Source organism: Pholis gunnellus (genome assembly GCF_910591455.1).
Source record: "Pholis gunnellus genome assembly, chromosome: 20".
Taxonomy (NCBI): Eukaryota; Metazoa; Chordata; class Actinopteri; order Perciformes; family Pholidae; genus Pholis; species Pholis gunnellus.
The window spans coordinates 15,351,942-15,496,120 of record NC_136547.1 but is presented as its reverse complement, the minus strand read 5'-3'; the positions used below and the strand labels follow the sequence as shown (position 1 = coordinate 15,496,120).

Here is a 144,179-nt window from a genome sequence, read left to right as displayed (position 1 = left end):
TTTTATGTTGTCATATAAATATATGTGACTGGTTCTTGTGAGTTTGTTCTTGTCATTGTGTCAATCACATTAATTCTGACTTGTCCGTTAATGACGAAGCATCCCATCATCGCGGGGTTATTTCGGACATTTGATTCTCTGTTTGAATCAGTAGGGAACAGCTAACTGCTGTTGTTTCCCCGCTAAGCTAGTTTAGCTTAGCCTCCCTGTACACACGCAGGGCCTCAGCTGTTTTCTGTTATTGTTCCGGGTTCAAAAGGTCACACAGCCTGTTGTCTGTTACGTGAGCACAGTCCACCGAAAACATTATATTTCCCACAATTTAAGCTTGCACTAAATGCACTAGTATTATTCAAACGTATTGTTCGGTTCGTAAGCCTCTTACCGAACGGTTTAATACGAATACGTGTATTGTTACACGCCTAGAAACAAATAACCGTAGCTCAGTAGGACAGCACAGCCACTGCGGTAGCGTGCACCTAGAGAAACAAGGTGCTCAGACAAGTTTAGAAAGATGCCTAAGACCAGGCACAGGTAAAAACAATGTACACGTATGTGTTCGCTATGGCATATATACACACTCGGACTTCATAGATGACTTCTAGGTTTATGATCGCTTCCCAATCTCCTTCTGTACACACACTCGCACTCATAAACATGTAATAATGCAGACTGTCCTGTTGCCTCGTTGATCCGGAGTCCTTTGTCTGCTTTGGCCCATCTGAAGTAAAGGCTTATAGGGAGACAAAGTCTGGATTATAGGCAGAATTTAGTATAGCAAAATTAATCTACCCCACTGCAGCACACACAGCACAAACCCTCACCTACACACAAGAACACAAATAACCAACACAGTATAAATCTTCCTTAAGGTCCATCTCCACCCCCTCTTCATCATAACTGCCTCTCATTCATTAGCCGCATACAAACACACCAATATATACACTTACACAAACCTGTCCACACACACATATACACCAACTGGGATTGGCACACGACTGAGGTAGCCCCCACGCCACAGTCCCACTCCCTCTCTTTTAATTACAAAGAATGGGCCTTGGTAGGTCACACAAAACAAATCAATACCTCTAAAAGAAATATTCAAATGTGACCTAGAAAACAGAGCTTGCGCCCCCATTTTATCATTGATTTTGGACGCAAGGCGATTTAGTCTATGAGAGATTTTTTTGTTTTTGTTTTTGTTGCGTGCCAAACAGCACATAAATATTTACTCCAAAGATGAAGCACAAGTGCGAGAGAATGAATATTGAATTTGGAGGTAAGCATGTGTGTATGATCCAATATCCATCCAAAGAGAGGCTGCACATTGTCTCAGTCAGCAAGGCAATATAAATATAAGCATATTTGTTAGAGGCAGGGTCAATATCATAAGGTGGATATGGTTTGCGCCTCTGAGGCTGCTTAGAGAGATAGTTTGAAATCAATGGTGTGTCTGGCACCCAGCTCATTGTCTGATTACTCTTTTGTTTCTTACAGCTACCAGTTTATTTCTTCTTTCAGATTCAATCAGAGTGGAAGATTCTGTCTCTCTTTTAGTTACACTGTTCATTCAAAACACTCACGAATGAGGTAAGTTATCTTTTTAATAACTGGTTTATATTCCGTAAAAAGTAAAAGTCTCTTCAAGGTAGAAGTGCTGAGCCTGTGTACCTGTTTGGCCCCATAATGTGCTACCTAATAGTCGTGCCACCACAGATTTTCATTTAGGAGTTGCCCGGGTTTCCTATCTCCTACTTCTTTAACCTTTAAGCTGCTGCTGCCCTCAATAAAACAGTTCGGCTGATAGGATTTTCTGAATTGGTTAGATATTCCAATCAGGTTTTAATGTCTATGCAGTTGAGGTATCTGTGATTCTGCTTGCTTGATTCACAAAGATACAACCTACCTCTGGAGAAAGGAATTAAATATGGATCCACAAGCTCCTCTGTGGAAGAAGTTGCAACATTTGTGATCCAGAAAGTCAAATCCAAATAAGTAATAATGTTCCCGTAATAAGGTTGTGCACTCTTTCAGTTAAAGCATTAGCCATGATGGGTGATGGTTTCAGGAATGTTTTGGATTGAGAACACACAGATTACATTCTATATGTGCATGAAGTTGCAAACTCAGCTGTTTGTGATGGGTTTTACTAGTCGTTTCTGTAGGTCCCTCTGCTCAGGTGTTCTGGGCTCGTCTACGTGTGTGTGTTGGGGTGTGTGTGTGTGTGTGTGTGTGTGCATTTTTTCGTGAGTTAGGAGGAAGAAGAGGGTATAAGCCTGGATTAAGTTCAGAGGATGATTTTTATCCTGGTAGGGGGTCTCTAAACGGTAAGAGATGGATGCAAGGTGACCCTATCTGGCCACGCACACACATATGTGCACACAGATACAGATGGACTCTAAAAGAAACATGCAATCGTCACGCACTCACCATCGAACACACACATATAAACACATACCCACAAGGGCAAGGACTCACAGGAAGAAAGACTCAAGAAGAAACATGCAATCATCTCTCTCTCACACACACACACACACACATACAGGTGTGTCGTGATCCACAAATAGGGATTATATAGTGCTGATGTTAGAAGAAAAAGAAAGCTTCCACTTTACTGTCACGGCGATAACACTAACAGTATTGACAGTGGATAGAATCACACCTTCAATAACGTCTTCTCTTTTATCCTTTTTCTTTTTTCTACGTGTCCCTCTGACTTTTATGTATCTATTTAAGTTGTGTGAAAGACGTACTGTGTACTCGACGGGGAGCTAAGAATAAACATGGAAGCACAATTAATTGAGAGGTGTGTTGTTCTTTTTCTGGACTTCTTTGGAAAAACAGTGCAATCAAACAGCAGGCCTGCATTTTGCCATTAAAGAGCAAAGGAGCAGGTGAACAGGGGACATAAGAAGAATAAGAGAGAGACAGAAAGGGTGGGGGTGCCCTCCGTCATTTCATCTTTTCATTTTCCATACAAGTGACGGCAGTGTTTGATGGAGAAGCCGATTATTGTGGGATTGCTCTTTGTTCTCGGCCATTAGAGCTCAAGATAAGCGGCGGACGAGCAAATGGAATTGTGTCATTCAAATCCTCCTCCTCCTCCTCCGCCGTCTCCGTCTCTGCAACTTCCTCCTTTCTTCTCCTCCTCTTCCGCTCCTTTCGCTTTCTTCTCCTCATCGTTTCCCAGCTCTGTGTCCACATCTGAGGCGCACATCAGATTTAGCGCTTAGAAATGAGATTTCAAGGGACTCAGTTCATCACACAATGCTGAGCGTGACCTTTGCGCTGTTTCTGTCTCTGTGTCTGTCTTGCAACATTGCTACAGTGTGCACAAGCAGGGGCGACCATACACACACACACACACATTCACACAAGCACACGCGCACGCACATATTTGTGCATATGACACACACTCTATTTAGAGTGAGAACAGTGTGGAAACAGCACAATAAAAGAAACAAAGATGACAGAATGTGGATAGAACAGGCAGCATAGTATCAAGTTGCTGTTTGCTCTTGCAAGACTGGGGCCTTTGGGTCTTGACTTGGTCTTTGAGGTGGAAGTGTGGGTGTTAGGTCTGATCTAAAGAACAGGCACAAACTCTTGATTCCCTAACATGCTTACACATATTGTTAAATAAAGTGCTCTAAGGGAAGAACTAACATCCTTGTGACTTCTTTTTGAAAAGATAAACTCAACAGCAAGAGGGGGAAGTTGATAATCATTTAACTCATTTCTATGGTCACCCATCCCTTTTACCTCTATTTCACATAGTCTTTAACATTCTTTCTGTCTGTCCCCCTCCTCAGCTGCTAATATGAAAAATAAAAAGGTCTGTATCCCACTTTGGCTCTGCTGCTTCACCTTGAAGAGCAACCCCCCCCCCCCCCCCCCCCCCCCCCCCCCCAGGATCATTCCAAACAACTATTTCATTCAGGGATGGTAATCAGACAGACAGTCACACACACTCGCACACACACACGGTAATGGCGGTAAGTGATTAGGTTCACAGATGAGGGATCATTTTTGTCCATTTTCTGGGAATCGGTGATTGCTCACAGCATTCATTAGGAAATCGCAGAGGTCAAATGATTCAGAGGCAGCACTCGCTCTTTTAAATCCACCGCGCACAGTCCAAGATGAATAAAATGGGACTGCAAATTAATAGACATACCACTAAACTAGTTCCACAGATGAAAAGGACACAGCGTCATTATGTCCTTGATGTCCTTGGAAGGTTTAATTAAATGTGAAAGCACCAAAACAGCATTTTTTTTTCAGGAGTATTAGTGTTAATTATTAAGAACCAGATGCATTTGTACAATAATATCTGTTTGCGCTGCTGTTGTAACAGAGAATATACAGCACAAGAGCCTATTTGAATGGCACCGGGTGTGAATGTATCATTGAAATGTGTAATCCTCTAGCAGCTGGGGAGCTGTGTGTGATGGAGAGAGCTGGGCTTCATCATAGCCTCCACAGGAGACGGGATGAGTCCAGAGTGAGAGAGACAGACAGAGACGTAGAGACTGAGAGAGAGGAGGGAGGAGGAGAGACACCATACTGACAGTATGAATGATACATCATATGATTGTCTTGGACAGAGCTGTTCTCTCTGACTGCCTATACTGCACTCTCCAACTGTCCTCCATTTCACAAGCCCTGCTGGACTGATTTATTACACTCAACAAAACTGCTATAGACTAGCCCCGGTGTTGCTGCCCATAAGTTTTCAAACTTTTTCTCAGGGGGATATTCCCCAGAATAAGTGTGCTTTTTTTATCGTTCTTGTTTTCCCCCAAATATTTCCCCAATAGCAGTGATGGCTAATCTAAAATAAGTACATAAGGATGTTCATTTTAGAATTCAACTTCATCAAGCATCAGTTCTAACTTTGATTTCTCCCGTGACTTGTTTCCTAATCAGTGTAAAAGTTCACTGCCGTTACTCAAGTGCTTTCGAGGTGTTTGTTTTGTACCATATGCCAGCCGCTGAAAAATCAATAGAAAAATCAAATAAAGGTGGCATATCAAGACATATTTAAGTGGAGATATCGGAAATGCACTTTTGTTTTATCTGCTATCAACTTGTCAATAATCAATCAATAATCTTTCAAGTGTGAAGCCATTCCTTCCTCTTCTCCCTCCGCTCAACAAGAAAAGGGCCATAATAAACACATGTCATCAGTTGGATAACAAGAATGGTGTGTTTGTGGGATGTAGGTTACATTTCAAAGGTTTGAAAGGCCAGAGAAAGCTACTGTCTGTGAATTATTGAAGAGGTAAGGGATAGGATGGATAATATGAGTGAGTAGCATTTAGAGTTCAGAAGAGAGAGAGAGATGGCCGGCTCTCAGTGAAGTTCTGTGTGCATGACTGCGAAGGGAAATCTATACACGCTAACCTTTCTTTGTCTGAAGTTTTATTGAAATTGACTGGTCAGAGGGACGATATTTCATCAGAATCGTATGGAGTGGATTCAGTCCCTCCTGATTTCAGGCCTCCTTCACTTCTCAACTTACAAACTGTGTTTGCACCGTATGCGGATGATGAAATCTTGTTATATGTGAGATATACTACTTCCCAATTCTATCTGGAACACGTTTTTGATTTTTACTTTTCTGGGCTGATAGAAACTCGCACTCCTGATAAAAAATGTTCGTGTGCAAGTATTACTCTCAGAAGTCAGGACTGTTATTCAGTTTTTGGCTCAAAAACACTTTTCTTTTCTTTTGTGATGATATATGCCACACAATCAAGATATTCAAATATCACACAGTATGGCCATAGGTTCTGCGAACACTTTTGGGACTACATTTGTTTTGAAAAAAAAGATATCAATTTTCCACTGGCATTTTGCGCCTATTTTCTAAATTTGACAATTTACCGTAAATGGAGACAATCATCAGAAACGACAACATATGGAATGCAAAGAGGATTAGGCATAAACATCTCCCATATCTCCACCAGCCACCCCGTTGAGGGAGGGCAGGTCGGCAAATAGGCTTTTCACATTTCAGACACCACAATGTCACTCCATCTCATTGCAGCATCCATTACGTGCTACCTTGGGAATGAAAGAGAGGTCCATGCTAAGAATCAGGGCAGAAAATGGCCGCCCGCGCGGAGGGGTAAAATGGCCAGCGTTATTATTCTGGCTCCCCCCCCCAGGGGGAATTGGCCTGAATATAGATATGCAACATTATAAAACCAGGTTATTATCTGGGTGCAGGGTAACGGCCTCTTGCCTCTCTCTCCCCTATGACACATACACAGTGATAAACACACATGCACACACATGCACACACATGCACATACATGCACACGCGTAGCCTGCACACATAAAAAGCGTGTGCAGTATCTGGATGGTGTAGCATACTGTGATGATAGTAGCCCTTCTGGTGATTGAGAGATGTTTACCGCCCCTATTGTCGCCATTTGTGTCTTTGTTTTTGAGATTATTTTCTTGCTTCTTTTATTTACGGAAAATTAACATCAAGCTTCCCTCGTTTCTCCTCTCTGCCTCTGCCCTCCCAGTGTACATAATGTAATTTTATGGTGCAATGATATTTCCGATTTCAGTAATGTAGACGGCAGCTTCATATCAGTGAGCATTATTCACTTATGGGCTGCTTGCTTTAAAACATACTATTGCTTTGGTTATAAATTTGTTATTGGAGTCGATATCTCTGTTATTTATTTGTGCGTGTGTGTGTGTGTGTGTGTGTGTGTGTGTGTGTGTGTGTGTGTGTGTGTGTGTGTGTGTGTGTGTGTGTGGGGATTATGTAGAGGTTTTACAGAATATACCTGGCGTGTTTAGTCGTGTGTAGATATTCACCACCACAATGAAGTAGCCCTTTTCAGAAATGCACACATGGACAAATGGACATTTAGTGCTATCTCTACATGCAGCATAGGATTGACACAAGCAATTTAAATTAGGAGCAAAGCTACTGCCACCCCTCTCTCCCTCTCTGTCTCTCACTCATTTTATGTCTTCCTCTTTCTATTTATGTTCTTATCTTCCTCTCCTCCTCTGCGTCTTCCTCTCTCAGTTCTATCTTCCTCTTTCCCTCTTTCCTCTCTCAGTTCTATCTTCCTCTTTCCCTCTTTCCTCTCTTGTTCTAAATTTCCCCTTTTCTGTTGATCTTTGCTGATTATGCCTGCCTTCCGTAGATTTGACCCTTCCTTCCGATGCTTTTCATATAATTTAATAGCTCTCTCTTTTCTCTTCCTCTACCTCTCTCTATCTGTCTATCTGACTCCTCCAGGTCCGCGCTAATTCCCTCCTTTATTCATGAACCTAACCCTGCTGGGTTAGATGGCTTGGTGTGTGTGTGTGTGTGTGTGTGTGTGTGTTTGTGTGTGTACGGGAGGAGAGGCTGACAGTAAATAGGAATATGAATCTTTAAGGGCTTGCTGCTACTGTGGCTGAAATGACTTTTCAGAGCCGCAGTGATTTTCCAAGAAGGATGTTGATGAGAGCTGGATTGCAGGAGATGTGTATACGTGTGTGTATGTGTGTGTATTTTGGTTACTGCATGTCTCTTTTGTCTCTCTGTGAATAAATATATAAATACATTTTGAAAAAAACGTCTCCAAATATCCTCCACAATCCTTTTAACTTCATAATGTCTTTTCTGTCACCAAATAAATGACATAAAATGACTCCTATATATCCAATAATGAAGCAGATTTCGCATTAATTTGTTCTCATCTTCCTGCCTGACAAAACAATATAAACTCTGACATGATGTTTCCAATTTTACTTACAAAATATGGATTAACATGTCTAAATGTAAGAACTCTTCTCTTGTTTTGACAGTTTCAATTTTTTCTTTTTTTTTTTAAACCTGAGCTCACAATTCCCCCAACTCCCCGCGGGTGTAGCAGGCAGTGTGGGAGCTAAATGGCTATTTAAGCATCACAGCCATGTGTCCTGAGCCCAAAGTGTCAGGCTGATTATTCACCGCTGACCATGATGAGTCAGCAATAATTCATTAGCGGCCCGAGAGCACAGTTGGGCGAGCAGCTGGGGGTCAGGGCTGGGGTTGTAGGTCATTTGGGGAGGTGCTGCTCACTGAATTAAAATAAGTGGCTAGCCTTGGAACGTATGCCATCAAAATATTTTGACATTTGGCGGAATTCAGTTGGGACACGAAAATGCCGAATGTCAAAGAAATGGAAAATATTTATTCAAAAGCTGCAGATAACAAGAAAACAGTGCTTCCAAATATTGTTGCTGAGGGGTTTGAATTTTGTATGTTATGTGAATTACCACCATCATTTGCCACCCGAAAAGATCCTGCATATTCACAAGTCCTCTCTTTAGACATGCTGAATGTACAAAATATCAAGAGACCCCTATATCAGATATTGAGTTACAGATTATTTTTGGTAACCTCCCTTTTCTCAAATTGATGTATGATTTGTGTGCGTGTCTTTATAGTACACCTTCTCTTTTGTGATTTGTGGACACTTGATTATGGATGTCAGTAAGGGAAACATTGATTTTACGAAGCTCATCAAGTGACCCTAATATTGTGGTCACAATGCACATTTCATTCTCTCTGCACTAAAGAAAAACAAACCGTACTTCATTTGACTTTTTCTTCACCTTAACATTTTTGCCTCTAAAAAAACCTCATCGTGCCTCAAAATGTTATAAGCGACAACTGTGTTTACATTAGATTAGATTTAGCTCTAGATGGAAAGCTTAGAAAGGTCAGTGGGTGAGATACTCCTGTTTCATAAACTAATCAAACCTGACAATCCCATCACATAGGTCCAGGCAACTGCTGTCAGACTCTAAAAGAAATTTGACTGTGTGTGTGAATGTGAATGTGTACATTTACCACTACGGTTGTGTGTGTCCATGACTGTGTGGATCTGTACCTGCTAGAGTGTGCCTGCTACCCGGGAGTGTCTGTCACTAGCCTCCATCACATTACCATACAGCCGTGACATCTCTGGCAGCCTTCTGAAGCCTCAAATCTGATAAAAACAGAGATAAATCTGATCTCTGATCTTCCTGATGAATATGATAAGACCTGCTCCAGGTTAATGGACCCTGACACCTATCAGGGCCCCGGGAACCACTGATCCTGGATCAGAGGTGGAAGAGACTGCGGAGGTGGAGTAAGAGGGAGTGAGATCTGGGGGGTGGGGGTGGGTGCTGGGGGGGGGGGGGGTTAGTAGAAGCTGCCCTGGAGAGGTGCTCGCAGGCTCGGCTTGGATGACAGCCATGGCTGGGTGACGGTCCAAAGCTCCATGCAAAGCCCCCCGCTCTTGTCTGTGGGAGAGAGGAGGGGCTCATTCGCAGTCATTCACACACACACACACACACACACACACACACACACACACACACACACACACACACAACTTTCTTACTCTCTTCCTGTATTTAATTCTCCCATCCCCTCTCTTCTCTTGTCTCTCTCGCGTATCCTTGTAGACTCTAACTCTCGTCTATTTCTGTTTTCTCCCCCCCCCCACCCCCGCACACGCTCACACTCATGCACACTCACACAGAGGGATCTGGGGGATACATAGGGGTGTGGTAGAGCTAGTGATGGGGCTCTGCTTTGATGCCCAGTGGGAGATTACAGGGCCAAGAAGCAGAGATAAAAGTACAACCGAAACACAGGTATCTGCTCTTGCTTATGCCTTACAAACACATTCACACATACACTTACACACATCCATAACACATGTTCCAAGTCGGCCGAGGACTCAGACACACACCTACATACACACTAACATCTAATGGCTAGTCAGTGACACTGAGGTCTTAGCCTCTGTCTGCCAGTCCTCATTTGTTTCCCCAGCCCCTCCTATGTGTGTGTAGCAGTAGCACTTGCTACCGGGTGTCTTGTTACTCCTCAGAAGGTCTATTGATTTAACTCTTGCCACAATCTATAACACTATTGTCTTGCCTTAAGTGTCTCATCTGTACAATTCACTGGCAGGAGTCTATACATCAAAAACCCTGCCTGCTTAAGGATATTGGTATTCTGCAACATGCTGGGAATTCTTTTTTTTTATTTTTTCTCTCTCTCTCTGTGAATTTCACATTTCTTGCACACTCAACCTTACTTTTTTAAAGCAAAGATGCTCGCAGCTAATCATAACACTGGCTGGTACGGGTTTATTTTTACATCCGTTGTGTTTGTGAAGTCAATATTTTATTTCACAATATCATATAGCAGTGGTGTAGAGCAGGAGTTATGTTTTAGATTTTTCCAGAGCGGGACATAGATGAGATATTCCGCGTTGTTGTGGGATTTTGACATATTGAAAAACAATGACATCCTCTGGTTGAAATATAGCGGCCTGCAGTTGAGGAAATGAAAGAAAACAAAGGCTTAGTTTTGGGCCTCAAAAGGCCTTTAGGTATGTTACCAGATCTTGGTTTGAATCTTAAATACACTCACTTTTCGACCATTCTGAAAATATGGATCCTATATGCATGCATTGATATATGACGACGTTTTGATCTTTTTTGTCCAAGTAGATCAAATCTACCCGAAAGCAACAAACCACCCTTGTTTTCTGAAAGAAAAAGGCAATGCCTTTACTGGTGTGTGAGACTTTCTTACCAGCGGCCTATGCACTGACATGTCTGGCCTATCCTGGAAACATAAAAGTCTAATATTCTTTACAATAATTGTGAGCCCCGTATTGATATTGCTTTTATACGTTCAAGGGAAACTATTAAGAATGTCAATACTTACATAGTCATTCACGAGCTTTAGCCCACAGTGCACAAATCTCAAGATTACCTTTTAGAACCTGGCGAGATCTTACAATTGATTCCTTTCAAGTGGCACCTCACTCCAAATTGTTGACAGCGGAATGTGGCCTCTTCTGAGCGGTATTAATTGATCTGGTAAGAATGTCTAGAGAAACAAGGACAGGTGGCTGGGCAGGTGAATAGCACTGACGCTCAATAGCAAAATTCCAAGACAATGCACTTTTTTATTATGCAAGCTTCTTGGAAGATCTACACTTCTAGGACATGTGTTACATTGTTGTGTGGTCCCTTGAACAAGAGGTATTAGAGGTGTATGGCCTGCAACATTGTAAGCAGCTAATTTGGCAACATAACAGTGGTTATGACTAACGGTAGTAACTGCGGGCTATGCTGCCATTTACATTTTATCTGAAAAATGGGAAACAAAAGCCACTTTAGTGCACTGACATAAATGAGAAACAACTGTTTTACATTTGTTTGTATTGTAAATATGCACATTTACAAGCCTGGTAGTAAATCTGACAATCAGTCTGTTTGTTACATTGAGGTCTGTGTTTCACGAACGATTGATTCATGTAACTTATCACCATATTAAGGCAACGTTAGCTACTTATTACAGTCAAAGTTTTGCAGAAATAATTGTAAATGTGAAAAACAAAATGGTAAATGTTATAATTGAGAGATGCATTCCGTTCCACAGCCATAACAGCTTTGAATACTGTTATTTTTTGTTTTTCATGTCTCTACCCTTCTGCAGTCTACTTCCTCTGTCCATACGGAATTAGCCTTCAGGTTTGTGTTTTATCTTTCTTTTCACGTTGCCAGTGCGCTCTGGTGCTGATCTCCATCTGTCACTCCATGTATCCCAGCACCACGTTAAGAACCTAAAGTCACACAGAGATCGGGTTGTCACGGTGAGGGCCTCTGTCACCGTGGAGACATCAGCGGTGTAATCCGCGGGAGGTACATGAACCTCATCCTAGTTACCGTCGTCAGGCTCTGCAGGATATGACATGGGCCCAGCAGGAAGTGGTAGTGATTAGAGAACGACATGGTTATGGAGATGCCATTTCACTGGGAAATGTTCAGAGGTGTTTCATTAGGAGCCACAACACAATATCTATCTATCTATCTATCTATATATCTATCTATCTATCTCCATCTATCCATCTATCCATCTATCTATCCATCTATCTATCTATCTATCTATCTATTTCATGACAAATACTGATGCACATGTTATCACAAATAATTTATTCCATCTCTGTATTGGTCCAGAATATTTACACTGGAAATCAAATTCTGTTGTTGTTTCTGCTGCAGGCATGAATAAAAACATGAAGGTGATTTTCCAAGGCAGAATAATGTGCCATTGGCGCCTTTTCCTCTGGAGTTCCATTGCCCTAAAATGAGGCCGGTCAGAAGGGGAGTGATGGCGTTCCATGATGGTATTATACGATCACTACCTACCCGCACGCTTCCTTCACCCTCTCCCGCGCTCCCTCTCTCTGTCGCTGTATCCCTCCTGCCTCATTTCAGCCTCACCCCAGTGTCCAAATGCTAAAACCAGCCATTTTGGATCCGCATCACTGTCATTCCATTATGAAGGGAGCACGCAAGCGTGCACTCACATGTGCAGAGATCACAAATATGTATGGGGTAATGCACACACGGCCACACACTGACATTGTTTCACAATGGTAAGATCCCCTGCAAAAAAAAATCGAACATTGTGAAATAAGCTTGTGATGGAAAGTATATTGTAGCTACTATATGCTGACAGGCATTCAGCATTATAGCAGTTTTAAATGTCAGTATACCGCACAGCTGGAGGGGAACATGGTGTTCTGTGACTCCTCAGAACTATTTCAGTAGGGGCCTAATTGGTTTTGTACTCTACATAGAGGAAATACATATGGGTGCACTATGAATATATCTTGACTAGACAACTGGCACCATAGATGTGATAAATACATAATTTAACCAGTGTCCACTGTCCAAATGATGTGTTTATTATACGTGCACTCTCCCTGTGCATGGTGTATCATTGGTCCTGTTGTCCTTGAAATGTGTCAGAATGTCTTTTTTTCAAGTCTGTAAGCCATCAATATGTCCCACTGAACAGTCAACATTCCTGCACTTTGGGCAATTATAGTGATTCTAATTCTAATTCTGTATTTCCAAAGGCAGTACAATGCGAGTCTGACTCGCTGAAGGTTTGTATTGAATGTTACAAAGGGCCTACGCAAAGTAATGTTCGTAGCAGGAACTTGATCCTTGGATGATGGCTGTGTTAAGATGGCAGATAGGGAACAAAATCCTCCCCAGCGGGGCCTTCATCTTTGATATGCGGGCCCTCCTCACATATGGCTCCTTCTATGAATATTTCACACTTTTGTTTATATATATTTACACACATATTTTTATTAGGGGGTATTATGTCTTGGAAATGTCAAGGTTAATTTCCTGGTAAGGAGAGAGAGTGAGACAAGGGGGCGAGGCCTGCAACAAGGAGAGGAATGTGGAGGATTTGAACGTGTGTGTGTGTGTGTGTGTGTGTGTGTGTGTGTGAGTCACTCGGTGGGTGCATGTCTGTGTTAAACAACCACACAAGAGAGGACAGTAGCCTATGTAGGAAGAATCAAAAGACCTTTATTTTTCACAAGTCTGTGTCATAGCAAGCAGTTGTTGAGGCTTCAGTAGAGAAAGAGTGAAAGACAGGGACCGAGAGAGGGAAGGGATTTAAAGCAGGAATGTGCACAGTAAATATTTTCATCCATTATAACTCATAGAAAAAAAGGAGAAACAGGCGGGGCAACGTTAAAGAGAGCAGGTAAAAATATATTTGTTTTATTTATCCAACAAGGTAATTCCAGTCAAAATGATGAATGTATTATTACCCAGTAACAATAATGCAGTGAGATTTAGTGAAGGAAAAAAAATGAATCAACTAAAGCATATGGACATAAATGCAGTCGTCATGATAACATATTCATTAGACAACTTTGACGACACGATGATGACGGTGAAAGTTTAGACACCTCTTAGAACAGAAAAAAAAACGAGCAAAAGGTGAGCTGGATGAAACATTTGGTATTCAGTCAAAAACAAAGTATCACTGTACCTTGACGTGCACAAACAAAGAATAAAGTGCATGTCGCTGTTTCATTCTGTGCCCCTGCCTTGTCTCTTCCTTCCATCCAATTTACCCTCTTTCTTTCTGTTTGCTGAGACATTTTCTCCTCCGCTACAAAGCCAACGTCATGTTCAGAGCTTTTCTACATAAGTGTTTCATGTCACTCCTTTTTGCTTAAAACACACTTGCCTATTCCGTGTGTTGTTGGTCTTATATTTGGGTTTGAGAGTGGATAGGTAACATTAAAGAGCTATCACTTTCTCTCTCTGTCATTCCCCTTCTTCATACACCATTTGATCTGAAGCCAGATATGCCTTTTAGATGTGTGGATGCGGACACACACACACACACACGCACGCATGGAATACCTGCATGCAAACACATGCACTAGCACAAACAACGTGCACACACTCTGCCTGACTGACGGATAAACTGTTTGAGGGAACACACGTACATGCACACTCAAACATGTGCAACAAACACACCTTTATCTCTTATTTCACTTTGTGTATTTCCTCCCAGCCAAATATCAAAAGGCGAATACCATCTCACATCACACAGACAAACAACAGTATTACAATTCTCGGTACCCGACAATGCCATTTTCAAATCCCTTACCCTTGACAACTTGTGGAATGGAATAGGTTGAAGGAAAGGAAGATTCAAAAAAACTGTTATGAATACACAACAAATACCACCTACAGACAATAAAATATGCATGGCAGAGGACGACTGCCTTTAAACTGACTACTGTCAGAATTAGTAACATGCACAAAAACACAGCGACTGTCTTCCACAGGTGTTTGTCTGCTTTCTTTCCATGTTCTATTTTTTGCACCTACTTGTGTGTGCATTTTAGTGCTCACAGATATAAGACAGCTCAATAGTGTGATGTCAAAATGCGCGAGGAGCTCAGATTGTTAGACAAGTTGCACGGAAAAAAACATGCGGCATGCATTTTTCATATTTTTCTTACTTCTTTGCTTTATACAAATTTTCATGACACACATGACATAAATCATCTCAACGACGGAACAGAATGATGGGACTTAAGTACAAAATGTTCTGAAAGTCTAAATGAATGCACTCAGATTGTAAGAATGTGCCCGTCTGAAAAACCTTGATATGTGAGATCCCAATAACTCATCTTTTCTTTCACTCCAGTCTTTGTTCACTCTCTTTCTGATCTGTAATTGAAAAAGCATTCCATTTTTTATTTTATTTTTTACCGCTATCCAAAGGCTAAATCCAAAACACCAGCCAAGAGGTTAGCCTGGTCACCTGGCACCCACAGGCTCTCTCTCTCTCTCTCTCTCTCTCTCTCTCTCTCTCTCTCTCTCTCTCTCTCTCTCTCTCTACCTGGCTGCTGTGCTTCAATAAACTGTAAATTCTACCTCTGCGCCCACCATACCCAAGCTAACCCTTTAAAAGTCACCCGCCTCCACCTTGTAATGCATGAACACACAGACACACACATACATACTAAACCACAGTTGCACACAACAGACAAGCCCAAACACACACAAAAAACAATGTGGCTTAGTGGATGGTATCAAATTTAGTGGCCACAGGGATCTGGCTGGGGTCGTAAATCTATATCTAACATGTGAGAAAATCTCTACATGAATATCTGGAGACAGAGGGAGACAGAGACAGACAGAAGGATACAGAGATATAGGGGGACAAAGGAAAAAAAAGCAGAAAGCTAAATAAGTGCAGGGAAAAGGAGAGCCACAGACAAACGGCATCAGTGGGAAACAGGAGTCTGAGGGAGGTATGGAAAGAAATAAACAAATGCAAGACGGTAGAAAGACTGAGTGGGAAAGTGGGCGACAAAGCGCAATGGAGGACAGAAGGAATAAGTAAGAGAGATAAAGATTAACCGGCAGAGGGAGAAATAGAAAGATAGACGGAGCAAGAGAGTCACAGACGGAGAGACAAACCGAGGGAGAGAAGGAGGGCTGAGAGAGACAGACAGACAGACAGAGAGCGAGAGAGATACATGACCCCTCTCTCTCTAACAATGGCTCTTCATGTGGTGCCCAGCTTAGCAGGCGAGCCGCTGGAATCAGGAATGTGGAATGTGGGATTTCAGGCTTGGAAGTGATAGCTACTGTCTGTGTGTAATATTTAGGGCCGACGCAGGGAGCCTCTGGCACGCCATGAAACACATGGACGGCACTGCTTTTTCTCTGCTGCGTGTCTCTTGAATGCGTGTGTGCATACATTTGCGCAAAACTGTGTCAACATTTGTGCACATAGCGAGATACGTTTCAATATTGTAGGAGATTTAAAAAGAATAAAAATGACATCACTGAATTGTCTCTACTGTCATATTTCTGTCAGTTTAATAATAGTTCATATGACATGTGGGAGAAGAAATATCCAGAACTTTTACTGAAGTAAAAGATGCAAAAAAGTAAAGTAAAATTTAGAAATAAAAGGAAAGTATGAAAAATACTAATTATGCCGAATGGCCCCTTTATCAAGTGTAATATTGTTGTATACCATTGTAAGATTGTAAGATTGTCAAGATGAGGCTGACTGGAATTACCTACGTTATTTTTAATAGTTTAATATACGTAAAACAATGCATTCTTTTTTGTGTCGATCGTACATTTTGTATTACAAGTTTAATATACAAAGTAACAATAGCTGTGGAATATGTGTAGAGGAGTCATTTTTGCCTCTAAAGCGTAGTATAGTGCAGTACTTTAGTAAACATACCCGGTTACTGTCCACCACTGTTCCATGAATGTATATCAAAGACATATGTTGAAGCCTTAATGAGTGTCCAAACTCTGATCGTCAACTAAAGAGTGAGTGTCATCGTCACTGCACAAACATGAAGTTGCAAGTGGACGCACACTGTGTATTGTCACTCTTTGTCTCTCACTCTCCGTCTCCCTCTCACACACGGCGTTAACACACACTCACTGCCGCTAACACAGGAGACAGTCGTTGCTGGCCGCCCCAATGCCTGTCATGGCTGTTAGGCCAAATCCCATGAATTATGGCTCTTCCAGATGTAAGAGATTTCTAAGCTGCCTCCAACGGCCTGCGGTCTGTGGTGAGAGAGAGAGAGAGTGAGAGAGTGAGAGAGAGTGAGAGAGAGAGAAAGAGATTTGGGTTTATGCAGTGTCATCTAAAAATCCATCTTCCTGTCTCTATCCATCATCTTTATTATCTTACTGTATTCTATCAGTAGAAAAACTGTCATTACCTTTGGACAAAAATATTATTTTACTCATCACACATTTTAAATTTCGTAGGAATATGTGACTTATGTCTGCATGAAAGAGTCACTACCTCGCACACTCTGATTTTTATTTTTTTTTAAATTGGGCTAGAAATTGGATATTTTCGGAGGAATATATTTTTCCAGCTGAATGACGGTGTTTGTGTGAAATGATTTCACGACACATTCCCCGTTTTCAATGTCTGTTTAATACCTGTTGGTGATTTTGAGCCCATTAGATGTAAAGTAATATTGTATTTAATGTACCAGTGCAACAAAGGCATTTGTATTTACATATTCATCCTTCATTTTCACATTGATTATCAAAAAAATGTGAAACTACCAGTTGCTTCAGGGTTGTTGACACATTGATCATTTTGTCTGACCAGTGCAATTATCTTAATTTCCCCGTATGCACGTCAACACTTAAAATTCATCCCCCATCGCTCTCTTACTTAGTTTGGTCTGCTCTCACTCTTTCTCTCATTAGTACTTCGTAACCAGACAGTTTATTTGAAATTATGAAAGCATTACACTCTCTGATGTAGCAGTTTAAAAATCAATAGCTGAAACCCTAGCCGCCTCACTTAAGCCCTCTCCTATGGCAAAGGGGATGTCTCTTTCTCCCTCTCTCTTAAATGGTAATTTCATTTGCAGTCACTAAGACCTCACCGATAATTACCAATGCCCTGAGAGAGAAAGGCGAGTGAAAGAAAGAGGGGAGAGATGAGAGACAGGAGGGGGAAAGAGGAGAGATGGATTAAGAAAGGAGAGTGAATGCCAGTCATTAGAAAAGCTTTCCTCTCTCCCTCCTTTGATCAGAGTTAAGAACACATTGCCTTCGCTCTATCGCTCCCTGACACCAACCTCTGAAAAGAAAAGATGGAGCACAGGAGGGGGAAAAAAAGGTGAGTGAGGAAGAGACAGACAAAAAAAAAAAAAAAGATCCCTGAAGTCTTAAATAGCAGGCCTTAATTTTGACATTGAACCCTCTCTGTTCTTGGGTTACACCGGGGCCATCCATTTTCAGAGAGCTCCACCATCCATTTCCCCCCTTCTTCATCTCTCAAATGAACTAATCAGAAAGAGGAATATGAAGTGTCCTGCAGGATCCATTTCTCTAGAAGCATATGGCAATGATTGATGGGGGACAACTTTGACTTTCTCAGGTCATCCTCCCTGCACACATCTGGGAGCATGCAATAATTCTCTTAATTCTAGACCCCGTCTCTTCCTTCTGCTTCCTCTTTTTTTGTCCTTTTTCAAGTAACTTCAATTTCCCCTTAGCAAAAAAAAAAAAAAAAAAGAGCCTCCACTCAGCCTCTTTCTCTCTCTCTCAAGGCTAACACAACCAGTCATTTGGGCTGAAATAAAGGTGCCGTAGTGGTTGCCAGATGTTTATAACGACTGTTGGGGCAATCGCCTTGTTTTTTTTTTTTTATGGCTCCCATGATTTTTCTTTCTTGCTTAAAAAAGCCGTAAGAACCACTTATGTCATATAGCTATGGTAACTGGATTTACCATATGTGTAATGTTAGTTGATATTTCATTATGACAAATACTGTAAAAGAGCCACAAGGAATATGAGTTACCTGTGTTTATTGCTTTTGAATGGATTTCAGTGAAGGCAGCTTCTTTTACAAAAAGCCGCACATCCTGAGGGGTGTGGGGGGGGGGGGGGGGGGGGGGGGGGGGGGGGGGTATCTTATGCTTGGTTGCTCCATTAATTTAAAGAAAACTGAAATATAAAGAAACTAAAAAGTTCAAAACTGATTTAACATTATCCGGATTGTTATTCAAACCCATTTGAACTCCCAACAAGCTTTACGTTTTCAGAGTGTGTGTGTGTGTCTGAGAGAGAGGGGGAGAGAGACGGCTATCTCAAACCTCCCCGACAGCGACTGGGCCTTGTTAGCCGTGCATTGAAATCATCTTTGACTTCGGGTTTACAATAACAGAGAGGAACTTCGACCACTAAATGCTTTCGGGAAACCCGCCCGTCCTCCTTCTGCCATGTGATGATCCCACCTCTGAAATATTCAGCACCATTAACATTCCGATGGGTATCATCCCCTTTCAGACACAATTCGCTCTGCTCTTCAGACCTGTGGGCAAAAGGCAGGGAGAGGCGTGGAGCAGATGCTATCTTTTCCCATTCTTCACAAGATCTCTCTTCCCCAAAACACACTCGTACGAGTGTTACATGTGGTGCAGAGGAAACGATACATTGACTTGTGACATCTTTTTTTTTTAACTAAGAATACATCTATACAATAACATTTAATAGGAAATATTTGTTTTTAAGCTAGAATATATTAAATGAGCTTCCATTAATCATCTAATCAAGGAGATTTCATTACATAGGTTTAATTGTATTTTTACTTCAGTTTGTTTCAGGCAACTTCATTTTTTTTTTTTCAGATAGTGTTCTGTTATCTTTGAATACTCGACCATTAAAAACTTCCATGAGTTTTATTGGCCAATAAAGCTGAATGTGTTGATCTTAATTGCTAATGATGTGACTATGTGGGTAAATTGTTTTGCCAATTGAACCTTGTGCTCTCTCCTATAGTTAACAGCTGCTTTTATGTTGTCAAGCATCACAGTTGAGCTGCCCACAATTAGCCAGGTGTGTGGGTGTGTGTGTGTGTGAGTGTGTGTCTGTGTATGCTATCTCTAATCATGTGTGATCATGTGAGAGACAGAGCATTACAGTTTAAGCACAATTAGCCAGGCATTTAGGCATCTTAATTGGTGACATTCGATCTCAGGCTCTCGCTGATGAACCACTTAGCTGCAGACTTATGGATTAGCAACCGGCACAGCTCTCCCATCTCAGATGTAACTAACAGGTCCGGAATTAGTGCTCTTAACGCTGCCTTACAGATGAAGACAGCTGTATTGACTAGCTGGGAAAACTACCGTACCTTCCAGTTTGCTTTTGCTAAATTCCGTCTTACTCCTGTCCTCTCTTCTTATCGTCTTCTCACGTCATGTGGTCTCTCGTCTTATCAACTGAAGCAAGCTTTTTGTTTAAATTTTGATTTCAACCGCCACGTTGGCAGCGGGCCGCTAACATTTGGCCGTGACAGTATTTGGCCTTATTGTTGTCATGGCGCTGACGCTGTGTCAGTTGTCTGGGCAACATGCGCTGGGGCTCATGGGAGTCTCATAAATGTCATGTATCGACGGAACCGCTTGGGAAAGCAGGAAGTTCTTGCCAAAATGAAGACAGATAGTGCGCCACTGGTGTTTTGGATGCCATGTTGCATTAAATCATGATTTCACATGTTAAAGAAGACACGTGCCCACTTTTTCAGATGTGCATGCAACCATGCATACAAATGCACTGACATTTGCCAACATTTGTGCTTGTAAACAGGCAGGTATGCATGCAGTGGTCAGCAACAAAACACAGAAACTCTTCCTCCTCCGCCCTTTACTTCGTGCCCTCCCCTTTTTAAAGTAACCCCTGTTTAAGGAGCCGATTCGGTAGCCTCCACCCCGCCCTCTGTAGGTGTGTCACATTTTTGCCACACATTCCCTTCCCCAGGTCATTGTCATGTGCCTGGACCAACCGAGCAGAGAGGCTTTAAACAGGAGAGACAGCACTTGTCTGTTAGATTAGCCAGTCCTCGACGTCACATGCCTGAGCCTGCACACGCACCACTTGTCTGGAGGTGCCTGTCGAGGTTCATTAGAAAATGCCAAGATTAAAGAAACAGAGAAATTTTGTCAAAAGTTCGACAAAAATCTCTGAGATGCTTGTATTGTGTTTTCCCTGAATGAGGAAAACACATATGTGATTTGATATTGTGTAAATGTTGGTATGAAAATATTTTTGTATCCTTTTTTTATTAATAAAAGTGCCTTTTGAAATTTTTCTTAGATTAGAAATAGATATTTCTGACCCAATATCATTATTATTCAACACAAAACCAATATTCTAACCAACAAAGAAACTCCAGGCCGAGGCGAAGGCCAGCCGGCATTTCAAACGCCCCTGAGATTCCAGATATTCTAATACCGTGGGACCTCCTCTCATATTTATTGTGGGAATCAGAATTTATGATGAGTAAATTGGGCTTCTTCATCTGTGTGCCGGGGGGGTTGCAACATGCGGCCGAGATGGCTTGACTTATTGATTACAGGGAGCAGTATGCCCCATTTCAAAGGGAAGGAGAGCCCCCGCCACGCAACTTCTGAGAATTAATTTGCCCGGCATGGGCCTTCATGAGAAACACATGTCCGTACATACACACAGAAACGCAAGCATAGACACAAACAGGCACACAAAAACCAAAGCCTGCAGGTAAAAAAAAGAAAATCACACTAAAAAAAAACCCCAGCTACACATGCATGCAGCACCCCCAACCCACATACATGAGACAAATTTTTGCAGAGCTCCAGGTGACAAGACAAGGCCATTCTGTTGTAACCACAGATTGTGAACACACGCTCAGGCATCTCAAACATTCTCCCACTGTCTGGCAAAAAAATGTAACCTAGAAAGTTTTTTGGAAACATTATTTTATATATATATATTTAAAGAGTAGTTAATTTGTACCTTATTCACGGTGTTCACTGTAGCTGCACTAATGTTGTTTTTGTCTGTCAAATCTTTCTATTTTTTTTCATGATTCCCTGTTTTAAATTCAGGCTATTTTTCAGGGAAAACCTAATAAGAAAGAAAATAAGAAGAAATAAAACCCTGTCACTGAAACGTGTTTTAAAAATCTTTTTGGGCAATTCAACCTTTCACATAAAGTAACATCCTGTGACACTGTAACTGTACTGAAAGCAAATACGACTCCGACACGGTCCCAACCAAAGCGTTTCTCCAGATCGAGCCACAGCTGAACTATCAGTGGTTCATCCCTGGCATTGTCCACTGGATCACCCTCTGCACTCAGACACCAGCTCCTATTTCACCAGCAGCACCCGCGCTAATTTATCATCATGGTCATGACAGACAACACATCTGTGTGTGAATGGATTGAGTGAGGACAGAGGGAAGTGAAGGAGGGACAGCAGTGAGAGTGAGGGACGGGTGGTGGGGGCAGAGAGAGGGAAGAGTAGGAGGAAATATGGTAGCAAGGAGGATTCGGATCGCACAATCGGCGAGGCTTTCTAAGGGTCATATTTTCTTTGAAGGGCCCCATCCTACCCTTCGCTCGACCTCTCTATACGCCTCCTTCCTCCTCCCTCATAACACGCTGTCAGCTATCCCCCTCGGCAACTGGACAGCTCATTGTCTTGGGCTATCTTATATTACAGCCCATATACTGCAGGTGTGACATGGAAAAGCGTTAAAGAGCTTAAGGAGTGAATTGAGAATGTAGACCGGCAGAGGTTTACGGTGCCTTATAAAAATGTGGCTTCGCCGGCTGCGAAAGGGCAAGTCCATGACGACCGGCTTCTCGACGCCGGTCCGGAATGAAATACTCAAAAAATATTCATAATGTATTTATATTTCAACGTCGGTTGACTGCCACCGCAGTGTTTGTCAGCGTGGCCGAGCTGAGCGGACGTTGTAGTGATGAGCTTGATGGGCAGATATGTGGAAATATGGATGGACAACAGATTGGTGGTGGTGGTGTGGGGGGGGGGGGGGGGGGGGGGGCACACACTTACACACATGTGTCTTGTGTTCACATGTGCATGCTCATATTCATACGGTATTTGTGTGTGGTTGTGCGTACATGCATGCATACATGTCGAGACAGCAGGTGTGCGCATACATGCGTTCTCATGTGTGTGTTCAAGCAAGCATATCTGTTTACTTTTGCTCTCCAAAACCCACTCACATTTGAATGCAGGAGACAGGACACATCTCCCTGCTCTGTGAGCCGCTAGACAGCTCAGTCAGAATATTTTAGAGTACACACACACACACACACACACACACACACGCACGCACACACATGCCTCCCTGGGGTGCCCCAAGTGTGGCGCCTGGGGAGTGCAAAATGGAACTTTTTAAAAGCCAAAAACACTTCTCCCGAACAAACTAGTCTCGCTTAATAATACCACACCCGTGTTTCACTCTCCTCGCTCACGACAGGCCGTGATTATCTACAAGGGGTGGGTGTTTCAGCTGCTTTTTAGGGAAAGGTCGTGCTTGTTGTTTTGGTGTCTGAAAGCCTTGGTACATGACATAGCAAATAGACTATAAACTATTTGGAATCTATGCATCAACAAATACATTTTGGTATGGAAATGAAAAAGGAAAGAGTTTGTGGATTGAGCTTGAAGGTACTGCAGCTTTGCAAACTCCTGAGACGTTCGATTGACTGAATTGCTTATTTTGGACCTGCCGTACATATTGTAATATTTTTTGATGTGCATTATATTTAGGAATCAAGAAAATCTATGGTGTTGAGCTTTTTTTTTATATACAGCACAAGAGGAGCAAGGGTCTTTTTTCTTCAGTTGAAGTAAATGAACTCATGTACACACAGACTCACAAAAACAAACACACACAGACTCCCGGCACACAACCAGTATGTATACAGACAAACACACATGCACCTTCTGCTCTTATGAAGATAAATATGGCAAGGGGTAGATTTTCACCCGCACCCACTGAACAGGACACACACATTCATCTTTGCTGTATTTGGTGTTTTGGGGTATGTGCCTGTGTGTGTGTGTGTGTGTGTGCCTGTGACGGATGGGTGGGACGACGCATATTGGGGATACAGCAGCAAGGGTGTGTGAACCTCACTGCCGTTTCAATGTATGGAAATGTATGTGCATTTTTAAAGTGGGGGGGCTAAATTTATTTCTCTTCCCCACATGTACCCTTCGCCCCTTCCCCTCTCTCCACACCTCATTCCCGAAGCTGATAGACCTATGGAGGCATGATAGATGGAGAGAGAAGGAGAGATGAAGGGGGGGGGGGGGGGGGTCTCTGCATGGATGCATACATGCATGCATGGATGTATATACACCCGATCCCACCCTTTCCTCTCAAACACACGCCATAAAGTCCCAAACACGCACGCACACACACACACACACCTCTGAATGCAGGATTCATGCGCATACCAAACGTAATCCATAGTTTTACATAATGGGGAGGTGGAAAGAGGGGAGCCGAGACGGCTCCTGTAGCTGGGTGATAAAGATAATAGGAATCATCTGACTCTTTCTCTTTCTCTGTGTATGTATACACATTCACCTAGGGAGATGCTGATATGCTATAGGGGAATATAATGAGATATGGAGAAGGTCCCCCCTGATCGTCAAGAACACATGTGGGTCATACGTGTGCTTTGTGCAATTTTCACAATGTCTAAGGATTATGCTTCATGGTATGCGGAGATTTAAAGAAATTACTCCGAGTGCAAGTCATGTGTGTGAAATGGCAACGCTATTGCACTATTTGCATGAATTGCATAAAGGCAATCGCTTTGGGAATGCACAATTGAGTGCACTGTTTTGATATGCAATTGGTAGATTTTCTGCACGTTTGTATAATAGTATGTATATACTGGGAGATTGGAGTTTGTTTGTCGCTGGAATTAATTAAGCAAAAAGTATCCAACACACTCTACATACGAACAAAAAGAAAAGTCACTGTTAATTATTCAGAGAAAGTTAATTTTTCTGAATATAATTAAAGGCATTTAACCATCAGGGACAGAGTGAGATCAAAGATGTATATTTGATGTCATGCAGATAGCATTTTTAAATTAGCAAACCCTCTTAACTTTATAATTATCTTTGGTGTGAGAACTGAGGCAGGAAGTTCTTTTGTGTTAATTCTGGGTCTGAAATAGTCTCCTAAGAATTAGATGAAAATTAATTAGAAATAATTGCAGATAGACATGCAGATTGCATTTACAATGCAAATAAATCTTAGCAGAGCAGGACTAAAGTTTCTTTTTTTGCCTGTGTTATTCTGAAATAACAATAAAAAATATAAGAGGGCTATTTTTATTCAAATACATTAACATAACATGACATTTTAAGATGTTTATACAATTTAAACATGGATTCCAACCGTAAGGTAGTTAACTGAGGGTCTGTTTAAATTAAACAATGCATTCCCTCACCATATTTCTCATTCTTATTTCTGGGAAAGGATTCATGTTTTTGGATGTGCGTGTCACAACCGCTCCACCCCATGTTTTTGCTGAAGCTGACACACACAGTAATGTCCAGATATATCAAGAAAGAGGAATAAAAAGAAGGAGTGAGATAGGGTTGTGTATGTGTGTGTATGTGTGTGTGTGTGTGTGTGTGTGTGTGTGTGTGTGTGTGTGTGTGTGAGAGAGAGAGAGAGAGAGCGAGAGGGAGATCGGTTGAATTCTATCTCCAAGTATCAGTGGCCCCACGGAAAAATAGAATTGTTTCCTCCATATTAGGAATCAAAGCTAAGCCCGGTGTTATTGTGTCCACCATTTTGACTGCAGCCGACAGACCTTGAGGAAGCAGGTGCACCGGGATGAGTGTGGAGGTGTCAGTACATTTTATTTATTCATTTTCTTTTTTCGATTTTCGCAGCTCAAAACGCATGCTTCTGTGTATACAATTGTTGAATATTTACGTGTGTATGTTTGTGTTACGTTCATATATATATATACAGTATATATGCATTATCATGTGGTGAATACGGGTGAGTGCGACCACGTTTGCCGCTGGTGCACGAGCATCTATGGCTGCAGGTGTCTGTGCCTTGTGCATTTCTACTCCCAGGGAATGGTTGACCTCACGAACTTCCCCCCGCACAACCACACCGTGTGTTTCTAGAGGACCCTTGAACTTGACCGTGGAGGGAGAGGGGTGAGGCTTAAAACAAACCAATCTGATGGACAACAAAGACAAGGGGGGTGGGGGTGTTGGCTTGGGATGGGGGGTGCCTAAAGGTTGAGATTCAAGTGGGAAGGTCCCCAGGGAAGTCCCCCAGGGTGCATGTGTGTTTGCTTGGTGTGTCCATATGTACTTTATCAGGTTTTAGAAATCTGTTTCAGTCATCCATTCATTATCTTATTTTTATCTTTTTGCTTTTTAAACATCCCCTTATATGTGCAAACTAAACATGTTCAGCATTAATGCTTTTTTTTAAATTACCGCCTATTTATTTATTATTTTCTTTATAGTGGGTTACGTGGTACCTCAGTGAAACAGCATGGTGTGGTTATGAAACTAGCTCACATCAGCAACACGTGTGTGTTAAGATATGCATACTGTGTGTGCTGTGTGTCCTAGCCTATAACATGTGTTAAATACGTGTGTGCACTGATGCTCATGTTTATGCTATTTGTGTGTGTGTCTCTGCATGGTCCTCCATGTATGTGGATGGTGGTGTTTAGATCATACAGTGAGACAAACATTTGAGGCAGAAAACAGAGAAAAGCCTAAAATTGCTTCCGTTTATGATTCCTGGTTTAATAAATTACTAAAATATGTGCGAAACACCACTAAACTAAACAATTAACACTTCCAAAAATGTGTGAGACCATTTTTCCAAATAGATGTGGTGAAGATGAGTTTGAAAAAGAAGCAGCAATAGAAGATGAAAGGAGTCAGACAAATGGGATGGAGAGAGATGGAGAGGAGAAGGGTAAACATTGAGAGGGAGAAGAAGAAGAAGAAGAAGAAGGAGGATGGAGAACAGGTGGGGGTGTGAGGGGGTTGAAAGAGGTCAGGGATCATAGCATCTCTTGGTGAGGAAAATGAAGAAGCGTGTGTGCATGTGTGTGTGTGTCTTCCTAATTGTGAGTAGAAGGTGAGGGGTGAGGTCTTGGCACGCTCCTCGCAAAAACAGCAGATAGAGATGGACAGTCAGAGGCAGCACTGTACTGTGTGAGTGTGCGTATGTGAGCACATGTGTATGCATGGATGTCTGGGTACTTTGTGTGTACGTGTGTGTGTGTGTGTGTGTTTGTGTGTGTGCACGCGCCTACGAGTGTGAGTTTTAATAGCCACAGTCAGAGAGCCTCTGTCAGACGGTCAGCTAATTGGCCATCTTACAAGTACAGAGGAGGCTGCTCGCAAATTGGCAAAAAGGGCAACCGGCTTCAATCTGATACCAAACTCCTTTCTGTCACGATGCTGTCCATTAGACAACAGCTTAAGTCAGGGAAATGGAACAAAAATAAAGAAAAACAGAATACAAAACAGGGGGAAAATAGTGGCGTAATTGTGCTTCGGAGACTTGTGTTGTTGCGCTTGACCCGAGTGTAGCGAGACAACGGGGATCATGCCAGATTTAGCTTAAATAGAAATTTGGGGGGAACGTTGTCAACGCACTGGGCTGGTGTGTTTTTATATTTGTGTGTGTATGCATGTGTGTTTCCCTGTTGCAAAAGCCTCATGTATTTAAATCCATGTAAAGTCCCAACTGGGTTCCAATTAGGAATAGGTTTCCAAACGCCCTGAGGGGAAATTGATAATTATGCTGTTGACTGTGGTAGTGACTTAGTGTGTTTGTGTGTTTCTATGTGTGTGTGTCTTCAGGGGGGGACAGTGTATATTCTTTTTTATCTTTCTGTTGTTTACACTGCTGACGTTGTTAGTTGTATGAAATGATTCTTCATAATTAGACACGATACGGAGATTCAAATCCTCTTATCTCAGTTGTTTATCATGGGTGCTGAGCTTAACACACGCAGACACTTGTACATCATGTCGTGCACCGAATCTAAGCTTGAAGGCACTCGGGCAAATGTAGTTGAGTGTAGCCGTTTCTGAACATGTTGGGGCCTTGTCTATTAAGCACATGTGTTTGTGTGTGTGGTTTAGAGGTAGTACAGTGGGTAGTAGCCTATTTCATTCATTTACCCTGCTGATGGTGCTAGCTATACTGAACAATTCTTCATAATTGGGCATGATGCAGAATCCTCTTAGTTCAGTTGTTTTCACACTGCTTTACGTACGGAGTTTAAGGAACAGCAGCCATAATCATACAGTATATAAAAATTGATATACAGTATCTTGGAATCTGGCTTTAATACATGTACATGATGGCTTGTGTGTGTGCGTGGCATTTTGAGTGTGACAGGTAGCCGTGCCCTAATGCTCTTAAACTCCCCGTCCGACGTCTAACCTTGAAAAGAGAGAGTGACGCTGATGTAGTGGACAGCACACTTTTCACATCTAAACCTAAATGTTGAAAAATGTCCCCTCAGATAAAATGGATGACCCAACTGTTGGAACCCATCTGTATAAATACATTGTTTTGCGAGGCAGAGCTGACAAGAAAACCAAGAAAATGTTGAATGTTGTGTGTATGGTTTTCTGCTATTTGAAAAGCTTGCCATAGCGGTAAAACAGCAGCCCTGTGTTTATTTTCAGCACGGCAGTGTTTTGGGGATGCTGGGGCCATCCTTACTGTGTATTCATGAACTCTTATTGTGGTTGCCACTATTTCCATATCGTGTCGGTGCAAAAACGCCTCACAGAGGGGAATTGAATATGAGATATTTACAGAGTTTTTCTTAATCCGTACAGATGGACGTGCTGGGGTATGTACATATCGCTATAAACGGTTGTAGACTTATTCATATCAGACGGGATTCTGGGAGGGGGTATGGGGTTCAAATCCAACTCCAATTTACAAATCTGAGATAATTTTCTACACTCCCCTCTGAAGATTTTTACATGGGAATGAAGGGAGTGGAGGGTTGAGGGGGCACAAGGAATCTTTTGAGACTGCAAAACAGCATAATTGTTTTTGCTATCCAGTCGGGTGTTATACTACACATAATATATGGTTATTTCATACAGCCCCCAGACTGCCAAGATGTTTTCAATTTGGCACAGCCCTGCGATCATGATATCACAGAGAAAAGAGAGAGAGAGAGAGAGAGAGAGAGAGAGAGAGAGAGCTTCCAGTCTGGGATGGCCAGAGCAGTGAGAGGGGGATCATTTTGCCAAACTCAAAGCCCCCCGTCCCCCCCCCCGTCCCCGGTCTCTCTCTCTTTCTCTCTCTCTCTCTGGGACGAATAATTCCACAGTTGCTGAGGCACTGAAAAAGCAATCTGCGGAATACCCCAGGGTCATGTCTGTGGCCGGATGATTTGTGTGAAATGTCATACATTAAATATAAGTTTAACATTCAGCCCGGTGCACTGTAAAACTGCCCTGTCGTTGCCACAGTCCGCCATTTCCCTCTGTGCAGGGAGGGTTCGGGTTCAGGAAAGCGGTCACAAAGGAGTCGGACACACACAAATACACACACACACATACACACCACCCCCTGTGTCTGCCCAATCTTAGAGGGAGTGGGAGTGAAGGGGGTTGCGGACAACGGGGAGTTGTGAGACCATTCGATCCACAGCTGCATTTCATTTACGAATGCGAGAGCTCTAACTTTTTTCGTGAAAAATATATCTATATAATTTCTTTTTTTTTTCAATTTCATCTTGTATTTTTCCCAGGGAGGTTTTGGGCCAGACAGGCATTGAAAAAAAAAAAAAAGCAGGGGGGGGGGTAGACAGACAGATGGACAGAGAGACGGACAGTTTGTCTAGAGGCAGGTGTTGAATTCGCGTTCGGGCTGAGATGAGAAAGTAAGAGAGGAGGTGAGGAAGGAAAAGAAGGGTTGTAACTAATTCATAAAGTTTCAGGAAAATAGTAGCCACATAGAGGAAGAGAGAGAGAGAGAGAGAGAGAGAGAGAGAGAGAGAGGAGAAGTGAGAGAGACAGAGGAAAAAGGTGTCTCCAGGGACTTCAGTGAAGCAGTCATCCCAGAGAGAGAGAGAGAGAGAGAGGAGATTCTGTCCATCCTAGCAGATGAGAAAGAAATGACAGAGAGGGTACAAAGGATGTCATCCGCCAGATGGACAACTGATGAGTTTTCTCCTTTTCTCTTTGTCTTTCTATGTTTTTTTTTTTCCTCATGGCTTGTTTGTTTGTGCTCAGTCTGAGCCTCTAGAAGGTTTCTGTCTGAATGACTACAATACGATCATGTGTTTGATATGTAAAGGGGAAACGTTGTGGGTTTTTCAGAAACGTGAAATTCATTGAAGATGGCCAAGTTTGGTGATGATCAAAGGGCAAACACTGGATGTTGCGAGTACAGAAAGTATAAAACACTATATCTGCCCTGATTAGGATATGCCAGAGCTATTTGATATTGTTCATGAATGTAATTATGTACCTCTGTGCTTTTTCAAAATATTCTTATCTTCTTAGCACAGTTCAATTTAGTTTTTGCCTGGTGGTGTTTGACAACATTTGCATCTGAAAAAATCCATGCACCCTTTCTACAAATTCTGCTTATTATTGCCATGAAAGAGCTTACCACCAGATTTATCAATTTCACCTTGAAGGTGTTTTACTCGCCAGTGCATTTGTAAGCAAGTCGGAACTCTTTGAAGACAAACACGCTATCGTACAATCTGTAGCCCCCCCTTACCTACCCTTCTCCTCCCTTTCCACTCCCTACTTCAAAGCAGAAAGGCTTAGATGAAGGTTTGGAAAGAAATGGAAAACAAATTGTTCATTTGTATCTGGGAGGAGACTCGACACTTGAGCAAATTCTCTCTGCATTCTCTCTTTACACGCGCTGCAGTAAAGTTATCTTAAGGTGGGGTGCGGGAGGACCAGAAAGAGGCAAGGCCCGACCAATTGCTGTTTTAAAGTCTCAGGCAGGCAATCAAACGCGTAAATCAGAGCGAAGCTGGTCAATGATCACCTTCAGGACAAATCTACAGAGATATTAGATGCATATAACTGAAAGAGAATTCAGAATTGATGTGTTGTTTGCACGGCAAGAACTATATGATAAGAAACTGCAATGTTAACTTTTTCATCATATTTTTTCTTGTATTAAACTAGTCAATAAAATTGTCCACATCAAAAGTGACTGCACCAGTGAAGGTCCAACAGTAAACTCCAACAGAATAACTTTAAGTCATGATAATTGATTGATCTTTTTTACTGTTAGTTTGAGTCTAATAACATAAAATGACACACCAAATTGTACAGCAATGATCAACAAATGGCAAGCTTGACTTCATGGAGTTAAATAGATACTTTGTACCAAAGAGAAGCATTCAGATAGCATGCGTATCACTCTGCTTTACTCTCAAAGGTGATGCTGGAACCCCAAATTCAGACACTCTAAAAGATAAAGAAGCAACTGCTGCACACTTAAAGTCACCTCTGCATCAAATTATCGTGTCAGCGTCTGATTGATGAGATGAAGGACAATGGGGCCCAACAAATTTGTAACTGCCACGTCTTAGTGTTACCGACTTCCATTTAAGCACCAGTGCAGGGTCTCTGGGGAATTTACACCCTTGTGTTTAGTGGAAGTTCAAACTGGGATTGAAAACCTGAGTCAGTGCTGTACTGTAGTTTGTATGACGGTATATATACATACAGTGCCTCCCAGTCCACACTTCATATGGCTGAGGACGAGGGACTCCATACCATAAAGGTATATCGCAGTTATTCATATATGTTTTGAGCTTCAGGCCTATGATAAGGAGAAATGGGTTGATGGGAGAAGGCCAGGCTGCGGCTCCTTGGCCATTATCCACAGGCAGGCAAATCAAGCCAGCAAATCAGGAACAATGGAGCCCTCAAAGAGCAGAGTGGGGATCAAAGCAGCACTAACTGGCCATTGCAATCCAATTGAAATGTTCACTTTGCATCTCTCCGAAAGGTAATGGATGTGGAGAGTGGAAGGTGAAAAGAAAGAGCTGCCCGCTCGCATTTGACGTAAAATTACGGAAGGTAAGAAGAGGAAAAAGGAGGAAAAAATGCACGTGACAACCCTGGCCTTCTCAAGTCATCTACTGTAGAAGCTTCATAATGTCCCTTGGTTATTTTGACTTTGAATTTGCGAAGACCCATTTTTTCACTCCCTTTTTTTCCCTTCCTTTGAACCTTCCAATTGTAACATTATGATGATATATGAGATGCTATACTATGGCCCTCGTGCATGTGGAGTAGGATTGTGGCAGGCTATTTCTTAAAGTGTCCTCTCGCTCCCTCTCTTCGTCGCACTCGTTCTCCGTGTCTCTCTATCGGTCTCTCCCTCTCCTCCTCTCTTTGTCTCCCCCATCACTTTCTCTCGCCAGCTTCCCATCTCTCCATTTGAATGTGTTGATCACCTGGGGAGATGTTGCATTAATGCTGACGCCCAGTAAAAAGCAGAATCTCCTCTTTATTTATCTGCACTAAAATTCCTCCCAATCTTTCCAGCACATTTCACTCAATCACGCAACTCAGGCCATTCCATTAGCCACACAGGGGCATTTTACCTCATTGAACACAACACGCCCCGCACTTCTATGAATATAGATTCCCCTAAATTATGTATAATGGGAGTGCTCAGATTTTAGCATTTTTGCTAAGAGGGTTTGAGGGTGTATGAGTTGTTTCTGCTGCTTTTTAAGTGCATCTTGAAATCCACCATGTCTGCAAGAGACTGGGGATGGTGTATTTGCTTCCTTTGAGTGTGTAGATCGTAAATGGAGTAATGTGGATGTGTATGAACATCCGAAGTTATCAACAGGTCAGAGCAAAGTTAGAGCAGAGTGTATGTTTGTGTGTGATGGATGAAAGGTTCAACATAAATATACAGATTGTGGATGCCATTCCTTCATTACAAACTATTATTTTGACACAATAATACAGATAGTAGATAGTGGTTTTTATGTTGCTTTATTAATATCTCAGTAGCCCAAGTTGGACCAATCTCACAAGCAACCGCAATGTCTTAGTCTAGGGAGTCTGAATTTGATCTCTTGTTGTGCTGAACATTTTCTGCTCCGAGTGTGAGCAGTGGGACTAATTGGATGGTAAGTAATTTTAATTCACATGTTGGCAGTTGGTGTCCATGTTGCTCAGCGGGAGGGAGGGACACAGCTGAGCAATATCAACAAACAGGCCAGCAATTCTATAATCAGAACAAAATCAACATCCTCATTACTGACTCCGAGCTGCTGCCGACATCAAAACGGGCTTCAAAACTCTTTCGCCTTGTTTTCAGGGAGTGATTATGTTTAGTGTCAGGCCAGACATATCAACTTCTGTTTTGCACAGAGACACGCTCACCAGAATACTAACAACCTACTAGTGAGATAAAGTTAGAAGTATTTTAATCTGATTCATAGTTTGGCTGTACCAACATAAAAATGGAAACACGTAGTAATTGTTTCATGTATAGAATGTGAAACTAAACACACAATAGGTTTTTTTCAGAATGTGCCTGCACCCTTTCCTTCAGTTGTTTTCAATCTCCTCCAAAGTGAGTGATGGATGTTTTGGACGCGGGCATTTTTTGGATGGCTAACATTGAAAATATGTCTGTCTTAGCCGTGACTGTTTAAGACAGCAGTTGGAGGGAAATAATGAACATACAGTTTTTATTTAACCTCAGTCACATACAGTTTAAAATAGATAATTTGTCCTCATATTCAAAAACAACCAGAGCAGTAACTATGTTTCCGTTGTACACGTTTATTGGCAACAACATTGCTCAAATCTTTTTTTTTTAACTTTTGGATACCTGGCAAACTGCGATGATATGGCTGAGCACCAATGGCAATTATGTAGTGTTCTCTGTGACCCTTGACCTTTTGCTGTTTGTGTTACCTCTGAGCCACACTGTGTTTGTAACCTTCAGGTGTGGTTTGTGATGCAGCAAGGCATCTTTAACAGCTACACCACTCTTTTCTTAACCTATTTGTTTGGCTCATTTACGCTGTCAAATGTGAACAGGGCAGAAGTGTTTTTTACTGGTTTTAAAAGAATGTGTATTGGAACTTCAAATTTTCTCCTCGAAAAAAATATCTTAAAAAAACGAAAATTCTGTGGATTAATTGCATTCAGTATGTTCATAAGGCCGAGGTTCTAAACTTTATGTGTAGTCCAACTCTTCCTCCACTGCTGCAAATGCAACCATTCTGCCAGATGCATTGATTAGGTTGAGCACCAATCAAGTCTGACCAACCAACAGCGATGGATCAGAGCCGGATCTCATGCAGCCTGGCTGCACCAGCAGTACTCTCTCAGCTGTCTCAAGTGATCACACCTAACACTTTATAATATATTCTATAATATCACATGACTGTGCATTGTATTTGCCTGCGGCTGAGCTTGGCAGAAACCAGCCGTAAGTAAAGGCCAATAGGGCCTTCTGCATGTTTCATGAACATTGCACCCATGACACCTATTGGATTCATGCTGTGGAAGTGAAACGTATGTTAAAATCTTTTTAGAAATGATTCTTGGCGATACGGGATACAGCGGCAGTATGCAGACGAGTGCCAGAGAGGCTGTCAGAGCCTGTTTTAGGTTGAACCGGGCCTCTGACGCTGGCTGTCCCTGTCGTTAGAGCGTAATGGACATGTCAACCCCGAGGAAAGGCTGCTGGCATCTTGGGTCACCATGCCCTTCAGCACTTGACACTCACGTCACCGATGTGACAGGAACATGCAAAAAGCATGCAGACACCATGGCAACTAAATCTGTGTATGTGTGTGTGTGTGTGTGTGTGTGTGTGTGTGTGTGCATGTGCACACAGCTGTGTGTGTGTGTATTGATCTGCTGATTTTTCCAAACTGTATTATGGACCTAAATGTTGTTTCTAACATCTAATTTGTCCGAGCTTAGATGTAATTTTATATAGAATTTAGACACACTTGCTAGTTTCTCTTAAGAAATTGACGGCTGATGGAAATGTATTGCCGCAATTCAGATGGATTGCTTTCATAAAACCTGATGTTGCTTTGGAGGGAGCCAAATATATGTAAGTGTTCCAGTAACTGTATGACGCCTCAGCATACACATATGCACACCCACACCCACACACCCACACACACACACATATAAACATACGACAAACACCTTCTCATATACAGACGCATACACACTAACACTTGTTATCGATCTACAGCTTAGCTCATGCCAGCAGGTAGTCCAAGTCACCGGTTATTCTGAGGAATTGCTTTCAGGAGCTCTATCCACACACACACACACACACACACACACACACACACACACACACACACACACACACACACACACACACACACACACACACACTACATGATTGTTTCCAGTGGTTAAATCTACACAATTTGTGCACAAGCAACTCTTAAGACACCATCACCTCCTCTTCACAGATCAAGGGCTGCGTTTGTCGATACCACGCACACACACACTTGCGCTCTTATAACTGAACCAAGTTTAATGCCGTGAGAGTGTCAAGTTGAATACTGTTGCATAGTTAGAACAAAATCCTTTATCCTGTCCTCTCATCCTTCCCTTTCCTCCTCTAAATATTGCTTTTCCTCAGTCTCTGTCATAGTCATGCTTTTTGAATTCTCTTTACAGCCGATAACACAGTTTGGAGTGTAAAGGATAAGGGATTAAAGCGTTTTGTGTGAGTATATATGAATGGCTTGGGCGTACAAGTGTGCATGTGCCATGTCATGTTTGTTGTGATCCCAGTCGGCCGGGCCCTGCCCCTACCACTGTGTCCCTTTTTGAATCTAATTTGAAAACCACTAAGAGGAACACAAAGTTCAGTTTGTCAAACTAACGTTTGGTACAAAAGAATGTTTCTCGTTAAAGTCAATTAGCCAGTAGACAACAAAAGAACCTTTCATTGAAGAATATGAAGTGAAAATAAAAAACAGGGCACCGCTTTAGCTGGCACCACTCTCCTTATAATATGTTATGTGTGCAGCCTCCTCCTCCTCCTCTCCCAAAACCGTCCGCTCTTGCTTGAAACGGATCGAATTAAGATGTTCAAGGATTTCTTTTTTTTTTTACCCCTTCCCGCTCCTCTGAAAGGTCATAAGTCTAATGTAATTATAGCACATAACTGCGGCAAGGGAAACACATGCCAGGAGATGATATGAACATACAAGCTGTAAACTGCAACTTTCTCTTCGCTAAGCACAATGTTGCTTTTTTATGGCTGAATCAATATCTTTAACTAAGGCTTGTAAAGCAGCCCAGTTAGAGACTTTATTTAGGCTTACCTCTGCCTGACCTCCTCTTACTCCGCCTTGACTTTCCCTGCACAATAACAGCAGGAAGCCTTGCATAAGAACCAGGAGGCATTACGTACTGTATGTATGAAATTGCCCCGATGTGGTTCATTTTCAAACAGACATTCATTAAATTGATCGTGATGTATATACTGTTTCTTGATATGATTGTGCTCCAAACTAAGTTAAATGGATTCTCTTTTCCACTTTTGCATTTTCAAACTATTCAAACTGTATGTGATGTGTCATTTAGAATATTAAAACCAAGTCAGGCCTTTAAGATTTACTAAATGTTGACATTAATATATATATTAAAAAAAGTTTTGTACCCAAGATTTCATTTTAAAATGATCTGTCAGTTAAAATGAAGGCAGTTTTTTAGTCCTTTATTCTAGGAATATTAAAAGATGGAATAGTGAATGGAATAATGGGGAAACGGGGGGGGGGGGGGGGGGGGGGGGGGGGGGGGTAAAGCAATATGAAGTTATAGAAAAATAAAGAATTGTACACGTCTCAGATAGAAAAAAAGAAATAGTAAAGGAAAGTAGAAGTGTAGGTTGTTGGGTAAGGTTCTAGAATTAAATCATTTTTAACATGGCTTGATTCTGAGCCGCAGATTCTCTGCAGGAGACTCTCGATAGACCACTGCAACATACAAGGTGAGTGACGTGTGGCTGGCGGGGGTGGCCGAGCTAGCATTCCCACTGGCGAGTTAATCTGTTAACATGTCTACTGCCAGCTGACCACCACTGACCAGAATAATGTTCCTTGTTGTTGATTTAAAATTGATACAACGGACACATTTCAGTTGAAAATGTTGTTTGTCTGTTAATTACAGTGGCATTGAGCCGTGCCCGCTTCATTATCTCATATTTCATGATCAGACAGAGTTGTGTTTGCTGGGCAACAGCAAACACAACTCTGATAACCAGACTGTAGTACAGACACTGGATTAGTATTTTATTTATTGAAGGGATCCTTAAATGTTCTGTTTGCATGAATATTCAAAACGGGTATTATATTTGGATGGAGGTTGGAATGCTTCAAGTCTTTAGTTTGTTTATCTCATAAAGTTACAATCAATTTAATATTTGAATTAGTTTTGCAACATTTGAATCAGAAAATGTGAATAGTTAAGTAGTGTAAAAGAGACCGACCTCCCAGAAAACCATATGCTGGCTAAAAGTTAACTACAGCGGTTAACTCTTCTTTCCCTCTTCTTATCCCTCACTCGGTCACACTTTTCTCTCCCCACTTTATCCTCATCCGTCAGTCATTCAGCTCAACAGCTATGACAAAGAGAGCATCGCACTCTACGTTGTTGTTTTGTTTGTTTTTCAAAATCCGAGAACAACTGATTTTACTTTATATAATAATTAGTCCGATTTAGATTCAGGTCATTTCTTTAATCGAGACATACCAATAGTCATTTAGCATGAACTCCCCTTTCATTGTTTCCCATCACTTTACCTCAGTCTTACCTGTCTGAGTAATACCGTGTCTTGAGATTCCTGCTCTGATCTTTTGTGCCTGACTGTAATTATTTCACCAGCCAAGAAAGAAATAAAGAACAAAATCAAGAAGAAAAAGAAGAAAAAACTTTTAATAATAATAATAATCAGCGCTTTGACTAACCAATAAAGAAACAGGTGTGTGTGTGTGTGTGTGTGTGTGTGTGTGTGTGTGTGTGTGTGTGTGTGTGTGTGTGTGTGTGTGTGAGTAGGAGGATGGAGGTGGCAATGCGAGCATGCTCTCTCTGTTATTTGCTCGCCTGGTAATCAGCCAAACACGCTACAAGTCTCCTGCTATGATTTGCCCCCCGTTGTGTCTGCAGTCTGAACGCCTGTGAGTAAGTCAGTGTTTCTCTTAGCCGACGTGTGCATGTATTTATATAGCATATATACAGTATGTATCTGCTCATGTCAGTGTGTGTGCATGAGACTATGTTTGTGCATGAGTGTACTGTATGGTCATGTGTGTGTGTGTTTGTGTATCTCAGGATTTATATTTGTTTCCTGTGCCTTCTCCCCTGCTGTGGGCTATACCCTAACTGAGGTTTACAGCTGGTATGTGTGTGTGTGTGTGTGTGTGCAGTCTTACATGCTCGCAGACGTGTGTATTTGCCGGATGGGAATACAACTCCTAGGACATTTAATCTAGGGTGAATTTCACGCTAGTTACTGCTTGTCATCAAACGTTTCTAGCGTAAAATACTGCAGCGATCTTTTATTGGCGGATGTTCGGGACGAATTCACTGTCAGACCCCTGAGTGCCCCGCTGCCCTCCAGATAGACTGACGGTGTGTGTATAAGTATGTGAGAGAGACAGAGGAAGAAAGAAAGAGGAAAAGACTAATCGTAGACAAAGTTTGTTGCTTTAAATTTGCTGCTTTTCAGTTGACGCAAATGTGTGTTGTACGTGTGTATGTAAGAGTTTTAGGGGCAAATTAAAACTTTGTACCGTAGAGATATAGAGACATGAACATTTTTTTTCTTTTTCTACATACACACACACACACACACACACACAGATCTGGTCCCAAGCTTAGGGGAGGACAGATCCAGTATAGCTACAGTCGTATGTGTTCACTTAGCAAGCCACAGCTGCTAGTGCCATTACTACGATTTCCTGTGTGTGTATGTCTCTCTGTCTATCTGCTCCCTCAACACACACATCTAAGGGCCCTTTCCAAATGGGTTTTAGCAGGACACATATTTTACACCCGCCTGAGTCGCTCTGATGTTCAGGTGCTTCACTGTAAAATGTGACCCAGGTTGTCTCCTAATGCATATCGCAGCCTGAAAAAAATATGACGTATTCCCTCCACCCCTTCTAAAAACCAAAGGAAGGAACTCATAACCTTAACTTTAAGCGGCTGAACAAAGGAAGGAGTAATAGCTTCTTTTGTGCCTCTATATTAAAAGCTCTTAGTATTCAAGCGGGCAGTGAAAAACAAAGGACACATTTGTTTAATAGAATAATCCTTCCTGTGTTTAAGATGACTTCAAAGCTTTCAAATTTGAGTCTTAATGTTTCGACAAGCTGTTCAATCAGTTGTTTTTTGAGGACATCGCAAATGGCAGGCTGTCTCTGAAATACGTTTGCTTGTTTTACCTGACCCACTTTTCCTTCGCTGTGTGTGTTTGTGTGCGTGTGCGCTGTCCCTCTTTGCTCAGAAGGTTGTAAATGTAATCTTAGACACATGTTACTTCGGCTGATGTTTTTCAGATTGATGTCAGTTGCGATTAGCATATCTCCTGCCAAGACACAGGAGTGCTCTTTAGAGCCTGGCCTCGTACACACTCGCTCTCGCACACACACACATGTACGCAAACCGTTGGGTAAACATAGCTCAGCTGCCATTTTGAATGATTGCACGATGATTATTTGATGCAGTGATTTATTTTGAACGCAGCCTGTAAGTAAACTGAGGCAGGAAAGGATGAGAAATCTGACTGACAAGCTCGAAAACAAAATTCTACCCCAAGACAGTCTCCCGACACTCCTTTCTCAGCAACATATTATTACATCCTGGCCACAAAAAAACACATTTTAACTCTCCCTGGCCTCCAACTTTAATGTCACCCTTTCTGTTTCTTAAAATGCCGTCTACATAGTGCAGCCATGTAAATGCAGCTGTGACCAACTCACTCCTGTGCCGAAACTGTTTCATTTACATTCATCTTGTGCTCGGGAATGGAGAATTCCTCCTCCGATGTAAGACAGCGGGGGAACTGTGCAAAACGAATTTCTCACCATCTCTGGAGAACGAACGATATAGGGATTCAGAACACACCCTTCAGACAATGGAAGAGGAGGGGGTCTTATTTTCTCTCCTCTCCCCCCTCTTTCCCCTGTCTCTCTCCACACCTCCCTGACCCTGCTTCCCCTCAACCTGCCCAGCAGAGTGAGAGAATAAGTGTAGCACCAACAGGGGGTGGGGGGGAGTGGAGAGAGGCAGAAAGAAAGTCAGATAAAAGTAGTTAAAAGAGGTAGAAAAGGGGAGGTGGGGGGAAGAAATAACAGGAGAGTGGCTGACCAAATACCCAGCGACAGAACTAGAGAGGAAGACAGATGCAGAGAGGGGCGGAGAGAGGGGGAGAGAAGATGAGAATATATATGCGGTGGCCAGTGTTGTGAGACAAGGCAGGTTGCTGTCACTTTAAAAATGACTGTAATAAAAGTGACCGTCGGAAGATGGATCTGGTGATTTTGGCTTGCTAATCAGTCATCTGTGAAGAGGACCACAGCCCAGATTCAGCGGCCGCCTGACACCTCTTGATTGATGCCTGTGCCCGATAAAAAAGGCCCATTAACTGTCCTCCTATTAAAGTGGGTGAAATGGCAAAAAAAAAAAAATGCTCCTCTCTCCCACTCTGCTCCTCCAATCTCTCTTTCATTTAAAACCTACATCCTTTTATGTATTCTGCCCTTTTTCTCTTATCAGTTCTCTCTACACTGTTGAGGTAGTCTGTTCTTCTTACAGTTATTATTGAGATAGTGAGAGAGATGTTAATCAGCGAGGCCTGCTTGTGTTTGCGTGTGTATACTTGTTCTGTGCATAGGATGTCACATACTGTACTTGAGTACAGTCCTCACACTTCAAAATCAATAGATCAATAGGTGTCCAAAAAGCACACCAGTCAATGCTTCAGCAGGTACCTGCTAATAACCTAATTATTGTTAAGTATGCAAATGAGCCTGCATAATCAGTGCCTTCCAGCCATCTTTTAACCTCATGACATGCGTCAAAAAAAATAAAATAATAATAATGACCCCGCAGCTGAATCTCATATCTCCTCATCTCGCCTTCTCTCTCTTAGACATACACACAAACACACACAAACACACACACACACACACAAAGATTGCCTGCAATAATAATAACCCCACAGACGACAGCTTCAGCCCCCTCCCTCCCCTCCCCTCACCCCCACCTCCCACATACAATCAAACAAAGCCTCTCTCTTACCTTGCGCATGACCAATCCTTCCATCTCTCCCTCTTTTTTTTTCCTCCACCATTCTATCTATGCATGCTCTTCCATTTCTGTAAACCCAACCACACCTAACAGCAACACCTTGCACTCTCCCTACCATCCCACAGCCTACAGCGCGGCACTCACACCCCCAATAAATACAGCCCTGGTCTGCTGTTTTCCCATCTATCCCTTTTTCTCTGCCCCAGTCTCTTTACCCTCTCTCTCCCTCTCTCTCTCTCCCTTCCTCTCTCCCCTCGCTCCTGGCTGGTGCTGGTGAAATATCAGGGCAAACGGATTCCAGCTTTTTTCTCTGGCTCAGAGGGGTTGTTCTGTGCGATTTGGCCCTGGGGTGCATTTCAGCGCTTCTGATGTGAGAGAGAGAGAAAGAGAGAGAGAGGGGGGGGGAGACAGAGTGAGAGAGAGAGGGCAATGGAGAGAAAGAGAAAGGAAGTGTGAGAGAGTAAGAGAGAGAGAGAAAGGAGACACTGCCAGGGTTTATCCTTTCTGTCTATATATGGGGCAGTCAGAGGTTTTAAAACGGCGGTCTTTTGAACGGCGTTACACCAGCAACTCAAGGTGTGCATGCTCTTCCCACTTTACAGAGGCCTTGAGGTGATCTCCATACATAATCAGGACAATCCACCTCCATGACAGGTGCGCAGCCATCTTGGAATCTCTCTGAGCGAGGGGACTTGAGCAGAGTGTCCGTGCTCATGAAAAAGATGAACGACTGCAGCGCCTCAGTTTTATTGCTTTCGATAAATTGACAACTGGTTAAATGAAAAAAAATATATATTCCCTTTTCACTACATATTTTGTCATTACCAAACAATAGTGTCTGGTATTTTGATTTAATTCGATATTTCCCACTGAGCTGCTTCAAGACACACGTACAAAGATAATATCAAATGCTTAAAACTACACCTGTGTTATTCATTTAACTAAACTAACTAACTAATTAAGGATTTATTATAACCTTTGGTAAAAAATAAAAAGCGTATTCATCAGAACAAACTCGCTGAATATTTGAATTTTCTTTTGAATTATTTTTTAATAAATTAAGGGAAAAGGTTTCTGGTATTTTTGTTTTTTAGGCCGGTCGTGTTCTTCAAAAATATTTTTTTTCAAAGCACATCATTTTGTGGTAGAATTTATTTGGAATTTCCACAGCTGATTGTGTTTTACCTTCTCTTTTGTGTGTCCATGCACGTTCAGTTTGCACAACTTCCTACGTGCGTACACGTGTATAGGTGTGTGTGTGTGTGTGAGAGTGTACGTGTATGTGTGAGAGTGTGTGTGTGTGTCTGTGTGTGTCTGTGTGTGTGTGTTTATGTTTCCTAATCTCACATCTCACTGTGGGGCGTTCTAAAAGGATTTGTCATTCTCAGCTCAGTTGGGCTGATTGTGAATTAAATTTATTTTTAGGCACCTTTTTTCCATCCTTTTGTGAACCCAGTTAGAATTGAGGTCAGGACACACAAACAGACATACATGCAAGCACACGCACAAATGCACACACCATCTCAGAGAAGGACACATAGCTTTCAGAACAAATCACTGTTGAACTACCCTGTGTGGAATGATTCTGACATTTTGTTTGGGAGAAATAGCATTTAATTGAAGGGAGGGGCGATACGGATGGCAGTTATGCAACCAAGGGAAAATGTCTACATTTCAACCCAAATTGAAAACATAACAGAGTTTGTGTGTGTGTGTGTGTGTGTGTGTGTGGTGGGGGGGGGGGGGGGATGCTTGCACTATTCACTGTTTGCTTGCTTGTTTGATTGTGAATTAGTTCAAGTTATAGGGTTTGTTCCATAAAAATAATATATATATATATTGACGTTACATTGTAAGTAATCCCTGTCTCTTGCGCTCTAAAATCCATCTGTCTTGGTTGTACTACCACTTTTGCAGGCATAAAATTTACATGCAGAATGATTAAGTGCAAAGCCCTCACATTGCCACACAATAACTTTGCTTTGGTAATAAGTTTTATGAGAGTTATTTTTTTAACAAAATTAATGAGCAGTTAATATGTTGGAATTATATGAATTATTTAATTTTCAATATCCAAGAACAGAAGAGATTATTTCAATGTCCTCGTTAGCTGAAGTACCACAAGCATTTAAAATCTTTATTGGCCTCTGCTGTTTCATAATGTGTTTCTGTTAGCATTAATTATATTGCTAAATGTCCATAGGGGGAAATCGTATGTCTTTTTCCCCCAACACAGTAAGGTCAGAGGTCAGACTCATCCACAGAACAAGCGTCTGGAGCTGGGACTGACTCAGTCTTTTGCTCAATGACACTTCCGCACGGTAGACGCTTGCAAAAATGGCTGCTTGAACTCAGGTCATCCGGTTTAATGACGGTCACTATAGCGGAGGTTGAGGAGCCCTCATAAGGACTCTTCCAATGCAGTGATGAAGCCAACAAGCAAATTTCGGGGTCACTGCACAACTCAAAAATGATGCCTCTCTATCTCTCTTTCTTTCTTTCTGTCTTTCTTCTCTCTTTCGCTCCAAGTGTTGCCAATTTGTCTGAGCCGCATCCACTAATCCGTGCGCATTTACGCATTGGTCATTGCGCCTCCGGTTGACTTGGCTGGCTTGATAGATGATGGCGTCCAGGCAGGCGACTGACTGACTGTACAAGCTCACAGCTTGTGTTGGGTGGTAACTCCTTGCTTTGTAACAGGATGCAACGCAAGTAACGAGTGGGGAAAAGAATGTCCACGAAAAAAACAAGATATTCATTTTATTATTTTCTATTATTAATAAAATAGTCTAAATGATAGCACAGCCTCATTATACATTGAGCATTTGTATGAAATACGGATCTAAATAAATTGAAATTATTAAAATCTCGTAATTGTTTCAGATTGTTTTCTTTTTTTTTTTGCTTATATGCAGAAAATAATTTAGCAGCAGCAGTGTCGCTTATAGGCCTGCTAAAAATGAAACATAGACTACAGAAAATTGCTTTTAAGTCATGGGTAACATATTAGTTTCTGAGCACATGCTACCGCCTCTGACGCTTCTGACATGAATGTCGAGATGTCAATCTGTTGCCATAGAACTCCCTTCTCGGTACTTTCCGGGTTATTTTCCGTGTTGGGATGGCCCACTGAGCGTCAGAGGAAAGGAGGAAAGGAGAGGGGGTATGTGGGCTCTGGGGGGCATGGATGGATGATGGGGTGGGAAGGTGGAGGGGTGACAGTCCCCAGGAGAGAGGGAGAGTAGGGGCTCCATGGAATGGACCTCTCGGACCACTAAATTGACATGTTCAAGCTCCTGGGTTGTCATGAAGAAAGCACTCTAATAAGCCATGTGACAACATACAGTTGAGCAGTCTTACTTTCATGAGGCCATTAAACAGCAGGCCTTCTGCTAGATTTCGAATTATATTCTCATTGCTAGAATTTATTTTAACTTTTACATTTTATTGTACTGTTTTATGCGTACAATCGTATTAATATTGTTACTTTATTATTGTTGTTATTATTATTATTTATTCCCCGAAATTTAGCATTTTTTCATGAATATCATAATAGATTAATGGAAGATTTTATCAATGCTGCATATTTAATTTATTTTTCACCTATTGATACAGTACTTCTCAATATTGTATTATGCAAATTAGTTAAATTACTAATTGAGAGTCCCTCGAGTGATTTCGATCAGCATTTTTGATGCTGTCAAATAATGTCCTTTTATTTGACACAGGTGCTATTGTTCCCGAGCACGGCAGCTTTACAGGTCTATGAGAGTATGTGGATCTGAGTGATAATCAATAGAATTTGGCGTTGAACGGGGCTGGAGGCGGGTGGATGTGTGTTGTGTTTTGGGGCAACACGAGGAGGCCGGTTTGGGGGCTTTTTATTCCTCTGTCCATATATGGAGGACACTCACTTGACGCGTGTCTATTAAAGAGGGATCAACAAAGAAAAAGATCGGAGGACCAAAGGGCCAAGTGGGAGGAGGGCAGCAGGGCGAGGTGAGGCTGAATGGAAACAGCAGTGGTGTTGTTGGTGTGTGTGTGTGTGTGTGTGTGTGTGTGTGTGTGTGTGTGTGTGTGTGTGTGTGTGTGTGTGTGTGTGTGTGTGTGTGTGTGTGTTGTGAGAGAGACGCACACGTGGAGGGTATGGTGGTGTGTTTCTGAGAGTGTGCGTGCACTTGTATAGTGTAGATTTCCTCACGCGAGCGGCCGAAATGCGGGCGACGACGTCTGCCAAGTCACCCATCTCCGCCTCTCCTGTTTCTGTTCTTCTTCTCCTCCTCCTCCTTCTTTGCTTGCCACAACAGTTGTTCTTCTTCGGGAGCAATATCACGGCAGCACCTGCCCCGCCTGCTTCTGGGTAAAGACTTTACAGTCAGGGGCCATCGATTGCTCTTATCAAATAAACAGAGTGGCACCGGCGGCTGCACGGACCCACCACCCTGCACCTCAACCCCACCCTCCGTCTCCTGTCTCCTAATCTCCCCCCCCCCCCCCCCCCCTCTAATTCCACCCCAGCTCTACCCTGCTCGAGAGCCCTAGCAGCTGTGGTCCCATGTAAATTTTACATGATTGGCACCTCCTTATTTTACCCCCCCCCCTCCTCCTCTCCCCATTCCCCTGTTTCTTACCCCTCTTTATATCATGTTGCATATTAATGCACATAGTTTATGCAATATCTCATCTGACAGGGCACACCGGCTATCATGTCCATGCCTTTTCCGGGGAATTTGCATACCTGATTATAGTGCCTGAAGTGCTTGATTGTTGTGATGTGAAGCTGAAATGTGATATTTGGTGTGGAGACGAGGGTAGCGGGGTGGGGGCGCTGAAACGCTTTCCCTTGACCCTTGAAATGCAACGTAATCCCGTGTGACCCCGTTTGATTAGAGCATTTTCTGTCTAATTGTTGTCATCAGGACTTGCACTATCACTGTGCATCTGGAAGCACTTTGACATCTAAGTCAGTGGTTCTCAAAAGTGGGATTCAAGAATTATCAAAGGTCCGCGAGCCCTCCCCCCCCACCCCCCCACCGGCAAAATTAAGAATTGTTTAATTTTACTGTGATTTCATTAACCTGAAATTATTCCAATTAGAGAACATGTATCTTAACAAAGGTTTCACTTGTACCATGAGCGCCACACATACAGCAGGTTTACAATGCAATTCTAAATCAATAACAACGCGAAAAAACATATTGGGAGTCCCAGGGATAGAATCCAATTAAATGGGGACCCTTGGCTTAAGGTGTGTCCATTTGGGGGTCCTTGACATGAAAATGTTGGAGAAGCCCTGATCTAAGTGACTGAGGCAAAGGGCTGCATTGACAGTCTTTGTTTCTTTTTTCTCTTCTCTGCTTTTTTCCACTCTCTCTCTCTCTCTCTCTCTCTCTCTCTCTCTCTCTCTCTCTGCGTGCCCCCCCTCTCTCTTTAAAACGGAGCGGAAGAGTGGGCTGATACCGGTCTCATGTTGCGTATGGATTTTCGTTTATATAATCGATTGAAATGTCCCAATACATTGATTTCGGGTTCAGTGTTTTACAAACAAGCGTTTATGGGTCTCGATTTTATGTTAGGGATGATTCCAGTGACACCGATGCGCAAAGAAGCCGGAGTTGTTGATTTTTAAATACATTATAAATATACATACAAATAAATATCTATTGTTTCATGTATTAAAAAAATATAAAAACTGCCTCGGGATGGGGGAAGGCAAAGAAGAAGGGAAACAGGGTGAAAAAGATACAATATTGTGCACTCTCTCTCTCCTTAATCAAATAAAGTGGTGTAAAAAAACACACACACAAAAGCATTTCCTTCCCTCTGAATTTCTCCTTGAATTATATGCCATCACTAGTGTGTGTGATTGCGGAATATTAAATTAAAGTGGGATAAGTCCGCACCGAGGCGGGCTGCGTCCAATCCGCAACTCATTTCCCCTGTTGTAGCACCGCATCACTGCGCTCCTCTCTTTTCAATGACAATGTGCCAAATCTGGGCATTTTGAAAACACTTTCCATATGCTATTATCGGATCGCTACTGAGCAAGAGAAAGACAGAAAAGAAGAAAAACGGAATGTTTTATACCAAAGGTACCGAGAGTCTACATTTTTATTTATCATCTCTTTCAATGGCTTATTATACTTTATGCTTTTTGGGGGATTTAAAAGAGGTAAGAGGAGGAAAATTTGAAGTTTTTATAACGATTGCATATTTATGGACCGCTGTTGGATGGCTTTAGGGCTGAGTGTGAAAACGTCGAGAGAGTTTATGTCGAGCATATATGGGCAAAAACTTAATTTTGTTTCACTGGTTTGTCAACGTTTTCCTCTTTTATTGCTAAAGAGACGCATTGTTTTTGCTCACTTTTCTTTAGAGTGTTTGTCAGCAAATAAGTACGTGGAACATTTTTCTTAGACATTCATTTCGTTGAAATCACAGACACAAATATGTCGTTTTGATTTATTTGCAATTACTTGATTTTGCAAGTCTGCGCCTTAATTTAACACAGATGACAACTTGCAAGGGACTTTACATTTCGACGATTATGTGTCCATTATGTCCTTTATCTTGGTGAAAATACAGTTGTTGTTGTTGTTGTTATTATTATTATCTTTTTTAAATAATTATTTAAGTCCATTTTTTATGGTTTAATTATTCGGAAGTGAGTGGCAACGTCTTGTGTTGGTGTCATGCGTTGAAAGAGTTACACTTAACTTCTTATTGACTGTTTTATGGGCCTGTGTAAAGCTTGTTTGTGCATGTGTTTGCTGGACGAGAGTTGGCCAGTGGGTCACTGTGGCAGGTCGCGGGTCAGAGCTGTGGGCTTTTGCGTGTTTTTGTGTGTGTCCTGAGGAGGCAGAGGGGTCAGCCATGCAGCCCCACGAGGGCGCCGACGCATAGGACAAGCAAGGTAGTAGTCTGTATGCACATCCTGAAAACACTGACCAGGTGACCGTTTGCAGTAAACATCAGAACAGAATTGACTAAATTATTATTATTTTTTAAAATTATAACATAATCTAACGTCACATAAATTCAGATTTTCAGTTTGATTTCCGAGAATATATCGATGGACCAACAATGGTTCCCTCCCATGACATCTCTCAGTGTGCTAAGGTAAAATCTCCGGACGATTCAAAGTTATTGATCCACTGAAGAGACATCAGATCACCATGGGTTCAATGCTACCTTTCATATGTCACTAGATGCATTATAAAATAAAACAAAATGTCTTTAATTACAAAACAATTCAAAGATTTTAATTTCAGTCGACCTGGTCTATGTTTCTAGTGATGCCACTTCGACATTTATTTGCTTTACACAACACAAATACTCGCACACTCGCGCGCACACACAGACACACACAAGCAGTCACATACAGACACCAGACCGGAGTTTAGAGATAAACATCTATAATTAACTGAGGATGCTGCTGATATGGAAATGGGGCGAAATATTAGTTAACGCGGTCTATTGTCAAGCGGTCCTCCGGAGAAAGAGCATCGTCTGCAGGGAGAGTGGGAGGGTGGAGACCGGGGGGATTTACAACACGCAGGAGGTTAAGATAAGCTAAGATAAGCGGTAGCCTATAACAGTTCTTTAAATCCGCTTTGTACTTTCTCTTTTTCTCATTGAAAACAAATAAAATAGCAAACGCAACTCCGCTGAAAATGTCAGCAGCGCGCACAAATTTAACCACAGAAAGAGGGTTATGAGTATCCTTTCACAGAAATGGAGGTAGACTCGTCTAAAACAAGGAAAATCACGTTGGTTTATGTGTACAAAGGTGCTCCGTTTAGGTGTATAAAGTCGCAAATGAGAAATAGGTCCACTCCAACGCAGCTTTGAGAAGCTCGACGCACGGCCCCGGTGGACTTTTTTGCGCGTCCGCTGCAGCAGCGGGTTGACTCGACTCTCCAAGCCGTCTGTGAGCGACGCCTCCCAAGGCTGACAGGCTAGAAAACCCCCCTGGAGGACAGGGAGGCAGCTGCAGCAGTAGCGGCAGCAGCAGGAGCCTTGGATCCGGGTGAAAAGTGACGCCTCTGTTCCTCACCTCGACCCACCCACCCCCTTTGTCAGTAACCTCTATAAACTCAGAATAAACAGCCCTGGGTCGGGTCGGACTCGGATCTCTTGGCTTCTTAAGGATCCAGTTGGTGTGGGTGCAGTCCAGTCAATGTGGCTGTAAAGTAGACCTAGTAGTTCACTTGCCAGCAGCAGCAGCAGCAGCCTTATCATCACATCCCAAGCCCCGGCTCATGCAGTTCAATTCACCCCCAGCTTCGATTTTTCCCATGAAGGCGAACAAGATCTCTTGATTTTCTCCCCGATTGAGAATGTGTAAAGTCTTCTTCTTGCCCAAAAGCCACTATTAAGAAACCAGGGGGGAAACACACAGTAAACGGTTTGCATTGAAAGGATATAGGGCCAACAGAGCGATGCACTTTGTAAGGACACTAAATGTAAACGCCAGTGAATGGAGCTTTGAATAGAGAGGGGGATTTTTGTGTGACCCTGTATTGGATTTTGCAGTTTGGCTCTATTGAACCCACACGGGGCCTCAGCGGTCCCGAAAGGGCAGTGATGACTGTACAATATGTGCTGGATTACTGTGATGCATTGTGGCTTTGATTTTTTTTTTATAAGCTTGGACGTTTAAATGTGACATATATGCAACAGATCGAATACAGTATTCTCAATCCAAGATAAAAAAAAAATGACGATATTAGTAGAGAATAGAATACAAAGCCCAAACTTCGCACCCATGTGTAGTGTAAATGACTGTGTGAATGCGTTTAGTGCATACATTATGTTACCTACATATTCTACTAGGCCCGTTTTGATGCGCGACAGTACGTTTGTGTGGTTTTGATTCCCTCCCTAAGGATTTTTTTTTTCAGTCAGGCATATTACTGATAAAAACGAGTTATTCCACAAAGTCTAACTCTTTCATTCATTTTAATAATTTGTTCCAAACCTCATGGAAAGTCACTGTTCTTTATATTCTCGGAACATTTCTCCGAATACGCAGACTTCATTCTGCGCATCTTAGAACAAGTAATTCACCTGCGGTGTCATAATCAATACAATCAATGTAATACACAAATGAGCATCGCGGGCAGAACAGGATACTAATTTTGTATTTGTTAAATCAAGAATACAGGAAAACTGTGTTGCGCTTCAGCACAGAAATATCCATGTGCAAAACTTGCCTTTACAGACAGAGATGACTTCTAAGTACTTGTAAGTAATTCTGAGTCCAGCCTGTTTGGTGTGCAGGAAGCGGTTGTCCATTGTTCTACATGAGATTTGGCCCTTAGAGAGAAACCATACAAAAGGATTTTTTTGTTCTGCGCGCATAGACCTATGCGGCCGCCAGGGCTCCGTGTGCGCGTCATTTGCAATGTGGAGACTGTTGATCAACTCACTAATTACACTTCTCTCCTCTCTCTCCCTCCCTCTCCGTTTCTCTTTTGCTCCCTCCCTCTCCCTCTCTCTCCCTCTCTCTCTCTCTCTCTCGCTCTCTCTCTCTCTCTCTCTCTCTCATTCGCCCTCTCTCTCTCTCTGTCTCTCTACCCATTCCCAGAGTGCATATCGGGAAATAGACACACAAAGACATGCGCACTCAACTTAATCAGCCATTTTTTTAAACAGGGCTAAAACGATAATAATTAGCAGAATAAAGACATATCGGATTTTCATTTCCTTTCCTCCGTTTCCCGACCCCCGTCCACAAGAGAAACTGCGAGGCAGCCCGTCGACACGTCGTTTCACCGCCACCGGAACCAAAATAAGGGATAGCTCTCTAAACGCTTGACATTTGTGGTTTTACCCCCTTTTCCCAATATAAAGTTGGAGGATTATTGTAATTTTCCCTTGTTTTTCCACCTTTTGATTGTCCAATTACGCAAGCCGCTGGATGTGACTGTTTTAAAAACCCGAGAGCAAAGCGAGAAGCGGAGGTGACGGCTTTGGAGGGGGAAGAAAGTAAGTTTTTTTTTCCTTTCCACCTCTCCCTTTAACTTTTATTGAGTAGTTTCGGGTGTGTGTTAAATTTAGGGGTCGGGTATCGATTATCTATCTCGCTGGTGGATCTTTGACATCGGGGCTGTTTGGATAACAGGTGTTGTGTGTTTTTAGTCCAGAATAAAGGCGGATATCGTGATGTTAGTGCAACTCCGGCGCTTTGACTATACAACGAGCGGCTGACAGGGTCGGAGGCGTTCTCACGCATGTGTCCGTGGTATTACAGTGGCATATCACGTCCATTCCTGCCTTTTTGCAAAGTTTATACCATTGTTACGGAGACTGTGTGGCAGACAGATGCATTGAATACTCCACGTTAGCTATAACGAGACGAGCGTTTCTTCCCGTTTGTGGCTTTGCAGTGCGGATGTGGTATTGCCTTTCCAGGAGTGCGATCCCCCGGACATGTCCGCTTTGAGCTTGTTTCCAGTCGAGGACTCCGGCTTGATGTCCCCCCCCCCCTCCTCCTCCCCACTCCCGACTCCTTATTTCTGTCCCCAACCATCAGATATTTCATTTGATGAGATAATGTGGATGCACCGCTGCGCTCAGCGCCAGTTTTTGAGCACATCGGGTTTCATGCACCTTCCAGGCATTCACGGCCGAAGTGACGATCCGTCTCCCGACACGATCCCCTTTCGTGTGCATAAGTGTATATAGTCAATAGTCGAAGTAATGCATTCTATTTCATGATCGTTTCAAAAGAAGTACGTTCGCCGATCAGTCGGCACATCTTTACCTGCTGCGCTCAAAAAGAAGTCTCACTTTACCGAGGCGTGGGTGGCTGCGTCGCCCAGGAGAGAGACCGATCGTTGGGCTGCTGATAGCACGGCGAGTCCCTTTAGAGCCAGCCGCCTCCCGTTTTTCTTTAGCACCGGCATGTGACACATCCGAATGTATCGAAAACTCATACGCTATTGTTATTTCTTTGATAGTAACACATTTGAATTTCCACCTTCCATCCCTAGTCTATAAGTTCCATTTTCCTCGGTCCCCATTCGCGTCGGTGGGTTTATAATTTCCTTAAATATATTCTGTCTTTAATTTCCAGAGACGCGGTTTGCAACATCTTCTTTAAGTTGTCGATTGGTGTTTGTATCAATTTAGTGGAAAAAAGAGCGCAGAGGTAGCAGTTGCCAGGTATTTTTTGCACCCTGATGGCAGTTTTTTTTAGGTAGGTAGACTGGGACGCGACAGTGACAGGGGGGGACATCGATCGCACAGGAGGAAAAAAACAAAACATCAGGGCCAAGGGGCCAGTCAGTCTCCAACCCGGGTATGTAACGGTGTAGTGAGTGTGTGTGCGTGGAGAGACTGAATACGCTCCAAATGAACGGTGTACAGGGTAGACGACCTTTTTACAGGACGGTGTATTTATACACGGCTTTTCTGGCTTTTTGATATGGAAGATTTCAAAGCAGTTTTTCCTAAATGTGTTATTCTTTATATTTGTTTGGATTATTGAATGCGTACATGTTTTTATATACAGACTGTAAGCCTACTTTTTAATCAAAATACGGGGTTTTCTATAGACTCTCCAACCGCACATACGGACCGTTATCACTGCGTTAATAATGAGAATGAATCAATTTTATTATTATTGTTATTATTATAATTTTTTTAGTATTATTACTGTATGTGGAGACGTTAGCTGATATTTAAATTTACAAACTAAATCCAATAACATTTCTGATTTCTATCAATTAATTGTGATTAAAATTTGATCAAGTTGACAGATTGCTAAAATATGAACAAAGGTGTTTTTTGGGGGGGACTGTGTGGATCTTCTTTTTAATCAGATTTAATTGTATCTGCATAAAATCCCTGAATTCATTACAAAAATGCAGCCTAGGCCTTATGATAAAAAAAATCTAAAAGTGAAATTATGAGAGGAGATGATCCTGTCTAATTGCAGAGAATTTCATCAGTTAATGACGGTATTGTCTCACTCTATAATAACACAATTGCTATGTTATTTTTCTTGTCTCGCAAATGAGAGAATTTCTGAGGTTTATGTTTGCATAAGCCCAGGCCCCTTGTTTTTGTTTTTCTGTGTGTGGTGTCTCAGTGCTATCAAAGGCTGGGTGTGTATATCTCTGCATGTTAGTTAAGCAGCTTGTAACGTTCATTTTACCCGTAGCAGTAGAGGGGAAGGATACAAAAACATATAGTGTGAAAGATGGGCTGACAGCCCTGGGAGGACAATAGCTGTTGGCTTGAAAATGCTCCTTGATTATTAAAAGCTAATGCATTTTCAGCATTGCAGCCTTCATTAAGGGTGCAGATAGAGGGGGGTGGGGGGTGGGGGGGGCGAGAGGGATGAGAGGTTACTGGGAGGAGGAGAGGATGGGAGAGGGGGAGAGAGAGGGAGACAGGGGCTGAGTCTGTCCTATAACTCCTGGGCCCAAGACACATGCAGCAAGAAGATTGGCTCGGGCCTCTCCTAGGGGTCGACAATGTGTCATTTCCACCCGGCTAGATTGCCCTCTGCCTATCTGATATTAATGTGCAAATCAATATTTCAGGGATTAAATTTCCCTTCTTCATTTTTTATGGTTTCTACCTCAATAAGTCTCCCGTCTAATAGAGGAGGCTGGATGATTTAGAAGCCTTTGCTGCAGAAAGGGAGAGGGAGAGAGAAAGAAAGAAATAGAGAGGAGCTTTGCAACAAGGCTATCGCTGCATTTTAATGTTCGTCTTCGTGGATCCCCCATAGGCCTTTAGTAAGGAGGGCTATATCGCTGCTTTACAGTGTAAAGACAGCCAATTTGGCTAAAAGGGCAGAAAGGGAAAATATGAGTCCGGTTGAATACTTAAGACGCTGTGGTAATCCGAGTAGCAGGTATTAGCGAAGGGGAGCTCCCCCCCCCCTCAAACACGCACACACACACACACAGAGTTACATCCAAACCTGCATTACCAGCCGTCACGCTTCAGCGAACAGTATAGCTTACCACAAGCTGGACTGCTATAACAATATATTTTTTGCTTCTTCTCTTTCTCCTCCACTTTTTGCCTTTTTTGCATAGAAGCCCATCGACAGAGATTTACTCTCCTGCGTAATAACATCTGGCGTATGTGTGCGATAGAAATGAATCACTCTGACACAATGACCTGTGTATGATTATTAGGGAAGGGAGGAGCATATTACCATAGTCATAATACTGCATCTCATTGATAGTCAACTAAATGAGCTTGGACCCTTTGACTCCCCATAGACATTCATTAAGGGACAGCGCACACAGAGGCGTCTGTCAGCCAATAGGTGTGTGTCTGTGTATGTGTGTTTATTTAATCCTCCTTCCTGTACCATCTGGTGCGTGTGTGTATGCATGTATACGTGCGTGTCCAGCAGCAGCATAGTGTGAATTTCCCCCCACTCAGCCCGCAACCCCCCCCCCCCATTCAGCCTTTTGCAGTAGAGTAGAGTAGACTGTTTTAACATACCCTTGATAGGGAGAGTGTCAGCGAGTGAAAACACGAAAAGAGAGGGAGAAAGAGACAGAGGAAGAGGCACAAAAGAGCTCTAATTGTAGCACGACCGCTTGGCTTCCTCCCTGATTCACGGCCATTACGATGTGAAAAGCACAACCGCCTGTCCTCCATTATCAAAACTGCAGGCCTACACACACTTTCACATCCATACACGCATACTGGGGCGAATCATTTTTGTCTCTTATCTATGGCTCAAATAACTGCTATCATTCTGGTCACCGGCTTTGTGGAGATTCAATATTGAACGTATCCAGCATTCTCCTCTTGGTGGTTGAATTTACAAAGCTGGATCATCATTTTTTGACTCTGATGGGCCAAGTTTTTTTCAGATCCTCTCTTTCACACTTCTTCCTCATGTTTATAATGGATAGTGTTTTATGCAACATGTATTATGCAACTGTTCAAAGCATGTAGTTTTTGATGCAAAGAGCCATCTAACAGCTGAATATTTTAGATGGATCAAGGTGGGATATTCTCTTTATGGTTATGTAGTGTGTGTGAGAGTGTGTGTGTGTGTGTGTGTGTGTGTGTGTGTGTTTGTGTGAGGGGTGACGGTCTGCAGTAGTAGTAGTGTCAAGGTCTCCTGCCTCAGCGAGGCCTGTAGGGGGAGAAGCTAAGAAGTCCGCAACAGCTCAGCATTATGTCTCAGAGAGGGGGGCTTCCTTTGTCAGCCCTGGGGCACCACCGCTAACACACACTTTCTCTCTATCACACACACTGAGCGAGAGGCGGAGGAGGGTTAAAGACTTGGAACGAGATCAAGCCCCTTCGTAGCTCCCAGGGAGGGTACTTGTGAATATTCGAGTTTTAGTGTAATTAGCACTTAATTATATTAACATATGCAAATTGTCAGGCGGAGAGCTTGTACCGCCGGTGGGTATCGGCTGTGATACAAGTGACTCTATTGTACCACCACGGCAGAAAAAAGAATAATGGGTGTGTGTAAGGCAACCAGCCAGCAGCCAGCCCCCCGTGCTAGCACATAACCAGCTATATAGCTCATTTAAATCTCTGGCTGGCCGCTTTGCCAAATTTCATTAGTCGCCATGACGACCTGGCTAATTGTGCTGACTAATGTCCCCTGATCGGTCGTCAGTCAGGATGGGGGTGCATCCTCCGCCACCCCCCCCCCCCCCCCCCCCCCCCTCCCATCCAAAAAAAAAACATGAGAGGGGTAGAGGGAGAGAGAGAGGCCCGGCTGTCCAGATTAGACCAGCACACAATGACTCCTATTTACACACGTTCCGCTTGTACGAGCATTTGCATATTCAAAAATACTCTGCCATCTTTCCTTGTCGGGCCCAGTGTGTGTGTTTGCATGTGCACTCGTGCATTGGCCAGGCTGTGCGCATGTGGCAGCAATGTGTCGGACGGGACGACAACAGTTCAGCTGTGTGTCGTGTGTGTCACATGTGTAACACACACTGCCGTCTGTGAAGCGAGACGGGGAGTGTGAGACTGGTATGGCCCTGTGTAGCGACATAGCTGAATTTGTTTTTGATTATTGTACAAGACTGATATTCTGGCAAAAGAACAGCTTGGGCCTAAACAGCAGGGACAAGGAGTTCTTCCTTTGAAACTTTCAGCCCTGCTTTTCATTCCATCCAAATATCTAATTACAACACATCTTTATAGCTACCCCCAACCAAGCAGCAGGACTTTCTTTTTTCAGGGGGAGGGTGGACAAACATTTAATTTTCTGTGCTTCCCGCTAGCCAAAGGTGGATAGAGATTGGGCCTAGTTGGTGCTACTAGTACTCGCATGCTAATCCTGTTTTTTGACAGGAATGTAAACTGATATAATTGCTTTTCAGAGGCAGGAACGGCGGTTTATACAAGTGTGAAAGCACGGGAAAGGGGATTAGCATTATTTTGCATAATGCTGGGCAGGCGCTGAATGGGGCATTGAACGCTTGACTGGGTGACAGAGATGAAAGAGAGATGAAATGCTCTACCCCTCTTCTCTCTCTCCCTCCCTCTCTCCCCTCCAGTCCCTCTCTCTCTGGCCGCTGTTGCCGGTAGAGGACTGTGTTTGCTGGAGAGGACACCGGAAACACCAGGCTGGTGTTTTTGGCTGTTCGGATGCCAGCAGATGGAAGCTGTCATGTGAGCCAATATTAATGATAATAGAGTAACTGTGGTAAACTTCTGGCTTCTTAAGCCTCCATATATATACTGAACTGCATCCCTAAAGCACTGGAGTGTGCAATTATGTAGTGGATGGATGTGGCTCAGGTAGCATTTACATGGAAGGAAGGGAGCGGCTTTCACGGATCAAATCAAACTACACCGTTCTTACATTTTCCTTTATTGAGATGTTTACTAAGGATTTGGTCGGATATCGTCTGGTTAGAGGGAGCTGTGGAATTGCAAGGCAGGTGCGTTTCATGTGAATGTCTGCGTGTGTGTGAGCTCTGCTGGTAGTGGTAGGTGGGGGCATAAGGGTGGTGACGCAGCTTAAAATTGCCACCGTGACTTCCATATGACCCGACTCGACTTTGTGAGTAATTTATGATCAACCGTCATCATTGCTATTGCATCTGGCGTATGGAAATTATCCAGGGTCGAGGGAGGGGCGCTGGGTTGGGTAGTGGAGAACATGAACGCCACAAAAGCCGGTGTGGCCTGTTTTTGTTGTCTCTCATTGGACAGGATCCTCTTTCTTTGACCTTTTGCACGCCTTCCCTCGCCTTTCATATGTTAATGCTCGCCAGACCCGAGGAGGAAACGTGCTGGAGCTGAGTGGAGGAGGACAAAGACTCCCTCTCTCTTTCTCTGCCTCCTTTCCACGCTATATCTCCTCTTTTCTTGCTTCTTCCCCTCTCAACAACTTGACAGACTTTGACATGAAAGGAAGTGAGTGCTTAGCGGATGGGAATGGTGGGGATGGTGTTCTCGCTGTGACCTGCACCACCTGTGAGGATCAAGTGCGCTGCAGCGATACTTGGTTATGTGTATGTGGAGTGTTATTTTGAGTGGCCCTTGTAGTGTGTATTGCAGATCGGTAATCGTTTGAGCCGTGCCACCGGTAGTGTTATAGCTCAGCTGGTTGAGGAGTGATGTGTTGCTTTTCGAGGGAATCGAGTCGAGTTGTCATACAGGGTCTGTATTTCTCCCTGTCTCTCTCCGCTCCACCAACTCGATGTTCTTACAACCAGTAAAGTACTGTCTCTGGTGGGGTAAAAGGATACTAATATAGTTACTCCAACCCTCCCTTAACATAATACTCCAGTGCACCACTGTTGAGCATGACGTGGTTTCGTGGCTCTTCTGGCTCTGTTATGGGAAGGGGGCATGTTATCTGTAGGAAATGTAATTTTTGTCCTCATTGAAATCGTTCATTATTGAGGGCCGTTATCTAAATGTTTTTGTTGCTGTTGGTCCTGCGCCAGTCAGGATTGCGTTACCCTCTCTCTCTCTCTCTCTCTCTCATGTCTCTATGTATGTCTCTCTCTCATCTCGCCAGGCCTTCATCAGTCTCTTAAGGGAAAAATAGAAAGAGGGGAATTTTTCTCTTCCCTCTGTGCTCCGTCCCGTTCTCAGGCTCTACTGCCTATTTTACATCAGCCATCTCATACAGGATATTAGCCATGGAAAAACATGGGTCTGGGTGTTTCATTTAGAATAATATGTTTATTCTTTTCATTTCAAAGTGGAAAGGGTGGGATGGGGAAGAACAATTGGGGCCGTGTGTTCGAAGACTCTTTCTGTTTGATCTGAGGTCCTGTGGGCCCTGGGGGTGGCTAGGATTCTCAGGTTTAGGTCAAATAAAATAGGCTGCTGACAAAATGAGGCCTCTCTCTTTCTCTCGTATTGTCTCCGTGACTTGCTTTCTCTGTGGATGACTGTTGTCTCTGTCTCATGTTCTCTGTTGCTTTCTGTCTAGTCTTTCATTTGCATCTCTGGACGTTCTTTTTTTTCTCTGTGGCATGGCCGTCAGGTAAAGAGGGGAGTAGATATCGCAAACAGGGATCGGGCTATCCTCACTGATATTCCTTTTACTTTGTTGTCCAAGCAATATGTAACTATACTTATTCTATTTATGTACATCAGTGTAGACTTAAAGCTGCAGCTACATTTCAGATTGTGACATTACCTGTCCTCTATACTCGTTGATGCAGTCACTATGAAGGACACTTGCTCAGCCCTCAGGTCCATGCGAGTGCCTCAACGTCCTCATCTTACAAATTCAACAAAGCATTCAGCAGGCTTTTGTTTTAGAAAGATGTGTCCCTCTTGTAGCTACCAACAAAATAATGCACAGTACAAAAGGTTATATGCCACATTTCATCGATTGCTCTCAGAAGTAATTTCATTGGTTTAAAAGCTGCCAAAGTAAAAACAAAACCAGAAAAAATATGCACATCTACCTCACCAAAAGAGAACTTAAAAAGACAAGCTCGGAGTTAACAAGAGGGAAAAAAGTTGATGAATGACTAAGTTTCTCCTTGTTTTAGCAAAGATACACCACAATAGCACAAGACGTCTCATGACAAATGATACATTCTCCCTCCTCGTTGGCCAAAGACAAAGGCGGGGATTGAAGAGGCAGAGAGCCCAGTCACAGGACAAATTCGCATTAATAGACCTTAAGGAAAACTGGAGCAGTAAGGAGAGAGTGATGCTGTATATCCATGGAAATTTAAAGAAATAAATCTTAGATAAGATGAGATACGTGTAGCAAATCACCCTTACTTTCTCTTTGGTTCAGGTATTTTATTTGTATGTGTGTCAGCATGTGCTCTTGCACATGCATGCATGTATTTCTTATCCGCGACATGATTGGCATGTAGTATTCCTGAAGGCAATAACATGTGGATATCAAGGCCATTGGCAGGGCTCGTCAGGGAATAAGTGGCTAATTAATTATGCATGACCGGGCTTAAACAAACAGTGTAATGAGACATGAGAAGAATTTACCAAAGAATTTAGTTGCATGGAGACCTCAGTTATTCTAATAATAATAATAACAATAATAATAAAAATAACTATTATTATTAATAGTATCAATATTATAGTAATATTAATAATCTCAATTCTTTGACTTCATTAGCCGGATGGAAATGTATATTCAATAATAATAAAAAATTAGATTACCTAAATTCCCACTCATATGTCCACAACAAATATGAATACTTCTCAGGACCATTTCGTAACTACAGCGATACAGTATTAAAAAACTGAACCTTACTTTTTCCAATGTAGTCTCAGTTTGATCTAATACAGGCAAGCAAGCATGTGTCTCCACAACTCCCACAAAGAGACTCTTGCCAACATTATTACTCCCAAACTCTGCTTCTTTTTTTCTGACCTGGCACCAATCATGGAATAATCTTTAATTATTTGCTTTTTGAAAGAAAGAAAAAAAGAATAAGACTCCCTTTTTTCTGTGACAGTAAAGAAGAAGAGCAGAGCGGTTGCAGGAATGTTCTTGTATATGAAATTGTAGGTATTAACTGGGCCGGTTTTGTCAGCGGTTTCACTGATGTATCAGCTCTCTGCCCCTAGACTAAATACAGAAGGGAGTTTTGCCGTGTTTAATCCCAGTTTAGATGGGAAGATATAGCAAGGCATTGGAGGAGTTGTTAAAAAAGCAAAGTATGGCTGAAGAATGGAACTCTTCCTTAACACAATCCCCTAAACAAGTGTCAAGATGTGGTGATGGATGGTCTTGTGTTCATTTTGGCTCGTCGGAGTCACTCATCCTTATACTTTTTTGCAATGTAAAAGTAGCGGCAGAGATTTTGTTAAAAAACTAGACTGTACAGGGATTGCTTGCCCCTTCAGGTTATAAGTATAATTAAAAAAAATACACTATATCAGTTTAAATGTGCCTTCGCAGTGCCGCAAGTATAATCTGTGAGTCTATGTGTGTGTTTTAGAGAAATAGAAAAAGAGAGATATTGCTGACTCTGGTCCTCTGCTGCCTTGTCATTGACCTCCACAGTCCCATGGTTTTCACAATAAGGGCAATGCAACACATATATACAGCTAAAAAAAGAGAAAGACAGCTAAGAAAGAAACCTTCATTTAGATGCTTTTATTTTTTTATTTTACAAGTTAGATCTCAATATGTTATTTTGTCACTTACATCTAATTGTGGTTATTTCCTGCAGCGAATGTTAAGGTAATGGGTCCATTTCATCTTGGTTCCCTCTCAGCGGGCTGTCGCTGAATTTGTGTGACACGCTGTTTATTTGATAAAAGAATATTATGGTGCTAATCTAAAACCATGCTAATTACATCTGACAGTTGTTTGTTTGTAGTGAAATCCAATTAAAATGTACACTTTTCAACTCAATTGCTCATCCCCCTTGTTCTCTGTCTTCCCTCCCATGGTAACTAGTAAAAGAGCGTATGATGGCATAAAAAAACAACTGCGCTTTCCTGGTGGTTTTTGTGAGAAGAGGGCAAACTCGCAACAGCTGTCAGAAAAAGGGAGTTTGTTTAAAAAGCAAATGGCTTTGGTCTAAAGTTCATTTGGAGACCTCTCTAATTAAATAGAGAGCCAAAAGCTTAAGTTAATTAGTAATTCCCGGGGTCCAGAAATTAGACCTGTCACGAGCATTCGAGCTCTTGGAAAGCCGAAAGGTATGTGTGCGTTTGTGTTTAGCGTGTTTTTCCACAAATCCCTTATGTCTGCTCTCATCTCTGAACACAAGTGTGCCTAATTTTGTTTTCATCTGTGCTTTTTGTTATGCAAGGCCCACACATTTTTCCTGTTGAAATGCTCAAGACATTAATAGTCTTTTTGTGGCGTGTCAGAGAAGTGCTTCGGAGATGTTTAAGTGAGGGGCACATAGCTTGTGGCGTCAGTCAGGATACCTGCCCTATGATTATGTTTATGAAGATAATAACAGGGCTAGGGTCCCGCCGAGCAACGTCTTCAGAAAACAGTGGGGGTTTGAACTTTAAACTTTATTGTTATCCCTGGAGAAGGAATGGAAGGTTCGGTCGCCATGTCGGTGACATTTCTGCACAGTAAGCAAGGTGTCTCTGTGTCCTAACTATTAAATGTAAAAGCAGATGTTCTCTTCTCTTTTCTTCTGTCCTCCTCTTGTACTTTACAGTGTAATTGGACAGATAAGCACAGGTTAAGCAAACATAAATCAGCTGACTTTAACACAACCGAGAGACAAGATGTCCCTGTCTGTTTAGACCATAATAGAGTAATAACTAGCATTTGAGACAGCCAGCAACCACACTGCTGTGGTGTAATGCATTGACTTATATGCTCTGTCCTATCACTAGCTGTACTTCTGGCATGTTTCTTGGTCACTTGATATAGATAGACATCTTTCACCAAATAGGGTAATATTTGTGACATTTTTTTTCCTTTCCTAAAAAGGAATGAATGTTAGGCAACAAGTAAACGGAGTTGCTACATTAGTTTGTAATGCTTAATAATAGGTTCCAAATTATCAGCAGGACTTACTTGCTCTTGCAAAACTGATGTCAGTGCTGGAAAAGTACTACATGCTTTTAATTTCCGACTGCTGTGCCTGTGACAAGGCAAGTATTTTAAGAAAATATCGTGCTATTTTTGAGGCCTAGAATAAGCTACGCGCACAAGTTGTTTCACAAGCGTCACAGTTATCATAGCTTAAAAAAAAGCAAAGAATCGGAGGCTCAGGGTAGTTGATACAGTATAACCAGCCATTTATATTTGCCAGGTTGATGTGAAATGCCTGCGTCAGAGACTGCTCTCTGTGTCTGTCTGTGAGTGTGTGCTATCCTTGACTGACGTGGACAATGTTTGCCTAACCTCTTCTGCGCTGCACCACCACGGCCTTGTCAATTTAAGTGTGTGTGTGTGTGTGTGTGTGTGTGTGTGTGTGTGTGTGTGTGTGTGTGTATGTGAGAGAGAGACAGAGAGAGAGAGAGAGAGAGAGAGAGTCAAGCAATGGTAGCTTTCATTTTTCATGTTCTCAGCAGTATTTTTTTCTAAACAAACCTGCTGAGAGGCAGACTGAGAAAAAGAGAGGGGTCTGAATCAACACAAATGAGTGATATATATATACATATATATATATATATATATATATTTTTCCTATGGTGATATATAAATGTGTGCATCTACACACCCCAATAGAAAACACTTTGTCAGAGACCAGATATTTTTTTCAGGCTTTGTATTTAGCGGGATTATTAATTCCACTTGGCAAATAATCCCACCCGGCCACCCCCTTGGACTTGCTATGTTATTGCAAAGAGGAGGTGTTTGTGTGTGCATGGTCTCATGCTTTTGCCTCATCCAAAGGATAAGGCTGTGATTTATGTAACAGCTAAGCCCTTTCATATTGTGTATGTTGTACCTTACAACAGCACGATGAGCAGGCTAGATTAATATTTATTTAGCACAGGCAAATCAAGGATTAAGCAGTCATCATTTTAGCACTAATCCATGTCTCTGGTGAGATGCAGAGACAAAGAGAGGCAGATTAGTAAACGCACAACTCTACAACACCACAATTAGTTGGTGACTTGCTCTCCACAGCTGTGCAGATGAAAAGATGGACGGTAGATGTGCAACACGTGCACAAACACACACTCAAAGTTTTGCTTACTTACCTACCGTTGCCACTGTTAGTCTGTCTCTCCCTGACTCTTCACTTCTCCTTCTCACCATCGTCTCTCTTATTAAAGAATCCCACATTGAAATTAGCAGTGGCTTGTCTGATTCACTCATCTGACGTAAATGTGTCTCATGATCTTTCCACTGTCTGAACACACATGCACACTCACACACACCATGACACACACACACACACACACACACACACACAGACACAGACACAGACTGACACACATGCAAGAGCAATGAATACTTCTTTCTTAGCTCCAACCACGTGGGAGAAGGATAGTTTGCTTATACTGTGTGAGTCTCTGGGTGTGCGAGTGTGCGTGTGTGTGTTTGGAGTTACTTGGGAGTCTGTAAATAAAATTACATTCTTTACTAATTGAGTTAAACTGCTTTGCTGGAAGATGTGGCAAAAAAAAAAGAAAAAAAAGATGAAAGCTCCCTGTGTATGTTTTTTGTTTGTACATTGCAAGGTCCGTGTGTGTGAATTTGAATGTGTACAGTGGTAATCTAATTAGCCCTTAGCACTCAGGTGGTAACCAACAGGGATGCTGTGTGTGTATCACTGTTTGCTAGTTCTGTCCTCAAGCTTTAGCGCAGGCAAAGCGTTAAAGTAGCCTTGAAAACCAGATAATCAGGAGCTGGAGTTGCGATAAAAAAATAGGGTGTGTGTATAAGTGCATTTTTCTGTGTGTGTTGTCTGTAGGGGGCAACCCCTCACACGGGGAGCAACAACAAGGAACAGCAAAGGGGCCAAAAAGAGCATTGGAGAGCTGGTGCAGTGGAGTGAGGGGTGATTTTGGGAGGGCACGGGGGGTCCAAACCAGATGTGAAGGCGATTGAGAGAAAATAAAAAGAAGAGAGATAAATAAAAAGAATGGACAGACAAGTCGTGCTGCGATAGAGAAAGACAGGGAGAAGCACAGAGAGAGAGAATGGCATCCTCAGTTCCCCTTTGCCCTCCTTCCTCTCTCTCACCCGGCCACTGAATGTTAATGGCTTTTCTGCCTCACCCCCCTATACGCACACACATATACACCCCCCCCCCCCCCCCCCCCCCCCCTCCAAACCCTCCCCATGGACACTGGTGCTTTGTTTGTGGCAGTGCTTCTATTCTTTCAAACTTAATTACCTTCTTGCCTTTTGTGGCGTCAGGGGCTGGAAGTTTTGCTCTGTGGCAGTGGAGGTCGTCACACATTCTTTGGCGGTGCTTTCCCTTAATCTGGGGGGAGGTGGTGGGGGTAAAGAGAGCGAGGGGAAGAGTCTAGAGAGTGGAGCTTCTACCAGCATGCACTTCTAAGGTGGTTGTAGTGCCCCCCCCCCGTGCACGCGTACGCACGCGTGCACGGTCATAATAGTCAGGGCATAGGCTGCCCTTTGTTTGTGCGGTTCATTTCCAATCAACCCTAATTAACTAGAGAGTGTTTCCAGATTGCCGGCAAAAGAAAAATCCCCATTTTTTTTCACTCCCCTTGGTCTTTTCTGTTTTGAGTTTGAGGAAGGGGAAGGGGAGTAAAAATAATGGAGGCATTAGCTATGTAGATTGGCTTTGCCTTTGATGCTGGAAAAAATCTTTAGCAAGGGCAGCAATTGGTGACTGCGACCCAGCAGTGTCTGACTGTTTATTTTCATGTTTCAGTTTGAGTTTAGTTTGAAATATTGCCTCTTCAAAGGCATGAGACTTGTGCATATATTTAGACTGGACTGTGTAAGCCCAAAGTCCATTTGTAAAAATGTTAAAGCCAGTCAAAGTTGTCTTTAATCCATTAAACGTTGTCTCTACAAAACTATACAAGCAGCAGATAAACACGGACATTGACCTGGGATACACATACAAAGCATTATGAAAAAAACTCTTTAACAGAAATACATTTAACCAGGCTCTAAACTCAACAGGATGTCCTAGAGTCTTTGAGGTTGTTGCCTCTAAGCAGTGAATAGAGGACATGATAGATGTTTTCAACTCATCCTGCTTTACGTTTGGATAGGGGCTGGTGTAATCTGATCCTAAATCAGATTTTGGGACCCATCTGTGGCTTGAGTGATATGATTCTCTTGTTGCTCTGAGGGAGAAGAAAAGACAAACATGGCCCCTGGGTTCACTATTTGTTCTTACCTGGTCAACAAGTTTGTTTTTACATACTTGACTATTTTTGTATCCTATGACGCTCTCATCTCACATGTTGCTGATTATTTCCAGGGTCACCAAGATATATTCTTTTTCTCTAACAATGAAATATCAGGTAAGCACCTGAGGGCAGTTGGGTGTGTGTTACCTGAGCAACCAATGAGACCAATTTACTTGTCATCAACCTGAGGGATAGAACCTGCATACCTACTCTTGAAAAAGAAAAAAAAGGCCACTTCCGTCCTCTACATTTCTCCTCATTATCCTGGTTCCCGCTCCTCCACGAAACGTTTCGCTCCATTCTTTGCTTCCTTTTACAATCCAAGATCATTGCTGATGTAGGCGTAATTTTGATTTTGATTTGCTAAAAGGCATTTTTTTTTAGCAGAGTAGGTAATTTGTCGAACAAGATTCCTGTGCTAAATAGAGTGGGGCTTGCTTTAGGTGTCTGGGCCGCGCCTTGCAATAATGATAAGGTGTCTTTTGGTAATGAAGGCCTTTGGTTGCAAGGGAGACACAGGGAAGAGGACAGTGGGACAGAAAAGGGTGTAGGTGGTATCAGGGAGATCTAGTGCATCTAGGGTCTAATATTACACCTCCAGGCAACAAACCAGACAAAAACAAGAAATCCCTCTGTGAGATTAAGAAGTAAAGAAGACCAAAAACACTTGGTCACGCAAAAGCCCTCCCCCTCTCATCCTTTTGCAATTTTCTCCCTCTGTCCTCCCTTTTAAGACTTTAAACAGAGAGCATTAGGCCCTCCTCTGTGATTGTCTGCATGTGTTTATATGTGTTTGTGCACGCATGCATCAGCGCTCTTTGATGGCAGCCGAAGCTCCTCTCACATTGTGAAGAAGGAGATAATTCCCCTCCTCCTTCATCCATTTCGTTTTTTCATCCCTCCATTTCTGCATGGCAACAAATAAACAGGTCTAATTAGACCAGAGTAGGCCTATTCATGGCACTGACAGTGGGAGATGGATGCAGGGGCTTTCACAGTGCCCTTCGCCTTTGTCTTTGACTAACGCTTGGTGACATTTTGATAGAAGATTTGGTGTTAGACTGAGGGGCCACATGCCGAGACAGGGATGACCTTCGAGGAGACCTCAAGGAATGGACACATAGCCATAGTCTCACGCTGTCTTCTGACTTTGTTGTTTGACTTAACAAGCTTTCATGGGTCACCTTAAAGCTTAAGTCTGGACTTAATTTCATTAGTTAGTGGCTGTGCTCGCATATGTATCCTAACATTTTGACAAGCAGAGAGGAAAAAAACGTTTGAGACCACATCCCAAAGCACAGATCTGCCTAATTCCAGTGTTTACAGATCTTGTAAATATTCGCAGCAGTATTAACAGCGCCGTCTGCCCTTGCATTAGGATATCGGACAGCTAGTGATGAAGAATTTGAACCTAAAAGATCCCTGTGTAAACAAAGACGGCAGTGTGGCGACACTGCAATTACAGGTTTGGCATTTAACAGGCTGCATCTGTGGCTAATGCGTGATAGTCAGACAGGAGGACAAAAGCAGGAGGAGACCCTGACATCACCAGAAGCTCAGTAACTCAGGTTTGCACTGTGGACATGTTGCTGTAACACTTTGTGTATTATCAGCACATTTATTACAACTGAACATGGGGCCACAACAAAGGAGGTTTTGGCCTTCATGGTAGCTTTTGTAAGATACAGGATCCAACTCCTATGAAAACCGGAAGTGCTTTTAACCGAGTCAGAGAGAGGAGAAAAGTTGGATAACATGAGGAAGAAAAGTGGAGAAATCCCCCGCTTTAGACTGCCTCTGTCTCTCAGGGAGCTACTGAAAAGCAGATGGAGCAGAGAGGAGGGGAGGGGGGAGAAAAACAATGGGCCAAAGAGTCTCTTGGTCCCTTTCTCCCATCAGAACTAGCAGTGTCCAAACCAGGCATTCCTGGGCTATTATTTGCCTTTCACTGGATCTGATCTGCCACTTTAATTACCTCAGTGTATGTGTGTGTTTGTGTATGTGTGTGTTTGTATGAGCCTGTGTCCGTGTGCATGTGTGTGAAAGCAAGGGGACATGCTTAATTAAAAAACAGAGGTAGGAGCGGCTGAGGCCGTATCTTTTGTTCTTCTTTTAAAAGAAGGGAACTGTTTCTGCAGTCTGGAAAAACCTATCGCTCTCTTTCAAATGAAAGTAGTGTGGTTGGTTAGCAGAGCGAAGGAAGCCAGTGGGGGAGAGATAGAGAGAGAGGAAGGTTTCCTAGCTAGCAGTAACATGATCTGTCTTAAAAGAAGCAGGAGTGGGCACTACTGTGGTGAAAGGTGCGAAGCCTGGGGAGTGGGGCAAAACGAAGCAAGGCAGGTATTTATTCTAGAGACAAATGTCAGGTAATCAGCTGATTACAAGTTATTATACTGATCTGTACAAGTGTCAAGATTGTGGCTTCAATTAAAATCAGTGATAAAAAAAATAATGGACAGTTACGTTATTGTTGGCAGGCAGCACACATGTAAACAGCTGCTAACCTGCTAGCATTAGGGGTGATATCTCAGTGCCAAGTGCTTAACACATTGGTTTATCCATAAGACATAATTCCATACTTAAAGTGTTAGGAGATGCATAATTCATAAACCTCAGTGTTTTATGTCCGAGCTACAATTCAAAGGGGTTGCTCCCCAATCATATAAGCAGTGAAATGACACCACTGACAAGTAGTAAATCCTGTCGTATGTGTCGCATTAGCTCTCAAACCCACTGCTTCTGAACAGCTTTACCCTCAATCACATTAAAGACAAACCTTGGTAAGAGGGACACTGGTGGAAAACTGAAATATGTATGGTTGACTGCAGGAAAAAGCCCTCTGTGTTGTTTTGGTGCTGAGGTGAGCGTAATGAAGGATTTATAGTAAAAAGCTAACTGAGCTGTAGTGTAAGTGGATGTGGCAAAACCTTTATCTTCTTTATTTTTTCCTACAGCCAAAGTCATCTTGTTTTCTTCATCTGCCAAACAGACTGCACAGATATATCAAAAATTGAGAAAATTGTGGTGAAACAGGCTCAGTATGTGTGTGTTAATACCATGCATTCTTGTGGCATGACACATATTTGGCCTGTTTCAACTCCTTGCTTGCATCTAGAACACAGAGCAAATTGCTGCTAATTTCTTTGCAATTACAAGTGTGAGTTAACCTGTTGACAGATGTGTTTGTGTTGTTTGTGTATAGGGGTGTAGAAAACCATCGTTGCTATCTTCAGGATCTGTGCCTAAAAATCGAATTAGATTTTAGTGCATCAGGACAGTGAAGATAAATATTGGTCACAGAAATGTACAAGATTTACTACACACATTTTCAAGTTAAAAACTTTTGGCGGACAATTTTGCACTCCATTAAAATGGTTATAAAAATGTGAAAAGAACTAGAACTACTCTTTACCCTGCCTGACTGTACATACCTACCTTATGAGGCGACTTTGTCATGTACACGTCACAGGTCTACCTCCGGCCTTTTGCCATATCCATGCTGAGCAGATAAGCAGTGGAATTCATTTTCTGCTCCTTGGGAATTTTTCTTTAATCTTCCGAATAGAGAGACAGAAACTGAGTGAGACACAGAGAGAGAAAAAACACATAATTTAGCCCTTTTAATCTATCACTAGTCCCCATGGAATCATCTCTGGGATATGGCAGATTAGACGTGATTATAGCGCGTGCACACACACATGCACCCACAAACATACTCACACACATGTTTGATTTCATTCCTCACGCTTTTACTGTCCCTCCCACTGGCTTTGTTTGCCATGGATTGTTGCAGATTAATCCTCTAATTGCTTTGTAGCTTTGTTGTGAGAGAGAGGGAGTGTAGAAAAAGAGAGGGAGAATTAAGCAGCAGGTGGATTGGGTTAAAGGTTGACATGGCTCTTTAAAGCTTTCTTTTAATGCCAGCTCATTTACACGCAAGCATTTGAAAGGCGCTGGTACTGTATCAAGTGAAAAAAACTGGCATGCACAACTAGTTAATTTGTTGCATTTAGCTGAGCAAGAAAGCAGTTTCTTCTACGTAGCATTGAAGCTTCAGTTCTCAAGCTTATAGTCTGTTTTTCTTTTTCTCCCCATTTTGCTTGGTCTCAGTTGTTTTTTCTTGTTCTATTTAGGTGATGGGAAATTATGCCTATGATTACAAAATTAAATGACTGTGAGTTTGTGGGCTTAGGAGGCTTTTTTTGTACAATGTGTGCATCCATTTGTGTGTGCCTTTGCGTTCGCATTCGTGCCTTGTTGTGAAAAGCCAAGAGATTAAAGTAGTGAGGGGTTGAGAGATGGGCAGCCACCCAGGATTGATAACATCTCACTGGTATTCCAAACATCATTCTTCATGGAAGCTCATTCTCTTTCTCCCTCTCCCTATCTCTCCCTCTCCCTCTCCCTATCTCTCTCTCTCTCTCTCTCTCTCTCTTTCTCTCTATAGCTCCTATGTTAAAAGATATACATATTATTAATGTAAATACTCTTACTTATTCTTTCATTTCCACCAATGTCTAGGAAATGAGTTCTAACTTTCCTTAACTGCATGACATTATCTAGTTTCATACTCGCCTTGTCCACAGAAAGTCATACCTTCAGGGCATTAATAGGTTTATAAGTGTTCCCTAATTAGCCTGACTGACTGGTGAGAACATGCCAAGACTGACGCCTCTAACTCCAACTCACCCTTCCTCTTAGAGGACTACACTAACTGTTCTGCTTATACTTTATTTGATAGATTTCAAGATTGATAATCTTGATTGATAAGTGTTAGCTCTGTGTTAGTTGATTTGTCCACAACTTGAGAATATGCAACGCTAGCTGGTTTTAGCCTGATATCATAATGTTTTAACATAGCATTGGCACAAACAGGACAAAACAGAGGCGAAACTGCTTCCAGCGTTGTACAGTGGTATGTCGATCAAAGAGTCTATTTACTAGACAATTGAGTTATTCCTATAAACTTCCCTACTGCCGGCTGTCGTGAAAGCTACGTCATTCATTTATTTACCTTGTTTCCAAGCTCTGGTTCCTGGGGCCAATAAGAGATGAAACTTTTGTTCAGGATGTTGTTGTTTTTTCCTGTGGCAAGTAATCTCAGTATGCCAGTTATAAGACAAAGATGCAAGCAGGAGCAGTTAATATTGTTTTTCTCCTCTTTTTAAAAGTTGTCATGGTGCTAGCTACTTCATTTTTTTCTGGTAGGTGGTAGCCTATACAGAGATAGATGACTGTCATGATGTTTTGTTGCATATGCGATATTGAAGTCACCAACCTGTGCTAGAGAAATCAATCTGATTCAAATGAGGCTGGCAACAACACAGTTAGTACTAGGTCGAATGTCGGGTGAGAGTGAGTTGGAGTTAATTGCAACAAAGTTAACGGTGATTTGGAATTAGCCAATATTATCTGCTGTTGAACACCATTTACTAAATCCCTGTTGTCTTTCCCAACTCAGGTCCCTGTTAGGCTGGATGAGATGAGATCCCTATGTAGTGGTCGTCATGGCAACTTGTGACTCTCCCCCTATGGTGTCATCACGGCAGCAGGAACATGGTGGCCAGAGGCTGGACGCTGCTGCTGAGGACAACTCCGTCATTGCCATGGAGACCAGTGTCGCCAACAGCAACAACGCCAACAACAACCAATTGTCGCCTGCTGCCATTGGAGAGCCAGAGAATGGCCTTGGAGAGCCTGCTGTGAGCCCGCTGAGGTCCTCTTCTACCCCCACCAATGTCAGTGCAACCACCGACCCTGTACCTGAACAGAGTCGGAGAGAAAGCTTTACTACCGGTAACAAAGGGAGTGTTACCGGGACTTTACCAGGAGGAGGAGGAGCAGCTTTGGGTTCGGACTGTTCTGCCCCTGCCACATCTCCTGTGGCACCGGCAAAGGAGATCCCCTGCAACGAATGTTCTAGTTCCTTCTCCAGTTTACAAAAATACATGGAGCACCACTGCCCCAACGCCCGTCTGCCTACCACTGGAGGTCATGAGGAGGGTGAGGAGGTTGAAGGGATGCTAGGGGAGGAGAGTGAAGATGAAGGAGAGCGTGAGGTGGGTTCTGCAGAAGTAGGGGAAATGAACAGCGAGATGGAAGAAGATAGTGATGTGGAGAACCTGAGCGGCGAGATCATCTACCAGCCCGATGGCTCTGCCTTCATCCTGGAGGATGCCAAAGAGCAGTGTGGCAACCAGGGGGGGCACTCTGGGCCTCTCGAATTCAGGGGCCTGTTGTCCCCCCAGACCTTCCCCAATGCCCAGGTCAGCAGTGGACAGAGTGGCCTGAGCCCAGGGGGAGAGCGGTTGGAGCAGCCCACTGCACCCATGTCCTTCTACCCCCAGATCATCAATACTTTCCACATCGCTTCATCCCTGGGGAACAACCCTCTAGTGGCCGACCACCCCTCCTTCCCAAATACCTCAGCTGGAGGGCTGGCGGGCACTGGTCCCGTGTTGCACAGTTTTCGTGTCTATGACCTCCGCCACAAGAATGACAAAGACTATCTGAAGGCGGATGGTGCAGCCAAAAACTCCTGTGTGTCCAAAGATGTCCCCAACAATGTGGACTTGTCCAAGTTTGAGGGCTGTGTGGCCGATGGGCGGCGGAAGCCTGTGCTGATGTGTTTCCTGTGCAAGCTGTCTTTTGGCTACAGCCGTTCCTTTGTGACACATGCTGTCCATGACCACCGTATGACCCTGAATGATCAGGAGCAGAAGCTGCTGAGCAACAAGCACGTCTCTGCCATCATCCAGGGCATCGGCAAGGACAAAGAACCTCTTATAAGCTTTCTGGAACCAAAAAACCCCCCCAACTCTGTGCTACCCCAATTTCCCACACCTGCCAACTTCCTAGGGCCAGACACGGGGCTCCACGGCTTGTGGAACGCTTTCCACAGTAGTGGGGAGAGTACCGATTCCCTTCAGGCAGGTTTTGCCTTCCTGAAGGGTAGTGCCAGCAGCTTCTCCAATGACCAAATCCCCAGAACCCAAACCATGCCAAAGGCTGAGACCAACCCAAACCTCGGGGGAGGGGCTGGTGCCCACAGAACCCCCAGCGGGAGTTCTGCTGCTGCCACTGTTGGCAACCTGGTAGGTCAGAACTCTGATAGTGACTGCAGGGGCCACGTTAGGGACACATGCACTTTGCAACCCAATGGGCCGGACCTGAGCCAGTACCCGCATGTCAAGCGTGAGCCCAGTGCAGCTGGAGGAGAAAGTCCAGAGCAGGATGAGGATGCTTACTCCAATGGTGGTGGAGTAGAAATGGAGGCAGATGAGGAGGAGGAACAGACCATGGCGATGGAAGGCCAGCGGGCTGACAGCACCAGTAGCAAAGATTTCCCTATCTTAAACCAAAGTATTTCCCCCCTTTCCAACAGTGTGCTAAAGTTAAACAGTGACAGCAAAGGCCCTGCATCCACCTCCTCTTCCTTCCTGCCTGCTTGTGAGAAGCTGGAGATGGAGAAGAGCTGCCTGTCCACAGCCCTGGCAGCAGCCAGAGAGCGGGAGAGCAGCAACGACTCAACCATTGAAGCTCTGACAGGACAGGATGGGTCGTCGCCATCCTTCCACCCCCTTGACATGATGATGTTGCGCAGAGATGATGAGAGTCCTGGACCTCTGCATCAACACACAGGAAATCCCAGCATGCCTGGAACTCCAGGGACACCTGGTACCCCTGGTCCAGGTGAAGGGTCCCCAGGTAGTGGGGTGGAGTGCCCCAAGTGTGACACGGTCTTGGGATCTTCACGGTCTCTGGGAGGGCATATGACAATGATGCATTCACGGAACTCCTGCAAGACGCTGAAGTGTCCCAAGTGTAACTGGCACTACAAGTACCAGCAGACGCTGGACGCCCACATGAAGGAGAAACATCCAGAGTCTGGTGGATCATGTGCGTACTGCCGCACAGGACAGCCTCACCCTCGTTTAGCCAGAGGCGAAAGCTATACCTGTGGATACAAGCCTTTCCGCTGTGAGGTCTGTCTATCTTATTTTTATTTCTATGGACTTCTGTTTATACTCGTCTTTAAAAAAATTTCAATTTACCATAATTTTGTTTTTAATTGGATAAGCCAACTTCGATCCTTGATTTAACAAAAACGAATCACTCTGTTTTGTGGACATATGCTAATAGAAACAGTATACCATAATTCTTTGCAATATATATGCAATATACAACCATAGTATGCATATCATACCCTGTATTAATTCTTCCCTTTTAGGTATGCAACTACTCAACCACCACCAAAGGCAACCTAAGCATCCACATGCAGTCAGACAAGCATTTGAACAACGTACAAACGATCCAGAACGGTGGCACCGAGGTACAATACAACCACAACCATACCCATGCCAATCCTGTACCCAGTGCCAGCCTCGGTGGAGGCTGCGGTGCACCCTCGCCATCAAAGCCCAAACAGAAGCCCACTTGGCGCTGTGAGGTAATGAAACAACAGTGTCATTGTAGCGCTGTGGTAGCTACATACCAATTTGCTTCTTTCAATGTCTAAACAATAAGCCAGTTATTTCCATTAGCGTCGCTATGTCTATTATTTTTCTTGGGCACATCATCTGATTTCTAGTTAATATAATACAGAATTGTTCACACATTCTAGCATTATCTCCAAATATTGTAGAACCAAAATAAATTCATCATTAGGACTGCATTACTAAAATGCTTGCATCTTATGTTTTTCTGTGGATTAGATATTAAGATTTTGCTGTTGTTTTTGCTTTAGTTGTTTTCAATGCCCATTTTGAATGTAATATAATATGTAGTATATTTGTGTTTTAATGACATTTAATTATATAGTGAATTATAATTTTATTTGAAGTGTAAAACAATGCTTTGATGAAGAAACTAGCATAGTCAGACGCCCTTAAAAGTAAAATGTATCCCATCTTGCTTTCAACAGGTGTGTGACTATGAGACCAATGTTGCACGGAACTTGCGAATCCATATGACTAGCGAGAAACACATGCACAACATGATGCTGCTGCAGCAGAACATGAAGCAGATCCAACACAGCCTCCATATGGGCCTGGCCCCAGCTGAGGCAGAGCTCTACCAATACTACCTGGCTCAAAACATGGGCCTGGCAGGTGTAAAACTGGAGAGTCCAGCAGGCAGCAGTGGCCCAGAAGCTCAGATGATGATTAACCCGTTCCAGCTAGATCCTGCAACCGCAGCAGCTCTTGGATCTGGTCTAGGTGAGTGATACCAGAATTGAAATTAAATATTAGTTTTACCTCATAATCAATTAAAACGTTCTTTATTTCTGCTGAGGGTGAGACAAATTATTTGGCTTTTTGATTTATTTGCCCTCAAGCTTCTTTTTTTTAAAAGTTTCTTCTGCTCAACTTTCACTGTCATTTCTATGTGTTTTGTCTCATATATCTGATGCCATCTGGGTATTCTCCGCGCCTTTCCTTTGTTGCTCTTCATTTTTCTTCATTCCCTCTAACCTTTTCTTTTTCTGCTCCCATCCTTTTTACCTTGCCCCCCTCTCCACACCCTCTTCTCTTTTTCTCTCCCTCATATCTCTGCTCTCATATTGTCCCTCTGTCATTGTCTCCTTTCTTTGACCCTTCTCACTGATTAAAAAATGATTATGAGAAGCCACATGAGAATTATTCTTAATCTTTCATTTGTAATTTTCTTAAGTCAGCCTAATCCCTCCCCATACACAGCCCACCCCACCTTTGCTCACCCTGGAGAGGACTCACACTCATATACACACACTCTCACACAGCAGGAAGCGGATTCCCGTAGGAGTGAGAGAGATTTAACAATGACCCTGTAGTGTTACACACCCACTCCCTCTTCTAGTGTGGAGGTCACAGCCCAGCCAGCAGATGTACTCTCAGTGAATTACACTGATAACAGACAGCTCCCCATAGTGAGCACAGCTGTACATAGGTTTAGATGGTGTGAGCAGGATATTTATTAATTCAACTCAAACAAACATGCACACATACATGAAGGATGAATATACATGGTGACATGCATAGACACTATTTAGATAGACACATTTTGAATTCCATCTTACATTTAACATCTCATTCAGGTAAACGTTTTTTTTAAACCAGCACACACCGCCACACAAACACTCATCTGGTCATCCACTAATTGGGGGATTACACTGTGAAAAAAGCAGAAAAGAAAAAAAGAAAGTCAAATGATTCATAATTGTTAGATCCTCTGTGCTCCCAAACACAGTGTTGAGATATTATCTGAAAAATGACATGATTAGCTTTGGTAGCATGCATCGAGAGACAATGAAGGGATCAAACGAAAGAGTTAATTACATTTCTATGAATGGCAGATTTCTTTTTTTTTCAGGGTGGGCGGGCAGAAGAAAGAGAAAACTTGTACAATGCATTGATCAGCTTTTCAAATCTCTGCGTGGATGTGAGAAAAGCCTGGAGCCCTAAAACCGTTGTCCCACCATTGCTGAGCGCAGTAATTAAAGCTACCTGATGAGCGAGTTAGCAAGTTGAAAAGGATGATTGTAATTGATCCTGATTCAATCCTATTAGGGTTTTTTTTATAGACGAGACTTTGTAAGGAGCCCTAGCCCTCTGTGAGGCTTTATTTTATCAAATCCTTTTGTGTGAGAGAGGCCTGCATCGAGGACTCACTTTTCTCTCCACACTTAATTTCATTAAAAGAGCTTTTTTCTCTTTTTCTCTCTCTTTTATCCCTCCCTATGCATGCCAGCCTTTCATTTTCATCCGAGCTTTGTCTTTCTGTCATACCTCTTTGTTTTTTTTGTATCAATCTTCTTTCTGTACATACTGCCTGCCTTCTATCTGACATATTATACTTCTATGCTTCCATGTATGTAATCCTTATGAGATCCCTAGGTTTTAAACACCTTTTGGCATTCCTCTTTGCTGTCTAACCTGCTTTCTCACTCATTTTCTCCACAGTGAATAGTGACCTATCAGCGGAGTTGCGTCTTGCCAGTGGTCAACTGATGGCAGACGATCTATCCCTGGTGTCCTCTGGTGGAATGGGGGGTATGTCCTCATCCGACCCCTCCCTCTCCTCCTTGTCTCCACCTATCAACGACCCCTCACTGCGCCTCTACCAGTGTGCTGTGTGCAACTGCTACTCCACGGACAACCTGGAGGCTCTCAACGCCCACGTCAGTGCCGAGCGTTCTTTGCCCGAAGAGGAGTGGCGCTGCGTGGTTGGCGACGTCTACCAGTGCAAGCTCTGCAGCTACAACACCCAGCTTAAGGCCAACTTTCAGCTGCACTGCAAGACAGACAAGCACATGCAGAAGCACCAGCTGGTGGCCCACATCAAGGAGGGAGGCAAAGCCAACCAGTGGAGATTAAAGTGTGTGGCCATTGGCAACCCTGTGCACCTCAAGTGCAATGCCTGTGACTACTACAGCAACAGCGTGGACAAACTGAGACTACATGCCACCAACCAGAGGCATGAAGCTGCCATCCGCCTCTATAAGGTAAAAACACATTATTATTTTTGTCAGACTGACATTATATATAATATAAAGCTATAATAGCATTCTTACTGGTATGCAACTCAGGGGAACACCATTCATTTTAAGGTCAGCTTTTTCAAAAAAAGCACATGTTTTTGTTTACAAAGAATTTGCCCCATCCTGTTAACTGCACTGTCACATGGATATAAGTTTCCCATGAGAATGGAATGACCGAGATAGAAAAGGTCACTGGTAGAGCACCCGGGATGATTTCCATCGGATATGGGTATATGACCAGCTGGCACTACTGATACTATTAATTATACACAAGTCACGTACTGTCAGCAAGTTTAAAATGTTTGAAAGTTTTGATTATCTTCAGCTGTCCGTTCAGCTTGTTTTTTCCCAGCTGTAAATAATTCTGGAATAATTCAAGAATGTGCTTTCATAGTAGGACAGAGTCGATAACAACTTCAGTTTAAACATTTAAAGTAGATCACATTCTATTGATAACTTAAAGAAACAAACATTATACACATATTTGTATATAATATTTTTATTTTTAATTAATGTAAAAACTATTACTTCTACTACTTTGTTGTGAAAGTATACACATATATAAGTTTATTTTATTAAATAGATTTCATCAAACAGACGTTCATGTGATCATTTATGTACACATTCACACAGTTCTTCAGCAGACAAACACGATAGGGGAACCTTTTTTTGCTTGGGAATATGTAGTCGTGACTTGTCATAACGTTACCAAACTAGTTGCCCAGCAGAGCAGTGAACTCATACAACTTAACTAATTAAACACTTCACTATCTGAGCAATACACAGTTCCTGCAAAGAAATTCCAACACAACCAATATCTGGCATCTTTCTTCTCTCCAATGTATTTAAGGTGATTTAGTTTGTCAGATGTCTCCTTCAGCTTAATTAGATGCTGTTACATTTCAGAAGCCTCGACCTACTGTCCTGTAGGATCAAGTGCATTACATTAATGAGGTTTCTTTACTACTGTACGCAACATTTGGCAGTGGGAGGTGTTTGTTTGTGTATCCGTGTGTGGGTGTGTATGTTGTGCCTTAAATGTAGAGACAACAGTAGTAAGAGGATATACAAATGTGTTCTATTGATTTTTTTTAAAGTAAAATATACAACTAAAATTGTATTACTTGTCCGGACACTTTTGTATTATAATAATAAGCTTGCTCACAATTATTTAGTCTCATTCTCAAAGTATGATTTATTTTTTGGAATAGATGTAAAATTTCAGCAGTAAATTTTACATCTATTCAAAAGATGTAAAACCAGAAGTGTTTGGTCAAGGTTTTGCATGTCCCAAGTAAGACTCAAGTATTTTCAATCAAGTCCCGAGTCAACTCCCAAGTCAAGAGAGCCAAGTCGCGAGTCAAGTCAAATACTTTTTAATCTCTAGGCTTGGGGGAAGGTATCAAGTATTTTCAAGTCTAAAGGCTTAAGTCCAAGTTAAGTCAAAAGTCATTGGTGTTAAAGTCCAAGTCGAGTTGCAAGTCTTTTTTGATTTTGTCAAAGTCTGGAGTCATCACATTTGTGGCTCGAGTCTGACTCGAATGCAAGTCATGATGTGACTCAAGTCCACATCGATGCAAGAAACTAAGATAAAATGGGAATCTGCAACATTACATTTATAAAGTGTGTCTTACTCCATAGACCCACACATAATTTCAATCTTTTTTTGGTGAAAGATGTTCCTGCATTACACAGTGATCTTAAAGGAATTGCATTTATTCAGAAATCTGTGTCTGATTCTTACTTACAGTTCCAAGCCTTGAGTGGATTAAGCACACTGGCATTCTTAAGGTTATTTAAAACAGTCGTAGTTGACTTAAACAGGATGTACGTATTGACATAGGATTGGTCGGCAATTTGGCCAGGCTGAACTTGGCATGGGATGAGTTGGAGATGTCTATCCTCAGGGATTGTTCACTAATTGCACTGAAATATTTACAATATATGAATTCTTAACAACAGTGCTGCTTGCACATTGGCCCACATATAGCTAACCTATAGGATCAGCTTGATTAGCCCACACTAATCAGATTCTCCTTACTGTCAGAGGAAGACTTAAGCATCGGTGTGTGTGTGTGTGTGTGTGTGTGTGTGTGTGTGTGTGTGTGTGTGTGTGTGTGTGTGTGTGTGTGTGTGTGTGTGTGTGTGTGTGTGTGTCTTTGTGTATGCCTGTGGGCCTACATTTTAGAGTGTTGAGCTACTCTTGGCAGTTGTTGATTTAAAATGAGGCAATAGGCAAATAGTTGAACACTGGCAGCTATGTAATCGTGCAAATATAGCTATTTATATCAGTTATGATTAAATGTACAAACCAAAAAGTACAATCAATCAACAGCTCAGAAATATAACAAAGAGGCTTTCCTAATTTAGATCTCATTTTGCTTTCCAAGAAACATAAGTAAAGCAGAGGAGTAAAGTTGTAGGTTTGTGCAGGCAAGCGAGAGTCATCCGAATGCCCCCTCCGTGCACCCATACACCCCTGTACCTCATCTACCCACCCACCCGCCTACCCCACAGGCCTCAACAAATCTGTTCCACAGATGACGCTTTTAATGCCTCTGGCAGAAATCCCACTATTTTACCCTTGGACATGTGGTATTAAAGCAGAGAGAGGCCGAAAGAAAGCATAGAGCAGCAGAGCAGAGGCAGAGGGAAAAAAAATCATTTCTTTATTTGACCAGAAAAACACCTCTCCTTTTATGTATTGGCAGAGGTGAAAAGCACATGGGGATGGAGGTAGCTTGGCCGGGCACATAAAAGATCCGAGTGTTGACGACTTTACCATCTGTTTTTTTGGAAAGACAGAATATCTTTATGGCATGGGAAAGCATTTGAAGATACAAACAAAAAGCATATTCAGGAGATTTTATGGCTGCTTTGTAGCAGCAATGGAGTACTTCTAAGGGGAATTGAGAGTTTGAAAGCGTTTTTTTTCCCAGACTTTGAAACTGCAAGAGGCAAATGACATTAACAGCATATGGACATCAAGTCATCTGGTGTCCAGGGCACAGCAGGTGGCGCAGGAAGTCATACGCCTTATATGGAAAAAGCGGAGGTCCACGCCTTGCTGCTTATTGGAGAGGAAACTTAGGAAATCTGATTGGTTTGCTTCTGACAGTCTACCGCACGGGGTGTTTTTTTTCACATTATCTCTCATGATACAAATGTATGTTAGTGTGTAAAAGTGTGCATAGAACCATACATTAGTATTATCACAGCTGCCAAGTGCAAATCTTTATCCCCTGGAAACACTTTAAAAAACAAAATGGAAGATGTTTTAATGTAGCGTTTGTACGTTAGCCCCCTGTGAGGTAAGCTCTGCATTAAATGTTGCCTTGGCATAGCGTGTCCATAGCTGGCCTGGCTCATGTTTGCCTTAGCATCGAGTATGATGATGTATGGCTTCGTTATGATTTTTAATAACAAACACTGGCCTTAATACACATGGAGACAGGAGTAAATCTGTCATTGCCATTCACAAGTGCTGCAGGGCTAAGTAGGGGGTTTAGTTTGTAGTGAGCATGTGTGTTTGTGTGTGTGTGTGTCCACAGAGCTTTGAGGTTTAGAACTGGGCTGTGCTTGCCCCTGGGTCATTAGAATTTGAGAATGTTCATGGTCAATGTGGCATGGTCAAGGACCACACACACACACATGTACACACACACACACTCTCTGTCTCATAGGCCATGGCACCTGTTTCTCAGATGGCTGTCCGAATGAATCTTTAACTGTCCTCAGCCACCACCACCCCACCCCTGTCTGTCTGTCCAGCTTTCCGTCATAATTCAAGCGGAAATGGACATCCGGGGTCCACTGCACATTTCCATATCTCTGTTTTTCTTTTCATTTTTTTCCCTCCTCACGCTCTCTTTTGAACTCGTAGGCTTATAAAATGCTCAACTTTTTTACGATAGAGATGGATGGAGAGAGGGAGGAGAGACATTTGGATATAGCGCTTTGTTAGTGGGACATACAGAGAATGAGAACAGAGATAGAAGGTGACGCTTTCTGACGTTGTCTCCCACTTTTTCACTCCCTCCATTCTTACCCACTCTCTTTGTTTTGTCTCTGACTGTCTCGTTCTCCCATTGTCTCTCTCTTTTTCTATCTCTCCCTTGGGGAGCCACAGATAGGCCATCTCATTACCCATGATCCTCTTGGCAACACCATGGCCGGGAAATGAGGGGTGGGGGGAATTAAATGAGGGAGGTGGTGGAAGGAGGGAGGGATGAAGGGAAAAGAAGAAGAAGAGGAAAGGGGGCTGATTTATACATGCATCAAAAGGAGAGTGTCCTTTTCTCATTTTCCTTATCATCTCCTTTGTATTTTTTTTTCTTATTTCTTTTCGCTTTTTTTCATCAACCATGTTTTTTTTCTTTCAATCGCCCAACTCTGCCCCCCCCCTCCATCACGTTTTATTCTCCTCCATCTCCCTCAGATGGCGATGGCTGTGCTTATGCATCTGTGATATTAAGTCTACTGCTGTGCCTTGGCTATTAGCAAGGGTCAACCCTGCCCACTCTCATTTGAAAATCAAATAGCCTTATATATATGCAGCCCAAATTATTGGGCTGTCATTTGGACGCGTGGGATGGGGAACTGGACAGCAGATTGACTCCCATAGATTTGCATAAAAAGCCATTGTGCCTGTCCCCGGAATAGAAAAAGAGACTGGATCTATTTCAAATGCGTGGCGTCATTTATGACACACACACATACATGCATATGTGATACAGAGGTATGGTATTACATAAATTCATAGAGACACACTCACACATACAGTAACTGCGCTCACATACAATTGTAGTCGTGGTTATCAAGTTTCCATTTTCCACAGCCCATGTCTGCTTGTTCCAGACACTGGCTCTTGATCACTGCGTCCTTGTCTCGCAGACAGACCTCAAGACTTTCTCTTGAAAAAGGAATATTTGCAGAGACTTCACACTAGATGCTACTTGACTGCAAGACATAGATTTTCATGTTCTGTCACTGAGACTGATGATGCAGCCAGCCGCCGAGAGTTCAACGCTGTGAACCTGACCAGACGAATGAATTCACTTCAGTGTTTTTGCCAGAAAGGTTGTCTCTCTCTCTGTCTGTGTGTCTCTTCATTTTTTACTTCGACAAGTTGTTCTTTTTCTCTCTCTCTCTCTCTCTCTCTCTCTCTCGCTCTCTCTCTCTCTCTCTCTCTCTCTCTGTGCGAGGCAAAGAGATGCCGGTTAGTAGATTATTCAAATCGTCTCCTCTTTCACCTGCGTGGAGATTACAATGGAAATCTCTCAGAGGTCCGTGGGTGAATTGGGGGATGGAGGGTGGTGGCTAATTAAAGCATAAAAGCAGGTGTGTTTGTGTGTCTATGCTGTTGCTTTGTGTGTTTGACGGAAAGGTTTGAATGGATGGTCTTCCCCACCCTTCCCCCTTCTTCCCAATAATCCTCATAGATATTAATAAGAGTTTTGCCCATTCTCTCTCCAACGCCTTAAACAGATGGTCAGCAAAGCATTAGTGTGTAAGTGTGTGTGTGTGTGTGTGTGTGTGTGTGTGTGTGTGTGTGTGTGTGTGTTCAATGTCCAGCTTTGGTCCAGCTCCTGATTGACACTCATTCGTAATGTTTAATTACCCTAGCCAGCTTCCCCCTCCTCTCCTTTCTACTTCTCGACCCTCCGGTGAATTAGTTAAGGCAGGCAGACTGCGATGGTAGAAGCCTTCTTTTCTTCCCTTTGCAAGGTGTGTTTCTCTTGTCAGTGTAAGACAAAGACAAAGACAGGACTGTTTTTCTCATATTAATAGCCAGATGTGATCCTCTTCATAATCATCCCCACTCCTCTCTAAGCTGTGGGTCATTTAGGCAAGGCCGGGCCGGGGCCAAGCCATTTGTCCGTGTGTAGGGGACTGTGAAGCAGATCGGGTCTGACAGGTATGGGAACGATAGCAGAGAGAGATGGGGTGGGGGGGGTGGGGGGGGAGGGGGGCTCTGGGTCTTCCAGACCACCAGAAGGAAGGGAACATTGCAGGGATGCAGGAACAAAAGAAGCTAGCAGGAGTTTGTCTTTTTTTGTCTTTTTTTTCCCTCGGCTCATTTGAACCCTCCCACCCTCGCGATATCCCCAACACCCCCCCAAATACACACTTCCCTCCTCCTCCTCCTCCTCCTTCCATCCTTCCACCCCCTACTCAGACACTTGTCTTCCTCCTCCTTTTTTCCATCCTCAACTCCTCCCTATTACTTCTTCTCTCTGGGGTCTTGATCATCCTGTTGGGACAAAGATAACAAGAGTGTTTTTAAAAAAGAAAAAAAAAAGACGAAAAAAGGATTCATCAAAGCGGGCGCATGATCTCAAATATGATCTCCCGGGGCACGTTGCCTTCACTTTTGATACCTTGATTTGATCAGAGCTGACATGGGAGCGAGATCAGATAAATATTTTTTGTAAGTTCATTAGCGTTACTTTTGATATCACCTGACACTAAAATGCGTGCCTAATTTGTGTGAAAGTTGTCTTAGAAATCATACACTCGTAATGTTTTACGTGCCAATTAGGGACAACTAGGTGTTCTATTCTTAAAATAGTCTGAAATATTAAACCAGCTTTAGAATGGTATTTAGATAGAACAATAACTAACTTCCCCTCTCATGAAGCTATCAGGATATTGATATGGACAAAGTTGAACTGAAATACTCCTCAACGCCTTTCCAAATCAATAATCAATCGATTGGAGGTAATTGTGCCTTCCTTGGAATGGTCCCAAGTCTCTCTCTCTCTCTGTCGCTTTCTCTCTCCTTCTCACACTCTCTCTGTTATTATCAGCATGTGGCCCAGTATTCGGCCTTTCAGCATTCCAGCTGTAATTGATTTTAACCATTAGGTGCTCAGTGAATAGATAAGTAGTGGGAGATATTCGATTAATACGGTGAAAAAAAGAGACAAGGATGAAAAGAGAGGGAGAACGAGGCCGGGAGAAGGATTGAGGGATGTTGTCGGACAGCTAGAGAAAGAGGAACTGACCTGTCCTGCTGTCTATCCGTCTCTACCACTAGTCTTCCATCCTTGCAGCGGCACAATACCACTGACCTCCTGTGAGTTCAAGCAGCTTAGTTTCTGCGAGTAATCCTTAATGCTTTGAAATAGACCTGATAGAAAGCCCACTTACTTGTTCGGGATTAATGTGGGTTGGGTTGGGTTGGGGGGGTTCTGAGTTTTTCGGCACATATAGTTAAATTAACCCATTGGAATTATCATATTCAACTCTAATTGTGGAGTTATTTGTTCTGGGATCAGGACCGGACTGTCTTTAAAAGCATGTTGCACTTTATCGGCAGACAGATGGGAGACTTCCATTTAACATTGTTGTATAATATCGGCCTCATGCATTAATACCCTTCTATAATGTTTATGTTTAGGTTTACTACTGTGGCCAAAGCCTTATTATTCCTTTCAGTAGTTGCCCATCCCCTACAGGGGCCATTTTGAATCTGAGTGCAGCTGAGGCTTGCTTTCCCACTGTTTTCTGAAGATATAAGTCTGAGGTTTTTTTTTTGTACTCTGTTCTTTCTCCTCTTTTCCTCATTCTGGCAGGAGTGTAGGTTAGGACTAGGGGTAGGGGTGGATGGCGGGGGGGGGGGGGGGGGGGGGGGGGGGGAACAAAGGCAAACATTTGAGTAATCTTCAAAGAGCCCATTGGTATGTTGAGTGGACGCTGGTATGCGGACTGCGGCTGAGGCTTTTTCAAGGGAAAACAATATCCTTCCTTTAGACGGCCGTGGCCTGGGCAAACACTACCAGCCAGGCGACTGCCCAGTGCTGCCACCGCTATCAGCTTAACTCCCCCCCCCTCCCCACGAACCCCCTTCCCTGGCTTACGCAGAAAATGGTAGGGTCCTCTATGTTGCCGGAACAGCACAAAGCTCATCATTATGGGTTTATGGGGGTAGACGGATCGTGTCGGAAACTGTGACAGAAAATTGTTATCTCTGTGAGAGACAGTCACTATTTAAATGTCTTGAGTTCGGATGAAGAGGGATAAAGCAGACAGAAAGAGAGAGAGACGCTCCTCCGCCTTGTATAGTCGGGAGGGATCAAGTGTGCCATCTTGTAGGTCAACTGCAAGGCATTTGATTTCCTGTGGCAATATGCAAAACGGTGCAACTGAAGAGGTGCCTTCATTGTGCTCTGCCTGGCAGAGGTACTCCAGTGTGTGCACACACACTTATAAACAGCTTTTACATACGACAAGTCCCATTGTTTCTAAGTAATAAGGCCTAAATATTATATTTACTTTTAGGACGTTCAAGATTCTGTTGCTTTATACATAGTATTATGTAGTATTTAAACTTAGTTAGATTAAGCAAGGCATGTGTGTAGTGATATAGCTATCAGAAAACTATCATGAGCACTGGTTTGATAAATACAGCTCTAACAAGAAAGAAGCAGACAGTCTGCCATTTTGTGACAGTTTCAAAATGAATTCCCTTTGTCCAGTAATCACTAGCCATTTTCTCACGAGGATCCACCCCAGGGATAATTTCTCCCATTTCTCTGTCATTAGCAGGACCTGGTATTAGGCTTGTGTTTTGTTCCCTGTACCTTTTGTTTTGTGCTAAGTGAAACCATGCGACAGGGTAGGGGCTAACTGGAAAACAATACTCCCCTTCACAGGCTCAGGAATGTGTAATTAGTGATTTGAACCCGACTACACTCGTCTAGATTCTTCCCTATCATTCTCTCTCTCTCCATCTCTTTTTCTTTTGTTCTCTCAGTTATAGATTCCCAGTCTCTTTGCCTCTCAATCTATCGGTTAGTTTCTCTCACTGTATGTTTCTGTCATTCATTTTGTCTAACTATCTCTAATAGACATTTTTCAGCAAGTCTCCATTACAAACACAGTGGAGAAAAACAAACTTGGCAAAAATTGCTGCTCCCTTCGGCACCAAAGTTATTTTCCCTTCTCTTCCATTTCAGTTTTAGTTAAATATAACAACGTCAGTGCAGTACAAACCTCTTTGATGGTACCAGCCAATAAGCTGAAGCCCTCTTTATTTTTGTTTTTCTCCTCGTCTTTCATAGATCCTGTCAATTAGGCCTTGCCTTGATTTCCCAAAAGCATCTTTGCATGTCGGAAAAAATGGAAAATGATGAACCCTACCCAAAAGCATGTCAGTATTTCAGCAATACCACTCCCATTGCACAGCACTGGAAAAAGATAATCCCACAAGCATGTTAGCATTTCAATGATCTTGATCTCAGCGTTTTATGATCTCTGTGCCATTGTGAGTTGATGGAAAAGATAATCTCAGCTGCAATATGGTTTAGAGAAATGGGGAGGTCTGGTCAGTCTCACCTGACTGTGATGGAGACAAGCGGGGGCTTTTAGACCCTAATGGGCTAAGGTCAGGATGGCTAATAGGGAGTAAGTGGCTGAGCCATGCTGTCTAAATCTAATGCTAATGTAAATAGTGATCCATTTTCATGGGGGGTGGAGGTGAGCTAGCTTTCAAGACACCTAACACACATACATGCACCAGTGAGTAAGAAAGATTTGTCCTGGTGTCTCTGTCTCTTACAATCTATAAAACATGAGGTGACTGTGCTAGAGACGCAAAGAACGGTATTTCCTACACATTCATTGACTAAGACCAGAATAAATGGATCATGTTGTAAATCAACAAGAGTGTATTTTTCTTGAGTGCATAGAGAAAGTAATAGATCGAGAGTCAGGAGGGATTTTTCCAAACGAGGGACCACAGGTCAGGAAGCTGTGAACTTCAGATTGACCTTTGCCCCATACGTCAGACACACTTACGTCACCGCTACAAGTGTGTGTGTGCGTGTGTTTTTGTGTGTGTGTGTGTGTGTGTGTGTGTGTGTGTGTGTGTGTGCGCAAAGCCTCATCACTATTGCTTCCTCATATTTTCTGCTGACAAATCGCAAAGATTAAAGAAGTGGAGTGAAAAAGAGGGAAAGAACAAGTTGAAGGAAAGCAAAAAGTGACAGCACAGAAGCGGGGAAGAGAGCGGCAGGAAGCTAGTGCGAAAGTCTCGCTTGCCGGCCATTATGCGTTGGATGCTTATTATCATTGGGTGACCTAAGCTAAGATCGCCCACAGGCCCTGCACCTCATGGACGGGCCCTAGAGCTCCGATCGCATGTGACTGCCAGCAGGCACAGCCCGAGAGAAACAGGAGGAGGTCATTTAGCTCTGGGAAATATTTTTCTTTGCATTAACGAAAGGGAGAACCCTGGTAGTAAAGAAAGTGAAGATGGCCATCAGGAAAGAAAAGAAGGTCATATAGGTCAGGGGGATTGTTTTACTTCTCCAGTATCCTCAGATCACACACAGTGAGAGTGAGAGAGAGAGAGAGAAAAGCAGGAGATGTGTCCGTATATGTGTGCATATGCAATGTGCACTCAGCACTTTTTGTATGTGGCCACCATTTGCACATTTGTTTTTGTGCGTGTGCAGCACGGAATCTGTCTCTACGCTATATTCGCTGCTCTCTTTATCTGTGGAAGCGAGGTGGCACATACCTGGGCCCTCAGCATCTCTTTTCAGCAGTGAAGTCTGCCAGCAAATCCATTGGAAGTGATCTTGCGTTACATCTATGTCTTGGGGGCTGAGCGGCGGTTACCAGTAACATGTGTTAGAGAGGCGGTAGCACCGATGGAATTCTACACTTGGCAGCCTTCCAGGCAGCGCTGGTATGTGTTTAGAATACTTTCAAGGAACAAAACACGCTTTTGTTGTTTGCTGGGCCAAGTGGGGCTGTTTTTGTCTCCGATGGCCCCCGGGGGCCCAGGGGATCGCACCGGAAGCTGGTGACGTTCCAAAAAGAAGGTATACCCAACAACAAGCTCTCTGCTTCCCCTAAAAAAAACACTGATGAAAGGAGATACAAAAGGTTTTCATGCATGCACATACTCTCAGCGGACACAAATAGAGAACAAGGATGTATGTAGTGATTCTTTACATATAAAACACGTACACACATGCTCTGACACACACACACACACTGGTTATTAAGAAATAGCTGCAGTAGCAGGGTTCTTATTTTCCGTATGTGTTCATTAGCTGACTGGTTCTACAGTTAATGACAGGAAAGAGTCATGTTTGTACTGAATACCCTAATTTGTCATTTGGTTTATGGAGGAAAACACAGCCCGACTGCTTTGCGCTGCTTTCGAAACATTTTTGTCCTAGTAGCAGTGCACACGCACAATCACAGGCGAAGGCAAAGAGACAGACACAAAATCACACTAGTGAGGTAAAATAAGAAAAATGTAGAGTTGGAATTATTGATACATAAAAATCCCACACACACATACACACAGACAGATGCAGTAGAAGAAAAGAAGCATGAAATTATACCCCCACCCAACCGCATGCACGCACACACACACACTTTCACTTACATGTGCACGCACAGAGAGATAAAAGAAGTTGTGAGAAGATGTCTTTTGCCTTGGCTTATTAAGAATTCAGTTAATGAGGCAGCTTTGTCACCACGGATAGAACAAATGAATATGAGACAGCAGTGCTGCTTTCCTCCCCCCCAAACCCAGGGAGCGAGCGGAGGGGAGGTGTGTGCGCTTGTGTTTATGTGTGAGAAAGGTGTTTTGTAAACATCTCATTCCGCATAATGAATGCAGTCCTCTGTCATCCTCACACACACACACACACATATACATATACGCAGACACACACACACACACACACACACACACTTATACGCAGACACACACAACAGCAGCAAACCACTACACATGGGAGCTTCCCTTACCTGTCAAATTGACTCCCTTCCCCTCTCCTTATACAAGTCCCAGTGTGTGTTTGTGTGTATGTGTGTATGTCATCGACAGGGCTGACAGTGTTGTGTTTTTGACAGGTAAACAGGAAATCCCGAGTGTCATAATTTTCATTGTGTGTATGGGGGGGGGTGTATGCACACCTCCTCCACCATCCAGAGATGTCGGTGCCATGTTTAGGTCCACCCAGGGAGTGCTGTTTAGCTGGTTTTGATTGGCCCACAGGGAGCGTTAGCTTATTTGGTTGTTTGCCAAACACTAATCCCTAACAATTAACCACCAGGCACTCTGGAGAGGTGCCATATTGACAGGGATGGGCCTTTTTGCCATCCAGCACACACACACACACACACACATACACACGCGTATGACACAAATGCATGTACAGCACATATACACACACACAAATCAGCTGCGGCATAAATTACATACACGTTTCAAGCAGAGACACACAGGCGCAAACCCAGGAGCAGGAACAGTGTGTTTGTGTGTTTGAATATGCATTACACAGCCCACGCCTGGCAGGAGTCAAAGTGCTCCTTTAAAAGTTCATAAATCATGGATGTTCTGGCCTGTGATCACCAGACCGCCTGCCTTTCAGGCCTGCAGAGTGCCAGAGAGCGACAGACAGCCCTCTAGTTTAGGTCTTAAACAAACCCTCTGGAATGTGCTGATGGGGAGAGAATTAATATTAGGCCTAAACCTATCTGGCAGCCCGGTTCAACCCCAAGTATATCATCCAGCTACTCGCCTCAGATCCTCAAAACAAATAGAATATACGTTCTGACATGGTTGGATGTGAAGCGTCCTATGCCATTACTGATTGATATGAACATTTTAATTTGGAACCAGTGCAGTTACCTTAATGGCCATGTCATTAGGAACCACTGGTAACCCTCTACATCCTGATAGGACTCTCAACTATCATGTCTCCTCTGCAAAGAAAAAAACACTCACATAACACAGCACCGTTCCAATGAGCTTTTCTTCTGTAGCCGTTGTCAATATAATAGGTTGTCATTGGAGGAAAGAAAGGCCTCGTTTGATTACTAGTTTTTCATTCAATTCTAAATACCCACACTTCTAGCAGATTGGTCATAAAAAAAGTATATTGGAGTGTAGTCCAGACAGGATTGAATTGTGAAAGAACAAATATCACACAAAACAAATATCACACATTATGTTTATAATAATGATTGATGTGGATGGTGGGGATATATGCAAGTATAGGGGCTTTTGTGTGTGGTGTCTAGCATATGGCATGGATGAGAGGCCAGAACAAGATGATTGGTCCATCCATCCTTTTTCTGCCGCATATCCTGGGCTCGGGTCTTAATACTTTAACTCCTTCACTTTGGCCAGCAACTCACTCCCAACCGGGAGGGAGCAATCCACAGTTTTTCTAGCAGCAAAACATGATTGGTAGCATTTAAAAACGTATTGTTCGAAAGAATTTGAAAAAAATGTGTCAGATTTATATTTCAATGAAAAGACATGAACTCAAATATTCTTGTGAATGCATCTTTGCGTGTTTGTGATTTGCTGTATGTGCGTTTGCTTGCATGAGCACACGTGTGTGTGTGTGTGGTTTCCACGGTAAGGCTCAGCAGCCCAGTTCTCTTGCGAGGGAGGGAGGGGAAGAAAGAAAAGAAGCAGTGAGAGAGAGAGAGAGAAAGAGAAGGAGCAAGGGAGGCCTCCTTTCACAGAGAAACAAAGATAGCTGTAATTAATGGCCCTGAGCTCTGGACTAGGGGAGCTTTCTTCTGACAACTCCGACTTAATTAAAACTTAAGACTTCTGAAAGGGCCTCTGACTGCGAGGGGACGTCCCACCGTCTCGTGAGAAAAACCTCGTAAGATTTTCTACAAAAGAAAGAAAGAAGGAGAGACAGAGAGAAAAGATGTGTTAGCGGCTGTAGCTATGTTGCTAATCCCTGTTTGTCAAAGGAGGAAGAGGGAAGAGGGGGGTTAGAACTCACACACCTGCAGCTAACTGCCCCCCCATCCCCCCTGCTCTTCCTACCACACACAACATTTTTCTTTTTCCAATTTCTCTATTCTTGCTCCATATAACATGATGCTCAGGAGGAAACATTACCTCGCTCACTTTTCATGTGCTTCAAGAATGAAACATCTTCCTATGGTAGCCATGAGAGGCAGAGTAGAGTTAATACACACACACACACACACACACACACACACACACACACACGCCATGTGTATGTGTATTAATTCATGCATAGAGCCCTGCACCTGTTTCTCACATGGCTGTATGAATAAATCTTAACAAAGCATAAACTAACCTTCGTGAGCCACCTCTGTGTCTCTGTCTCTTTTCCTTGCTCTCTTTTCCTCCTCTGGGTCTTTCTCTCTCTCCCCCCTCCTTCCTCTCCCTCCACAGAGGATCAGATAATAAAAGCTTGGCCTGGTCTTTTGTTTTTGTGCATTGTTCATTAGCCCGGCAGCAACAACAGAGGCACACTTGATATGCTTGGCTTGACTGGGTGTATGGGAGTAGGGCAAGGTGGGATGGGGGCTGTGCGTGCGTGTGTTTGCGTGTGTGTGTGTGTTTGTGCACACGCACACATCGAGGTAGGGGGTAGCTTTGCAAGGCTGCAATGCCATTAAAGAGGCAACTGGAAATTAAGGGCTTGCAACTGACAGCACACGTTGAATGAGAAACCCCTGCAGCTGCCAACAATGAGCAGAGCTGGACAATGTGCATGTTAAAGACAAAAACAGTATTCTGAACTCAACCCCTTATCTGACTTTTTGTGTGTTGTTAATCTTTATGTCACCTAAAACACGTCCAGTTCATTTGGAATGTGTAGAGTCTGTAATGATGTTCTCTCTATTTGAAATTCAGAAACAAAGTTGTCTTTGTCCATGAGACTTAATCATTGCTCTGGATTGTAGGTTTTTGTAGCACTTCCCACTACTACACTACTAGCACTACTGTGACACTGTCAATGTTAAATTAAATTGAAACTGTTGTGTAACATCTGCACCCTCCTCACTTCTGTTCCACAGCACTTGCAGAAGCAAGACAGCGCGTACAGCCTGGAGTCGTGTGTCTACTACTGCGCACTGTGCGACTACTCCACCAAGGCCCGCCTCAACCTGGTGCAGCACACCCGCTCAGCTCGCCACCAGCAGAACGAAGGACTGAGGAAACTCCAGCTGCACCAGCAAGGCCTGGGAGGGGACGAGGAGGGACTGAGCTTCAACGAGTTGTTCCACGTCAAGGAGTGCCGCTCCAGCCAAGGTCTGTGCTTCCTTAACCCGCTTTGTCTGTTTGCTTTAGTTGTTGTGAGTTGGAGATTTTTGTTATTTTTAGGGCTATTTTGGGGCAGTTTTCAGGTGTCATGCGTCATTTCCCTTTTTTTTTTATTACTTTTCCTTTTTCTTCTTCAGTACACACATGCCCTGACTTTTTTGCCATTTCCTATTTGCTTGTGTTTGCAATTTTTCATATTTTAGTTAAATGCTGATTCCAGCTGTGGTGGTCAGTTGTATTTATTTGAGGTCTGATCCTTTACTCCTTATACTCCGCTCATCTCTTTTTCTCTTTTCTTGCACCACTCCCTCTTTATTCTGTCAAACCTCTCACCCTTCCTCCCTCCCTCCTTTGGCCTTCATATCCAGATCACGTCTCTCGATACAGACCCGTCCATTCCTCCTAATCTCTCCAAAATGAGCATACTGTTCCTATTAGGCTGCCGCGCTTATATGCGCAACACACACACACACACACACACACACAAACACACAGTGTCCCGTGCACAGGGACATCCCAGTCAGGCAAGCAGTCAGCTTATGAAATTTCACCTTGGGAGTATCTCATAGTGAAACGGCCTGTACACACATACGTTAGTCACACACACACATACATTACTCAAACACACACACACGTACACATACACGCACACATGCTACGGCTACACAGTCTCTCCCTGGAGTGAGCTTTCATTTCCTTTCTCATGACCAAAGCAATTTGGCTTTCATTTAAGACTCTCCGTCCTGCCAGCAGCTAATAAGTGTAACAGAACTGTAAAACATTCAGAGAGACAAAAAAAAAAAAAAAAAAAGATTAATCGTTTTTCTTTGAGTGGGGGTTGGATGGTTGGTGAGGGGTTTCAGGGTGTAACGGGAGGGGGCTACGCTGTAATTTAAACCAGAAGACCAAGAGTCAGGGTCCATTATTTAGTCATCCCTATGTTAATGCTGCCGGGAGAAAATGAGCGCTTAACTTGTTTTTGCTTTGCTTGACCTGAAGGAGCGGGTGGGATGGGTTGGCAGGGGGGGGGGGGGATAACACATTTTGAATAGCATTCCAGAATAGCATTAGTCCATACATCCATCTGTGTGTGTGTGTGTGTGTGGGTGTGTGTGTGGGTCTGTGCTCCCCAAAGTGTCCTGTTTATACTGTACATGTACTCCCAAAGCAGATGGGGGCCCAGCACTTAGAAACATATGTGAATCCCAACGTACACACACACACACACACACGAACAGAAGATCTCCCAATCCTGAAATGGAGACTGTAGCCCCCGTACGTTTGGTTTTAATTACACATGGATCAAAGTTTCGGTAAAATTTGGGGTGCAGCAGAAAAGCATGCTTAGATAAATCATTACCGTACATTTTAACATACCCCCTCCCCCCTTTCCGCTGCCCTCTCTCTTCCTGCTGCTCTCTTTTTGTATTGCTCTCTCTCTCGCTCCTTTTTTGTCCTGCTTATTCCATCTCCCATTCTCTCCTGCTCATGTCGTTTTTTTTGTTTTTATCCAGAACAAAAGCCCGACTTCAAGCCCTTTTTTCCTCTTCTTTTTACATCTCAAACCAATGAGCACAACTAGGTTTAAAACCTGTCAAACACAACATTTGCCCGCTGCACCTACTTTGAATGTTCCACTCTTAAAACACACCATATTTGTTGCTAGGGCCCTCGTTTTATACTTTGGCTTTGATGCCACATGGTGAATTTCCATGAGGAAGCTAGTGCAAAGCTTAAGCGGACGCTGGCAGCGTCCAAAATGCTAAGCCACTTTTTTGGATGCCCTCCTTCTGCCCACTCCATGTAATTTTTAGTGAACAGTTTTCTTTCACAAGGTAGGCTACGTGGTAAATGTTTCAAAGGTATTTCCTTGTAGACCATACACACTTGGCAGGTGTCTGCAGAGAGGGGTGTTTCAAACAGAGATCAAACACTGATATTTAATTTAGTAAATCAGGGTTGTATTCTTGTTTTATAGTTCGGTCAAATAGTGTTTTTTAATGTATATCTTGTGCTTCTTTTTTTTTAAAGCTGAGCTATTGTGCTTTTCACAAACATTACACACTCCAGTAGGTTATGTTATATAGAAAAAAATGTATGTTATAGCTGCTTTGGGCTCCTATAGTGATAAATGATGTGAATGTTTTCACCAATGGAAAAGGCTCTATAGTAGGCAACATTTCCAGCCAGTGTTCGGTTTAAGGACCCTCTATTTGTGTGTACGTGCATGCGTATGCGTGCTGTTAGTTTTCTGGGGCTACAACTCCTGACTCGAGCACTTTCTGTTCATTAGAGACTGGTATGAAAAAGATTAATTTAAGTGCTGACCGGTATCTTTCTCTTAAAGCCTGGGACCTGGCACTGAGCCAGATAATTATAGGCCCATTTGGGAATAAGAGTTCTAATGCTCTGGACTTTATGTACATGTGAATGGCTTTCATTAAACAATTGTGATGCTGATTTTATGGCCTAATTAAGGATACAGTACTGCAGAAATGCACCGCAAGGGTATAGGTGTTTTGAACAAAGACAGGAGTGTATGAGAAACACTTCTGTTGGACTGCATTGTGTGCATGTCAATACATGTGTTTTCTAGTGCATGTTTATTTGAGAACCGTACACTCTTTGTTATCCCTTTGAGTCTGTATTTCCCTGAACCTGGGCCCAGCCATCTCATCCTTTACACTTGGTAAACACCATTGTGAAGTGAAAGTGAAGGGTCTGTGTGTGCGCACTTCCCTACATGTTCATGTACAGACATTGCTGTGTCCTTCATAGACGAAAAAACCCAATGTGCCCCCATTGCTGAGATAAATCGCTCTTCTCTGTGTACAATTAGAAGTGTTAAAGAAAATTGAGTTCATAAAAAAATGCCAGTTTGCATCAGCGGAGCAAGCATAAATGAATTGCCTACTCAACATGGAGGACTTGGAGGCCATTTTACTTTGAGGGTCGTCCAAAAGTTGTATTATTTTTTTTTTTGCCCTTCTCTATAATGAAGTTACGCTCTGAATAGAGCTGTTTAGTAAAATTCAAGCAGAAAAAGAAAAATATGACATATTGCAAGTCATGGGTATTCCATCATCGATTTTATAATTTGAATTATTTTAGCTGGATTTTTTTGGAGACATTCTCTGAAGTTAAATTGTTACAGGGATTTCTCTCCCTCTGACTGTTTCTCTGTTGCCGTCTCTGTCTCAACCATTTGACCATTTGTTCAGCCATAAAGAACACTGTGAGGAGGCGCGTGTGTGTGTGTGCGCGAGTGTGTTTTTCTACGTGTATCCTCGCCCTGTGCTCCATCATGTGTAAGCTCCTCATAAGCCAGACCAAGCAGAAACACTAGGGCCTTTTATGCATACTTTACTTTCTGTCATTTGTTTCCCCTTTCGCTCCCTCTGTCCCTCACAAAAAGGGAAGGGAGATGGGATCTTATGGAGGTAATTATTTCTGAGAGCCCGGCCCTGTCATCCATCCGTCCACCACCCTACCACACACACATCTCCATCCCTCTACATGCCCCCCCCTCACCCCGCCACCACCCAACATGCATTAAAGAGGGAGGGAGAGGACCCTCTTTGTCTGAGTCCCCCTTTTAAACAAAAGACCTCTTCTGACTTAGAGAGACCGACAACACTTTTATCGTGAGTGTACGTGTGTGTATATGTGAGTGTGTGTCTGTATCCAGAGCCTTTTGTTTTCCCTGAGTGATAAGGCTCTGGGTCATTTTTGGTTCCAGTCAAATTAGTGTTGCTGTTTTAACCATTTAGATAGCAGCTGTAGGCTAAAAACAGAGCCTAATGGACACTTATTGTCCTTATATGTGCCTGTGCTTCCAGCAGGAAGTGATGGAATATGAGAGCAAGTGTGGCTTCTTCCATGTTTCCAAGTGCGCCGACATTGCTTGTTTTCAATTTTACCCAACCCAAACTGTATGTGTCTGAACTCAGCCAAAGCACCGAAAACGATCATCCAATTTTCAATGTGGGAAAGGGCTTCACTGTTTCCCAAAGAGCATTTTGATGCGATGACACCAATGCATCTTTTGAGGTATTAGGTTTTCCCTCCTTCCTCACTTTCACTTCTTCATTTCATACTTTTTTTTCCCCCCCTCTGGGTCGTGGGGGTGGTTTCGCCATTCCAGCGGTTGTCTTCTTTTTTTTTTAGGAAGGTCTCTCTTCAGACAGAAGTCTATTTCCAGGGTTTGTCTCAGTAATTTGTGGCCATTACATAAACATTCACGGATGGCCGGAGAAGTGAGAGAAAGGATGCAACACACACCCAGATCTAGCTAACCGCTAGAGTTAGCGCAGTGGTGGCCATTTTCTTTTTTAAGTCAGACTGCAGTAGACCAGCTGACTGGCGCATCAAAGAACTTTTTTTTCCTCCTTTTTTAGTGTTTTATTCTTGTGTTGCATATGTCACCCCTCTTATGGCCATAACCGTAAGATATCTATGTTTAGATTAGACGTTTAATAGGTTAAGGCAGCCAATTATATTACACATTGATTTGCTTACTGATTGCCTACAGATAATAAATTATTCGTGACCTTTTCTTTCTCATTTACTGTGAAACAGGAAGTTACTTACATAAAAGGTAAAGTCCACAGATTTCAGTCAGGCTGGATCCATTCCTCATACAATAAAAACTTGGAATGTTATTTTATGTGCCCAACATGAGTAAAAAGCAGTTCCTGGGGGGAACTATTCTGATGAGAGTGATGTGATGTCAGCCAAGAGGATTATTGTGAAATATGTAATTTTTTTATTGCTGTACATTTATCTGCAGACAATACGCTGCATTTTAAATCATTTGTCAAATCAAAATAAGACACATTCATATATGTATATTATTATATTTTCGGCAAGTAGCAATTTACCCTAAATTTCCCAAAACCATATTCTCTATGGCTCAGGGAGTAAAAGATGTGGTCATTTTTTGAATAATTCCATCCAAGTGAATTATAATTACTTTGCGGTTTGTGTGTGCACATAGGAAAAAAAAGGGCAGCAAGCTGACTTGTGCCTGAGAAAAAATGAGCCTTGTTCACCATAAACTATTTTTGAAATGGTGTGTTGGGGCGGTATGGGTTCAGGCCGATTGTTTTTCTTTGAGTTGAGCAGCTCTTTGGTGGAGGGGTATTACCCGGGTTAAATTGTTCCCTCATGTTTTCCGCCAAGGTTCTGTGCCCACCACACTGACAGTTATAATTTGCAGAAATTGCACTGATTATCTGAATTAGCATACCTGACCAATGCCACATTAGTCTTATTTACAATACAAAGCCGTGGGGCTATGAGGACGCATACTAAATATGACTTAACCCTTTGAAGAGGGGACTGGCGTCACGGGGCCAGGACGTCTTTCACGTCAGTGATATCACAAAGAGCTTAGGGCCCCGCTCCATATGGAACCGAAAGCCTCTAGAAGGTCCTGGAAAAGGAAGTGGTGAATGTAAGGACCATATTGAAAGCACAGGGTTATTGCATGTTTTCCCTTGCTGTCAGTCTCTTTCAATATTTCTTTCAGGTCTTGTCCCCACCATGTCGTTACTTTTTTTTCTGCCTTCAGCCCCCCCCCCCCCACCCCCTTTTTTTTCACCCCTGCTCTTCTTGATTTTCTTCTCCCTCACCACTATTCTTTTCTCACCCCCGAGCCCCTCATACACCCTCTGTCCATTGACTCTTAACCACAGATGGACAAAACAATGGGCCATGTCACACAGCATTAAGACAAACAATCCGGTGATGGAAGGAGGGTTGTGTGGAGCCGGAGCCGCGGTAACCAGGCAATACACTCACTGGGTCCAAGCAGCCACTAATCTCGGACCGCGATGATACAATTCACAGATGGACATTAAAGGCAGCCTTTATGCACACACACTCACACAAAGAAGAGAGCAGGAACTTTACTTTAGAAACTATTGTCAGGTAGAATTTCTGTCATTCCTGCAGCAGCAGCAGCAGCAACAACAAATTATTTCCTTCTACTGATCCCTTCTTCTTCACTCTCCTCTCTCTTTCTTTTAACTCATCCATCAGTGGGAGGTATGGAATTGATAGCAGCTATTGATTACCTATAGCACAGGCTAATCGTCGCTAACCGGAGGAAGCTTTGCAGCTATAGCAGCTGTCAGTGGCTTGTCGTATGCGTGTCTATATGACCCTCCAGCTGTTCAGTAGCAAGAGCTTTTCCTCTCCAATGGTTACTTACAGCAGACTAATGTCCTTAAAGCAAAACAGCACATGCAAAATAATATATATCTTAGACTTGGCTTCTCTTTTGAGAATAAGGGAAATAGTATGTTATGTCTGCCCAAAGAAACACTGAGAGACATGCCACGTTTCACCTCCCCACCTATGTGAATAAGACCCATCTCCCTCTCTCTCCTTTTCTTCATTTCCATAATAGGAAATTTGAGCACACTGTGTGAGATTAAAGCAGAGAATCAATGCCTTGTGAGCAATAATTTCCAGACAAATCTCTTTCATCTTTTTCTCTCCCTTTTTCCCCCACCGTTCTCTCATTCGTTTTCCCTCCAACCTCCTAATGCTAACAGGGGGTCTCATGTCATGACATCTCTTTCGCTTTTATCATGTCCTAATAACACTCTGAAAATAAAGAGAGAAAGAGGAATGTGACAGAGGGGGAAAAGGATGCTGGAGAAAAAGAACGAGAAATGGATGGACTGATAAAAATCCATTGAATGAGCCTTGGTCTTGATTTGTGCTTTGATGTGGATGTCTTTGTGCGAATTAGACAAATATGCCCGCTGCTTTAGTCCTCTCTGGGCTCTTCATAAGACGCCATCTCCCCCCTCCCTGCTATTTTTCATGAAGGAAAATAAGGAAAAAATGAGTGACAAGTTAATTTAGGAGCACAGAAATATACATTTGGGTGACTGACTAGAGAGACAAAAACAATGGTGAACAAACGCTGTTGCTGTGTAAAAGTGCAGTATGCTAAAAAAGTAGCCTATAGAGGGCGGTTAAATAAACAGAAAACAAAGAGAACGTATGGTATATGCAGAAAAGACACAAGGGTTTTTGCTTGGTTGGGCCCACAAGGTGCTTTACCCACAATGGCACATAAGGCTAATGGGCAAGGATATACACACGCACACGCACACACACACACGCATACGCACACACACCATCACACACACACACACACACCTTGGTCAGGCTTTTGTTTCAAAAAAAGGTTAATGGGGAGTGAGGAAGAGGAGCGTTGCAATTTTCTGCTCTTTAGGCGCCAGAGAATTCTCTCCAATGTAAGAGAGACCAGACTCTCAGCCGTAATAGGCATTTTACACCCTCATCACCTCTTGCACACAAACACACACACACACACACACACAACCACAAACACGAACACACACTCACCAGAAACGTGTGGGAGTGTAATAGGCATTCTATGGTGTGTATTGCCGGTCCCCAGAGTGCCAGTAAGTGTTAGACATGCATAGAGTCGGCAATGAGACAATCAGCATGCTGAAATTGAAACCTTGTCTGGAGTCACACTGGAGGGGAGGAAGAGGAGCAGAGGGAGAGGAGAGGAGAGGAGCAAGGAGTAGATTAAATAAAAAAAGAGTAGAGGAGAGGTGATGGGAGCACAGATGGCAGGAGAGAAGGAGATAAGGAAGCAGAATAAAAGGAGAAGAGAGACGGAGGGAGAGGAAATAGGAACTGATGTTTGTTTAATTGCCTCATAAGTGATGACACAGATAATTATGTCAAAAAAAGAGATCCTTCTCTTAGGCAGGGCCGATGAGCAGCTGTATCTGTTGTGCGTGAGTGTGTGTCGCCGTGTCTCTCCGTATAGCCCCATCAACTGTCGTCCCCTCCAGCCACATCAAGTATAGGACACCATTACAGCATTACGGTTTGTGTCATATCAAATCATTCAGCTTAATTAACAGAAACACACACGCACAAAACACACACACACACACTCATCATTTGGAATCATTTTAATTACTCTGTAACATCCTGATTATTAATATCTCCGCTTCATATACCTGGGGATATGAAGACGAGTTCACCTATATTTCCTGCGCTGTGTGTTTGCAGGCGTGTGTGTCCATGTGTGTGTAAGTGATGCTCCCTTGACTTCATATCTAATTGTCTTTTTTAATGACAATATTCCTCTGTGTGCCGGCTGTATGTAATGAGTCAGGGTGTGTCAAAGTGCAGGCCTGAGCTGTCTGCTTGAGTTAAGCTCTTTCCGTCTACTGTAGAAGCCTCCAGCGTACACACTCACGCGCGTGCACACACACACACACACACACACATACACACACGTGGCACACACTCAAAGAGTGTATCAATGTGGGAGTTCCTGTATCTGACATGAGATTAAGAGGGCCAAGTGGAGGAACGTCGAAGAACTGCCCTGTTGCATTTGCAAGAAGGAAAAAGGACCATGCTGTCACAAACACATATATACACACACACACACACGCGCGCGCGCGCAAGCATCCTGTGCTGTAAGTGAGCAGTAGCCTCCCTTGCATTATTCACAGTGGCCGAGTGATCGAAGCCTGGTTCAATAGCACTAAAGCGGCGCACGCTGGAGAGATTTGTCTTACAAAACCTTGACACACACACACACACACAGGCGCACATATGCTCTCACACACATTGATTTTTGGTGGTGGGAATCTCCCAGGCTTTGGTCGAAAGGCAGGGACGTGAGAGGGGCTTCCCTCTTCAGAGCAACCCCCTGACAAACACACACATTCACACGGACACTATCATTCAGAACCTTACACACATGAGCACACACACACACACACACACACACACACACACATTGCATAGGCAAATACTGTAAGTACATCTTTAGTTCTCTCAAAATGACATTTGATGATGATGAGATCCAGTGATAGCATGAATATGAAAATGAAAGAAAAGATTGGAGATGGGAGACGAAAGATCTACCGCTTAGATCTGATGGGGTTTCATTTACAGTAAGATGAGCTGATGGTAAAATCAAAAAGCAGGAAAAAAGTCTCGCTGATCATATTTCTTTTTTGCTGACTCTCCTGTTTTGCATTTTACCATCAGGGTTTGTTTTTTTTGCAAGCAAGGCAAAAAAAAAAAGAGAAGAACACGCATTGCCAGATATGTCGTATCTTTCCACTGCAGTGTGTGTATACTTTTGCACAGACACGTACAATTTGAAGCCTTCACTTGATTTGAATGGCGATTTTCCTCTAACACATCAGTCACTTTATTCAGTTTTTCTATTTTGTTCAGAGCGGCACGGGCAGCGTAGCACACACCACCCCCTCTGGCGTTTTTTGGCGTATTAACATGTATCGACAAGCCAGCACTCGCATGCCTGTAAACACTGACGTAGAAACTCACACATACTCACACCTCTGTCCCCTGAAGACATGTGATCAACCAGACCCAATCCCTTGTAATCATCTGGAACCCCCCCACACACACACATATATTTCCCATTCAATCCTGGGTAATGGTTTGGGGCAGGGGGCTGAAGCGGTGGGCTTCTTTCCCTTAGCCCCAGTGTCTTAAGCTGCCATTGATTAAATGTTAACTGATATACTCGGCCCTGGCAATCTTGTTAGAGCTGGAGCAGGCAGGCAGCTAGACAGACAGTTTAGGACCCGCGCCCTCCTGATCAATAGCACAGATAAAGATTTCATCCATCAATGAGCTCCCAAAACAAAAGGTATCTGATACCTGATTAGGCCCGTGGGGACAAATACACACACAGATTTGAACATAAACACACACTCACATATTGCCACATTTCTTGAAGCACATGAAGGGACAAACAAACACACTGGGATCACAAATGAATGCAGTGGGACATACAAATCTGTACGTAAGCTTAAGTAAGCATACATTTCACACTCACACACATTCCTTTCACTCACTACTTTGTCCAGAATAATACCTCCACCAACCCCATCTGAAGTCAATCAGGTCCACACCTAATGCTGTAACTACCACACGTACACACAAGCGAACACACACGCATGCACAGTCAAGTTTGCAGATAAGGCAGCCCTGACTTTTCCCGGATGAAGGTTAATTATGCTGTGTTAGTTCACTTAGTTGTGTGTATTTGTTTGTGCATGCAGGTGTATGTGCATCTTTTCCCGGTACTTTGTGCATATAGGTGCTTCCTCAAAAGCACAAGCATTTAGATCCTCAGAGCATGCAAATGGCACCGCAAAACAGCTGAATCAATGTCTGGGCGACCACCAATGTTAAAGTGTATCAATAACATTCCCCTATCTTCTTTCCCGGCTAACGTCACACGGCATTTTGAAAGTCCAAGCCTTTGCCACAATTAAGACTTAATTACAAATCAATATAAGAAGTCATTTGAATATTGATTTTTCCTTTTTCTTCAAATTGTTAACATATTCTCGACCCTGTCTAAGCTTTTTTTTGTTCCAACTTTAATCAATACTTCCCTTTACAGTTGTCAGAGTAGGGCTTTGGCATAATTGGAGCCCAAAACACAACAGGATATCTTCATAGGGTTTAAAACCCAGGGGTGGTCAGGGGGTACAAAATGTCACAGCCCCTTAAAATTCTGATGGATTTGCAAATACAGTTAATGACACTTTGTGGTTGTCAAAGAGTGATCTCATTTTGGGGGATATTGGATGACATTTGTTGTCACAATGCCAAAATGCATTTCCATAATTTTCACGGCTGACATTTACTTTGATATGACACTGTATCAGAGCGCACTTCAAAAAATGATATCCATGCAACCCGGTAACCTGCATTTCATTTGATTAAATGATATCTTTGCTTTTTATTTTCCTGCTCAACCATTTTGAGGGGCTGTGAGATTTTCAAGTGGCGTGTCAGGGGCAGGGAGTCTAATGCATGGAAACATGGAGCTTTCTGTTTTCTGACGGCTAGCAGAGATAAGGAAGAGATATGGCTCTACCACTGGCTCAAATCTAAAACAGATCCCGCTGGGGGGTTCGGGGAGTTAAGAAAGTGAAGGAAAGGAGAAAGGGAGGGGTGGAGGTAGCAAGAAAAGGGAATATTGTCAATCCTCTAAGTGTCTGGCGGTGTCTTTCTTTCTTCCCCTCTTTCTCTCACTCTTTCTCTCCCCCACTCTCCCTCAGTAATCTGATTTATTCGAAGCATATGTGTGCTGCTCTGTCTTTGTCTGCTTCTATTAGGGCCAGTGGGGGCCCATATGACATTGTTTAGCCAGTAATGAAATGGACATTTTTTGCATGTTTTTGAGAAAGTCAGAGGAAAGCCAACACTCCTTATTTGTAACCGTCTGCGAATACCATCTCCGGGGCAGTTGCCCGAGGTCTGTGTATTTCTTTGTGTGTGTGTGTGTGTGTGTGTGTGTGTGTGTGTGTGTGTGTTGCATGTGAACGTATGTGCCCATGTATTACAGGCTCCATGCGGTCCTTTTGGGGATGATTCTGAGCAACCTAATGAATATTTATTTTTCTTCTATGACTCTATTCTTCTTATGTACCGTCTCCCTTAACCTCAACACATAATAAGGCCCTGATGATACACGCATTTTTGTTTTGCACACTCTCGTATGGCAAAAGACATGTCACATGGACTTATTGTCAGTGTATGCAATTGTTATGTGCTAATGGCAGCTATGTGGTGCCCCCGACTCAACCGAATCCCCCATCAATAAGATATTCATAGAAAAAGTGTTGCAAATGAATGGAAACATGGAGTCATTTCTTGTCATAATTCTTTATGTGTAATTCACACAAACACACTGCTATTCTTGCTAATAATTATGTATTGAATGCAGTAGGCATACCAAACGTGTTGGAAATATTATAAATGTGTAGTTCTTGAAAATGAGGATTCACATTTCTGTTGTGCTAAATCAAATTTTTAAGATATGAACTGATAAAAGCTACACAGCCCTAAACAATACATCTTTTCAGGATCCTTTAACTGTATTTCTATCTTTCCTTTCCATCTACTTAAATCTTTTGTTTGATTTCCATCCAGGCTTACAGTTTCTTTTGGTGGCTCTGAAAGCAGATGTTTTTTATGCAGCTAAAAACGGGACACTGGCCCAATAGGATAAAGATCTGTTTAAGCATTATCCATTTGGCCACTGCCCGTCACAAACCTATTTTTAAGCATAGACACAAACACACACACGGCCATTCTCTGAAACCAAGGCAGCCATTTTATTAGATTCCCCGATTCTCTGCCTCGTATTAGTTCTCGGAAAATAAATAAACCTTAAATACATGACAAGGACCAGTCTGGTCAATTAGAAACTATATCTATCCTGCTGGTACCTTTTGTTTACAAATGTAGTGATGGATGGACAGAGGGAGGCACTGAGGAACAAATAGGATAGGTATATATATGGATGGATAGCTGTGTATAAAGATATAAAAATAGATAGACGGATGGATAGATAGGTGGATAGATAAATGGATGGATGGAGAGACAGATGAATACGGCAGGCAGATCTTGTTGGCCTGATAGAGTTGAGCAGGTATGCCGAGAAACAGCTGCTTTCTTCATTAGGTTCATCTATCGATCTCGGACCCTCGCTGTGCATGTGTGTGTGTGTGTGTGTGTGTCTGTTTTGAGGCAGAGAGCGGGGAAAGACAGCAGCCTCTGTAGATAAGTGCTGGTAATAGAACAGAATGAATTCTTATCACAGAGATGGGAAGGCCATTAACCCTCAGCTTCTAGTTCTCTCTTTCTGTCTCTGTCTCTGTCTGGTCCGACTGTCTTTCTCTCTTTCTCCGTCATTCTGTTTCTCTCTCCCTCCGTCCTCCGGTCTGGACCTGACAGGGTCACGTTGGTGAGCGTGTGTGATATTTCCACTATGTGTGTGACTCTCCGAGAGTGTGTGTGTGTGTGTGTGTGTGTGTGTGTGTGTGTGTGTGTGTGTGTGTGTTTTGCGGCTGCCGCTGTGCTCTCTGCCCCATCGGCCAGATGTTTATAATCAGGGCAAGATAAATATTGGGCCAAGGAATCATAAAAGACCAGGAAAAGCAAAAAATAGGGAGGGGGGAGGGCTGTTGGGATAAAACAGAGGAGAGGAATCTTCTTTTCAAATTATTCCTAAATCCCTCAGTAAGCTTGCCGTGCCGCCTCTTCAATTCACCTACTCAGCCTAAGGTGATTCAAACAGCCGAAATGCAATATGGCTGTTGTGTAAGATGCAGGTGTTTGTGTGTGTGTGTGTGTGTGTGTGTGTGTGTGTGTGTGTGTATGTGTGCACACACGTGTGGAGGTGTACAGTAGGTGTGCTAGCCTATTGTATAAGGCCAGGTGTTGCGGCAATTTTTTCTTTCCACCACTGAACCTTTTGAAGCCATATTTTTTCCTCCTGTGAAAACCTTTTGTATTTGCTATTAAAGAATCATTAATATCATCCCCCCCCTCCGCCCCAAGTGCTCACAGCACTGAAAATGAAACCCCTCTTAACACGAAACAACAGTTTTTGTCTGCGCAGCAAGCAAGACACGGCAAGCCTTTAATCTTGGCTATGTTTATTCATATGATTTTCTTTTTTTTTCTTTCTAAAGAGTAATAGGTGTTTTGTTAGTCGCCTGCAAGACAGCGGAGCGGGCAATTTGAGCGAAAGAAAATACAATGAAGTGTCTCAGGAAGTCGTAATTGACAACAACAAAGCAAATTTGGAACTGCTGATACAAGCTTTATTTTCTACACTAAAGTCATTTTTTCAGCTTATTCTGTCAGTTCAACTTATTGACATTCACACCAGAAGCGTATTAAATGTGACAATCCTATTGTCTGGCTTTCAGAGTCGACCTGCAACAATAGATATTTTTTGCTGGTGTAATAAGTTCTCATGTGTTTTAAGCAATAAGTGGGTGGGTGGGGGTGGATTGGAGCGTGTGGATGGAAACACGTGTGTTTGCTTGTGCTGGTGTGTGTGTGTTTACATGTTAGCATGTGGGCTGTGGGCCTCTGTGCATGAAATACATTGAGCGCCGTGTGGGAGTTAATGTGTGTTATGTGCAGAGTGTTTTGTGTGTAGGTGTGTGTGAGCGAGTGCAGGTGTGTGTGCGTGTGTGTGTCAGTTATTCCCAGGCCCTGTGCAGGAGCTGTAGCCCCTCTCCGCTGGGTTGATGTTTAGTATTTTAGACATGCTACATTAACAACATCTGGTTAAGATCTAAATGCTTGTTAAACGCGCTGAAATTCGGGGGGGAAAGGTACAGGGAGAACGAGGGGAGAGAGAGAGAGAGAGGGGATAAAGAGGGAGAGTAGGGTAAATAAAGATTTGAGGGTGAGAGAACGGGAGGGAGGGAGATCAGTAAGTCTGTAAGGTTATTACGCTAGCAGTATTACCACTGGCCCTTGACTGTGTGTGTGTGTGTGTGTGTGTGTGTGCGTGTGCGCATGGCTCTGACTGTGTGGGATGGTGTAATGTTTCAAAGCTTTCCCCTTTAAAACCTAGAGGCCAAACTAGAGCCACGCGCGGCGCAGGAATGTGACATCACAGGGCCCTTATTCCATGCATACACGCACACAAACGCACACACACACACACACACATGGTCCCGTGGTCTCACAGGGGACATGACCAGAGTTGTAAGAAGAAATCAGCATCAACATCATGGCTAAGTGGGGGAGACATGGCAGTCATGGGTGTTACGCAAAACATTAAGACTGCACTACTACCACAGATACATCAGACACATAACAATTCTAGTCTTTATAAGTATTTTTAGACATATAACACAACAGCACACATACTATTGTAGCATATAGAGTCCTAACAGCTATACAGTAATGGTTTCTCAGTCTAGTAGTTAAAGCATTTCTCATATATTTCTCATCATATTTTCTTTGGCAGCAATTACCGCTTCGCTTGACGCTCTGCTTTCATAGTGTCCGTGATTTAAGATAAACAATAATGTAAAAAGAGTCTTTTTTTTTACTCTTTTACCCCTTTAATGAGCACTATCCTAGCCCAAGGGAAGCAAATTAGAGGCAGCTCGGCCCAGCTAATGAATTCAGCCATTTTGGTGCCTCCGTGTCCACTTCCTCCGCGTGGCATTGCTCTACGGTCCTGTGCTGTACGACTGAGTCCTCCACCGGGCACATAATGACCCGGCATGGCGGTTATGGGCCCTTAGGGGGAGACGGGAAAGGGAGCGAGTGGTCTCAGAGCAGGTCATTATACAGCTAGAGGGCACACACAGACACACACACACACACAACACACACACTGACACTCTCAATACATCCTCCATTGCCTCCATCTCCCATATGTCTACTCTTCCATTCTTTCCAAACGTCTCTTTCTATATATCTTCCTCCACATCCTCCTGTGTCTGTCTGTCAAAACTTGTTTTGCTATTTTATTTTTGACTGTGATATTTTGTAGTAACTGTGAGATATTTTTGTACAGAAATTGTACGGAAATAATTCAGAACACAATTTTCTCTAACGTCATGTAAACCAAATATGTTGCGTTTGGGGATCTTCAGGAGTTTTTTATTGGGCAAACAAGTGAGTTATTCATCCAGGGACCTAATTGGTTACACTGGCTTCCAATTAATAGTTACATCTAAAACCAGACTGATTTGGATGTATCCTTGATCAAGACTCACTTAATTATTCGTCCTTTCTAACAGTTAAATATAGGCTGGTGTTGGTTGCATGGTAATCGGACCCAGGGTCTGTGGTTAGCTCGAGCTCACCGGCCGGCTTTAATGTTCCGACCGACCCACATCAAAGAGAGTCCCACCAGGCTGCCAAAATCACACACCCTCCACAGCCTGACCAACTCCCTGTGTGTGTGTGTGCGTGTGTGTGTGTGTGTGTGTGTGCGTGCGTGGGCACAAGGCAGTGGAAGGTGACTGCAAAGGTTTTGCTCTTTGAGTCCTCTGGTAACGATTAAGTTGATGGTTAAGAGTCCCTGCCGCAGAACCCTCTCCGATGCTCTCTCTCTTTCACACACACACACACACACACACACTTGCACATGACAACTCACATGCAAACACATGCAGTTACTGTCTCACTCACTTGATCAATGGCGCACATCCACACAAACACACTCAAACATGTGCACACACACACGCGCAGCTACACGCGCACTCACATACACATTGGTGTGGTGTGTAACTGTCAGGGTCAGTCAGAGGGCAGACGCTGTGCTGATGTATTGAGAGAGCTCGTCTGGGAATGTCCTCAGTGTGGAAACACATTCCCCGTATGCACGCACGCACTCACACACTCACTCACCACAGATCTAACCGGCTAGAAGGGGAAAGGAGTGAAAAAAAAACACTGATGAGGCCCAGATGATCACCCCTCCTTTCCTACTTCTTTTTCTCTTTCTTCACCCACTCTTCACCCTCATTCCTCCCTCTCTTTCCCTCTCTCTGTTCATTGTCTCTCTTTTCTCTTGTGTCCTATCTAGCTACAGGTAGACTGCCCCCTAGAGGTTAGTTCATATGGTGGTTTAGTAATGTCATGATCAAGCACTGGCTTCATCTCTGACGACTTTCTCCAAAACCCATATCCTCCTTTCTTTGTATGTTCAATTTGCTTTAAAATGCTAACATGAAATGTGCAATCATAGCTTATAAACATTATATCAAACAGTATCAAACTAATTAAGGTTAAACGTAAGGACATCAGCTTACACTGATTATTCTCTGAGTATGTTAGAGATTGTGTGCATGATAATGATCACTAACTTGTTCTAGTTATCAACACGTTTGTTGATGATATTATATGATAATACAAATGTATAATTAACCTGTCTATAAAGGCAGTTTGGTTGTGATCAAAGCAATAGTATATCTATTTTTACATACATTCGGTGGAGTGAAGGACTGAAAGCAGACAATGACAAAAGAGATGAAAAGGTCTTTTCTTTTTTTCTTCTGCTTTTTGAGATTTTTTTAGTCTCCCTTTTAAAATATTGTCCTGACCTTGCAGTATGTGGGATCTTCGAGAGCTTATTCTTCTCTCTCTCTGTATTCCTGGTTTGACCCTTCTCCCTCCCCTTCTTTTCTCACTCTTCTGCGAAACATGGTATTCGATTTGTGCCATTTGCTTTTCTTTGGCATCGAACAAAAGTCAAGTATAGAGAAAAGATAAACCAATGATGAAAGACTTTCAAACCCACTACACACAGCAATATTTACACGCACACACACACACACACACACACACTCATACACTCATGATTCCTCTTTCCCTCTATACGAAGGTGGGGTGAATTAAAATACAAAGATGGACGCTGCAGCACCAGCAGTGAAAATTGCAATTTCTGCAGCCCGGGCTCTCTTGGCTGACAGGAGATATTTCATCCCCGTTGTCACCAACGTATTAATAAAACATCAGGAGCAGAGTGCAGTCCCAGTCTCTCTCTCTCTCTCTCCCGTTCACACACAAACACACACATGTACAAGGACACACATACACCTTGAGACAGGCTGTGTATACACGTGCAAAATGTGCACAGCACTCACACACACACGTACAAATGCAGAAATACAACAGCGCTCATGTATATGAACACACACACACACACACACACAACCACAGTTCTCCCCTTCAATCACATGCCAGCATCTGCCATGAAAATTTCATGCTGTATATAATGTCCACTTAATGTGTTGGCGCTTAAAGCAACGGCGCCAGCACTTAGTCTATGTGTCTGTCCGTGTGTGTGTGTCTTTCGCTGTGTACGTATGTGTGTGTGTGTGCGCCCCGCTGTATGTGAAAGGGTTAATCATATCATGTTTCCGAGGGGGGTTTTGCAGACCCCTTGTGCTCGTCATACAATGGCCAAAGTGATTGTATGCAAATGCAGGCTGACCTCAATGCACCCTTTGCCTGATTTCTATGAATATGGCTCCGTGCGAGTGTGTGTGTTGTAAAATATGGTTATTAAGGCAGTGCAGGATTGATGAGTGCAGCTCTTTTACACACTCTCACAGACACATACACCAGTTCCATTCTCTGGCAGAGTGAGGGGTTTGTGGTGAAAGAGACCCCTCCTTCCCCCCGCTTAGAAGACATGAAATTTTTAACGGTTTGCTCTGTGTGTGTATGTGTGTGAGAATATGATACCGTGTGTGTATGATTTGACGCCTGTGTGCAAGTGTTTCTTTTTGATTTTGCATTTGGGTGTGCTACCCTGAGATGGAGGAGGTTACTATACGTGTGTATGTGTGTTTTTGTGTGTGTGTGTGTGTGTGTGTGTGTGTGTGTGTGTGTGTGTGCTGAGTGTGCGCATGCCTGGTTATCTGGCCTCTCTCAGACTGCTCAAAATTCATTACAAAGTGACATCAGCCCAGCCGGAGACAAATGATGGCTGGATGAAAGGGAGCGCTGGGGCTCGGCTAGGATTAGTGTTAGCTTGCGCTGGCTACACATATACACACATACACACAAAGCACACACACACACGCACTCACACACACACACACACACTTTAATCCACTGGCAGAACACTGCAGATACACAGAATTATCAAACAAGGGGCTGAACTCTCAGAGATGGGCAGGCTAATCTGCTAATAGTACAGAGCTGCACGTGTGTGTGTTGGTTTGTGGGTCTGTGCGTGTGTGTGCATGCACACATATTTTTTTTTTTACAGAGGTAACAGAAATACATAGACACGATATCTTCACACAGCACGGTAGTGAACATCCTCACATGCTTTTTCAATTTTGACTTTGACTTTATGGAGTAGAGTGGGTATGGGCGATAAGATACTGTTAATACTAGTCTCTACTTTTTCAGTGTTTTAAGGAAAGTAGAATAGATAACTCTTTCATACAGTTGAGTTTTTACATTAAAACAGTAACATTTCTTCTTTTTTTTTTCTTTGCTTTAACACTTTTCTAACCTGAAATAATAATTAGAATAGATTTAACAACAGGGGAAATATTTAACATTAATTTAAAAGGAAGTGTATGAACAAGTAAACGTTATTACGTGTTAAAGTCTTAAAACACATTTAATTACATTATTATGGGGAAAAAAATGCCTTATTTAGAGAGGGAACCGAAAAACAAAGTTTACCTGTTAGACATATTTTGTTGTCACACAACTTCCCTGATTTAAGGCAGTATGTATTATGTTTCACCCAACTAGAAGTGGCATGATCGGGCTACTTTCAACAGAACATATGTCCAAGTCACTAGAAGCATTACTTGCTGGTGAGATATTTAAAACCGACCGCTGTTTAGAAAAAGGGGGGTTTGTGAGGATTAACTGAACATGTGCAAGCAGGAAAGAAAATGTAAAATGACTCTTATGTGACATGGTGCGATCTGATATCTCAGTGCTGGTGCCCAAGCCAGCAAACATAGTTTGTTTAGAGAGCATCATGGGTAATGTAGTTGTTTTCTATGTGCATTTTCAGAAGAGAATGCTGAGGACGGTGAGAGACCTCCTCGCTCTTCCTCCAGGCCTGGACACAACCTCACTGACCGAGACTTGACTGACAGCAGGAGAACTGACCGTAAGTCCACACACACACACACACACACACACACACACATAAAAACACATATGAACCGTAAGCTTCCCTTCTTTTCTAAGTTATCATTCATCTCTCTCTGGCCTTCAGATAAGGTTCTAACATGTGTGTGTACCATGTGAATGCTGCTGACTAGCCTCCATGTGACCTGCTTTAATCGTTTCCATCTGACAGAAAGAGAAAAAGAGAAAGAGAGAGACAGGGAGAGAGTGGGGAAGAAGGAGAGAGAAAAAACGGAGAGAAAAAGAGAGGGATAAGTTGAGTGTTGGGGATATTACCAGGCAATGTCCAGGCCCCAGATTATTTTTTAATCAAATCAGTTTGCGTGCTTGTAATTTATAAGCGCCTTGCATTAATCTTTTCTCGTTCTTGTGCCCTCTCAGATGACATATTAATTTTTCATAAGCGCAGGATTAGATGAGGGGGGGGGTTGTGTATATGTTTTTCTAATATTGCACTGCATCCTTGCAACCCTTAAATTAGTTTTTTTTCCTCCTGTACCCTCCCTTCATTTTTCTTTCTCTCCTATTTTTCCCTGTCTCAATCCATCCCTTAATTGTTGTCCAATCTGTGACCCTATCACCAGGCATTACCTACGATCGAAAAAGAGCACAAGCTCGAAGGAAATGTTTATCCGTTTGTAAGAATAGCAATGTTGTAAGCGGGGAGGGGCAACAATCTGTACAAGACGGCTTGGGTTTTTTTGTTATTTTGGGCGAGGTAGGGAGCACATAATGCCTTCGCTGCGAGGCTGTGGTCGGGATAGCCCTGGCTTTGTTAGATTTGATTTACCCAAATAAGAATTCATATGGTCTTTTTATGTATGAGATGGAAATCCATGGCTGGGGATGAATATTGCATGGGGTCTCACTCTCCTTTTTTTTCCTGTCATTGCATGGGGTTCTCTCTTCCTCATTCTTTCTCCCTCTTTTCTCTTACCCCACTCACTCCCTCACCCAACTCACACACGCACACACCTTCCAACTTCCACCCTCTATCCATTTCAAACTCCCCACCTCCTCTTCCTAGCATGCCATACCTAGCTCCATAATGTGAGGCTCAATGAGGCAGAAGGAGAGCTGAGTGAGGCTGGGGCCTATTAGTTTAGCTAGTCATCTATCTTTCAGCTCTATCTCTCTGACAGGCCTGTCTGACAGACTGGCGGGGAACCACCATCCATGCATTTACCGCCGCATATTACCGCCAGCGTCATTTAACACCAACGCACACATGCAAAAAAGTGTCCAGGTCCCTCCTACTTTAATGCGAGCTTACGTATGTGTGTGTCCCCAAGTGTAGTTTATCAGATGTCAGGAATCTATTTAATAAAGCAGAACAGTATGTCTTTTTTTTTGTGTGAATAATTTGTTCTAGGAATCGCCTTGGGGTCAGCTGCAAGTTTGGCTAGGAAGCCAGATTTAATATTGCTAGTGGGTTTGGAGTGTTTTATTTTGCATTTGGATTAAAGGAGGTTTAAGAAAGTCAAATGCCAGAAAATGCAAAAGGGAGCCTGGTGTGTCAGCGTGTTGTTATGCTAGGGTTATCATCAGAGACGGGGCCTTGTTTTTCTCTTTTTCCAGCTTAAAGTAGTAAGATTTAGCATCTCCATCCTCAGCCCCAAATCTCTGGCGAGCTTGAAATGTTCAGATCTGTGCACGTGTGTGTGTGTGTGTGTGTGTCCGTATGGAGATCTCCAGGGAAAGGATTACAGTGTGACCAAGTGAGCAGTGTGTTTGCGCACTTCATCTCCGAGACCAAGATCCTTTAAACAAAGAGGGGCAGATACAGAGAGGGGAAGAGAGAAACAGAGATATAGGGGGGAAGGGCAAGGAAAGACAGAAAGTGCTTTTTTTCCCCTTGCTTCATTTACATTGTTTTTTATAATCCCATGTCACTTTAGATTAATTGTAATCCATGTTATTTTTCCATGCAAATGCCCTGATGTGGATTACTTCCAGATAGCTTTGTGCTGTGCGTGTAGATTGTGCATGTTGCCACCATGGCTCAGGGGCCCACTTCTTATAAATAACCAACTAAACAAAGGCCCCGGCATGGAAATGAGCCTGTCAGGCAGCCTAAGGAAATTACAGATCTCTCTACCTGCCTCAAATTAGCAAAGAAATTACTCATTGTTCCTACAGTCAAATGTTATGTATTAATTCCGTGTACAATTTGGAATTGTGCAGATAAAGGGGGAGACAAAATGGAATCTCATGCAAACAAGATCAGATGTAAAATATTCCAATATCAGCTTGTTCAAATTATTTTTTTCTTATTTGCATGCATCTTGCAAATTTGCCCATCTTGAGATGGGAGCTGTGCTCATTTTCTGTCCCTCTAAAATGAAATTAAAATATATTAAAGATATTAGCATGTTTAATTGCAAGCCTACAGCAATTCTTTTGTGCATGTACGGATTGTGTGTTTTCTGTGTAATGACAGCTTGTTGAACGTCTCGGAAGATTTGTCAAATGTGACGAGGCCATGCTCATATTTATCTGTCATTAGAACACAAGCTGGAGATGGAAGAGAAAGGAGGGCTAGTCATTAAAAAAAAAATCACAAACTATAAGACAGCTGCTGTTTAACAGCCTTTCTCTCCCTCTCCCTCTCTATCTGACTATGTCTCTCACGTTCTACATCTCACTCCTTCCCAGTCTCTCTCTCTACCTCCCTCCGGCTAGATCTGGGCCTGCTGAGTGCTTCAGTGGGAGTCTGGGGTTCAGAGTGTGTTGCTGTAATGTTATCAGGTGACCGGGGGTCAGCCTAATGCGTAACCTCAGAGCAGTAGGCCAGTAAATCATGCTGGCCGGCCCTCCCTGGCCTGTTTTGGCCAACTCTCCCTCCTAGATTTACTACTCCGTAACCTTAGCCAGTCTGCCAGGGCTCAGGACAGCTAAATTGAATACTAAATTCAAGCTGCCGCCACCCAGCCTGCTCCTTTTTAATTGACAGCCTCCCCCCCCCCCCCCCCCCCCCCACTCTCTGTGCTGTTTGTGGGCTTTTTTTTATTTTCTTGAAACGAAATGTCAGGAGTGGAATCTAATTGTTTTTCAGCTTGTAAAAGAAAGAAAAAAGAGAAGAAAAAAATTGCAATAGGTATGGTTTGATTGTTTTGAAAGCCTGCTCCAAAATGTAGTTTATTTCTTATAAAGTCCTAGTTGGAGAGATATAAGGATCCAGTGATATGCTTGTTTGTGTGAAAATCTCATTTGCTTGGTTCAATTTGCACAAAATGTCTCACCCCTTCCGACACAAAAGGGGAGATTCTAAAATAGATCCATGTGAAAAGCATTTGCTATGATGGTATTGCCGGTCGTCCTGCCTTTTGAGGAACAATTTGGGAGAGAAATATCCTGAGGTATTTAGAGCTATGGGCTTCTCTGTCCCTCTCTATCATTTTTCTTGTTCTTTCCTCTGTTTCTCTACATCCATCTGGCTCTCCCTCCATTGCTCTGTACTTCTCTCCATTTCAGCGCACACTTGCGTGTATATAAGTGTGTGTATACGCAGCTCCCTAAACACCATTGACAGTTGCAAATAAAGATGGGTGGCGAGTGCGCTGCTCTCTCCCCCTGCAATGCAAAAAGGGTTGAGTGTCATAAATCACCTTTTGATTTATCTAATCAAGCAAGGTCCTGCTGCTTGCAGACATTTGTCATTGGTGGAGGTGGAGGGGATGTCAGGTTTATTCTGCCCCTCCGCTTCACTGGGCTGCAGCTGGTGGAGCCCACCTAAAGATGAAGGGATGGAGGGAAGGTGGGAAGGGAGGGGAAAGAACAGGCAGAAGGAAAGAGGACAGTCATTAAGTGTGGGGTGCAGACTCGGAGACAAAGGAAAATGAGAGGAGAGTCTCCTGCTCCTGTCTTGTCCTCAATCCTGCTCTCTCCCATTATTACTCTGTAAATGTTTTAGCACGACTGAGGGCAAAAATATGAAGCTACAAAAACTATAGGCAGAGGCATATTTTCATTTTCCCATCAATTTATAGATGGTGTTTGGATTGTGCTAGCTGATATTTGGTCTGTTATTATTTGTGTTACAGGTGATTATGTCCTTGGAGGACACTCTACCAATTTCAATGCAATTCTAAGGCTCGAAAAAACTTTATTATTCACATTAGCAGGGCCTGCCATTTAAAGCTCCTAAGTGGCCATAGAGATAACTGCTCTCTCAACATTCAAGGTTAACCAACTGATTTTCTCCATGCGAGTGTCACAAGTGTTGATGAAAGCACAAGGTCGAAGACGAATTTAAACTAGAAGGACAGATGTTTATGTTGCACATGCTCGCACACTCACACACACACACTCTCTTCACAAACATACATTTACATTCAATATGACAGTAATCAATGGTGATCTGTAGGCTCTCTCCCCCGCCGCATTGTAAATGTGTTTGCAGCCCCTTGTCTGACAATCGCCTCATCTCCTTTTGCAGGGATGTAATTTAGTTGCAAATTGACTGGAAGAAGGAGGCAAAAATTGAAAGTTGAAATTAGAAATGGTGATAACAAATATGCGCGGTGGGGCGGGAGCTCTGGAACGGTCAGGTGATATGACGGGTGCTACCAAGATGGACCAATCTGACCAATGGAGTGTCAGAGGCCTGTCATGAAGCACATAATGCACACACATACATGCACATAGACACAAACACAAGCCCTGCGGGGACCATCACAAGCAGTGGAAGACAAGATTACCTCGCTATTCTGAGCTGCAGAGCAATTCTCGGATGTTCTTGGAAATTCACATTGTGCCCTTGTGTTTTTTTTTCTTCTCTCTCTCTCTTTCACCCTTTCTTCCTCCCTCCCTCTCTTGTCACTTTCCTTGACAAGCCAATATTTCAGGCTTCAGATATAGGGGATTACAAATAAAATAAGTGGAACGCCTACTTAATGCAACAGAATTAAAATGCATGAACGGACCGGAGGAATTGATATGCGCCCAATACAAACATGAGCCACAGAATAATATGAAATACAAAATGTTTTTTTTCAACCCCCTCTCCATGTATCAGTGCTTTGATTTCCCTTTTTTTTCCATTTGTGCATCTAGCGTGAAGCGTTGATTCGCAAGAGTGAGGCTCACATATTGCCTTGAGTGACCAGACGAGGGAGGGGATGGGGATGGGGGGGGGGGTGATGGCTTAGAGAGAGAGGGGGGGAGAGGAAGAGAGCAGGGGCGGGGTGGGGGTTTGCTGTTGCTGTGTCTTTGTGTTGTGCCGAGTGGGTAAATTGTACTGGCAGAGTATAGCAGGGCCTGCATGGCTTGTATCTCAGGATGAGGCTAATGAAAGATTTATCAGTGGCTGCAGCATTTACTAAATACAACCAGAGGCTGATCTCTCCACATTGAGCCCTGCTGTTAACGTTACACACGCTTACACGCACACATACAAATAGACACACAGAAGTAGCGCTGCTACTGTACCACCAGCCGTGACCAAGCCCCAAAATGTTTGCATCTTGTACAGACAGAGAGGTTGTTGAGGCAGCTGGGGAAATGTATATGAACTAATGAAGTGTATAATATTACCATAACATTCAATGTATGTCGTGCTGTGATAATGAGCCTGCACGAGTTCTCCCATTTCACGTGTCCTCGGGGCAGAAACACATCAGTGTATATGAATGTGAACAATACAGTCCATGATTGTATCCTTGCTTATGTTGTCTTGGTGTCAAAAACATTTTTTTAAATCATCACCTATGTCCTAATGAATATTAATTTGTTAGACGTGTTTATCTTATTTACCATTATGTTTACTGATGTTTACTTTGTGAGCTAACCCGGCTACAAAATGTCAGTCATTTCAATTTGTTCAATCGATTTTGTCAGTTTTATATTATTTTAGTAGTATATTATTGTAGTATATTACTTGATATGTTGGAGATTAATATTCACATTTCTCATACAGTATGTGTGATCTATGGGATACTATACATAAATGAGACAGGGCTGTTACTCTCGTTCAACTCTTATGTTAAATATGTCATTCTGCTCCAGAACTCATTCTTCAAAGCTCCGTAAAATTAATCTATTGTTTAGCCAACAGTCATTTTGTAATTGTGCTGCTTTGTTGTATTTTCAGATTAGTATTGTCATTTGTAGTGCTTTATATTCTGACTCTGTACCTCCTTTCTCTCCCTCTATTCCCTCCATCATGTGCCAGGAATGAATGCTACATCCAAAGAGGTTTCCGGACCGAATTCTGTGGTTAAACATTCCCTCCTGCCAGATCGACAAAGCGAAATTCCGCCCAAAAGGCCAAAGTCTGCTGAGGGGAAGACCTCTGCCAGTGAGCAGGTAAAGGTTTGTAGAATATAAAAAGGAAACTGCCAGTTGTACTACAATAGCACAACTCTAAAATTATGACTGGTATAGTTCCAAGCAATGTAAGGGGGGGCCAACCATGGACCTTAAACTGTTTTCACCTTTCCAAAGAAAACACATCTGAACGTTATTGAGCTTTGTGTGCATTTAGATTTAAATTGGATATCTGGCAATTCATATTCCAAATAAATAGGTAAATGTGTGGTACAGAAAGCTAATTGTTAATGAGACTGGTTCTGCTTCACAAGCACTAATGAAATCTAACCTTTGCTGTCACTGTGGGATAAATTAATGGGAAGATACTTATGAACTGTAAGAAGCAGAAATGCTAAGCTAAGCGTTTAGCAATTGTTGGCGCCAGCTTTCTATCAAAGGGTTAAATGCAGCCCACCATTCCCTCCCTGACAGAGCTTTTTAGCATCAAGCACAGTAGGCAAGTCTTTGTGTTCTTAAGTGGACTACCTGCACTAGCCTTAGGCCTCCCTCCCTGCTTCACCCCCCCCCCCCCCTTTTTGCATCTCTTTAAATTATATGTGTTTTTAAATTAGATTATGAAGTATTAGCTTGTCTGGTTCTGGGCCCTGCAAGGAGGGAGGACTTAGTCATTTCAGAAATGGATTCTATTAAGACAGGTGGTGGGGAGGCTGCTATGTTCAGAGTACTCCCTGTAATGAGGGCAAGGCGTAGCTTGGGCGAGTACACACCTTTGTCATCTGTAATACTGATTAGAAATTCTGGCCAATCGTGGTTTGGGCTAATAAAATTGCATGAGTTGAGAAACTTAAGTGAATTAAATGAAACATGGTTGAGCTACAATTTCTGCGTTAAGGTGGACATGAGGGTTGGTTGGAAGAGGTAAATGTGGTGGGATGAGTTTAGTGGGCATTGAAGAGCAGGAAAGCCTGGTAAGAATTAAACAGTACAGGAGACATGTGTCTTGTGTGTCTCGATCCTTGTTTGTTTTTAAAAAGTTATGGCTGACGTCTTTAGTGAGGCACACAGTGGACAGCCAGCTATGCTAATGGCTCTGCTGTGTAAGAATGTTACCCAATAAGGAGTACATCTTGTGCAAAAAGTAATTCCTGCTATCGGATTCATTTTGCATTGTACAGAATGTTAATTTTCTCCACTGCCAATCAGTTACTTATTATACCATCTTGGTTTTTTTTTAGGTTCAGCAGTGTCCATATTGCAACTACAGCAGTAAAGATGCCAACCGTATGCAGCTCCATGTGATGTCCCAGCATTCCATGCAGCCAGTGATTCGCTGCCCACTGTGCCAGGATGTCCTGAGCAACAAGATTCACCTGCAGCTGCATCTCACCCACCTTCACAGTGTGGCTCCCGACTGCGTGGAAAAGCTGATTATGACTGTATGTAGAAGTAATGATTACAAATATTTGTGTTTGTGTGTTTGACTTTGTGTGTGTCAGCAAAAATGTGTTTTTGCTAATTATTTTAAAAAGTAAAATAGTACTCCAAAGTCACTTAATATGTTTGTGAAGTGTTTGTAGACATCTAGGAAATGTGTCTTTTACTTTTGTAGTACACATCTTGAGAAGTGAACATGCATGAAGAATGTCCAAATGTATATAATAATGAAGATATTTCTTTGGTTTTGATAGGTTGTTGGACCTGAAACAGCAACACCAAATAATATAATGCATCCCCAAACTGGACAAGACAAAGGTCCGTCTTTAATGGATTCCTCTACCTCTCTTACTGATGGGTCAGGAAAATCTCAAGGTGAGCAGAATTTGGTTCTTAGATGGGTTAATTAATATGTTGACCAAGTGATAATAAAATGTAACTTCCATATACAAATGTATGCATGTATAATTATCAGGTTTAGTTGTTTGTCACTTATAAGAAAAATATGATAAGTAGATGATGCAGTGTATTGTACTTCAAATTGCATTTTCTACTTTTAGGAAACATCTCAAAGGATGAGCTAAGCACTCAAGACAAGAATGAATTGGACCTGCAGGGTGAGGAACTCAAGCCCCCTAAGGAGGCCGCAGAGGCTCCAGGCTGGAAGAGAGCCAGTGGATTAGGACATGATAGCAAGTCTCCTGATACCATACAGGACCATCTCAGTGAGCTCCAAAGGCTCCAGCAGCAACAACAACAGCTCTCAGTATCTGATCGTCATGTCTACAAATATCGTTGCAACCATTGCAGCCTGGCCTTCAAGACAATGCAGAAGCTTCAGATACATTCCCAGTACCATGCCATCAGAGCAGCCACTATGTGCAGCCTTTGCCAGCGCAGCTTCAGGACATTCCTGGCCCTCAGGAAGCATTTGGAAAATGGACACCCTGAACTTACTGAAGCTGAGGTGCAGCAACTCATAGGAAATCTGCCACTGAATGGAGATATCACTGAGAGTGAGGCCAGGGCCTTGGAGGAAGCTCAGGCCTTTGAACATGACTTGGACAAAGATGATGAAATGGACCAGGAAGAGAAGCCCAGTCCTACCGGAAGTGACAGTAGCTCTCTGCTAGATGACATGGGAGCAGAACCAAAACGGACCCTACCATTCAGAAAAGGGCCCAACTTTACAATGGAGAAATTTTTGGATCCTTCTCGGCCTTACAAGTGCACAGTATGTAAGGAGTCCTTCACTCAGAAGAACATCCTACTAGTCCACTATAATTCAGTCTCCCATCTGCATAAGTTGAAGAAGGTTCTTCAAGAGGCGTCAAGCCCAGTTCCACAAGAGACAAGCAACAGCATTGATAACAAACCATTCAAATGCAATATTTGCAATGTTGCCTATAGCCAAAGCTCAACCCTTGAAATTCATATGAGGTCAGTGCTCCACCAGACCAAAGCCAGAACAGCCAAAACTGAAATGAGCAGCAGCAGTATCACAAGCACCAGTGGTCCAGTGCCTGCAAAAAGCCCTGCCCCAAGCACACAAGGGAACAGCAGCAACTCAGACACTGCTAGAAGTGGAACTCCTTCTGCTAACAAAGAAAACATTGTGGAACCCAAAGAAGCCAACAGCAGCAACAACCCAAAACCAACAACAACTACTGACCAGGTTTCAGCACAGGCAAGCAGCCACCTGTCAGCGCAGTCCTCAGCCCAATTGCAACTGCAGCTTCAACATGAACTCCAGCAACAGGCTGCCTTCTTCCAGCCTCAGTTTCTTAATCCAGCTTTCTTCCCCCATTTTCCAATGACACCAGAAGCACTGCTGCAATTTCAACAGCCACAGTTCCTTTTCCCCTTCTACATCCCAGGAGCTGAGTTCAATCTTAGTCCAGAACTTGCGCTACACTCAGCAGCAGCTTTTGGAATGCCAGGCCTTACTGGATCATTCCTAGAGGACTTGAAGCAGCAGATGCAACAGCAACACCAGTTGCAGCAGGTTCAGGCCCAGCAACAGGCTCAGCAGCAACAACAGCAGCAGCAAGCCTCTCAGACACAGTTTCAAATTCAGCAACAGAAACACCAGCAGTTGCAGAACCACAAATCCAAAATGGAGTCCAGCAATGTATCTGTTTCAGAAATTCAGATGACAAGAGAGGCAGAGGACCAACTAGAAAAACAAGAAAACAGAGCAAAGATGGAAAATGCCAGTGATGCATTAAGTGATGGAGGAAAAGACCCCAGAAAATCTAAGTTCCCAGAGCCATTGATTCCTCCTCCACGTATTGTGTCAGGAGCAAGGGGCAATGCAGCCAAAGCACTACTAGAGAACTTCGGATTTGAGCTGGTCATTCAATACAATGAAAACCGACAAAGAAACCAAAAGAAAAACAAAGATGGTGTTGAACAAGTGGAAATGAACACTGATAAGCTTGAGTGTGGGATGTGTGGTAAACTCTTCTCCAATATGCTTATTCTCAAAAGTCACCAGGAACATGTGCACAGTCACTTTTTCCCATATGTGGAGCTGGAAAAGTTTGCCCAGCAGTACAGAGAGGCCTACGACAAACTCTATCCAATAAACCCTGCTTCACCTGAGACTCCACCACCACCGCCACCACCACCTCCTCCCCCGCCACCTCCAACTCCATCTCCAGTGACGGCTAATCAGCCTCCCTCTACATCAATGACCAAGCCCCAAACCCCAGTACCCTCACCAGCTTCTGTCCCCAATATGGCCCCACACCAACCATCTCACCAGACACCACCACCCCAGCCACCACCCCCTCCTCCCCCACCTACTGCCCCTGCTGCACCTCCCCAAGTGCAGCTCCCTGTTCCCATGGATATGCCCATGTTTTCACCTCTAATGATGCAGTCTCTCCAGCACCCAGGCCTGCCCCATCAGCTTGCCCTCCAGATGCCCACTATGGACTCTCTTTCCTCAGACCTTACACAGCTCTGCCAGCAACAATTAGGTCTTGATCCAAACTTCCTCCGCCAATCCCAGTTCAAGCGACCACGCACCCGTATCACAGATGACCAGCTTAAGATCCTTCGTGCTAACTTTGATATCAATAATTCCCCCAATGAAGAGCAAATTCAGGAGATGTCAGAGAAGTCTTGCTTGCCCCAAAAAGTCATAAAGCACTGGTTCCGTAACACTCTCTTCAAAGAAAGACAGCGGAGTAAAGACTCTCCCTACAATTTTAGTATTCCTCCAATTACTACATTGGAAGATATTCGAATTGAGCCCCCGCTCAGTGCACATGAATACTACAGAACTGAATCAGCCTTCAACAAGAGGTCATCCAGGACCAGATTCACTGATTACCAGTTAAGGGTACTTCAAGATTTCTTTGACACTAATGCCTATCCAAAGGATGATGAGATTGAGCAACTTTCCACTGTGCTCAATCTACCTTCCCGGGTCATTGTAGTGTGGTTCCAGAATGCCCGGCAGAAAGCTCGCAAGAGCTATGAAAACCAGGCTGATTCTAAAGATAATGAGAAAAAAGAGCTGACCAATGAACGATACATCAGAACAGCCAACATGCAGTACCAGTGTAAAAAGTGCAACATTGTGTTCCCACGCATCTTTGACTTAATCACTCACCAGAAAAAACTGTGTTATAAGGATGAAGATGAGGAAGGTAGTGAGGAAACCTATGAGGATTACATAGATAGTGGTGAGCAAGATCCATCTAAGACTATCCAAGTACCTTTTGAGCAACCTAAACAGTCCAATAGAACTGCCAGCAGTTCTGGCTCAAGCTCCCCTGTGCTGGCCTCTCCACGTGCCAGCATGGGGAAAACTTCCCCCAAACCAGACATTTCCCCTGAAGCTGAACCTAAACAAACTGAGACTGCATCATCACCTATGATGAAGTCACTACCAGAACCAAGACCATCAAAGGCTTGCACACCTCAGCCACCTCCTCAGAAAGCTCCTCAGCCACAAATGTCAAGACCCCATTCGCAGCCACAGGCAGCTGCAGTGCCCTCAAGTCCACTCTCCCTGGCCATTTCCTCACTGACAAACAACCTCCCTCACCAGATGCTTCAGTACCAGTGTGACCAGTGTAAGATTGCATTCCCCACTGTCGAGCTATGGCAGGAGCATCAGCACATGCATTTCTTGGCTGCCCAAAACCAATTCCTTCACTCTCAGTTCCTCGAAAGACCCATTGATATGCCCTATATGATATTTGACCCAAATAACCCCCTAATGGCTAGCCAGCTGTTATCTGGAGGCCTCTCCCAAATCCCCTCTCAGGGTAGCTCTGGTTTGACCTCTGCTGCAGGCTCTGGGGCAATGAAGAGAAAACTGGATGACAAGGATGAAAGTGCTAACGATAAAGATGGTGGAAACAGTAGTGAAGAGCAGCACAGAGATAAACGTTTGAGAACCACCATTACACCAGAACAACTGGAGGTTCTCTATGACAAATACCTACTTGACTCTAACCCAACAAGGAAGATGTTGGACCACATTGCACGAGAGGTCGGCTTGAAAAAGAGAGTTGTGCAAGTTTGGTTCCAAAACACCCGAGCAAGAGAGAGAAAGGGGCAGTTTAGGGCTATAGGGCCCTCCCAATCCCACAAGAAATGTCCCTTTTGCAGAGCACTGTTCAAGGCTAAATCTGCTCTCGATAGTCACATAAGATCCAGACACTGGCATGACGCTAAGCAGGCAGGCTTTAGCTTGCCACCAAGTCCAATGATGAATCAAGACAATGACAGGGGTGAAAGCCCAAATAAGTATAATTTCTTTGACTACCCACAGCTGCCTACCAAGACTGAGCCAAATGAGTATGAGCTGCCTACTGCATCCTCAACTCCAGTCAAACCATCTGAGGTACAATTAAAAAACTTCTTAAGCCCTTCATCCTTAAAAGCTGAAAACTGTGATGAAACTGAAGGGCCTACTATTAATTCAGCAGAAGTCTCATCTTATGATTGCAGTAGGATGGACTTTGATGAGACATCCTCTATTAATACAGCCATTAGTGATGCTACAACTGGAGATGAGGGTAATAACAATGAGGTTGAGAGCCTCACAGCCAATGGAGGGGACAAGCTGAGTGACAAAAGTGGCCTGGCACCAAACTCTGATGGTGGGAATGAAAGGTTCCAATACAGCATGGTGAGCCCTGCACTCAGCTTCTCTGGAAAGGACTATGACTCTTACTATGATGATATGGATGAATTCTATGACAGAAGTGAATCATCAAGTCTAGCTGATCCCAGTTCCCCTAGTCCCTTTGGGGCAGGTAACCCCTTCAACAAGTCCGGGAAAGGCAGCAATGTCGGGGATAGGCCAGGACACAAACGATTCAGGACCCAGATGAGTAACCTGCAACTTAAAGTTCTCAAAGCCTGTTTTAGTGACTACCGCACTCCTACAATGCAAGAGTGTGAGATGCTAGGCAATGAGATTGGACTCCCCAAGCGTGTTGTCCAGGTGTGGTTCCAGAATGCCCGTGCTAAAGAAAAGAAATTCAAGATTAACATTGGAAAGCCATTCATGATAAGTCAAGGCTCACCAGACGGGCCCAGGCCTCACTGTACTTTGTGTGGTATAAAGTACACTGTCCGGATGTCTGTCCGAGACCACATCTTTTCCAAACAGCACATTGCCAAAGTGCAAGAAACCCTGGGAAACCAGGTAGATAGAGAAAAGGACTACCTAGCACCAACCACTGTCCGTCAACTGATGGCCCAGCAAGAGCTGGACCGAATGAGGAAAGCTGGTGATGGACTCAGCCTGCCTGGCCAGCAGCAACAGACTGCAGTGGACAACAATAATGCACTTCATGGCCTCAGTCTACCCTCAGGCTACCCAGGGTTGTCTGGCCTTCCGCCAGTGTTACTTCCTGGGGTCAATGGGCCATCATCACTTCCCGTTTTCCCACCCAACACACCTGGTGAGTTAGTATGACGAACAGTTTTAAAAAAAAGTAAAAAAAACACTAGAAGCTTTATGAACTGAGCTTTATCATGCACTATTTTATTCTACTATTCTACTGTTTATTCTGTATCACAGTGGTGTTGGTCAAAAAGTCTTATTTTTAAAAACTATTTTAAAATAAAAAATGGTGGGAGTTAGTGCATGCATTATGTCATCATCACAGTTGAACTGCTAATTGGTAATTCAGAGATTTTTACAACAAATGCATCTATATCATGGCTTTTGTTTGTGTTGTTTGTTTTCCCCCTTATTGTAGGTTTGGTATATTTATATTATAATATATATTGGCAGATTGAAATTATCTTAAAGCGCATGTGACAGTTTTGATCCATAACAAAATCTTAACAAGAGCGATAAAGTCTCAGCCAGTGACAAACATCTTTAGCTTGTGATACAAACAAATTTCCATAGTGATTTGGGGTTGAATATTTAAATATTGAACATTTCCATATTTATATACCACTGTATTTCAGCTTTAGCGTCTCCCGGTGCTGGCATGCTTGGGTTCCCTACACCAGCCACCCCCTCTCCTGCCATGTCTCTCAGCACTACCCCAACCAAGACTCTTCTGCAGACTCCTCCTCCTCCTCCTCCACCTCCTCTTCCTCCTCCTGTTCCCTCCACACCTTTGGCAGCAGTAAATCATACAGAGCAGCAAGGTAAAGATTCAGAGAGAGACAGCAGCAAGAAACCAGGAGACAAGCCACCGCAGATGAAGGTAAAGGACAGAGAGAACATGAGCGGCTCACGCCCTGAGACCCCCAGCATGGCCAAGAAAAGGGAGAAACCAGCTCCAGGGAAAGCAGGAAGTGAGACTCAACTAGACGCCACCCAGCTTCAGGCACTTCAGAATGCTCTTGCCTCAAGTGATCCCAGCTCTTTCTTCGGGGGGCAGTTCTTGCCCTACTTTCTACCTGGATTTCCCAACTGCTTCTCTCCCCAGCTTCCTAGAGGGGTCCAAACAGGGGGCTACTTCCCACCACTGTGTGGAATGGAGAACCTGTTTCCATATGGCCCAGCAGCAGTCCCACAAGCTGCCATGGCCGCTGGTCTCTCCCAGACCGCCCTCCTGCAGCAGTACCAGCAGTACCAGCAGTCCCTCCAGGATTCACTGCAGAAGCAACAACAACAACAGCAGAAACAACTTGAGCAACAACAGAGACAACAACAGAAGCAGCAACAGAAATCAACCCCTGTGAAGACACCCCAGAGCATACAGAGCACCGCCACCAACTCTTTCAAACCAAAAGAAGCTATAAACGCTAAGGATAAAACCAACAAAGGCTCTTCAAAAGAAAGCACAAAAGAAGAACCGAAAACAGATACCAAAAGTACCATGGATTTTCCAGACGCTTTTATTGTACCGTCCGTCAAGCATGAGTTTATATGCAGGAAGTGCCAGATGATTTTTGCTGACGAAGATTCTGTGGTGCGTCATCAGAAGTCCTTCTGTTACTTAGGACATCCTTTTACTGACCCGCAAGAGACAGTGCTTCGAAAGGCAGTGAGCAACTACACTTGTGTTGCCTGCAATGTGGTTGTTAACGGGAATGAAGCACTTGGCCAACACCTTCAGTCGAGCTTGCACAAAGAGAAAACAATCAAACAAGCAATGAGAAATGCCAAAGAGCATACTAGATTATTACCTCACTCTGTCTGCTCCCCTACTCCTAACACCACATCTACCTCGCAGTCTGCAGCTTCTTCTAATAACACCTTTCCTCATCTCTCTCACTTGTCCATGAAGTCCTGGCCAAATGTCCTGTTCCAGGCCGCCACAGCCCGGAAAGCTGCTTCCTCCTCCCCGTCTGCCTCTCCTCCTCCCCCCCTCTCCTCACCTTCAACGGTTACCTCAACTTCCTGCAGCACCTCAGGGGTTCCAACCTCACTACCCACCGAGAGTTGTTCAGATGAGTCTGACAATGAGCTAAGCCAGAAGCTGGATGACTTAGATAACGCGTTGGAAGTCAAGGCTAAGTCGGCCTCTGGCCTAGACGCGAGCTTCAGTAGTATCAGAATGGATATGTTCAGTGTGTAGGAGTGACAAAAGGATCCCTTGCTTAAAGAAAAAATAAGACTTTTTAAACTGCAGTTCCAAAGTTTCTCTTAACCCAAAAAATTACAGTACCAAATGATTGACTCAGGATTGTTTTTCCCATATTGATATGCTGGCAAGATATTGATTGATTTTTGTTATGGACAGAACTGTTGCAGATGCTTGACTGAGCTTATATTGTATACAAAAACATGGAGTAGGAAAAAAATCCCACAGGCTCCCTTGGGGGGCTTGTTTCAAGCCAAAAACTCTCACGATAGCAAATTGCACCTCAGCTGGATTGTTTTCCAAATGCTAGCATGTACTGTATGGGATGACGATCCAGAACCCTCAAAGAGAATCTCTCTTAGTTTAGATAGGTGTAATTCAGTAGCTTTAAATTCTCAGGTCAGAACATAACATTTCTCATTTGTTAAAGCAGCAACAAGCCTGGGTACACTTGGCTTATAACCAAAACATGTCAAGCTTTATCGGACGCATTTTCTTGATGTGTATAGAGTACCAAGAGACAATATTACTGTTACAGTGGACGATGTGCATATCCTTTTAGTTTTGCCCTACAAAGACAGTATGGTTTTGCCACTGAGGGAATTTAGAATGGTGAAGTAAATGTGTATGATGCCCCTGTGTTTGCCAGTTTGTATTACAACAAGCTGTATCTATTTCCCACCCCCTTTTTTCTTGTAGTATATACTAATCTGTGCCAACTCTTACCTTCTCACTTTTACCTCTGCTCACCCCCTTTTCTGAAGAGGTAATAACTCTAGTTTTGATAGACTCTCTCGGATTATGTGAATATAACATTTTTCATTTGTGAATTGCTGTACTGTTACGGTACTTGCTTGTGTCTGGACTATAGTGCACTTATTTTGTTTTTATTTGTCTTTTTATTATTTGAGTAGGCCATTTGTTAATTTAATAGATTTTTTTCTGTTTGTATGTTTGTGTTTTAATTATTATTTGTGTCTATTGCAGCAGCATATTGGTCCATATTTGTTACAGGATTGATGCCTAACAATCTAGAGACCTATTTAACAATTGGTGCATCCATGAAAGCAGTACTGTATACTTGAAAATGTTAAGGTACAAGTTGGTCACAATGTTAAAAAAAAGGTATGATCATTTGCTATACATTTGCAAATATGCTGCTTTAAATGGGGGACAACAGCATTTTTGTTGTATAATACAAACATGTTCATGTACTTGTAGGACTTAAAACAGTGTTACACCTATACGCAGCCATTTAGTGCATAGGTTGACGTCCTCCCAACAATTCTCTGGGCACTTCTGATGATCTACAGTTAAAGTCAACGTTTGAATTTTTCCACATTTAGTGATATCAACATTGCAAAGTATTACCTTACAAAGTTTTGCTGCTACTGTGTAATGTTATTTTGCTTGCCATCAATTCTCTCAACTTTCTACCAGACGAAATACTGGTCCATTAATTGCTTTGCTTTGCTATTTTTATTTTATATTATTTTCTTATTTTGCTGTGGAACTAAGAATGTGAAAGCTGTCAAAGGGTGTTCAATTTTTTACGAATCACTTTCTAGTTTGGTAATTGAAACCAATGTGATTCATTCCAAAGTAACAGAAGGCTATTTGTATGAAAGATAAAGGCTTGTGAACAAAGAAAGCTAAGCTGTTGTACATATTCGTAGTTGGCTGTGCATGGTACAAATTTATTAATATGAAGAAATGCAAAAATGTATTGCTTTTGGTATTTCCTATTCTGAGATGAGCAAGTAGCATGTAATGCAACTGTTTGACAGGTTAAATCAAATCATGCTTAGTTATTGTTTCAAACAATGAAATCAAGTAACATTTCCTCTTCTGTTTTATTATTGTAAAGGTGGGTTTTTTTTAAAGTTTTAAAGCAAACTTTCAGTTTTTCATTTTCTGCGTGAGCTTTTTAATTGTCATTATTTGGATTTTTAGTATTTTAACATTTACTTTAATCCTGAAGACACTTTTCGATTGTGTTTCACAAGAGACATCCTGGCCTCCCAAGGTGCAATTCTGCCATTGTACAAACATGAGCGACTGTCCTGATTCCAAATGCTTTCACAACTCTGGCTTTTTGCCTTTCCCCACTCTGTGGCTCAGCATTATAAGACTGAACTGTCAGCTAGCATCATGTGCTAAGATGTTAGCATCAGACAGGACGCTTTCCACACCAAGGACTGGTAAAAGCTAACAAACCAACAAAAAGGATGGTCCAACAATATAACTGTACATAGATATTGCAACTGCACAGCAGCCAAAAAGAAAAAAAAGAACTTAAAAAAAAAAAAAAAATGGATGGATTGTGTCATGTTTATGGGGACAGCCTTCAAAAGGTTGAAATTGGAATTGTTCTTCTGGATGTCAAAGGGATTTTCATGGCGCAATCATATCCTACACAATATGTACTCTTCAACATCTGGGTTACATAGGAAATGCACCCTGAGGTTTTAATAAGAAGAAGCCCCTATGGCTAAAACTTTAAATAAACTAAACCAAAAATGTTATTGATGTTTTATATATAGAGAGTAGTCGCATTAGTTTTTGTTACTGTACTGTTTGAGGTCTCAACTGTACCGTATCACGGTAATAACATGGTTTTGAAACCTTTTTTTTATTTTGTCACAGACCTGTTGTCATAGTTGAAATGACGTTTATTGTAGATGGTATTTGAACAACTTCTGGAAATAGTTCATCAAGTATGTTTGTTGCTCATTGTTGTGATACATTAAAAACTGTATCTGCAAACCAGTTTGGTCTCATCTAATATTCTTTATTTCATTTTCACTCTTTCATGTTCTAATCATGTTATCATGAAGTTGATTCTTTGGCAATTGACTGGTAATTTGACAGTATTTTAGCATACACAAATGTTTTAACTAGTGCAATGTAATTTTTTTTAAATGGAGTTTCCTAATTAGACTTTACATTTTGGCACGTCTTTTCCCAAAACGTTCACTATGTCATACTGTTAACAAAATATGTATTGTATCAACATCCCTCTGATAATTGTCATTCCAGTCACTGACAGACTAAAATTCCAAATCATATAATGGGTATTTCCTATCATTATGCTATTTGTGGTAATCTGACTCTAAGCAGATGCAGGGGATTATGTTTGGAAGTGTCTGCTAATCTGGATCTGATCAGGTGCAACTCTAGAACCTTTCCATTTAAAGGGAAATGTCCACAATAATAAATCACGACCACGGATAAACAGACATGCAGCCACAACAGAAAGCAGAGAACATCTGTTTTTTTAATCTTAGATTGGTGATCCTCTATGTATTTATATATATGCACGGATGGATGGAAAGATAGAAATTGTGTTTTTTGCTGCAGACTATGTACTGCTTTTAAAATTTTATTAAGAAGCAAAATGCACGTCAGTATGAGACAGTAGGGTGACATTTTACATTTGAGGTCAATAGATGCTGTCACATTAAGAATTGCACCTGAGGAAAACCTCAACACAATACATCACACCCTGCCAGCGAGACGTGTCCGCCACCAGTGTCATGGTCACGGAGAAAGCCGACATTCACAAGTCGTTAAATCCACCTAATGAAATTTCACAAGGGCAGCAAAAATGAAGGGGAAGATGAGGATCTTTTCACTCTGGCAGAATCGGTTGTGGCCTTTATTGTTTCGCTTAACACACTTCAGTGTGCAGTGAAACGGCCGCGACATGTAAAAGCCTCAAAAACTGCTTTTTTTCTCCCCCCCCACCCACCCTTCTGACTTCACCCCTCGTCCTTGACGAATGTGCTCGGCTCACAGGGTGCAACTGTTCTGCTGAATGGCCCTTTCCTGTTGCCCACCCTTTAAGCGAAGGCGGTTGCCGAGGTAGGGCTCCCCCACCATATTATGGGATTGAATTGCATTTGACCTTTGTGGAGAACAATGGCTGAAGGCCTTTCATTTTTCTGGCCTTCACAGCTCCTAGAAGAAGGACCTCTTTACTCTGCGTTTTCACTGTGGTCTGCCAGTAATTCACAAGCAGGATGACAGGGTGATCTATGCACAGCAAATGTGTGTGCGTTTGTTTGCGTACACCCAAGGGTATACACAAGTGTATTGTTCGCTAGTTCTGACTCGTATCTACTGAAATTGCTGTTTATAGGTCAAACAAAATACAAAGCTTTAAAAAAAGAACCCTTTTGATGTGACTGTATTTTGGGGGGCACCCAATCTTGCAACCTAACTGCACTGTCTTAGAATAAAAAGGCCCTCTGAAGAGGTTCGGACACAGCTTTGCTAAAGAGGCCGCAACAGTGAGCGGTCTTGCCATGAATACACGATAAAAGGTTTACTGTAAATTTTAAATGGCGTTTTCTGCAACCCATACATCACTCATGACCATTGGGTTCCACCCTCACTGCACAGTGCACCCTTCCAGCCACAGCTTTCCAGATGATACAGTACAGAGGCTGCGGTTCAGGCAGATCTGCCTTTGAATAGCCTGCAGCCAATGGATTTTCTCTGGATAATACAATGTTTGGGACAGAGAGGCAGGGATTAGTCCAGACGGATACATCCACCACCCCCCACATGCCCAATCTAATTAGACTGGAATCAGTTTAAGATGAAAGCAAGCCCTAGCATCACCGCACTAAATACTGGAATTAGTATTCCCCGCATGGGAATTTAATGACGGAGACTGAAAATCCAATCACATTCACTCCCAGTTTAGCCCCTCATGCATTGGGCCTGGACAATGACGAAATGAAAGAACAACAACAATGATTTGTCTGTCAATAGATATTGACCAACATCACATCTGAGGCCACTTGTGTATTGGCGTTACTATGTTGTCATCATTTAACGAAGATAAACAGCTTATAATCAGATATTTAGTCTGTTTCTGATATAAACCTTTGTCACATTCGGACTCTTCTAGGAGCAATAACAAAAATAAATCAAAACAGAAACTGAGGAAGACAGAGCATGCTTTAGGACAAACACACCGATAGTCTTCCTTACTTTGTTTCTGTTTATTTACAATTTGTTGATTTATTAGTTCATCCATGGAATTTACATCAATAGTAATTAACACATATTCATTGCCACTATGTTGTGTTTTTAGCCCAACCAAAAAATTTAACAGGGATCAGTGAACTTAGTTATCAATCAGCTCCTTACATCAAAGCCCTGATTGCTGTAGATGAATTGAAAATGTCAAATTATTGATATCAGGCCGACAGCATCGGATCCTTTTTAGTTTCTATTATCTCACAGACTTTGAGCCCACATTCGCTGATAAAACAGAACACATTTTGAGGCACATATTCATATGAAACATTCTTACAGTCTCTTGACTTTATCTTGCCCTTATTATTATTATTTCTCAACCTAAGTATATGCCATCAAGGGAACTCTATTTTAAAACCACTAAAATGCAAGCCATATTTCAGCTTCAGGTTGGTGATTAACGGCACAGACCGGAAATAACTCCAGCACCTGTGTTCCATCCAGCCACACAATATCTCCTACACCTGCGATTCATCCACCGAAGCATTACACCTGAGAAATCAGGAAACCATTGTCCCCCGTGCACCAATACTCAACATGAAATCTTATTATTTATTGCTGGCTGTTTTTTGGGGGTATGCACCAAAGCAGAACCTGTTGTTTTTCTGCTAACAGGTGTAATGCAACTTTTCGACTCATCCAACAACTGATTCTGCAAAAACTTTTCGACTTTTTCCCTCCAGGAGGAAATTCAGTGTGCTTTTTAAGTAAATGATGAGATAAATATTGTTTGTGCAGTTGGCAACACTGCATCAGCGGGGAAGAGGACACAGCAATAGGCAACAAAAGAAACAACTCTTGTAGTGAGGCATCCTTTAAGATGGGGAGTAAACATTAACTGCGTTTTCTGTGGATTTACCCACACGTCAACAAAGGCCACTCACAAACTCACATATGAAAAAGGCAATCTAATCTTTTTTCTTTATATTTTTCTTTTGGCCTGCTTTTAGTGTTTGCTGCTGCAATATCTACTTTTTGAGGTACAAAAGGATGGCGGCAGGAGTATTCCTGTGTTATCATTGCATTGTTGATGAAGGATACAGTCACTGCTGGCATTTCTACAAGACACACAGCCAACTAACACGTATTTTAAAGTGAAAGAGAAGGCGGAGGAGGTGTGAGGGAGAACGAGAGGCAGGCCCTAGAGGAAAAGAAAAAAAAGACGCAGACAGGCCAACAGGCTGACAGAGACAGAGAGTCACGGACAGAGAGAAACAGAGAAAGAAAGAAAGAAAGCAGGTGATATAGACAGCAAAATGAGCAAGTGATACAAGTGAAGTGAGAGTGAGAGCAGGAGAGAAAGAAAAGGAGGGGCGACCTGAGAGAAATCAAACATGGGCTCTGTGCAACAGAGGTACGTCGGCAAACGAGCATGTTATGGCAGCCCACTGGGACTTCCCCGGCAGATCGTTTGTGCTGTTTCCCAATCTGTTCTGAGGAGCGGCACAGCCCCACATGGGGACGTGTGAAGGCGTCAAGATGGGATTGCTTAAGACAGATGAAACAAGGTGTTTTTTGATGCCATCTGGAGAGGACAAAAGCCTGATTTCCTGTTTTGCCTGTGACACAAAGGGTGCTGTGTAGTTTGCAGAACAGTTCAAGGCTTTTTGTTGTCAGGGCTGTAAATAACTAAACAAATGAGAGGTGAAGTTACAGAGACTCTGGATCCACATGCCAAAAACTGAAAAATACATTCTCGCTTGTTTTTGGCTTGTCTCTAACAAACAATCAATATTACAGTTCTCTCATCACTTTCTTACATATTTTCCTTCAGCATGAAAACAGTATGTAAAGTCAATATCCTGGCATTCACCCATTTAGCCACAGCCACAGTTTTTTTTACATTCGCTGGACCCCTGAAACCAAACCATAGTAACAGAGATCAAAGTGTCAAGCTTCGTAATATTGCTTTACATTTTAAAGGGCGTTGAGCAGCCGGGCTAAGGTTTTTACAAGGCGCGCTGAGTCGTTGGGGAAATAAGGGAGCAATGGAGGAGGGAATGAAGGAATTTTAGGGGGTGATGGGATATGTCTCACTCTTTGTTCACGTACACATACACACACTCTCAAACTGAAATCATACCATGTGCAGCGGAAGAGCAGGCGGTGAGGAAATAGAAGCTAAATATAAAGTGACACACCGCATTCCCCAGGTCATTCACAGGCCCTGCACCAAATCACACTGCTCCACAACTCGTCGTTTATCACACACACACAAGCCCGAGTCTCACAAAGTAAATTATAAAAGCAGCCAAATAAGTATGCCTTGTAATTTATAGAACCACTGATGAAGGGATGAGGAGATGCATTGACATCAAATTGGTTCATTCTTACCATCCTCTTTGTGTATCAACTCAGCATCCTGGCAGGAACATTTGTAACAAAAAGCTTTTTTAATGTTTAAATGAAAATTTTAATGAGGCCATGTATTGCTTTTCCTTTCGAGTCTTTAAGAGCCCTCTAAATCATTAAAACTTGCCTCGTCTTTGATTTCAAGGTCATTTGAAGAAATAAGGCAGCCGTAAGTGGCCCTCGGACCGAAAGTGGCCTATATGCCAAAGACCGCAAATGAATAAAGCCTAATGCTTTTTAATTTGCATTCATCTTTAAAAACACAGAAGAGCCATCTCAAAGTTATAATAGGCTGAGATGGCAGTTGGAGCCCCTCTAGTCATTAGTAGCAATACAGCTCCTCTAAAATGAAGGCCTTTCTCATCTTGTTTTAACTTAAGCCTATTACTACAAAGATACATTATCCTGCTGTCCACCGCCTGTTTGTCTGCATACAATATTTCCGTCTGGCTATGTCTGTGCGTGCCCCCATGTGTTCACATGAATTGCATGAATTCACCTCCTTTGCCTGCCCATGAGCATGAACACATGCAACACGGCTATTCAGCAAACACATGCGTGAAAACAAAAGATGCTAGAAACGACATGCATTGTTTGTTTAATCACGTGTTATGAGATGACTCTGTAATTATGTTGTCATCTGCCCGCTTCGACATGCCAAAACTGGGCCGCCACAGCATGCCTTGCTCCTCGCTCGTAATTCCACACTTTAATGGTCAAAAGCGACATTTTGTTTTTTCCTTCCATTCTCATCTTTATTCCTTTTTTTCTTTTTTTTCACAAATACCACTGTGTGTAGAGACTGAAACTGTGCAGCAGTCACATAAAGCCTGTTTGTCAGGCCTGATGTGTCAACTCTTAGTGCATATGAGTAGGGCAACATATACGTACCGTATTGAACTGATGAGACAGCAAATAACAGTGTGTCCCATCAAACACTGCAATGTGGGTCTTTCTTATTTTCTTTTATTCCCCCCACCCTTCTTTTTCAATTTTACCTCATGTTTCCTTCTCTTCTCTGTTCAATTTCCTCACCATTCTTTTGCCTCTGTCTTTATCTTTCTCTATTCAGTGTATGTGTGTCTTTCTCTCTTTTCCCCATTTCTCTCTCTCTCTCTCTCTCTCTCTCTCTCTATGTGAGGATAGGTGGTGTGTGTCTGTGAAAAAAACTGAACATCTCCAGTGAAATTGGTTTTCTGTGGAGAAACTGATGGATCACTCTGTGTTCCTGACAGGAGTAGGAGATTGTTTATGCCATACGGACCAATACATGTTTACACACATACATACACACATATGCAGGGGTGGGAGGACAAGGGTGTTGTTTATGCTGAAGCAGAATTAATTTTCATGAGCTGTAGATTGCTGTTTATGGGGAAATACACTTTTAAGCTGCAAGAGATGTAATCTAGATTGTAACATTCCCAACAATGAATTATGGTTTTGGAGGCAACAGCTGCAGCAGCCTTCCTCTCACCCTCCATTTCCTCTGCACACAAACGCACGCACACACACCACACACACACAGACACACACACACACACAGACACACATACACAGATTAGTAGCAAAATGTTACTGCTTTTAAAAAACAAACGACTTCATATGCCCGGCAAATCAGCCACATCTAACTGTAAACTAGTTAAAACAAAGGAATTATACCCATTTTCAGCCTGAACAGTGTTAGTATCATCTTTTCTTTAACACCAGCCACCTCTATTAGAAGAGGTGAGAAATGATTCCATTACCAGCAATCTCTCCTCCTCCTCTTCTTCCACGTACACACCCGTAGCACTACACACACACACACACCCTGAATGATGGAGGAGAAGCTTGCTTGCATTATTATTCCAGCATTGGCTATTGCACGCAAGCAAAAGCTCTAAATTTCACACAACAGCGCATCAGACGCTTGCTTGCTTGGATCTCGCATAAACTATAAGACATCCTCCACACTCATTTGCAAGCATTTACAAGACAAGACTTGCTAGAAAATAAAGTAGGCCTCACTTTTTCTATTATGATCCAACTCTATCCGCGGACCTCTTCACGACTTTGCAGATCCCAAAATGTTTTATATACTGCTCCGGTGAGACAGGATGCCCTTCAGCACAACACATCAAATGCACCAAGCTATTGATTTCTTATTTCTTATAAATATCACCGTCTTTAATAATGATATACATAGAGTTATAATACATACATTATAAAAGTAATTACAAAACAGAACTTAAAGGCAGAAGAAACTGTGATTGGGTTCCTTGTATAGTTTAATTTAGTTTGCTTTAAAACAACATATTGTGGCCACAGCTAACAAACAGTTTGTAGGTGTGAACAAACACTCAATAATTAATGAATATAGGTTAATTAGTTTTATATATTTTTTTTGTATTTAACAATGACTATTAAAATACTGCCCTGTCCCGCTTTTGACATTTAAATGTGTCCCTACTTTACTGTCTCAAGCAAGAGACATCCTTGATTTCACCTGACGTATCATGCCTGAATAAGGGTGGAATAAGAGACTCCAATGTCTACAATTAGTAATGTTTAACATATAACTTCTCGTGCAGTCCACTTATATTAATGTGTGTTGGAAACGAAAAAGGTTTTCATTCGGAGATTAAATTCACTCCCCCCCCCCCCCCCCCCCAGTTTTTATCAGTACTCGTGCAATAACTCGAGCGGAGATGGAGCAAATGTATTCCACCCATATGTATGAATGAATGAATGAATATGATTACCAAGTCTTGGACCCTCTCAAGGACAAAGTGCTGTGTTCTCCCTGTGTGTGCTGTTGACTGCCTTGTGTGTGTGTGTGTGTGTGTGTGTGTGTGTCTTTGTTTTTGCCTTGATGCATTTTAAAACCTATGTTTACCATTGTCCATGTCTTAGTTTCTGGTGTACGCACGTAGTTTTGAATTTATATTTTTCTTTTCCATGTCTGTGTGTGTGTGTGTGTGTAGGTGTGTGGGTGTGTGTGTGTGTGTGTGGGGGGGAGGGTTGCGTCTTCATGTGCAATTAAAGGTTCACATAGTTTACGTTTGTGCGGAAGCTGTCCTCTCGGACTCCGTGCTGCTCGTTGTGGCGTGATGACAATCCACTTCCCAGAGTGCACACACACACGCACACACACACACACATCCCTGGTCTCCTCTCTCACCTCCTCAGTGACTGTCACATTCAAATGCAGCCGTTTGCAGGTGACGTACCCAGGAAATGCTGTCCTGTAATTGTGTCGCTCTGTCTTCCTGTGGTGAGGTAGCCGGTGGCTTGCCGCCTGCCGCCTGCCTGCCTGCGACACACCAGAATTACCAACTGAGGGGGGAAAGAGGTGAAGGGAAGAGAGGAGGGGTACCATTAAAATGCAAAATCACCACTGCGGTGCAGTGCGGCGCCTAGCTCTCTCACTCTTTCTCCGAGGCAGCCATCTTATGATGGAACGAGTATGTGTTTGATGGTGTGTGAATGTGTGTCCGTTTGAGTCTGTGTGTGTGTGTGTGTGCGTGCATTTATATGTCTGTGTATTTGATAGAGTGTAGAGTCGAGCTGCGGCGAGGAACGGTGAGATGGCGTGGGGTTGGCAGGCGGGTTTGTGTGCATGTGTGATTGTGTGTGTGTGTGTGTGTGTGTGTGTGTGTGTGTGTATGTGTGTGTGAGGCAGAGGTGATAAATCAGAGCTAGGTAAAGGCTTTTTAATGCAGCGGACCCCTCTCCCAGCCTCCATCTTCTGTCAGGGCTCAGTAAAAGATGAGAGCCCCCTGGGGAACAGCACTAGCCTGCAGCATAGCAGGACTACGCCGCAGGTCACACACACACACACACACCCACACGCACACACACACGCACACACACACACACAAACGTGCACACACAGGGGCCTGACGCATAGCCACTGACTAGGCCTTGTGAATGAGTGAATACATGAATAACTGAATCTATTGAATGCATGAATATATAAATAAAACTTTCCACAGGAGCCACGTTTATTGATGAACACCCCACAAATAAATGTGTTTTTCAAATGATTTCCAAATGAATTCCTAAATGATTTATGGCTGGTGATATTGCATTTATATCAGAGAAAATATTTTCGTAGAAAACAGAATGGATATTTGGTTCATTCCTGCCTGTGCTCCTAAGGTCAAGCAGAGTCTCTGTCGATGATGCGCTTTGAATCTTGAAGCGGCCCCAAGTTTCAGGGGGCCGGATATGAAAAATATGTGGAATTTGCCAACATCTGACAATACTTAGTCGGCAATATATCTCCTGTCTGATAGAAAAATGTGTTCTGAATTGCAGATACGCTCACTTTTCTGGCATACCTTTTTAATTTGACTTTGAGGGGAAACACGCCGAGCTCCTAGATAGACAAGCAGAGATATGACTGCTGAATGTTGTGGAGGCCTTTGTGGATGGGGCCGATAGGACTCCAGCAGCTTGGCGCAGAAGACAAGCACAAGCACTTGAGAACATAATACTTGACAATGAGCCCAGAGTGTCAGTTAGGGGCCCTGCCGAGAAAAGTATGGCATGTTTGTGAGGAGGATTAAAAAGAAAAGAGACAGAGGACAATGCCAGAGAACTGATTCTTGATTAGAGTTTCAGAAAGTTTGGGGCCTCAATTTATGTCTTTTTTAATATAAATTTATTGTATTAAATAACCTGGCATTTCTTCCCACTTTCGCATGGCATTTTCTTTGCACTTTCGCCAAACCACAAAAGCCTTAATCTTGAAGAAGTGATTATTTTTAAAAATTGGTTTTATTTCAAGGGTCTAGCTGAAAAAAAGACACCAGCATAATGTGAAACACAGGCAGCATTTTATGCCACACTATACTTGACCCGGCTTTTAACAGGGTCAGTTACAGTATATGCATGTATATTAAGTTGGTGGGTGCTACGGTAATATGTATGAATCATTCATCAATCCGTTGTAACAACTCTCCTCGACCTGTCTGCTTGTTACTAGTTTGTGTGGCTGTTTTCCTTGAGGTGGGCGTGGCCGAGCGTCATCAGTAAAATGGCAACACCTGCTGGGCTCATCAGCAACACGGGTAACACCTGGCGCCTGTGTCCCAGCGCTCTTTTAAAAAACCCTCTTGGAGCTCAGTTGCTGGTTTGCGCTCGTCCTTGAGACACCCATTTAAAAACAAGTTGATGTTTGTGCTGCTGCACCATACAACATTGCATTCAACCACGTTTCCGCTCTTCCACCGACTATTACTGCTGGACTTACTGATTTCTTACGTTCTTGTAATTGATAAATAATTTGTTAATTGGCTTGGTTGCGTTTACCTCTTTTGTCATGGCCACGCTTGACTGGTCTGTGATGCCGTATACAGAGAGTAAGCAGTATCAGAGTCTTTCGGAGGAAGGACTTTGACTGTTTTGAAAAGCACCAACTCCACAGTGGCGGTTTAGACCCCATGTAGTACAACAGAACAACATCATAATCAAAGTTTTTCCTTTAGGGTACAGGTCTGTGTTCACTCGAGAGTATATCGGCTCCGACAATGCGTAACTGTACTCACAACTGTGTGTTTGTGTGTTTTAGAGGCTGCAGTTCAGGTTGTACTGTACTCTGTGTCGAGATGAGAAGGTTAATGTGCGTGCGTGCGTGTGTGTGTGTGTGTCTCTGTGCATCTGTTGGACTGAGCAGGTTAATGCTGGTTGACACATGCGGTTCACTGATCTCCTGGAGGAATCGAGACTCGCAGCAAAACCTTCACACACAGGTATCCATGGCAACCACAAAAATTATATTTCTTCCTTCCCCGGCAAGCCGGAGATTCCAAGATGCTGAAATGCACAAATACATTGTCATTACCCGGCAGCCTCATACTTAACAGGGTTAGGCTTTTTCTGCCTGCTGTTCTCATTGTTCAGTATGTTGCCTACACATGTAATTTAGAAATTCCTGTTACCTCTCCCTGACACAAACTCCATATTACCTTTTCCATGCAGGGTTGATGCTTCTCTCTATGCCAACATGAGGCTGTGTTATTTAAATTCTTTCCATCCACGGCCGTGATTGTGTTTCTGTTTGACATTCTTTCATATTTTTGTCCTCAACTTGGTTATGGGATTTGGAATATTAGATTTAGGCAATGAATTGAAGTAATGGTAGTCAGATTGGCAATGCATTATCAAATATTCATGTCACTTTACATGTGCTCCTGCTTGTATTTGGTTGCTTGTGAGGATTGAGGGCCTCGGAGTGGCATTGATTGGCAGGTGATGGCGAATAAAGCTTTGTTCCACTTCACTGTCTTCTTCTGTTGTTGCTGACAACTTTGGTTGATTGCACAATGATCAGAGCCCCCCCCCCCCCCCCCCCCCACACACACACACACACACACAAAAAATACAAATAAATAACAGCATATATTTATAGAAATGAGTTAATTGCCTGAGCTCCAACAATATATATATACTCCATATTGTAGGTAAAAAGAATAAAATAACTAACATGTAATCTGCTATTCATTTTATGATTATTTTAATACCATCAATTATTACAGTGAACATAATTTTAAATGGTGCAACTTGAAAAAGTTTATAAGAATAATGCTTTTAAACATTCATTTCTCAGCTTGTACATCAAACATCTTTCTCTTAAAAAGCATAAACTATATTGTACTAAAAGGTACACTAGTACCGGAGCCAAGCGCATGCCTCCTTTTTCATCTCTTTGAAGGAAAATAGGAATAAGCACATTGTGTCCTGCACTACATTCCTGAACAAGCAGAGGTTCAATCACATTTGCAGAAGTTATCAAAACTTTCAAAGAGCTCAGCTGGCGCCTTAAGCCACAGGAAATTCACTGGGACATCTGGAGGGATGTGTGCAGATTATTGCTCATTTAGTCTGTTCTAGACATCAGTAGGAAGAGGACTGAGATGGCTAAACACACAAACAGACTAGAGGATGCACACACACACACACACACACACACACACACAAACAGGCTTGGCTTTGGCAGAACTAACCCCAGGCCCACCACAACACACCTGTGTATAATCCCCCATGATGCCCTCTGGTCGTTTGTCCAATCCTCTCGCTACTGCTGTCCTGGCTCATCCAATCAGAGGACAGGTCAGGTGAAGTTTGATTCCATCCCTTTAGCCCTGTGTTAGTGTAGGAGGATGTGAAATATAAAAATTCACTCCCGGTGCCTCTTTGGTCTTTTTATTACGCGCAGCCTCAAATGACTCACTTGTCCAGTAATTTTACAACACTGTAATTTAATGTTCAATCAGAGAATGAAAAAGAAATGTATAAGAACAAATATATTATGTAATGGTAAGATCAGCTAGTATAATGTATGTAATACAAATATCAGTTTGTAGTATATTTTAAAAAGTGGATTAGCAATATTATTTTAATATAAACTATTACTAATTACAGTGTGAACACAGCTGTTGAAAATAACCATGCAACACATTTAAAAAAAGGTTTTAAAGGTGGATAGATAGATAGATAGATGCAGTATAACACACGATTATGAGTCTCCCCTCCATAACTGTGACTGTCTGCATGCCTGCTGTCAGGGATATCTTTGTTTCTGATGTGGAGGAGGATACAGCCTACATTTAAACTTTTTCAAGTTATACAGTAGCATAACCTTTATCGACGTGTATCGTACGATGCAGGACTTTTTTTACTGTATTTTCTTGATCTTTGTATTTGCTATTCCAAACTGCACATATTGAGGTGAACATATAGATCCTATATAGATCCCAAATTATCCTGGGTCTTGAGAACAAAGACGAAAAGGCCAAATTCTGTATATTCCCAAACCAGTGCCGCTCCATTTTCTCTGAAGGTGTGAAATGCAACCAGACAAAACCTCAACACCACGATAAAAGCTCAGGAAATTACTTCCTTATTTTAGGAGTGATTGATTGTCCCCCTGACCTGTTAGACTGAAGAGGTGGTTAAGAAGAGGAGGCAGACTAAGATAATTGGGCCCGGTGGTATCCAAAGCCCGGCAGGTGTTGAAAGAACTCTCATAACACAGGTACCTGCAGCGGCTGCAGCCCTGAACTCGAACACACCTAGGATTTCACTACCTTGGAGGAATTTTAGTGTTTTATGTTTGGCATGTCTTTTATTGAATAGATGAAATATGAGAGATACTTGTAAAACCTTCTGACATATTGGACATGCCACAAGAAAAACATACACAGGTGTCAGAAATCCTCTGAGGTGTCAACAAATAAATGGTGCATTTTTTGTTTCATCCTCTTTTTGGCATGGAAATAATGTCATTTGCGCTTTGAAAGGGATGTCAGTATTTGGAAATATCTACCAACTAGAAGAGGGGTGTAATTCCCTTACCTGTTGAAAGGTAGGTAAAAGCTTTCACCATGAGCTAAAGGATCAGAGATGGAATTTTGTTGAAGTGAAAAAGCACAGGTGTTTTTACTCTTTAATGTCATTAGTGATGCATAGGGCTTTCTAAATCCTTCTAGCCATTTCAAATGAAGAGGTAAAAGCCAGGCATAAGCTTAAATGATAACATTCTTTCTCAGAGAAAAATATGCATGTACGAATCAAAGCTATTGTACTATCCTTATTATCTGCAACCCAAGGGCTCTGTTCCAATTAAAGAGTACCACAGATGGACCGTTCGGCAAGCATGCATACAAACGAACCTACAATAGGTACAGTAAAGTACCCAGTATTACAGAGCCAAGAGAAGAGCTTTTTACTTTAAAAACTATTTAATCAGGAAAATCAACGCCTCAGATCAAAGAAATGGAGATGAGGGACAGCCGGATAAAGAGGCTCATCAAAGAAGGAGATCTAGTTAGGGATTCAACGCCCTAATTCCCTTTCTCTTAAAACCTTCGTCAGAGGGGGCACAGGGCCAATTTGCTCCCTAAATGGCTGTGTGTGAATGGGCAGATTGCTTTGCATAGCCCCTGGGAATCTGCGCTTCTTCCTCTTTTCCTTCTCCACACGGAGCCTGTGAATTAGAAAAGATCCAGAGACAGATAGGCTTAACGGAGCCCTAGCTACCTTCCTTAACTCCAGAGCCCTGTTCCAACTTCCAACTAATTCAATCCATAGGCCTAACTCAATTAATGGACTTTAATGCACCGTTTCTTCTTTATCTTTTCTCTTTCCTGGGGATTGGGGACTTCAGTTGGAGTTGTAGAGTAATAACAGCAAAAAGGTTTGGATTGTACGTCTGCCTGAATGTTAAGACAATGACATGTCCCAGGGGCATTACGGTTGCTCATATATGCATCCTTAATCTCAAACATCGCTTTAATTCCACCTTCTGGGACTCGCTGTACTTTAATGCAATGTAGTGCATGAAATATTGACAAACAGTCTCCCCTGTCTCTACACTATATGCATCGCTATAGGATTCATTAGCCAGGATGTCCTTGATGTGAGAGGACCTCCGAGTATCCATATGATGAGCCCCTATATTCAGTACATGTCAAACCAATCATCATGTAGGATTCTAACCCCCACCTCAAAGTGAGCATTATATTTTAATCAATCGAGGGGCTATTTCAATACTTTAAACTGTACAATTCCTTACCTTTGGCTTTGAATTGCACCACCAAGTACATATACTTTAGCACATATACTCTACAAACCTGCGGAGAAATAAAGATCACATA

The 144,179-nt window shown here is 42.8% G+C and overlaps 1 protein-coding gene across 1 annotated transcript; it reads left to right on the top strand.

Annotated features, from left to right (window-relative positions):
• Positions 1–50,987: 50,987 nt before the first annotated feature.
• zfhx4 (zinc finger homeobox 4) lies at positions 50,988–129,860 on the top strand. The gene is made up of 12 exons (XM_079181405.1): positions 50,988–51,068; positions 70,774–73,297; positions 73,543–73,761; positions 74,236–74,530; positions 76,253–76,794; positions 91,660–91,894; positions 111,291–111,389; positions 117,582–117,715; positions 118,915–119,115; positions 119,368–119,488; positions 119,674–125,046; positions 125,564–129,860. The coding sequence occupies exons 2-12, from the start codon at positions 70,820–70,822 to the stop codon at positions 127,126–127,128; spliced, it is 11,262 nt and encodes a 3,753-aa protein (XP_079037531.1). The 5' UTR covers positions 50,988–51,068; positions 70,774–70,819; the 3' UTR covers positions 127,129–129,860.
• The last annotated feature ends 14,319 nt before the right edge of the window (positions 129,861–144,179 follow it).

Bases quoted from the DNA above. Each gene is read 5' to 3' on its own strand.
- zfhx4 (XM_079181405.1), top strand. From the start codon at position 70,820: ATGGCAACTTGTGACTCTCCCCCTATGGTGTCATCACGGCAGCAGGAA. The intron at 119,116-119,367 runs GTATGTAGAAGT...TGGTTTTGATAG, and splicing joins TGGAAAAGCTGATTATGACT to GTTGTTGGACCTGAAACAGC. The intron at 125,047-125,563 runs GTGAGTTAGTAT...ACTGTATTTCAG, and splicing joins TTTCCCACCCAACACACCTG to CTTTAGCGTCTCCCGGTGCT.